This window comes from Electrophorus electricus, chromosome 1, assembly GCF_013358815.1.
Source record: "Electrophorus electricus isolate fEleEle1 chromosome 1, fEleEle1.pri, whole genome shotgun sequence".
Lineage (NCBI taxonomy): Eukaryota > Metazoa > Chordata > Actinopteri > Gymnotiformes > Gymnotidae > Electrophorus > Electrophorus electricus.
In genome coordinates, this window is record NC_049535.1 from 30,114,343 (window position 1) to 30,254,400 (window position 140,058).

General features: G+C 43.9%; 11 protein-coding genes and 1 long non-coding RNA gene across 18 annotated transcripts in view; 4 read left to right on the forward strand and 8 right to left on the reverse strand.

The window, feature by feature from the left end:
- The window catches only part of mosmoa (modulator of smoothened a), a 14,897-nt gene extending 12,360 nt beyond the window's left edge, over positions 1-2,537 (reverse strand). The window contains exon 1 of the mRNA XM_026997930.2: positions 2,185-2,537. Within this exon, the coding sequence (XP_026853731.1) occupies positions 2,185-2,290 (106 nt within the window). The 5' untranslated portion in view covers positions 2,291-2,537. The remainder of the gene's footprint in view (positions 1-2,184) is intronic.
- An 8,328-nt stretch (positions 2,538-10,865) lies between these two features.
- LOC113569909 (NHP2-like protein 1) lies at positions 10,866-13,326 on the forward strand. The gene is made up of 3 exons (XM_026998016.2): positions 10,866-11,075; positions 11,627-11,747; positions 11,884-13,326. Exons 1-3 carry the CDS (start codon positions 11,073-11,075, stop codon positions 12,144-12,146), a joined length of 387 nt encoding a protein of 128 aa, XP_026853817.1. The 5' UTR covers positions 10,866-11,072; the 3' UTR covers positions 12,147-13,326.
- si:ch211-256e16.3 (kelch-like protein 20) lies at positions 12,755-19,823 on the reverse strand. 2 transcript variants are annotated; one of them, XM_026998014.2, is made up of 11 exons: positions 19,736-19,823; positions 18,714-18,990; positions 18,229-18,555; positions 17,724-17,867; positions 16,093-16,279; positions 15,750-15,896; positions 15,352-15,480; positions 14,962-15,138; positions 14,623-14,769; positions 14,051-14,216; positions 12,755-13,763 (listed from the first exon to the last, which is right to left on the reverse strand). In XM_026998014.2, exons 2-11 carry the CDS (start codon positions 18,981-18,983, stop codon positions 13,592-13,594), a joined length of 1,866 nt encoding a protein of 621 aa, XP_026853815.2. In that variant the 5' UTR covers positions 18,984-18,990; positions 19,736-19,823; the 3' UTR covers positions 12,755-13,591. The 2 variants fall into 2 exon arrangements, with proteins under 2 accessions (XP_026853815.2, XP_026853816.2); XM_026998015.2 differs by having other exon boundaries at positions 18,229-18,608; positions 18,714-18,856; positions 19,736-19,821.
- Positions 19,824-20,584: 761 nt separating this feature from the next.
- Positions 20,585-23,374, reverse strand: anks4b (ankyrin repeat and sterile alpha motif domain containing 4B). Its single transcript, XM_026998028.2, has 2 exons — positions 23,214-23,374; positions 20,585-21,769 (listed from the first exon to the last, which is right to left on the reverse strand). The coding sequence occupies exons 1-2, from the start codon at positions 23,372-23,374 to the stop codon at positions 20,671-20,673; spliced, it is 1,260 nt and encodes a 419-aa protein (XP_026853829.2). The 3' UTR covers positions 20,585-20,670.
- A 1,381-nt stretch (positions 23,375-24,755) lies between these two features.
- On the forward strand, positions 24,756-31,853 carry LOC113569876 (peroxisomal membrane protein PMP34). Of its 3 annotated transcripts, XR_003409842.2 has the most exons (10): positions 24,756-24,991; positions 25,652-25,712; positions 25,896-25,962; positions 26,103-26,257; positions 26,572-26,688; positions 26,917-27,062; positions 27,454-27,549; positions 27,674-27,756; positions 27,874-28,086; positions 31,242-31,853. XR_003409842.2 is itself a non-coding variant. In XM_026997952.2 (9 exons), exons 1-9 carry the CDS (start codon positions 24,917-24,919, stop codon positions 28,019-28,021), a joined length of 948 nt encoding a protein of 315 aa, XP_026853753.1. In that variant the 5' UTR covers positions 24,756-24,916; the 3' UTR covers positions 28,022-30,393. The 3 variants fall into 3 exon arrangements, 2 of the variants coding, with proteins under 2 accessions (XP_026853753.1, XP_026853754.1); XM_026997952.2 differs by lacking the exon at positions 31,242-31,853 and having other exon boundaries at positions 27,874-30,393; XM_026997953.2 differs by lacking the exons at positions 24,756-24,991; positions 25,652-25,712; positions 31,242-31,853 and adding an exon at positions 25,713-25,779 and having other exon boundaries at positions 27,874-30,393.
- On the reverse strand, positions 28,942-33,767 carry dxo (decapping exoribonuclease). Its single transcript, XM_026997951.2, has 6 exons — positions 32,982-33,767; positions 32,619-32,845; positions 32,308-32,524; positions 31,863-31,998; positions 31,217-31,311; positions 28,942-31,116 (listed from the first exon to the last, which is right to left on the reverse strand). The coding sequence occupies exons 1-6, from the start codon at positions 33,413-33,415 to the stop codon at positions 30,975-30,977; spliced, it is 1,251 nt and encodes a 416-aa protein (XP_026853752.2). The 5' UTR covers positions 33,416-33,767; the 3' UTR covers positions 28,942-30,974.
- A 1,768-nt stretch (positions 33,768-35,535) lies between these two features.
- pitpnc1a (phosphatidylinositol transfer protein cytoplasmic 1a) lies at positions 35,536-73,735 on the reverse strand. 2 transcript variants are annotated; one of them, XM_035527429.1, is made up of 9 exons: positions 73,569-73,735; positions 50,005-50,153; positions 47,369-47,457; positions 46,542-46,549; positions 42,974-43,045; positions 40,504-40,596; positions 38,157-38,312; positions 37,578-37,641; positions 35,536-37,095 (listed from the first exon to the last, which is right to left on the reverse strand). In XM_035527429.1, the coding sequence occupies exons 1-9, from the start codon at positions 73,614-73,616 to the stop codon at positions 36,782-36,784; spliced, it is 993 nt and encodes a 330-aa protein (XP_035383322.1). In that variant the 5' UTR covers positions 73,617-73,735; the 3' UTR covers positions 35,536-36,781. The 2 variants fall into 2 exon arrangements, with proteins under 2 accessions (XP_035383322.1, XP_035383323.1); XM_035527430.1 differs by lacking the exon at positions 73,569-73,735 and adding an exon at positions 50,571-51,083.
- Positions 51,392-56,999, forward strand: LOC113568853. The gene is made up of 3 exons (XR_003409650.2): positions 51,392-51,601; positions 55,480-55,571; positions 56,054-56,999. It is a non-coding gene; the product is annotated as an uncharacterized LOC113568853 (long non-coding RNA).
- A 1,511-nt stretch (positions 73,736-75,246) lies between the features above and the next one.
- Positions 75,247-108,163, forward strand: helz (helicase with zinc finger). Of its 2 annotated transcripts, XM_035521950.1 has the most exons (32): positions 75,247-75,644; positions 77,019-77,136; positions 77,963-78,169; positions 78,612-78,648; positions 78,875-78,999; positions 79,202-79,258; positions 79,535-79,583; positions 79,746-79,821; positions 80,313-80,511; positions 80,861-80,968; positions 81,494-81,794; positions 82,305-82,572; positions 83,289-83,625; positions 84,446-84,576; positions 84,798-84,977; positions 85,094-85,195; positions 85,924-86,102; positions 88,209-88,327; positions 89,549-89,694; positions 90,689-90,836; positions 91,045-91,228; positions 92,145-92,373; positions 96,659-96,863; positions 100,654-100,705; positions 101,827-102,011; positions 102,775-102,985; positions 104,029-104,111; positions 104,320-104,767; positions 105,123-105,357; positions 105,645-106,125; positions 106,454-106,685; positions 107,241-108,163. In XM_035521950.1, exons 3-32 carry the CDS (start codon positions 77,981-77,983, stop codon positions 107,597-107,599), a joined length of 5,655 nt encoding a protein of 1,884 aa, XP_035377843.1. In that variant the 5' UTR covers positions 75,247-75,644; positions 77,019-77,136; positions 77,963-77,980; the 3' UTR covers positions 107,600-108,163. The 2 variants fall into 2 exon arrangements, with proteins under 2 accessions (XP_035377843.1, XP_035377811.1); XM_035521918.1 differs by lacking the exon at positions 77,019-77,136.
- cacng1b (calcium channel, voltage-dependent, gamma subunit 1b) lies at positions 107,984-115,759 on the reverse strand. The gene is made up of 4 exons (XM_026997842.2): positions 115,266-115,759; positions 111,437-111,511; positions 110,101-110,238; positions 107,984-109,735 (listed from the first exon to the last, which is right to left on the reverse strand). The coding sequence occupies exons 1-4, from the start codon at positions 115,504-115,506 to the stop codon at positions 109,503-109,505; spliced, it is 687 nt and encodes a 228-aa protein (XP_026853643.1). The 5' UTR covers positions 115,507-115,759; the 3' UTR covers positions 107,984-109,502.
- Positions 115,760-121,757: 5,998 nt separating this feature from the next.
- On the reverse strand, positions 121,758-129,138 carry cacng4b (calcium channel, voltage-dependent, gamma subunit 4b). 2 transcript variants are annotated; one of them, XM_026997835.2, is made up of 4 exons: positions 128,643-129,138; positions 124,780-124,863; positions 124,503-124,643; positions 121,758-124,131 (listed from the first exon to the last, which is right to left on the reverse strand). In XM_026997835.2, the coding sequence occupies exons 1-4, from the start codon at positions 128,863-128,865 to the stop codon at positions 123,611-123,613; spliced, it is 969 nt and encodes a 322-aa protein (XP_026853636.1). In that variant the 5' UTR covers positions 128,866-129,138; the 3' UTR covers positions 121,758-123,610. The 2 variants fall into 2 exon arrangements, with proteins under 2 accessions (XP_026853636.1, XP_026853637.1); XM_026997836.2 differs by lacking the exon at positions 124,503-124,643.
- Positions 129,139-132,403: 3,265 nt separating this feature from the next.
- On the reverse strand, positions 132,404-135,754 carry aimp2 (aminoacyl tRNA synthetase complex interacting multifunctional protein 2). The gene is made up of 4 exons (XM_026997817.2): positions 135,479-135,754; positions 134,745-134,951; positions 134,255-134,489; positions 132,404-133,384 (listed from the first exon to the last, which is right to left on the reverse strand). Exons 1-4 carry the CDS (start codon positions 135,602-135,604, stop codon positions 132,996-132,998), a joined length of 957 nt encoding a protein of 318 aa, XP_026853618.2. The 5' UTR covers positions 135,605-135,754; the 3' UTR covers positions 132,404-132,995.
- Positions 135,755-140,058: the final 4,304 nt, after the last annotated feature.

Here is a 140,058-nt window from a genome sequence, read left to right on the forward strand (position 1 = left end):
GTTCCTTAAAAAGACAACACTCGAGGGCAACTCTTTTTCAACTACATAGGCATTAAGGCTCTTTCCTGGGTAACTCTGAACCCTGTGTGATATGCAAGAAGTCACATGGCCAACTTAACATTCTGACATTTGACCAAAGCTGAGGACAAACCCATCAATGAATCTGTAATAATTTTGGTTTACCTACAGCCTCTAGTGTTCCGAAATAAGCATGAATAAAATAACTAAAAGGTCAGATTAAAATGCTTCACCCCATAGTCTCAATCAGCACAAAATCACTTTCCATAAAATGACGTTTACTGTCTCTGAAGAGAGGAATCTAATTTTGCTTCATCCTGGTTCTCACCAGGAGGGGTAGAGCCACAGACACTGCACTCTCAATAGTGAGCACAAGAAGGAAGAAAGGTGACAATGGTTAAAACAAGACATTCACTGGGGCATATCCTTCACAGACATGAAGTAGGTGGAGAAAATATGAATCCAAAAGTAGTAGCCTGTCACAATATCCATTTTCTTCTAAATGTTTTGACTTTAACATCAGGGTATTTGGCCATTCTGTCTTTGTCAGCAGAAAGCAGTTAGGGAAGAAAAGAGTGTTCAAAACTGCTGTCACTGCAACACCAACTCTCAGGTTGTCTGGTGTGAAAAACAATCACTATGTTTCCTCAGTGGATAACGTATGTATGAATACTGACAATTATTAAGTGGCAGAGGTACAGCAACAACAATCACTGTAAACCAAAATATTTTAGTTTTGCAGGGGACAAAAAAAAAAAAAAAAAGAGAGTAAATGTATAGGAGCCCAGTGATGCATTTTGCTAGCAGCTGTCTGGCAAAAGCACTAATATAGCCAAACAATCCATATACTTATATATATTGATTTATATGTATATGTATGATTTATATTTAATATATATTTTAGATATATATATTATATAAAATCTTGTTCATATATATCACTTCAGTATTTATATGCAAGAGGCACAGCAAACAGAGTGTAATCAAATGTAGCCCTAATATTCATATCAGTCATTAATACTGGGCAATACCCTTTAAGCCATAGAAATGGGACACCAGACCAAGACATATTAAAGCCTGGGTCTGCCCATGAACCTTCTGCAGCACTTAGGATGGAAGCATGGATTTGGGGCCATGTTCACCTCTAAATGCAGAAAGTAATAGCCAATCCCATATAACAATTTTTGTGGCTTCAGTAGGCTTGTTAATGTCTTGCCTGTAAACTATGCTACAGAAATCCTCTCATACAGGTTTACAGCAGATAGCAGTTATTGGAAAATTGCATTCTAAAAGAAATTGCTTTCTTTTTTAAAATTTAATGTGAACAAAACACAAACTCTGAGGCTATAACAAAATTCATAGGCTCAATGTGCATATTTAAAAATTAGCCCAGTCTTTTTAGTCATGTTTTATATACAATGCATGACTACATCAGATTATATATCACCCCTTTAATTAAACTCTTAAACAAGAAGGAAGGAGACCCCTTCTGTCTACTAGCCCCTGAAAAGAACTAGAGTGCACATGTTAATGATCAAAACAAAACCGTTGGCCAAATATGACCGAATTCACTGAATTGTGGTTGAACCCTTGCTGACCCAGTTACAGAGCTGTCATACATAGCGAACAAAGCAAATGGCATGATTGTTTTGAAAGGGGGTGTAAAAATGGCCAATTGCACATAGGTACAGACATTTAATTTCTCCCTTTCACTCGGCAACATCAGTTACTATATTAGAAAGTCTTTAAATATTTGTAGAACCACATGAATGTCGCAGTCACTCAAGGATAAAAGGGAAGAAATTTCGTAGCTAAAACACTTTTTTTTTGGCGTAACATTTCATAAAATAGCCATTTAAAGGTGTGAGATATCCCATTACCACATGCCTTTAACTGACACTGCCTTGGAATACAGTACCTTTATAATGAGTAGAGGACTGAAAAATGAAAGAGCGAAAAATAATTGTAGATCTCAATGTTATAACCCTAGCTGGGTTAGCTAGCTAGGAGAAGCTCCAAGCGTTAGAACCATGGACTAGATGGATTAGCCAACCTTTCAAGATGGATCATGAACAATCTCTGCTCAGCAGTTTTCAGAAAGACGAAAGATTCGGGTTCTCAAAAAGTACGGCACGCTCACATCCAACATAACGCCGAATGCCTTACCTGCTGACTCGCCCGTGTTGATCCAATCCGGATTTGCAATGCTAGCTATGGCAAATATATCCGCAGCCAGAAAGAGACACCCTGAAATTATGGTCAGTTTATCCATCTCAGTTTATGTCAAGGCTGGAAATTCGTGAGAGAACTGCTCAAGAGCCAAAGTGAGGAGACCCCTTTTCAGACAGGCCTATCAGTCAGTCGGGGAGCCCGACGATAGCAGTTTTAACCTCGTCCCCTCCAACAAACACGACCCCGAGTGAGAGGCACGGCCGTCAGATTCCGTTTCGCCACATCATTACGATACGGCTTCCGCGATTAAAGTCCATCCCTTGGACCACACACGCAGAGATCTGAATTACATTTCAAAAACAAACTCTCGGTCGTAGTCGTTTGTTTTATCCCCCACGGAACGACGGCGCGCGAAGCGACCGGCGCGAGGGCCCGCGACTCCCAGGCGTTTGTATTCACGCGCAGGTCCTCCCGACGGCAGCAGCATCGGGCGACTGCGGCCAGCAAAGGCGCGCGCTAGCACGCTGGGACTCCTGCCTCGGGATCTGTGCGCCGGACCGCGGGCCTACAGCAACTCGACTCCCGAACATCCATTTGGACAATCCCTTGAGGGGCGGCGGTTTCGCGTATAACCGTATAAGCGAGGTAACGTTAGCGGTGCACGAGAAGAGCCGTTTCTTTATCTTCAGGGACACCGCTGCGCGAGCGGAGAGCCATATCCCTCTTGCCCCGCTTATTCATGCGCCCCTTTTCCTATGCTGGAATCTCATCTGCATGAAATGCAAGCTCGCAGCAAAGCTGTCCCGCTGGATCATCGAAATTGCAAGCGAGAGAGGGACTGAAATTCGTCCGGTTTGGCTCATCCCCTTCATCTGGGACGGAAAAACAAAAAAACACAGTGAGACAATCTCCCGATGCCTAGTCCATTCTCAGATGACACCCCCACGCAGTGTGTTCGTCAGACACACAACACCCCCCTAACGTCGCGTTTGGAGGTTTATGTTCTCGCGATAGGGGATGGGCTAGCCAAGGGTCTGCCAGAAATGATTCAAAGACGAAGTGTAACAACTCCGTTTCATCATAAGGTCGCATTAATCATAGTTACAGCGAGCAAAATCAATCAAATATTTCATCAAGCCAAAGTGTTCCCATCTTTTATGGGATCTAAATTGGGACTCACAAACACGATGACAACGATGTGGACAAACCAATATTAGACAGTTTGACTTATATAGGGCACCGAAGGTACATTCTGAAGGGGAACTAAATAAAACCTTGTGTTACGTTGCCTCTTTGGCTCATGGAATTAGTCTTTCGCTTTAAAAGTCAGCGTGGATATGCAGCTTTATTCTTCTGCTTTCTACGCGAGGCATGTAGCATACTTTAAAGAGGTCAAAATGGACAAAGTTTTTTTTTTAATCTACAAAAGATTCAACCAAGGCAAACATTAGAAAACGATATTTAGGATATTGATATTGACATTGTTAATAATAATAATCATAATATTATTATTATTATATTTTACATGTCAATCCTTAGCATTTTCCATTGTAAACGTTTGACTTTCACAATGTGTCCATTTGCATTACAAATGTCATCAGAAGTATTCAGAAACAGCATGTTACCTTGTTCATCACCAAAGATTCAGTCGGGCATTCTTCCAATTTCGAACCATTCAGTAGTCTCAGCTAAAGTTGTGATTTCCCCGCCGTCTAGATGCACCGCAGCCGTAATCTGACGAGCCATCCCTTTAGGTCATCAGAACTCCCTGATCCGTTTAAAAACAAATGACGGGTGAAATGACTCCAAATTGGACAAACTGTAGATGAGTTTATAAAACAAAACAGATCAGTAATTTCTGAAGTTTCGTAGAGTAACGTGCTTTACATTAAAAAAAGTAATTTGTCTCCTTTCACACTACTTCCATTCTTTATATTTCCACTGAATTCAACTTTCCCCCAACCTGTTTCTTAATATTATTTAAGCGATAATGGTCACTAATCTACCCTAGATTATTCCAGTGGCGTATTTAATTTTGTACATCCTAGAGGCAAATCAGAGTCATACAGCTGTTTAACAAAATATGTTAAACACAACTGCATTCACAACTTAACTATTCTTAATCAAATAGGTCTTTAAAAGACTAAGTCACTTCTGAATCCACAATAAAATACACTGTGTAAATGATCCATAAATAGTTTGATACAGATGCATTCATGAACCATGAATGGCTCACCGTTTCCCCCTGGTGTCAAAGATAGCGCTAATAAACAAGGGCTACACAAAGCAGCAATAACACAAAACCTAGAAAAATGTATTGATGCATATATGAAAAAAAAAAAAAACCACTATATAACTAAAACTCACCATTAAAAACCATTCTTACAACGACAAGTTTTAAGATGATATTTACAACAAACATAAATGAAATCAAGAAAACCCCAATTCACGTGCATTTATATGGATGCTGATAGTCATGGTGTCAACACTCATGGGTCACAACGTCCAGTGAACTGCAGGCTTCAGCAGCCAGAGCCTGTGCACCCACCTTTTAGAGCCTCCAAACTCTCCAACATCAGAACGTACTCCACCTTCAGCTGGCCCCTAGCAAAAACCAGGCTAAATCACTGACAGGACTGCATTGTTTGACACAGGAAACTGTAACAGAGCCCCACCAAGTGCAGTCACGGTTTTCCTGTTTATTGTCAGAGAGCCAAACAAACAAGGACTCGTGCCCATCAATTTCAAGGAATGGGGTCATGAGAATAAAGGTCTGGACATCCATGGGAGGTTTAAGAGAAGAGGCTTGCTCACAGAGCAGTAGCAGTGAGATGGGTCAGCAGGAAGTGACCTCAGCTCAGCTCTGGAGAGGTCCTCTTCAGAAACCATTCCCTCAGTCACTAGCTTCACCTGAGTGATGGCAGCTTTGATGACCTGCAGAGGTTCAAAATATTTGAAGATCTTGCAGGCTTTATAAACTAATGGCACCACCCCACTAAGAACCTAATATTGTGTTAGAAATTGATTAAATTACTAAGCAATTCAAATGCATTAATCTTCATGAGATTTTCAGGAAGCGCGACATCAATGATTCTTTACTGATACTTTCAGCAGTTCTTAACACTTATTTTAGCACTTCAACACCAGCCAATCAAAGCAAATATACAAATGTTACTTTCAGTCACATTTGTCATTTAAATGTTAAAACCCTTGACCCTGAAATCATGCCCAACAACAGTGAGGAGAACCTGCTTACACAAGACTCACCTCCCTGGCAGAACTAACTTGGGTGATTCTGGCCTATTCAGAATGTACACAATCAAAACAGTATCATAAAAGTATTGAAAGCCATGACCTTCAAAAGAGGTACATTAAAACTGATCAGGAACTCCTACATCTCGAAACATACACTTCTCTACATTCAAATTTAAAACTGTTGGCTCACTGACATTGAAGGGCTGTGTGGTTGCCTTGGCAATGCCCTGGCTGAGCATGCTGGTGATGTGGAAACCAGTTCCTCAGACCCACTGGCACTGGCTTCTGCTGTGCCGCTTAAAGGCCCCTCACAGGCTACCAATGCATTTACTAGACAGTCTGCAGTTTCAACTCATCTACACACACACACACACACACACACACACACACACACACACACACACACACACACACAATAATTAGCTCCCTATACAGTTCAGTGCTGATTACAATTCACTCAGCCCAGTGGGTAAGCGATATCTTTTAAACTCAAATTTGACTCATTCTAACAAAGGGTGGTGAAGCCCCAGACAATGCACAGTGATGACTTTTTGGTTTTTGATGTTCAACAGAATAACGATTCAGACATCGGTTTTGCCCAAAGACCTGTTTGGTCAAAGAGAACGCAGCCAAGTACATTGCAATTTAAATCTTAACCAATCACATAAACCGCCTTGCATGCGAGTAGTAAAACAGTGAGGCCTCAGTACAGCCTCTCACCTCCACGGTAGAGCACCAGAGCTCCAGGTGTTCCTGCCCCCTTGTGGACATTAAGGTACTGCTCTGCCACCTGTTTCAATGTGGAATGATTCACTCCTGTATGAGGAGCAAAATGAATCAAGATGAAATTACAGCAGCATACAAGGGCGTGAGGCTGCACTGCAGATCCAGGAATGTGCCATGTCATGTTATTTGATCCTCACATCCCATATTTGCATAGAGAACAACTCTCAGAAACAGAATCTCCCTGCTGTCAAAATTTGCTCATAGGCAGCATTTAAGCTCAATGAACTATGAGAGCAGTTAACACATAAACACATAAATGTAACATGCAAAAATAATAAACATAAACATCCTACTCCAACGAAAGCCATTCTTGCACTGGTGTAATATTTCACATAAAATTCCTGCAGAGTGAAATAGAAGTAGTGTAGACCACAGTGAATGTGTACTGTAGCAAAAATTTTCTTCTTGGGCTGAACACATCAGGTACTCTATGGCACTGTTGCTGTGGCTGGCAGACACACACACACACACACACACACACACACACACACACACACACACACACACACACACACAAAGAACTCGATGCATCAGCACTCACTCTTGAGATATAGTCTACATGTGTCAGTATTGAACTCTGCTTGTATCCCAGACACCAATCACAATCTCACGAGTCATCAAGGAAGCAAGACTGAATTTCACTTACAAAGAATTACACACCAAAAAGGGAAGGATCATCCTGACAGGAAGGTAGCAAAACAGCAAAACACAGTAGGGCTAGAGATTCAAAAATACATAGTATGTTTATTGTGATATGAATGCAATATACATGACTAGAGTTTAAGGGTCCCCATAGAAGTGAATCGTCAAACAACTAGACAAAGGCCACAATAAATACAATGCGTGCTGAATTAAGCCCTGGGAGAAAACCATATTTCTGCACCTGTGGTTCAACAAAGTCCAGCTCTGCTGCCAGCAGCAATCTCTCTGCATACCTCCCATGAATGGCCTGTCCTGCTCACGTTCTGAGAATTCAGATGCGACTGGAAAAATCTATCTGCTCTTTCTCAACTAGCTGCCTTATGCTATAGTTTGACATGCAAATCCATAAAGCACTTCCCCTTTATTTTTACATCTGATCACGAGCACGACTTTTTATCAAACTCATCTTGTTGTACTTAATTTGACTTCACCTCCACCATGATCATACTGTTACAAAGCTGGTCACTACGCACCAGGTTAGAAATTATCCCTCAGAAACTCCAGGAAATGGACCCTGTGTTCCCTTGATTTTGTGACACTGCAATTCACCAAGAGACAGTAGTGAGAGCCGTGAAGCTGGAACCAGCAGTAGAGGCGAGGTTCTATGCTTATTTTCCATGGATTTAGTCGACTGAGAGTCAGGAGCCCCCAGCTGCTCCCATCCCTCGGCAGATCCTGAAGGCATACAGTCCCTTAGTGGGGTGACATACAGAACACGGGCATTTGTTTTCTTGTGGAATTTACATTTATGACTTGGTGCTAATTGGACACAACAAATGTTTTGGACAGTAGTACTCCATCATTAGATATTTCCCACTGTAAATCATTTGTAGTGTGAAGAGGCTTAAATTAAGTACACAGATTGCCTATGTACATGGGTTAGGCAAACTCAGGCAACTATCTTGAGACTCGAATGACAAAGTCCCTAATCTAGCTCGGAAAAGACACAGAGAATCACTAGAGTTAAACTGAATTACAAATCACTTTACCAGAGGTTTATATTTACAAGACATGAGATTTAACAAGATGTGCAATTCAGTTTCAAATCTGAAGATTAACTGCAGATTCGAAGACTAATAATTATTATCCTTTATGTATGGACATCAAATAAATATGGCCAAATATATTGTCTTAAATCTCAGTCATCTATATAGTGGCAAATGAACAGATCGTAAACTTAACAGATTGCTGACAAAGCATGGTGAGTGAGTCATTCCTAGGTTCCCCACAGGTTTATAGCAGATGCCAGCTTTCACAAACACACCAATTTTGGAGGTCGGGAGCGCAAGTCTCAAGGGAAGCAATAACAAGACCACTGAGAAGCTTAGAGACCTAAAACAAAACAATCCAAACCCCTAAAAACCAGGACACATAAAAGGACATTTCCTCACAATCTCCTAACCAGGGTGTCTTGGCAAGTAAACCTAAATTAGGAGGAGTTTGGAACATTTATTCTTTAAATGTAGGTTCCTAAGTCACTAATTTGGCAACACTGATCTCCTTAGGAGTAATAGCTTTACATCATCCAAATGTATATAGCATACATTACAAAATAAAAGCAAACACCACGGAATGAAGTCAAGAATAAGTGTAATCTCTTTCCACAAACCGGAACCTAAATCACATTTAAAGAATAAATGTTCCAAACTCTCTTGCTGATTTAAGAAGAAAGAACGGTTGAGGGGAATATTAAGAAATTTGTTCACCAATAAATAACATGGATAAAACTTGTAAAAATGTTCAAGTGTACTTAACCTTATTATGGACAAAAAAATCTATTGGAATATGTCCAAATCTTTTTTAGTGAGATATCATGGAAAGACGTTCTCCAGAACATTTCTGTGCTGGGGATGTACTAGAGTCCAAAGTTAAAAGATGTGTAATATGACAGTTATTGCATTTGTGATTACAAACATCTATTCCTCTTGTAACCAGTGAGGGGAATTTGCCCTGAAATCTGCTATACTTTAAGGACCTTTTCATTAAATGGAGAAGATTATGTAGCAGGATCTGCATAAACAAATAATCTATTCTCATCAGGGGAATAGTCACTGTTGAAAAGAATAAAACCCTGGTCATGCATAAGACCCATCACGTATATTAGCCCAGAGCCTTATCTTCCCAAGATTTCATTGCAAATATAAAATCTTTAAGAAATCTTCACTTACAATTACATTTCCTCCCTTTCCTCTTGCAGCAGAAGCCCATGTATGCATTGGACTTCCTCTTTTATGTACTACTGTAATTTTCCACTGTTTAATCAATACTGTCCAGTTTATGAGCAGATATTTTACCCTTGCTCTGTTGCCAGGGAGATGTTCCTTTACTTTATACTGCTGGGAAGAACAGATGTATTCTGTAATGTTGATTAGATCCCAATTTTATGCCCATATTGACTAGTACCTGAGAATAAGTTAATAATGACTAGATTGCAGTGATGTTTCTTTTACAGTCAGTACTTGCTCTTGTCACAAGAGACCCCAGTACTTCCTTTTTTTGGTCACACCCACACACTCACTCACACACACACTCACACACACAATCTATAAATTACTCATGTCACTCCATAATAAACCGGAGCACTTCTGACTGCATACGGACTACATGTCTTCTGTGCTCATAATTTCTCTCCAGGCGTATGAGGTTTACAAATTGGATGCAACCGGACTCCTCACCAAGTGACCCACCAACTTAACATGAATGTAAATACACAGAATATCTTGATTATTCCAAATAATACAGGAGTGTGGAGATAATTTATGTTTAAAAGCTAGCTTCCATGACTCCAGGGCTTGTTTGTCAAAATGTAACAGTTTACTGCACTTAAAATTGCATGGAAATAGAAACCTAAGGCAACCACACCAATTAAACACAAAGTTGGACATGTAAAACCATTGAAGACTTTAGTACTAAAAAGGTACTAAAGTCTAAAGACTTCTTGTTAATGAGAAACATGAATGGAGTTTTTTTATAATCACCTCTGCTGTGCCCTGTGGGAAACATTTTTCCAAATTTGATAGGTTTTGTCCAGTGTGTATTTATCTCCTAAATATCACTGGATCATCTGAATGAGGTTATTCATGAAACCTCTTGCTATTGCACACTACATTGATATGCTAAGAATGACAAACCTTCCTGTTATAGTTTTTTTCCCCACTTTTCAGACTACAGTTTTTTCAGGCCATCTTATATTTAGCTTGCAATTGTTGGGTAGGTCGCTAGATCTATGCTGTAGATAATGTAGCCTGTACTGCAAGATAACTTTTGTCATCTGATACTTACTGACACACACTAGACATTTCCTTTCTCATGACAGCTTGCTTGGAAATGCCCTACAAGCTGACCTGCATTCAAACTTCACTGCTCAATGGGACCAGATTGAAAGTGGGTCACCCCTTTTAATAGACTACTCTGGTCATCCTTGATAAAGGCTGACAAACAACAAAGGTCCTAGAACCTACCTCAAATAACATGTTGAGGTCATTTTAATGTGCGGGAGATTTAGCTTGTACGAAAGCAATATTCGTACTTTGACAAATGTACCAATCTTACAGTTCAGAGGACCTAGTGATATCTAAGAGAATAAAAGTATAGGACAAAATGAATTTTAAACATTTTTATTCATCACACAGTGTGAGAGGCAATTTCTTAATTGTTTTTGCAGAAAAACACAGATGGCACACCTACTGGATGATGCATGATTTCACTGGTGTATTATGAACTCTGGGACTCCGGAATCTGCTGTAACTTCCTGGTGTTGTCATGGGTATAACTAGGCTGAGTTCTACCGGGGAAAACTGGGTCTTTCTAAGCTTTCTAAAAAGGTCTAACGAATGTATAATTATCCACCTGGAGAATCCATAAATCGGATTGGGTGCAAAACCAAATAGCACCACTAGGGAGCAGTATTGACAAACTGCAGATATCACACAGAGTTCAGAGAGGAGAAGAATTCATCTACCTAGCTGCACTCTTTGGTGGCGGCACCAAGCAACGCAAGACGTCGTACAACCAGTCGTCTGGAATAAACTTCAGCTTTTTATTTCTGTATCACTCGAAACATATTCGTCCTCAGTGAAGCATACGCCGAGAGGACACAAACACATTCTCCAAATAAACTTTACTCTTAAGCTACAATTATGGTAAGCAGAGGTTCCGTCCCGTGTAATGCATGTTGCCTTAGTGCCGGTAGCTAACACTATATACGTTAATGTTATCTCGTTAACGTAAGGAAATTACCTTAAAGCTACAGCTCTTTGTGAGGTAGATCGCCAGCTTAGCTAATTCAATTGCCATTTGGCTTATATTCACGTAACAGGCTCGATATAATTTTTTAAAACTATTTGCGGGTCTTGGGACATATACCTATTAGCTAGCTAATACTCCGCTCCCTCCCACGTGGACTGGAAATTACCATTAGCGACCGAGAAACACAAGATGTTGGTTACAAATGAACACAGTTTAAACAAGCCATTCTCAATTAGTCTGGAAAAATGTACAATTCTAACATCTGGCCATTTCAGCAACCTCGGTCTATATTAGCTAAGATAACACAGCTAACTAGCGCTAGCTAACCAATCGCGTACTTCAAATTATTTATTAAAACAGCTAGCTAGTTATCTATCTTATGTCTTAGCGTTACTAGCACATGATAAAATGAATATAAATACTCAGTCATAAAGTTGACTTACAGGCGGAAGCAGACGTGAACCCGAAGGCATATCCTCTGGCCGATGCTACTTTGACTAAAACCATTCTGGACTTGGTGCAACAAGCGACCAACTATAAACAACTGAGAAAGGGAGCCAATGAAGGCAAGTGGATGTTCGATGCATACGTTTTAAAGCTGCAGACATGTTTCTGTGAAGTCAAACTTGTTTTTGTAAAAAAATGTTTTAACATTAACGTACCACACCCAGTATGGTTTCTAAAGCAATCTCTTCGTTTCAGCCACCAAAACGCTGAATCGCGGCATCTCCGAGTTCATCGTTCTGGCTGCGGACGCGGAGCCTCTGGAGATCCTTCTCCATCTGCCGCTGCTGTGCGAGGACAAAAACGTCCCATATGTGTTCGTGCGCTCCAAGCAGGCCCTGGGTCGGGCGTGTGGGGTGTCCCGGCCTGTGATCGCAACCTCGGTCACCATAAAGGAAGGCTCCCAGCTGAAGCCTCAGATTCAGTCTGTACAGATGGCTATCGAGAGATTGCTGGTCTGATTGACGCGCTGGGAGTTCGTCGGCCTATGTAAACTAAGGGGCATCCAGCTGTAATCCCAGTGGGCCAGAGTCTAGCACATCTTGAATTCCCTGCTTAAGTACAGTACAAAGCAGAGGTTGAATTAATCACTATCCCTGGTAATTAACTGCTGTTTGATCAGGAAAATCAAAAGTATGATGGACTCTCAGACTGAGAACAGTGAGTGTTGGGTATCCCTGGTGTAAACTGCTAGTATTTACAAAATATAGGCTAGTGATTCAAATTGGCCTTTTATTATTCAGTTTGCCATGTCAGAAGTGGTGTTTGCCTCCCATTCATATATTTGTTAGTTGTTTTTTTTTTACTTTTATAAAACGTGAATACTCTGATCAAACTTTTCATTTTTACAATAAAATCAGTTACACAAGTTTTGTGTCATCACTTTGAAGCCAGTGAACAGACATTTCTGGGGTTTGAGGGACAACGTCCTATATCTGGGCAGTGCAGTTCCAAAGTTCATAAAGCATTTATTTCATATGGAAGTTTTAAGATTAAGATTTTAAGATGGAGAAAGCATTGTGATGGTGGAAGTGTCTGACATCTTTACAATTTAGAAGTATCAAGCACATTTATAAATTACAAATACATTTTAATAGCACTTAGAACAATCCACATATCATTGACAAATTTTGAAGACAAGACCTTTCTAAATGTTAAGGCCACAATTTTTTTTTTTTTTTGTACTACTAATATTAACCTTGAAACCTAATATAAGCTTGATTTATCTAATTTGGAGTCCTACTTATCAGATTGGAGACTTAATTCAAGAAGTGCTATTTTGTAGTGGTTTTTACACAGCTAATCTACCTGTATAACAAAACATTCCTGTATGTACACTAAGATAAATCGATAGATTCTAATTCTGCCTTATGCTGTAAAATCTCATTTTTATCAGAGAGTGGTTACTACATAAAGTACAAATAACCCATTTCCATACAATGTCTAACACAAAAACCTAATAAATACAAACATTACCATTCAAAACATGGTACAAAAACACTTCACATTTGTGACTGTTGAGGTGTGGAGCAAAACCACATATTTCCCAATCACGAAATACACGGTGTCTAGCGACAACACGTTGAACCCTGTATAATGTTCACAGATTCAGGGATGACAAACAAAACTGCAGGATACACATACAGACTGGCAAATAACTGCTTCTATCCATCCCTCTATGGTTGTGGAATGGACCCAGAGGACAGCTCATCACACAACTTGTTTCTTAAGACCTGTCAGTGGGTCAGTATGTCCTATTTCACAGCCAAGTGGCAAACAGAACTACATTCAGCAACCACTGCAACAGTGGCCCTTGGCCTTTTCTTGGGCCCTCCTAGACCACGTTTGCTGCATGGTGCAGGTACACAGAGCGTGAGGTTTAATGAACACACAATGCCTGATGTGTTCAGTCCACTGGAAACTCGGTCTCAGAGCCAGCACCAGGGTGGCCGGCCACGTGAGTGTCTTTCCTCAACTGCAGGGAGACACAGCTCAGCCAGCTTCGACTGGTGGGCATCTCACTCACAATCTCCCAGCTGTCTGTCTCATCACAGTATCGCTCGATGGTATCATGGTACCTGAGGAAAAGAGGGTTTTGACACAGCTTTGAACCAACACACACAGAATTGTTTGCAAAAAATCGCTTTTATGGATAAAAATTAAGATTAACCTCGGAGTTATTTACACTGAAAAGTAGGTCCTTTTTCAGTCTTCATGTAGAAATAATATTTATCTAGTAAATCTGTCCCAAATCTACAACCAATAGTAGATTTTTAGCAAAAAGTGCTTTTACTGATTAACACCAGCAAAAACAACAGCGATAACTTTTGGACATTTTCTTATGTGATCTGGCAACATGTCAGACCTGTCCCAGCCTTCCTCTCCTCCGAGCACATAGATCTTGCCATCCACAACTGCCACTCCAGGCCGATAGCGCCGCTCTTTCATTGGAGCGCACATGGTCCACTTGTTGCTTTTTGGGTCGTAGCATTCCACTTTATCCGTGTTTTCTGTGGAGGCATGCCAGCCGCCTTGGCATGGGAAGAGGATAGAGAAAAGGAAACACTATTGCTAAAAGTAAGTAGAGGTGCAGAGTATAGCAGCAACCAAAATATTATTTGCAGATGAATGGGAAACGTCAATCATTATTATTGGTTCAGTATCAGAAGTACAGCCAATAATTAGAACCAATATCATGACGGCCCATTTTTGCTCGGGCAACTTATGTTTGATTTTTCAAATATGTTTTTAAATAGTCTTATGTTCATTGCACTTCATATACGGCTTATTGTTTAAACTTTTTCTAAACTGTAATAATGTAAAATTAGCAGTTTCCTTCATCAGCCCAGAGATTGCATATAGTTCATACATAAGTGCAAGTAGTACAACACTATATAATGATCAAGCCAATGAGACAAATATGTGTTGTTCTTTCACCTATGACATAGATCTTGCCCTTCAGAGTGCAGGCTGCAGACCCCGAGCGGGCGATTTGCATAGGGGCCACTTCTGTCCACACACGTGTTTTAGGGTTGTAGACTTGTGCAAGGTCAGTTCCATCTCCATCTTCAAGAACCGCACCACCTACAGATCAAGATTCACTCTATATTATGATTTTATTTTTTAACAATGTACATCATCTTTTGTCTTTTATCCTTCTGGGATGCACTTTGAGCTGCATTATATGTATAAAAGGTGCAATACAAACAAAAGCTCTTATTATGACTTTGCATCAAACACATCCACAACAGTCACTCAGCTCAACTGAAACACTACCTGTGACGTAAAGCAATCCATCCAGTGCAACCACAGCTGGACTGGTGACTGCCATTTTGACTGACTCCACAAACTGCCAGGTGTTGGTGTGTGGACTGTAGCACTCCACCGAGTCCAGGCGTGAGCAACCCTCCCAGCCTCCAACCGCAAAAACGTATCCATCCAGCATCACCAAGCCTGTTACAACCAGCCAGTCACAACCAGTTAGCACTCTAAATCTACCACAGTGCCCTTCTCCCACACAGACCTCCTGAAAGATGAACGAGAAGTTCTTATTTCTTTTCTGTTCCAAATGTTAATGGCCTAAGAGTGAAACGTGTGAGACTGGATCAGTGTGAAGAGGTGTTGTGCAACTATTTTTTGTTTTTTGCATCTCAGTGCCAGTCTCACCTAGTTCTGATCGAGCCACGTTCATGGGGGCCATCTCTAACCAGGAGTCGAAGCAGGGGTCGTAACGCCACATCTCTCTGCTGGCTGAGCCATCGGGGAACTCCCCTCCGGCCAGGTACAGCATGGATCCTGCTCAGACCAGCAAGTCAGGAAGAACATCAGCACTTACTAAGGCACTGTTCAGAGTGAAAGAGAGTTCAAAGTGAGAAACGAACAAAGGTCTTTTTTTTTTAGCTGAAATGCCTTGTACAGTAGTGACGGGTTTATCATGGTCCTACAATATGATGAAAATGAAGTCTCTGAAAGAAACAGAATGAAGCAGAGAGCATCAGAGCTCAAAGGACGACAGTCCCCAGGATGCCAGGAACTGAGCAATAAGCCCATCAGAAGGCACTCACCAGACACCACCAAGCCGTGTTTGCTCACGGCGAAGGGAAGGCAAGCTAGACTTTTCCACTGACTGGTCAGGGGGTCAAAGCTCTCCACACTCCGCAGCACAACCTTGTCGTCCTCCCCGCCAACTGTCACTATTACATCCACCACGCCTGTCGCAGACACATGCACACAAAGAGAACATGGGGTGCAGTTCTTCAAACAGTTGTGAACCTACACTAGCACGGTGTAAACTATGGGTCCAGATGCAGAGACAAGGTCCGTGTTCGCTCAGAGTGACACGTCTCAGTATATATGCGTACGCTTGCCTTAAGTGTATGTTTATGTGTCAGGATGTCTCTCCTATACCCATGGCTCTGCGTGGCCTGGCTCGGGAACTGTACAGCTCTCCTCTGCGGTCCTGGAGCAGTAGGTAGTCCTTGGCTTCTGAGATCAGTTTCTGGCACTTCCGAGACTCCCTCACCACATCCAGAGACTCGACTACGTCATGGATGTAGTAGGGGCTGATCAGGGGTAGTCGGATGTGTTCAAGCACCTGCAGATCACACATATACAGCATACATAAGCATTCTATGCACCCTGGCCACAAACGGGGAAAACAATGGCTTATACATTATGTGCTTGAGCCCTCTGTGTTTTCCAAGTGTAAAATGAGATATGACTAAATCATTTGCATTCATGTTATCATAGTCTTGGGAAGTGCTCGAGCACACACCCGCACACCCACACCCACACCCACACACACACACCACTCGTATAGCATGCTTGGAGTAGCTGACCTTGCCCAGACAGACATTGCAGAAGTGACAGCTGAGCTGCTTTAGGCTCTCCCCATTGTGCTGTCTGGATCGGGGGGCTTAACATAAACTCTTTCCACACTGAGGCAGCATAGTGACACTGAACTATGCCCATCAAACTATACTACCACCCCAGGAGTACATTCACTAAGCCTCACTTGTGCTATATAAAGAGTCCCCTTATATATAGATTGAAACAGACCCCGTTTACACCTGTTCATTTCACAAGACTAGTATGTGGATTGTATCCTGATAAGATTTTAACCATATGCATTTAAACTTGATATTCAAAAGCTTCTGCAGTTAGTTACTTTGAAATCTGAATGCTATGTGGCACATAATATGCACATCAGCTCACAAAGTTCAAAGTTTATTTGTCACATACACAGTCATACATGGTATAACTGGCAGTGAAATGCTTTTTGCAACTGCACTGTCTGTGGCTGAGGAGAGATACACAAATGGAATGTGGTTTAATGAATAAATATGTAATGATGAATGACATAACATACATACAGCAATTGCCGGTGTATTTTGTGTTCTCCGACAATTTCCCGTTTTGTAAAAGATGGATGTTGCTTTGAAAAATTTAATTTTGCATGGATATGTGCATTTCTTTAAAATTAGAGGAGGGTAACAGCTCCAGCAGTTGATGTGAATGTGAAAATGACTGGTTAGTCTAATGAATCCAGCAGTTACCCTGGTCTTGGCTGTAGAAAATGCCACTACAGCCCACAGATCAATTCAGGTGCGAGAACCGCTAATAAGCATTTATTTTAGTCCGGGAACCAACATTGTGCATCCTTGCAATAATAAATCACTATAATCGCATGCATTTTAATGTAATGTATTAGGTGCTGTTTGGGTTACTGAATATAGTTTGGAGACAGATGCATTTACACTACTATAACATCTGGCTAAAATGCGTCTCAGACTACCTCCTGAAGTGGTTTGAGCTAAACGCGTCCTGTGTGTGTTTTTATGTGGATAATCCCTATCTGGATATAATCTGGATACTCAAGACTCGTGAAATGACCAGGTAGAAACAGGGTTGTAGCCCATGTGTAGTGCTTTTTCATGAACAGATATCACAGTGATCTCATCACATTTCTCCATTACATCCTTCAACTAAAAGAAACCATGACTGGAGATGGATGAGAATAGGCAGATATTCTCTCTTACCTTTTCAAAACTTTGCCTGCGGGAGGCACTCTTCTCAAGCCAGAGCACTGCTGCCTCAAACACTGTCTCCTCCCTTGGTACATTGAGGTGGTCACTGGAGATTATCTCAGTAAGTTTATCAGCACATAGAGAAAGGAATTCCTCCTGCAAAAGCCAATCAAAACATTCAAATGAACATTCCTAGATTACCAAAATGTGTGTCAGCATTCATGTACATTACTTAAGATTGTTAAAACATTTAGGATTTGCTTAAGATGAATCTGCAAATAATTTGCAGGGAAGAACGTACTTATAGAGCACGGAAAACTTTATCTAACAAGATACAAAACTTGCTAATTACCAGGCAAACGTAAAAGGTGCGTGACATTATCAAAGCTACTAAATATGACATGCAGATGAACGAGCTGAATCGTAGTTCAGCTAATCAGAGTTGTGTCTGCTTAAAACAAAGCTGTGAGCCAGGTGGAGGCTTTCAGCACGGCCGTGGGCGCTCAGCTCCGCTCACCTGCTGGCACACGGCACTGAAGTGCTGCTGGATGTAGTCCATGCTGCGGCGCTCCAGCTCCCGGCACGAATGGGCCTCAGCGAAGCAGTGGATGCCCACGCAGTTCACCTCGTCCATCTGGCGCTCCATGAAGCGGCAGCAAGCCTCTCGCACCGCCATGACGTCCAGGAGGTTGGCGGCAGCCAGCAGGGCCTGAACGTTGGCCTTGGAGATCACCACCTCGGCCGTGTAGGCGTAGCTCACCAGCATGCCGATCATCTGCGGCTCCACCCCGTTGATGGCCACCCGCTCCTGCCGCGACTCCATCAGGTCGGTAGAGAACATAGCCTGCGGGAGTGGCAGAGGAGTGGGCATCACTGAAGGTCAACTGGAGGAGTCCTCTAAAACGCATGAGGTCTGTTAGACAATCATTTCGCAATACAATTAGGCCCATTGAGCCCACTGAAGAAGTCACTACCTAAGCCATTTTAAGGACAGATCTTTACCTGAAAGTAAGAGCTGAAGGAGGCCAGTACGATGCGGTGACATGGGAACTCCTGCCCCCCACAGCACAGGGTCACATCACAGAAGGCGTTGTTAAGACGGAGACTGTTCAGGCCTTCCAGAACTTTGTTGGGATGGCGAGGTTCTATGAACACATAGTCATCACTGTCCAGCGTTCGAAATGGAGGGCCAGGGTCCTCTGAACATGGCGAGGGGGGAAGCGTGACCATAGCAGGCGAGCTAGTCAGCATATTCACAGCCATGATTTCCATTCTGACACTATTTCAGGATGCAAGCGCAAAACATAATTAATGTCTTGAATGCACAGACGAAAAAAGGTGCAATGAAATCACGAGCGGACGTATCTGGCTTGCATGCAGAATTTAAAAAGTGCAAATGCAGGAGCAAATATGAACACAGTTGTACGTACGCCAATACTGTTAGTTTCTAATTATTGATGAAATATGTCCTACGGTCCACAGTTTTAAGATTTGTTATAAGTCTACGTTTACCTGAGGGTGAATAAACAGCACGAATGTACGAGTATTTAGGCATTCGTATTTTATTTAAACAAGTTCAAAAAGGCGAAAATGTCTTTATTTGTGACTAGAAACTACGGAGGATAGACGTATGATTACTACTCTATAACTAGCATTCTCATCCATGCGCAATGCATGACATAAAATGGGTGGGCACCTGTAAATCCTACTGTATTGAAGGATTTGCTTTATAAACACATACAGCAACCTAATTATAGTTTCGCTGTTAATGTAGACTGCTTTATAAAGTGAAGACCGAAAATAAGACAAATAAAATCAATCACAAAGATTGTACATAAACAATTCATAAGTAATGTACGTTTAATCTTCTAGCCCAGTGAGTTAACTGGTCACTCAGCTGACCCGACAGTTTTGCACATACATGTTCGATTTAATCCAATTTACTTAGTTACCAGTGTCGAATGTATAAAGCACACAAGATCATAACCGCGAAAAATAACCATAAGAGCACAACATGGACTTACCTGGGGAAAGTAATCTATTCAACAAGAAAGAATAAAATCTTCATGTCTCAAATTATTTGCGAGTCGTGACGCCATCTCTTCTTCGCTGAAAGCATAGAGAAAGAAGTATACCTACATGACTCCATATCGCCACCTAAGGCTCAGGAAGCCCCCTTTCTAATTTATAATGCTCAGAATTCGGTTTCACCCACGTAAAAAATAGTTATTTGTACAACTTTTACCAATATCAGTAAGTTAGCACGCCAAATGATCCTAACTTCTAACTCTGTTTATTCTCTAAATCTAAGGACTGAGACCAAATCTCTGCATGTTACTTGTAGCATGACGCAGACGGAGACTGTTTTTCCCGTAGGCATACACCGCTTCTAACCACAAGACACAGATGAGCCTTTTAACGCTGTGTAGTTATTTAATCATTTCCAAGGTGAAGGATTCAAATGAACCACATATCGGCCAATTTCACTGAGTCTGATCAAAGTATTATCAGAGATAGGCTTTGTTTAAGTGACAAGTATGATGAATTGTGAAAATCATAAAACCAGAATATTTTTAATTACCTGAATAATAAATTAAAGAGTAAATCAGTAAAAAATCTAAACAATGAAGAATGTTTTAAGCTTCTTTACTTTTTCTGTTAGAAACACCATACAGCTAGTGCAGATGGATGGATTACTATGTATTAAAAATCCAACAAAGAAACATTAGCTCTACCTATAAATTAATGTTATTTAAACACAAAATTAAATGATATATGCATGTAAAATATAGTTTCACATTTTAATAATTATAACATTAAATAATGATAACATTAAAACATTATAACATTAAAATTACTGTAAATTCTATAAATCTTCAAACAGCCATAAGCAGGGTAATCAATTAAGGAATCTCAGATGAATGACTCTGAAAATGTTCATGTATAACAGATATTATCTTTACAGAAAGATGTCTTTAATGACACCAGGTTGATCCAGAGCTGATTTCCTTCGAGCTGCTGCTTCCAGAATCTTTTTGCGAGGCCCTAGCTGGATGCGGATGCTTTTAAGATCATCATCTGAGCAAAGCATGAGGGCTTCCAGGTCTAACTGCTCACGGACAAACACAGGGGCAAACTCCAGCAAGTTTATGGAGGTCAGGAAGGCATCCAGAGGTGAAGTCTCCTCATCATCTTCATCCAGTCCAATTTCCTCCTGGTTCCAAGGTAACTGTGCCTCTAAATAGTCCTCCAATTCATCTTCCTCTGCCTCAAACACCTCCTTGCGGATCAGGAAGCCCAGGTCCTCTGTGTCTCCACTTGGGAATTCATCTGGCTCGACTCCCATTTCCACTGAAAAGTTCCTTCGGAAAACCATGTTCCCAAGTCCAGGCCTGTTAAATATGGACTCTTTCACCTGAACTGCACCTTCTTCATCCTCATCTTTAAAACCACTCATTTCATATTCATCCTCTTCATTTTCATCCTGCTCATTGAAGACATCCACAAAGTCAGGCTTCCCTGTGGTCCCATTCTCTTGTTTTTTGAATATGACATTGGTGTCCCCTTGTCTTGGAACAGTTCCTTTGTCCTTTCTAAACTTCCTCTGGAAGGTCCCTTTGAATGTCATTTTAATAGACCCGGACATGTCAGCAGTGATGGGCTTGTTGTCACTGTTCGGGGTCACCAAGCCACTTCCTGTATCTTCAGAGCCAGAGATGCTGCCGCGGTACATTTTGTCCATCTTGCTCTGGTGCCTCTTCTTCACCTTTTCACACATTTTCACTCTCTGCTCTGCTTCTTTGGCAGCCTGCTTCTTTAAGCGCGCCACCTTTTTGCCATTCTGGCTGGTTTGCTGGGAGGCAGCGTTGTCTAGAAAGCGTACACAGCTCATTTGGTCCCGAGAGGCAGCAACATCCATAGGAGAGTGGAAGTCATTGTCCAAAGCGAAGAGATTGGCTCCAAAGTTAACCAGGAAGCTAAGTATATCCATGTGGCCGTTGGAGGCTGCATGGTGTAAGGATGTGTTCCCCCAGATGTCACTTTTGTTAGGATTGCCACTGTAAAACAGAACAATGACATATCATTGAGTTGCTAAGAACACACGAGTCAATTGTTCTGCATGCACTTTCACTTATTTACCCACTACCCAAATACAACTGCAGGTAGTCTATGTCCAAATAGGGTTTATTTATGTAAAGGGATGTTGCCATGCAAATTGACACACCTTTTGGAGCGACAACGTACAGTACATAACCACCTGTTTTATTAGTGTTAATATAATGTGTGACTAACATACAAGTTAATCTGTAATCCATTGAGAGTGAAAGTCCACATGCATACATCAACCATGTATCTAAACTGCCTACTGCAATACCTGTAACACCTTATCTCCATGACATAGTACCATTGCTAATGTCCAGGAGGAAACAATAGCTCAGTGCTGATAAAGCAGATTTCACAAAAGTCTATTTTCACTTAATAAGTGCAGATGAATCTCATTTTAAAGTATGGTTTTTATGGTTTATTCACATTTACAGTAAATACTAGCCATCATTCACGGGATTGTGAGGAAGGAAGCGAGAAAAGCTGATTGTGAAAGACTGAGAGAGACCAGCTAAAACATGACGACCTCTGACAGTGCTCCAGAAAAAAATTATAAATCAGCCTTGCCTTTATGCTGTAAAAGACAGCAAGGCTCAATTTCATCTTGCTTATCAACTGGACTCATGCTGGGTTGTAATGTTTATAGACCAGATACAAACACACTAAATTTTTTTAGGGGACAACCTTTGCACTTAAAATATTCTGAATCGTATAATGACTATAAAGGAAGAGCATGCCATTTTTGAGAATAGCAAGAACCAGATAATTTTAATATGGTCACAAGTTTGTAAATTTAGTTTAGTTTATTTACAGGTTTATAGTTACAGAGAGGCCAAATATTACCTCACATAGACTTCCACATTGGATAAATTCAGGGGAATCAGTCTCTAAAAGCCTAAACCTCTAAAATCAGATTTTTGACAAAAATCCAAGCATTTGGCAAAAACACAGTAAAAATTGTGAGTAGGTTTTTAATGCTACAGAATTTCTTTAATTGGCTTTGCCTTTTCTCCCCCTCTATTTTTTTCACTATATTTTTCTCTGTGTGTTGGCTCTATTAATTATTCTCTCTAATTCAAGATGATTACAAAGGTTCAGTTAATATTTGTCTTTATTTTTGGACTCTCTGACTATGACAAAATTATACAAATATAATTTTTTTAACCAGATTATTACCCCAATAAGGAAATTATATTTAATAAATGTCATTAAAGATTTCATAAAATTCATAAAACAACACTCATCACTGATTATTAAGGAACTTTTAAATGTTGTTCATTGAGGTGAACAAAAACTTTAATTTGGTGTTGTGTTAAGATAAAATATATAATGACCTTGATTTTATAAATACAAAATAAAAATCTCCATGAATTCCAAACAGCAAAAAATAAAGCTTACCCTCTGCTGCATATGAGCTGGAGAGCCTCAAGACGCCCATGGTAAGCAGCCCATAGAGTGGGTGTCATGCCATCCTCATCAGGCGTGTTGAGATCTTTTCTAGTGGCTTCCTTTAAGAGGTCCAAATAGCCATCAATAGCAGCTTTATGATATCTTGACATGACTGTGATAAATATGTTAGCTTTGAACGAAATATGTATGCAGGCTACACAAACATGCAGCTTTACCAAAACATCTTTAGACCTCTTTCGCTTCAAAAAGGAGAAATGAGTGTGGATGAGTGGCCCAGATTGGGTGTCATTAATACTCAGTTTGAGTAATAAACCAAAGTCCACTGTTTGCTGTGTGATTCTCAAGAGCTCCCAATGTTGGCTTGCTCAGTGGAAACTAGAGTGTAAAATAAAAGGAAAATGCAGTAGTCTCTCAGTGCAACTTTTGGCACAATAATATGGTTCTAATAATATGATAATATGATTTCTTACTATGTCAAGAATTAAGATCATTGTCAAAAAACAGTTCTATATGTGGAACCTATTTAAGAGCACATCTACACTTTCTACACTGCAGTCTACAGATTGTACTTTTATATGTAGATTTATTTATCCACTACTGTCCTCTAGAAGACTTTTTAAAATGTGAATTAAAAAAAATGTCTCTGGACATCAAAAGAATACCAAAAACTCTGAAATCAGCCATAAGGAATTGGAGAAAATCACTGATTTTTCTTGACATCTCTGCAGTGTATTGTGGGCATTGTGGGAATACTTGAGAGTTAATTCTTTCACATAAAATACAGAATACTGATTTCTTTCTTTCTTTCTTTTTTAACTAAATTGAATATGTAGTGAAATACAAAATTCAGTGAAACTTTTTTTTGTTTGTACAATAGAAACAATATCTCCTTCTACCTTCTCCGATGGTCCTGACACACACACACACACACACACACACACACACACACACACACACACACACACACATTAGAAGAATTGTGTCTGGTAGGCTACTGTAAGAGGTTAATTTGAATTTATACATTATTAGAGGTCAAAGCAGCTATTGTTTTTAATTATTATTTATTATTTCACTTAAGGGAATTTGATTATCATAGCTGATATGAAAACTAACAATAATTAAGCCTAAATATTGGTGAACAACTAAACATTATTTAATTGAATTTTTATTCTGATATTAAATAGGTATTATATCTGATGTTAAAGTATCTGTTTTTAATATAAAGTGTGTCTGTTTCTGTGTGTGTAAGTGTAGGCTTACATGTGTAGAAATGACAAAGATTTAAACTACCCTTTGGAATGTAAAAAACAAAACTTATCGTTTTGTGTCGGTGTTGGCTTGGGGATAGTTGTATTCGAACTACATGGGCTTGGATTCGGAAATAAAATCAGTGATATCATCCTTAATCCTCAATATAATATCTCCAAATAGTCGTGATGGTACCGTTCCTCTTTCTAACAATTCATCCAAGCGGCAGATGGCGATGAAGGAAACTGGCGCCGCAGCTGATTTCAATCAGGCGGAAATGCACTGAAAATGGTCGCTTGTGTATTTAGACTGCTGCTGTCATTCGTGCCAATGGTTTGATATGAACCACTGCTATCAAACGCCTGTCCTTTAGTTCTTTCTCACTTTAAACTTTTAAAAGTCAAATTAATTGCCTTCTTTCTGTTAAGAGTCGAGAAGCAGAAATGTCTGACAACGGCGTATCAGCTGTCGGCCTTCTATCCTATGAAACTCTCGTACACGCGGTGGCAGGCGCAATGGTAAGATACCGACCAAACTAGCTACACTTTTAATATAACGATGTTTGCAGTCTAACGTGCATTGCATGTTTTGAATCATTGAAATGACAGTTATCTCCAACCATCGTATGTATTTCACAATTTAAACAGGCGATGGTGAAGTTAGTCCTGGCTGTCTAAAAAAATAATTTAGGCCTAATTATTGCCCAAAATGCTGCTATAGCACCTAGAGAATGCTTCGGAGAGACTAGTTTACGGTGCAGCTACATTCAGAATTATTGCCATTGCATAATGCAGCTGCAGTGTGCAAGATCGTAACAATATTTAGGAAGGAGCTCGTTAATGGAGTGTAGCGTCATGCTACATCGTGTCACTTCAAAATTCCTTTAACCAACAAACGTTTTCTTACTCAAATATCTATTTGTCTGCTTGCCTCTCTTTTTCCTATGATAAGTAAGCCCATACTATATATACTTTTAGGTGCTATCTACTACAGTCTTCCACCATCTAATATTCTCAGGACAGTATTGGTGTATAGCAAGTTTTATATAACCTAACCCTAACAGTTAAACTTATTTTCTGACCTTGAGTCTGTCATGATTTATTAGGTATGGGTCTTAAGATCCTACATGTTTTTTTTAGTTAAAACAAGTATCTCAAGTTGCCCTATGTTGGTCACAGGGTAGCATGACGGCGATGACTGTGTTCTTCCCTTTGGACACAGCCAGAATCAGACTGCAGGGTAGGCATCATTCACCGATTTGCAGTTCTTCAAGTGTGACACTGATCCTCGGGGTTCATGCATTCAGGTTTATTATTGTTGCTTAAGAATTGTTTGGTACTATTATTCATTTGTCAGTAAATGTTATTCAATGTTTATTATTTTGTTCCATCATTATGCATCCATTTAATTGCTGTGGTTCAGTGGATGAAAACCGAAAGTCCAAATCCACCCCTGTCATTCTGGCTGAGATAGCAAAGGAAGAAGGAATGTAAGTGGTCCATTCCTTGGTGTCAACTATAATGCATGAAACCTAACGGAACAAAATTGCCAAGACAATTCTTATATATATAAATGTTCTGTTATAGAAACATGTACATGTTACTCCTCGTTTCTTCTTTGATTTTGCAGAATGGCTCTCTATCGTGGCTGGTTTCCTGTAATCTCTAGTCTGTGCTGTTCTAACTTTGTCTACTTCTACACTTTCAACTCATTAAAGCGAATCATGGTCACAAGCAAAGGGCAATCCAGACCTGCCAAAGACCTCGTCATGGGCTTCATTGCAGGTGAGGAAGCAGGACATACAATCTTCTCTACAGAGAATTCCCGTTAGAAGGCTTTCAGATAACACTGGTCTAGGACATTTTGGTTGTTTTGACTCCAATTGCTAATCAACCTCTTATGATATGATATATTTAATGGGCAATTGTATGGTTGGCTCGTTATAGCTTATGACCGTTTTGTTTAAAAATAGTCAAGAAACAAAAATCAAAATGGATTAGACAAAGGGGAACATGACAGGCTGAAAGAAGGCAGTACAGTTAACCTTGGCGGGGAATGGGGCTTTCTTTAACTATGTGGGTGCTGATGACTGGTCTAGGAGCTGTGAACGTGCTCCTGACCACACCCATGTGGGTGGTGAATACTCGGCTGAAGTTGCAGGGAGCAAAATTCCGGAATGAAGACCTCCACCAGACCCACTACAAAGGCATTTTTGGTCAGTTTGAAGAACACTGAAGAACACCTTACATAATCTATACTTCACTGAGGTATACACTTTCAATAGACACATATGCATCTCTTCCAGAAAAAAAAACAAAAAAACAACCCAAATCATGGTCCTTTTAAAAAAAATTATACTTGTTTAAGTGTTGGGTACTGTGGTTGATGTAGCTTTTTAGCCATAGAAACCTGAACAACATGCACTGAAAAAATCCCTTCCCAGATGCGTTTTCCCAGATCATAGCAAACGAGGGAGTGGGGACACTGTGGAATGGTACGCTTCCTTCCCTGGTGCTAGTGTTTAATCCAGCCGTGCAGTTCATGTTCTACGAGGGCATGAAGAGGAGGCTGGGACGAGGTGGAAGGAGGGTGAGAACGATACTGTTTAATCCTACTGGATTAGGGCTGTACAAATCTGAAAGTGGCCAACCAAGGGGGCATCTTTGGCATGCCGGAATCACTTGTAACGTTTATACAAACATGGGCTCATTTTTGCAAAAATATGAAATAAAGATGTTTTGTATTTTGTTTTCTATTACCTTGTCACTTTTAGCCACATTTATATATTTAATTATTCTGAATATTTCTGAATAATAAAATTGGATAGATTTCACTGATTCATCACGTCATGATGCACTGTATTACTTTTTTAATGAATCATAATGAAGTCGAGGTCACGTGTTTACATTCTTTCTGTACATATGTCGTGCCAACGTCTGCTACTGGTTTTTAATGTACATCTGTATTCCTTGTCTTACAGATTTCATCACTGAAGATCTTCTTCATCGGTGCCATTGCAAAAGCTATTGCAACATCTGCCACATATCCACTGCAGACAGTTCAGGCCATACTGAGAGTAAACAAATTTCATATTACCTTACCAGCTTTGGCTGTGGGGATCACGTTTGCATCAAAAGTGTAGTCTTGACAAAATGTTGCGTTTGCTCACATGGCATCATCTGTCACTGTTTCTCTTTCAGTTCGGCCAATACAAGTCACAAGAGAACGGGGGTTTCCTGGGTAGTGTGCGCAGTGTGCTGTCCTTACTAATGGACAGGATCAAGTGAGTATTGGGTGATCCCAAAGGCATATAAAATGCACTGTTGGGGGTGGCAGGGGGGTACATCATGTCCTTTGTAAACGGACTAATTCTTTTGTCTTTTTTCCCCGTCTCTTTCAGGCGGAACGGCGTGCTTGGATTGTACAAGGGTCTGGAGGCCAAGCTCCTCCAGACAGTGCTGACGGCAGCCCTCATGTTTGTGGTCTATGAGAAGATTGCTGCAGCCACTTTCAAACTGATGGGCCTCAGTAAGAAGCTGAAGCATTAAGAGCCAAGGCATGAGGAGTCCTGAACCTAACAAGATGCTTCCTTACTACCTCTAACCTCACTCAGGCAGGTGCCTTATCCTAACCATCCACCCTGTGCTGATGTAGGTCAATCTAGGTATGGCTTTGGTAGATCTGCATCTTATTAGTCATTACTCAAATGTCTTTTTGGTTTCTTAGTTTTGGGGTTTTATCTTTTACTGTGAAATGTCAAAGTTGAGATGACAGATATCGATTATGCATCCTTAACATGTTACAGAAAAGAAACCAGTCTCTCGTCCCACTGTAGGGCTGAAAGGTTCAGAGTATGGATAGCAAGTATTTAACCATTCCAGCTGCATTTCCACATGCACAAAATTTGGCACAGAACACATACAAACTTTTCTCAGCACATTAGCTAACTGTGCTCAGAGCCACAGAACAGTTTGGGTAGGATGGCTTAAAGAACCAGTATGTAACACCGACATGTTTTAAAATGGGCAAAGCAGTCAAAATTCAAATGTTTGGAGAGCATTGTCTACCCCCACCCTCTCCTCTATGGACTCGGAGCTCATGTGGGTTGCCAGGTTGAGGACACTGAACCTAAACATACAAACATGCATTAAACTCTGACAAAGGCAAGGGACTTCCTACAATGTAAGCTGATCAGCTAATCTATAAATCTGCAACTGCAGCCAAGGTAATAAACAACCATAGCCGTCCAAATAGTCATGATGGTACCGTTCCTCTTTCTAACAATTCATCCAAGCGGCAGATGGCCGCTTCTCCACGTTGCCTTATAGCATCTAACGGGAGTGTGTGTTAGCATGGTGTTAGCCAGTGCTAGTCAGGATCACGTCACTGGCTGTGACTCAAATACTCACTGCTGTGATAACCCAGCTGCACACCACAGAGTATGAATGAGTATTCAAATGATTACTATCCCTATTAGTAGCCATGACTGATTAGTTAAGGCTAGCTAACCTTACCTGAGCTCAGTGCTAACCTCTTTAAGAGAACATTAGCCATTGTGGCAACGTGGTTGTTAAGAGACTGGATAATGGGCAGTGGGCTGGAACACAGACTTGCTGCTCCGTAACAGAAATTACAAAGAACATACTGGCTGTGGCACTGTTGACTGAGAAACCTGTTTCAATTTAGCATGTTTCCTTTATCTCTGGTGACGCATCATGGCCATTTTATGATGTAAATATGTTACATATTGCAACACATTGTTCCTTTAATGACAAAGGGTTCACAAATTGGCTCTACACAAATAAACGTAAGCCTCTGTGTTGCCTTCTTTCTCGTCACGTTTGGCACTTGAATATGTCCTGTGCAAAAAAAGAATCGGTCCAAAAAACTTCAAATTATCCATCTCAACCAGAAATGTTTTTCAGTGAAATAACGAGATGAGAACCTCTTGCCACAAATATCCCAGCCCTAATTTAACAAGAACTCTTGGAAAATAAATCGCAACTGGTCTCAGGACTCCCATGGACTTAGCAACTGTATGGCCTTAAACTGGATAGTCATTTATCATAGTTTTGACATTCATTTTTTAAAATTCAGTCAAACTTAATTTTTTAATATTTATTTTGCCATTTTTAATCAAATGCATATTCTACAATTGTTTTTAAACTTGATAATTTAAAAATGTTTAGTGTTTCATAATCCGTATACAGAAATTTAAACTGCTTTATTGTAGGAGGTGTGAGACCACTGTATCCAGTCCTTACTTGAGCCTCACTACTTGTGAAAGGGGAGATGATTATATTTCCTCGAAGATGAGCAAGTGGTAGTTAACAGCTGCACTGACTAATTTTTAGTGTCTACAATAATTAATATTTACATGACTTTTTAATTCAAGAGAATGGAACAGTAGGCTCTTAAGCCTTTTTCATCCAGATGACCAGTTGCATTTATACAAGCCTTGGCTGATTATTCTAAATGCATGATGGGTATTGCAACTGTACAGTAGTTTATGAACTTGTCAGTGTGAACTAGCTAAAATAATTAATGCAATAGATTTTTTTTGCACTTTATGTTTTCAAAGTGAAAAGTATTTTCAGTTGATGTATACATTAAATGCATTTTGCCGTAATGGCAGTAGACATAAAATTCAGCTGAAAGCAAGACCACGGTTACTGAATTATCAGTACATAACTTACCCCTTCCAACAGAATGACACATACATTGTCTCAAGTCCTAACTATGTTTCATTGAAGCTGTAACTAGTCAGACTTCATACAACATTAAAGCGATTTATATCTAAACACATAGTTGCACACATCAAATGATCTTTTTAATACTAATTTACTTGAATGTTTACTTCCTTTGGGCAATGTGAAATGAAATCATATTAATTGTAATAAAATGTAGTTTGACAACTTTTTACACTTGTCTTCTGAGTTAACACAGAAATGTCAGTTACAGACCTCATTTGAACAGTGAACATATGGTACGCCCTTTAGTACAGTGCAGTTTATGGACATAAAAGAGGAACTGAAGCATTTATTTACTAGTTTTTCTTGAGTGGCTTAATATCATTAGGTGGTGACCATGATTTAAGTGAATTTGATGACCTTACATAAAACCTCAATCATACCTTTAAACAACAACAAAACAGTCCTTAACTGATTTCTGACAGCAAAGCCAACAGGTGTCTGGGTCTTGGCATTCACAGCTCATTGAAATATTTACAACACATCACAAAAATCATTCCTAAAGGGGAATGTGGAACAAGTAATCTAAACTCTGAGGAAGCCAGGATCCGTCCTTCCCAGCGACCACGCTACGAAGAACCACTCAAGCCTGACTATACAAAAAAACAACCCAAAACGTAGTTTAGCAGAAGACTGTACCACAATATTCTCATATAAAATATGGTAGACGCCTACCATACACTTCTGTTCCTTGCGTTGTCACACCAGAAGGCATAACCAGCTTCTGCCATTACATGTGCAGTGTCCAAGTTCAGTCTAAGGGTTGTGCGCCTCCAGCAAAGTGGCTTTCCATGCTGTTGACATACCAGTCTGGGAGGAACGTATACTGAGTGTCTCTGTGTACAGAGAACATCACATCTCTGTGTGGTTCCCATTCAAATAGGTGTACCAATCTGTAAAATAAATAAATTAAAAAAAACTTTGAAAAACCAAGAATGCATGCACTTAGATTAGCAGAACAGAATTTAGTATATGATGTAATTAACTTCATACCTTGGATTATCTTCTTTTACAACAGATTTAACAAAGGACAGGAAGTCACTACAGAAGTTCATACAGACTGTTGGCTTCCAGCAGTTGTACTCATTCTGAATGTGAAAATTGATCAAAAAGAATTTAAAACACTTGTAAATCAGGTATAACTGTTACAGACTGCTCCTCCCCCCATAAGTCACGTGATGTGGCCCGCCGCGTGCAGGGGGATTCACAAATGTACTATCTTTGTTTTTGGTAACCACGCTCCCTGGGATTGCACACACGTGTATAGGGTTTAATGTTTGTCTTGTGTGTCTATTTAAACCCCTGTCTGTGTGTGCTCCCTTTGTTGTTGGTCATTGTTTCTACCTCTGTCTCTTTGTGAGTCGTAAATGTAAACAGCATGTAACGTCTGTTTCCACCGTTTTGTATTTAAGTGTATGTCGTTAAGTGTTAAATGTTTAATAATGTTCATCTGTGTAGTTGTATGTGAGTGCCACTTGTCTTGTCCATGTTTAATGTTAATAAATGTGTTGCACAAACAAGGAATTCTATGCGTCCTCCCCTGCGGCACTCGGGCCAGCAGCATAACAATAACACTATACAGACCATGTTTCATCTTAGATTGTGTGGTCTTCAAGACTTTCTTTCGATTTGCACAAACCTTGATTAGTTGGGATATATTTGAGATGTGGAACGTCTCTACAGCCACCACTATTCCATCTTGGTCTCGAAACCCAGCTATTATTTGTGGAACTCCAGGGAGGAAGGACTGTGCCCACCATTTCAGTAGCTTATACCTAGAAGAGAAACGTAAACCTTCTCAAATGCTTCAGTGATTCTATTAGTCATACTTTATACAACTAGGAAACAATGACTGATGAATATCAAAATTACAATCAATAATGGTAGAAGCCAAATTTTAAAATCTCAGACACAGCAGAGTATTCCAGCTCAAAGTACTGTTTTGATTTTTCCCCTGTGTGATGTTTTTTCTTTTTTGGAAACAGTAGAAAAAAAAACAAAAAACAAAATATTTATCATCACCATGATGGAAAAGTTATGCGAAATTGTAAGGACTGCATTTAGTCAAGAAAACGAAGACATACCTATGGAAATTGCTGCGCTGTTTAGGGGTGCAGATTTCAGCGGAGGTCTTGAGCTCGATGTAGCAGGCTGGAGCAGGAATTCTGGGGTCTTTGTCCCGACAGTCCACCTCCCCCGAAAAGAGAAGCTTATGGTCAGACAGACGGGTCTGGACCACAGTACAGAATGCCTCATTTGTGTTCACTACGCCTCCTTGATCTGGTACACCATTCATATCATCTAAAGAAGTAAGGGGGGAAATGTTTTATGAGTTATTAAAAATAAGTTACGTAACTTATAAAAAATTACCTTCTTAAAGGGATTGTTTTAATACCTGCACAGATGTACTGCTCAAACTTATAACCCCAGTACATCATCTCCTTGTGCCTCTCCGTGCGACTCTCTCTATTAACTCGTGCTGCCTCTGTCTCCACTTCGCTGATGTAAATGGTGCCGCCGAATTTGGATGCGGCCAGCAACCATCCCTCCTGGGTCTCATATGGAGTGGTCAACAGCTTGGTTAAGTGTCCTCGCCATGTGACAAAGTCTACACCTAGTGCACTGAAAATTAATGTGGTTCAGTGATTCTGGTTGGACTGTAGAAGGCAGCCGCCACACAGGGAAGCTTTGCCTGTATTGAGGTTCACTACTGAAATTTACTAGAGAGAAGCAAAGGAGTCGGAGGCAGTGTTCTTACCAGGAGGATGCAGAATTTTTTGACTGGAGTTTGGTCCTGTTTTCCAAAATCCACCTTAACATATGATCAAGTCCCTCTTTCACTCCCTCGTCCCTTTTTATGAAGCGGTCGTGATAACCATCTCTTAGACTGAAGTTGGGACTTTTACCAGGCTCAACATAGTAACGGAGCTGTCTTGAATCATTAAAAAAGTTTCGCTCAGAGTCCAAAGAAAAGAATCCTACTTCCACGGGCTGTTTGTAAACGGGAAAACTGCGCTCATACAGCTGTCTCTGCGTACTCAGGAACCGGGGAACTGAAGGAAATGTTTCACCGCCGGACCGAACGCGTTTATGAGCATAACAATCCCCACTGTAGCCACTCCTCTTGTAATCGGAGTGGGTGCTGCTTTGCAGTAGGTCCGAGTGGCGTGGTTTGTCACGGCCACGCTCCATATCTGTAGGTACAGTTATCTAGCTAGATAGTTAAAAAGACAAGATGACTTAGCTAGCTAGCTCCACTAAGTCAAGTTGGATAATTTCCTAGCTAGCTAAGAAACCTGTAATGTCAAGATTGGCCAGCCACTTAAGTAGCTATCGCTAGCTAGTTAGCAATGCAACCTAGTTACTTCGATCAGCGCTTGCTTGCTAGCTAGCTACTTAACATGAATTATGTTTCATACTCACAGTTCACAAACATAATTTAAAAAATGTCATTGCTCAACAAGTACATTCCAAGTTATTGAGATTTAAAAGTTGAATGTAAACATAAGATGGTCGCAGCTATCTATTTAGACGACGTTATGAAATCGTTAACACGTCGATAATAGTTTGGCTTTCAAAATAAAAGACCTCTAGCTAAGTTACTCTATGCATATCTGTAACTAAAAGGCTTAGATGTCCAGATCGCCTTATTACAGTTCGCAGCGAGAAGCACCTCAAGCAGCTGATGACAAACTCCTTTTCATCTGTTGTATCTTATAAGAAAATCCCCTTCTCTTTTGGATGCTAAAGTCATATATTTAATATAGAGCATAGATGGTCTCAAAATGTTTATAAAGCATTAATTAAACTAATTAAACTTTGATTATATCAGAAAGAAAAATAATTGCTCTATATTAACTGCAAAATCAATTTAAGAGAAGTATAGACAAACGAATGCAAACAAAATGGCTTTTTTTCATATTGTCCTTTCAAAGAGTTGTTGATGGTGGACGTTTATCCCTAATGGTGCCCTAAGCCCTGCAGTCCGCAAAGTCCACAATTGGGTGATGTCCACAATGTACAAATGTATAATATGCAAGTCCTCAAAATCGCTTGATTTGAAAGCATGCGTGTGGGACAGACTTTAATATTATGAAAATTACATGAGGCAGCCTGTTGTTTTTACTGTAGTGCTTGCATTACTTAATTAACAATCCATAACAACTAATAAGACAATACGTTAGTAGAGAAATACATTTAACTCACATAAAGACGTAGCTAGTTTCTCAAAACTTCATATTGACCTGGACCATCACCCCAGCAAAGATAGGTTTTTATCTACCATTTATTTACATTTATTGTTAATTAAAAGTTATTTTTAAACTTATATATTAGCCGTTAATGAGTCATTTGGCGTGCCATTTGGAGATTTAAAAAGTCGTATCACAAAAATATAAAAATATTTTATTCTTATCACAGTGATTAACAATAACAAAAACAACAACAAAATAACAACAACAATAATAATAATTCACGCTTGTATTGTTAACAATTATTATTATATTATTGCTTAGCGGTTCTCCGAGTGTCACTAGAAGAGATTTCGTTTATGATTTTAGCTACTTCTTCCCAGGCCAGTATAATGTCATAAGGCCTGGGATGTCTACTTTCCGTATCATAAACTTTGGCGTAGCGACTCTGTACTTCCCAGCCAAGTATGTCTGTTTCCTCAGTCTGTGATTTTTTTTTCTCTGGCGCTGCCGTTCCTGGAAGTCCACCGCATCGCTCAAACTCTGCTTTTAAAGGAAATCAGAGGCGTTATTCCGATTTGATTGGCACGCCTAACCACACCTGTTGATCGTGTATAACCCAACCTCTTTTTGTAATTGCGGAGCGGTGCGCTGGATTAGTGCCTATGTCGCCGGTCATGACCATAGACTGTCTATAGTCATGACAGTTCCACTCGCACACGTGTATCTGCACCTCAGTCTTGCGCCTTGTTCTGCTCTTGTGCTGAGTCCACAAAAATAGAGCCTCTAACGGGGCGCGCAATAAGTCTTTTTGATTCAAATGTTTTCTCAGGTCCCATTTTCAGGTTTATTTACTCGGAATAGAATACTTCTATGTGCGAAATTACTTATCTTAAATCTTATTTGTAAGTTAATACAAGTCTAGTTTATTTTACTCTATCGTATTATAAAAGGAAATGCTACTCTGTTGTTAAAGGAAAGCGTCTATAACTAAACCGTGTTTTTAAATGTCTGGCCCCTAGAGGGAGTCCAGAATATAATTTATCTTTCCGTCTTTACCTGGGTTGTTTTCTGAATGACAGACCTTTTGCACCGTTGGTGGCAAATCACATAACACATGTATGCACTGAACTATATTTTCACTAGCGATGACAATCTTTATTTTCACAGTCGCTGTTTACATCAATTATTATTTCATATGGCCATGTGCTTAAAGTTTATGTGCCATAAAAATTTGTGTAGATCCCTACTTATGAAATAACAGATATGCATGAACCAGCAAGAATAAAGTGGCTCATTTCACAAAGCACAGTGTCCAGAGGCAAGCATTCCTTTTCACATGTAGATTATATAGCAATCAAGATATACAAAAAGAAATATCCTGATCATTTCCATTCATATACACTAACACATCACATACAGTTGAACCATGAAAATAATGTGTAATATACAATGCACTCAATGACCTCTTTATCTTATATGGTAGAATACTACTCAGACTGACAGCCTGTTGTGCTACCGTATATACAGAAGCATGCTTGTCCATATATACAGTAACAGACTATAACACATTAGCTGGATTACGTTCAGTGGTTTTCAGTTAGGACACTAGAGTAATGAATAATGAGAGATAAGCCTTATTCTTTAGCTCAGCAGAGCAACCAGCCACAGCCAAACTATGAACATGGCTTAACTGTACTGAAATGAAACTATACATTATTATTAACTGTAGTACAATATAAAAATATGTTCAGCAACACTCAAATGTAAACCCATATTGTGGGTTATGGAACCTTTTATTGGACAGTGGCAAAAAAGCAAATCCAACCTAAACAGAAAAAAGCAATAAACAAAACCACAACAAGAACTTCTACCTAGAAGAACAGTAAAATCAAAACATTGAACACAAGCCCATCTGTAAGATTCACTAAGTTAAAAAGGGGTACCATGTACTGTTACAATAAAAGAAGGTGGTATTTTTATTTTGGATTTCCCATTCGAATAGCACACAGTCAAAAACTTTGAAATGTCAAACCTACAGTAGCTGGGAAACTATGAATTTCAAAAATGCAACTCTTTTCTTTGCATTAGCAAAACAGCTCCTGAGATATTGTTAACCATGGACTAAGATGCTTTTGAGAAAGTCGGACGGCACTCTTTAGCCAACTGTGAATCAGATCTTGACTGACTCCCTGTGTGGAATTTGAGGTCTGAGAGGTAAGAGAGACGCTTTACGCGTGGATCCAGGCAGCTGATGCCTCCCTGTCTCCCCCTCCTCATTTAAGCAGAGATGGGCTCACTGCATGTGTGACTAGCAGACTCATGCCTGAGATGCACATGTGTCACCTTGGGCGCTTCCCTCCATAGGTCATTCAGGCTGTGGGGAGCTGGAACCCCAGGAAAAGAGGCTGGGAAATCGATACCCGGAATCCCTCCTCCCAGGGTCGGGAAGGGTGAGTGTCTCCGGGGCCGACTTTTTCCGCGGCCTGTCCTTGGGAACGGAGAGGAAGTCTGGAGCCTCTGTGGAGAGTGGGGTGGAGGGGGCACTAGAGGGCCCGCCCCGGGCACATGCCGGCAGAGGGGTCTCACTGATGGAGATAGCTGGGGGAAAGGTGCCCAGTTTCTTATTGGTGGCCTCCTGAGTGGCACGTTCGTACTCCCTCACCTCCTCCATCGTCATGTCTTTAAGAGGAGACAAAAAGTTCTCTTAGTCAACTGCTGAAGCAGTCCAAGCTCCCTGGAGAGTTTTTTGTAAACACTAATAAGCAATCTAGAAGGGATGGCGGTTTATGTTCATGCGTGATGCTGATAAATGCAAAAGAATCATGGCATTGTTTGGTGATGTTCTGTCTGGAAGTTTGGAAGCCAGACTAGAGGAACAAATAAATGATGTAGTGAATGTTGCCCATGGTGCCCACATGATTCAGTGCACAAAGGAAACAAACACTGACATCTTTTCTAGCAGAACATGATGGTAGGGCTAAACAGTCACTGAGACAAACAGGAGCAGAAAAAACTACATTAAAAAGTGAACAAAAGAACTCCTTCGTGCCGTATTATGTGGTAGATAATTTGAATCCTGTCATGAGCATTATGCGAAATAATACCAAACAGAATCACAAATACTTGATACAACAGAGTCCTCAAATTTTCATTCAACATACCAATCCACTCGTCCACCCAAGCAAAGGCCTGTCTGTGACCAAGTGACAGTACGTCCCTTATCACCTTGAGAGAGAGGGAGAGAGACAGGGATAGAAACGAAGAGAAAACCACTGGTTTGGAATAGTGTCATCATTAGCTCCCACCAACACAAAGACAAGGATTAGGATAAATAGGAGTCACTGCGAGAAGTGGTTGGGTGCACAGGAGGAAATAGATTCTTGCAAGGACAAGCAGTGTTGGGGAACAGTGGGGCAGGGGTCTTCGGCAAGCAGTGATGGGGACCCGTGGGGGAGGGGCCATCGGCAAGCAGTGTTCGGGAACAGTGGGGGAGGGGCCAAGGGCAAGCAGTGTTGGGGAACAGTGGGGCAGGGGTCTTCGGCAAGCAGTGATGGGGACCCGTGGGGGAGGGGCCATCGGCAAGCAGTGTTCGGGAACAGTGGGGGAGGGGCCAAGGGCAAGCAGTGTTGGGGAACAGTGGGGGAGGGGCCATCGGCAAGCAGTGTTGGGGACCGGTGGGGGAGGGGCCATCGGGTGCAAGGACAGGTGTGACATTTGTAACCAAATGAGGAGAGAAAGACCTTGTGCACAAACTGCTCGACGCGCGTCTGCAGACCCCACACCTCGAACTTAACCTTCACCAGCTTGTAGGAGCACATGATGGGGTCCTGGGTGTCCCTCCAGCCTTCCTGCAGCAAACCCCGCGCCGTCTTCTCTGACTTAAAGCAGCGCGGGTCCTACGGAAGAGTGTTCGAACACTGCGGAATTGGCATAGGAACAGTTCCCTCCTGCGAGTCCGCCTCCTTCCATCTGGATCAATACAATTACCGCCTCATAAGTCTCGGTCGGGCTTCTGCCTGCATTGCACCCACTCTCTAGTTGCATATGGATTTCTTTGGTTGCTCTGATGATGTATCTCGCAGCATACTGTCATCCAGCTCCTTCCACAGGATGTATACACCGCATGACACTGATTTATAATTAATGGTAATGTTGATAGGAAGGCATTTGTGGGATAACTCGTGCAGTGTGGCACAATAGGAGGTCCCTCTTTATCCTTGTCTCACACACCGCCATTAATGAGCCATTTTCTTTTAAGCTAATGAGCCCCACTCGCACTTTAGGGAGGAGTTGTTTGAGACGTAATCACTGTAATCACTTGAATAACTTATTTTATATAGGCAGGAAGGATAAAAGAAAGATGTCTGGGTTCTTTTAGAGAATTTAAGAGCAGCACTGCTTTTTGGTGCATCAATATGACAATAATCTTCTAAATGAAATCGACATCATACATTTGTTTTGTATGGTATCTGATGCTGCTGCTGAAAGATATCTTCATTATTTTCTGTATAATGTTTGGAAAGATGTGGGTGTGTGTACATTACCAAACACAACTGATCAGAGCAGATTCTGGGCATATGTAAACAAAACCAAAGGTTTGAAAAGCAGATGAAAACAAGATAGTGATTAGAGTATTCAGTGATATAAAAGCTGTTTCTGTCACCGATTTACTCTTTGTAAATACCAAGTGGAAGCCAGGCAGAATGACTTCAACCTCAACCTTTTCAGTACTAATTTTTCATTAATGTACCTTTGTGCTACTGTACCAATGCAGTGATGCCCTTTAAAAAGACCTTTCAGAGAGTCTGTGAAAGAACATTTTGTAATATTTTTTTCCAGTTTTTCTAATGACATCTGTAAGAGCACAGAGTAGGATTAATGAACGATCTCCAACCTTTTAGAAAGGGATAAAGGAATAAAAGCAATAAACCAATGCTGCATCTATAATTTTTAAGGGGGAGACGAATGTAGCCCATGCAAAAGAGCACTCTGCACCATCAGTTTACTTGCACATCAGATATCGACAAAGCTTTTACAGTGTCTCCTATGAGGAGTTACACTTCCTGAAGTTTTGGCAATAATTCAGTGCATTAGAAATATAATGCAGATAATAAAAAGATCAGCAAAGACACTAAAACTGAACCAGGAGTGAGTGAGTGCCATGATCTAATAGCAGTTGGATGTGTTTGTCAGTAAGATGTGCTGAAGCATGTCTGGGCAGAATGGCGAGCCTTGAAAGATCATTTCAGAGTCTAATAACAGGCCATGGCTTAGTCTGTCCCACCCATCCATACTGCCCTTCACACACAGAGAGAGAGGCAGGGTGAGAGAGAGCAGTCTTCAGGACTGTGACACTATGATGACAGAGGTGATGGCTAATAGCTAACTGAACTGCTAGTATAAGCTGCAAGGAAGCTGACTCCAAAGGGTAACGTATAAAGCTGTTGTGATGTGATGTGATGTATATGTGTTTGTGTTTTTTTGTTTGTGTGTGTGTGTGTGTGTGTGTGTGTGTGTGTGTATGACAGTAATGAGCACCACCAGTGTCTGGGATGACAGATCAAACCCAGCTACCCATTAAAGAGAAAGTGATTGTTACTGTTTACGACAGTAGCAGCCAGGTGGTCTCAGAGATTAGCAAAAAGAAAACCTTGCAAAAACTAGAGATGATATAATAGAAAGACTAGATAATAGAACTAAAAGATTAGATACCCAAAAGACTAGATAATAGAACTAAGATTAGATACCCAAAAGATTAGATAATAGAACTAAGATTAGATACACAAAAGACTAGATAATAGAACTAAGATTAGATACCCAAAAGACTAGATAATAGAACTAAAAGATTAGATACCCAAAAGACTAGATAATAGAAACTAGAGAGCACTTAAATTGTGATCAAGCAAACTATCATATTCACTAATGCAGGATCACAGCAAAGTGCATGGCCCATGGATCTAGGATCAACAGCCCCATGCTCATATAAATGTATTTATTAGGATATGAAAGGCAGAAACGGACCCCAGATTAGTAAGATTACTTTGAAAGGTTCAGTACTGATGTCCCATCTGATGTCCCATCTCTTACCTCTGACTCTTTGTAGTAGCGCTCAGGGATTTCATCATATGCAATGTCAATAAAACACACCTCAGTGTCCTCATCTCTGGGGTCATCAAAAATCTGAAGCAATAAGAGTAGAGGGAAAAAACAATTTCTCTGTAAAGCAGCACCGCACTTTCAGAATGTGTGGGCTATTGGTTTAAAATTACCAGCATTCTCATGTTTGATATAGTCATAATCAGATGTTTGCCGTCATGTGCTGTTGTATTCATGATTCATAGCATATTTTGGAATCCTTTATTTGCCAGGGTGGGAAACAATAATAAAACATGTGACATTAAAGTATTGGTAGCGTCCATACAAGGAACAGTTCTCATTCTGGCCACTAGGAGGAGCTCTGGGTTTCTGGCTTTGGGACTGAGTGCGCAAGTACGTTGAAGTGGATATATTGCATAAGGTCGAGATGTCTCACTCCCGCTTTTGCTCATTTTGAGCCTCCGGAGTGTTCAGAGGCTAACAAAAGCTTTAAAGGTTTAGAGAGCTTCTCTGCATCAAAGAATCTGCGGCGAACGCTCACATGCAAATGCTCTCGCCTGTCAGCGACAGTCGTCTGTGAGAGTTTATGAGAAACTGGAGATCCTGTCAGTGCGGCTCAACAGCAACGCACTGCAGTCACATAGGAAAATGTATGAGTAGGGGCTCAGTAAGTATTTGATCAGGATAAAGTGGGGACAGAGAAGGAGAGGGAATACAAGGAGGAGGAGATGGATGGGGAACGGGAGATTAGGACCTTCTGATGAAAACAACGTGGCAGGGAGTCGAAGAATGAGGCTCCTTAAAAGAGCATGTGAAATATGAGCATGTGAAAAAGGAGGCTGTAAGACAAGGAAAATGTAGGTGTGGAAATTATACAGGGGGGCAGACAGCTTAAGAATAAATAACAGGCAGTCCGAGATAGAGGCACAGCCATTAATCGCGTAATTCACCTCCACCCTACTCACTTATCCAGACCCTCAGAGCTCTTGCTCTTATTATGAGGTGTTATAGGTCTTATGAAATGTTGCACGCACACTGACAGAGAAATACAGCTGGAAATGCAGTGGAGTGATACAATCATAACAACTGCGAGGGGCTCTCGAGCGGATTGCCCTCATAGTCCCAGCAGCCTCGCCCCCGAACTTAGAGCCTGGCACACAGCGGCACAGCAGGACCCTGGGGAAGGCGGAGCTAGGGTCAGGGTTAGGACATACTCTCGTGTTAGAGGCAGGAGGTGACAGCAGACAGATGCCTACAGCACTCAGATCTCCACAAGGACAACGCGCATTGGACAACAACAGGTGCAGCTGCACCGGCCTCCAGAAGGCTGGCACTGCTGACTTGGCAGAACATCTGCCGTGGGCCTGCAGACCCCGGTGCTCGGAGCAGCGGGCGATGCGCGGAAATCTGGCCGCTAGCAGACGTTGCCAGCTGAATACTGACTTCAGCAACGCTGAAAATGTTTAGCGAAGGGTAAGACCAGGTGTGAAGCCCCGTTAGAGGTGATGCTGTCAAGAGAGCTCGTTCTTAAGGATTCTGTGTGGCAGGTGTTTCAGTAACCTCACTATGTCTACAAAGAGAAGGCAATATGTTAAGATAGGTTAAGGTAGATCACGCGTTCAAAAGCCTGCCTCCGCCTCAGATGGATGGGGAAGAGGGTGGACAGCAGAGCGCTGGTGTGTGCGGGATGTGCGGAGGTTGGGGGTACGGAGGTGCCATATTAGGTGCTTCGGCATTAAGTGCAGAACACCTCCTTCAGGCCTGTTTGTTCAACCCACATGCGTTACTTGATGCAGGGAGATACAATACTTGTGGCATTACCTGAGGACTGATGCCTCCTCAAGTAACACAACAAGTGCCAGCCAGCGAGCAGTGATGCTCGAGGGGTGAATACAGAGGGCTGGTGCTTCAGCTGTGGCACTGAGGCTGAAGGAGGTCCCAGTATTGCCACTATAGAGTAGGGACGCATAATGAACTCAGCATCAGTGAGCATGTGTACCCAGGGTCTGACCATAGCATGCCAGACAGTTCTTTAGTCTACAAAATGCTCCATAGCCATGGAGCCTATCAGTTTGGAGGAGGCCAGAAGATTCACCTCAAACTCCCAGACACTAGATAATGAATAATTCTGGGGATTTGGTACTGTCCTACTCACTGTGATAGTTTCCATAGCAATACCATAGGTGCAATATCTTTCAAATATTAAAAGAAAGCAAAGTGTTCTTTCAATATTTATTGAATTATGAGCAAACACCTCAGACCTAAGGCAATTTTTTCATATTTCACTTTCTGTGACTTTTCATGAAGTCATAGTTTTCATAGTAAACAGGGGTCAGCATAAGTTTTTAAGGTATGTGGTATAAATGGATTCATCACATTCATCACTCTGTATAGTGAGACTACCACTTACAATAGATATATATATATAAACACACACACAAAACCACAGCTACTTACTCACATTGTCATTGATGCCATTGTTGTCTTCATACTTTGTCTCTATGTGGATGGAGAACTTTGGCAAAAAGGAGCACTGAAAAAATATGAATTGAAAGCAGCCAAACATTAATCAAAATCATTCAAAATGCAACAAAATTCTAAATTCAACATCTACTGCAGTACTTCCTAGTTTGGGTTCAGGACATTGTTATGGTGCCGTTTCTTTCTTGTTATAAGCAATTCCAGTCCAAACTGCAATACTGCTTGTTATAATACTGACTCTTCGATGGGGGATCAGGGTTCAGTCCCCCTGCCAGGAAAGTGCTCCGTGCTATAGAGTCTTGGGTATGACTCGTAACACCACATTTGTCTACCTCTGTAACATGATCAAAATTGTAAGTTGTCTATCAGGATAAGAGCATCAAATGTACTATTCTTTTCACACTTAGGTTATGATAGTTTGCAGTATGCAGAGAAATTCACTGTTGTTTTTTCTTTTTATAGCAATATACTGTATCTATTACTGCTACTTATAACATATAATATATTTATGCTTGCAATGCATGGGGTATAAATATGCATACATGTTCACTCAACCTATTTATATAATGATGCAAGAGATTATTTTACATATAGTAAAATGTTATATATTAAGTCCTCTGGTCCAGGCACCAGAGAAAGGTGCTCTGTGACTTTAATCTTATTTTTAAATGAGCCATCATGAAGGGGCAGGCGGTGCATCAGCTATAAAGATTTGAAAGTCTAAAGACAAATTTGGACCAGACGGTTAGATTCACTGACCATATCAATGCCATATGGCACAGCTAGAAGGCATCTCCTCCTGCTGTGGGAACTAGGAAAAACAACATTGTTTTTGGCCTTAGTGAGTCACGAGGAATGACTCTTAGCCACCTCACACCATGACCCAAGCCCACTCAGAGATAGCTTCACGACCCAAGCCCACTCACGGATAGTTTCAAAACCTAAGATCAATCAGAGATAGCTTCATGGACTCATAGAGCCCCACTGGGGTTTCAGGCCAGTGGAGTTCTACAGGTTTCTGCTTAACATAACACTTAACGGCAGCAGCACTTTATCATTGTGGTGCGTGGAGACCGAGTGTAACGATGAGCTATTTTCTGGCCTGTTGAGTTCACAACACTGCTGGTGTCCATGCTTCCACCCTCCCCATATAGCCCAGGGCGGCTGGAGTCCCTCTGAGTCCCGACACGCCACACACTGATTAGATTAACTCCAGCTCCGGCACTCGCCACGGAGATCAATAGAGCTGGGATTACGTAACGCCGGGGAAGTGGGGGAGGGGTGGCACAGCAGGGGAAAGAGATGGTTGCCAGCGGTAGCATACAAAGAGAAGAGCACAGGGGGAAGAGGACAGGAAGTGATCATGGTAGTAATTAACATGCAATGCCTCTTCCCCAACTCCATCTGCTTGTGTTGTGAGGTCTGGTGATTTGTGCGACAGAAGGGAGACAAAAATTCAGACATAGAGAAAGAGAGAGAGAGAGAGAGAGAGAGAGAGAGAGAGAGAGAGAGAGAGAGAGAGAGAACAATAAACAAAGCATAGTAAATCCTTTGCTGCCAATAGCACTGAAACTAAATATCACATTGATTGAAGTCCTTCCTTACCCCCATCTTAATCTTAATCTGATGGCAGTGTCAGAGAGCTCCCACAATGCCAAATCAGCCTGTTTCTGTTGCAACAAGATTTGCTTTCAATGAAATGCTCACTAGTATGTGACAAATACTTCACAGTCCTTCAGCATCGTGGGATTACACCACAGTGCTTTTAGTCTCTCTTAACCTTGTACACTATAACTCAGTCATGCTGTTTTATGGAGGCTCATGTCTAAGAGATTCCTAGCTCTGCCCACACACCTCCCATATCTCACACACCTGTCGCTAATGAGCTTGCTCCCTGTTCCCTGCTCCAGCTCCCATAGCCTGCGGGTTTACATCTGTCCCCGTCCCGCACCCCCTCAGTCTTAACTGCAGGCCTCTCAGAGTTGGGGAGGTTGAGGAGGTTGCTGACCAGAGAGGAAAAGCAGGGCCTCTTCACACACCAAGGGAGCCACAGCCAGGATTCTGGGTGTCCCAGGAAATCTCAACAGGAATTAGAAGTGAGGGAAAAAAGGACAAAGATGCAGGACCAAGGGTCTCTTCACCCATGGTTGTACTGCTGGGAAAGAAGGCTTTCTGCATTTGTAAGTTCAAAAACTGATCTTCTATTCCTCACCTCTGAAACAATTTCTATAGTCCCCGCAAACTTCCATGTGTATTTGCACATTTTTTGTGCTTACTTATATATATATATAAGTAAGCACAAAAAATGTGCTATATATAAATATATATGTGTGTGTGTGTGTGTGTGTGTATATATATATATATGTGTGTGTGTGTGTGTGTGTGTGTGTGTGTATATATATATATATATATATGTGTGTGTGTGTGTGTGTGTGTGTGTGTGTATATATATATATATATGTGTGTGTGTGTGTGTGTGTGTGTATATATATATATATGTGTGTGTGTGTGTGTGTATATATATATATATATATATATGTGTGTGTGTGTGTATATATATATATATATATATGTGTGTGTGTGTGTGTGTGTGTGTGTGTGTGTGTGTGTGTGTGTATATATATATATGTGTGTGTGTGTGTGTGTGTGTGTGTGTGTGTGTGTATATATATATATATGTGTGTGTGTGTGTGTGTATATATATATATATGTGTGTGTGTGTGTGTGTGTGTGTGTGTGTGTGTGTGTGTGTGTGTGTGTGTGTGTGTGTGTATATATATATATATATATATGTGTGTGTGTGTGTGTGTGTGTGTGTGTGTGTGTGTGTGTGTGTGTGTGTGTGGGTGATGAGGCAGCTGAAGAGGGAGATCTGGCACAATGCCACTACTGATGTAAATCCTTCTCTCTGTCCTTAGGGGAGGAAAGTGGGAAATCTTAGAACTGTGAAAACAGAAAAGCGGCTTTAGGATAACATGAACAGTAAATGTCATGAGATTCCCTAAGATGGGCTTGGTCTCTCTAGCCTTGAGTTGGAGAGCTGACTGTGACATTCACTAGAAAGACTCTGACCCCCACAGAGGTGTTTGGCTTGTTTTGGTTATGCTTCCGAACATGTGTTAAAAGCTCTGCTGTTTTGTCTGGGCTGGTATCTGAAGCCTCTGCTCCTGACCTCCGCTACGATCCTGGTGGTGGCTCATGTCCCAGCTATCATCATATAGCATGCATGCTGAGTATTGTCCTGTGAATATTGTTATTGTTTGTACTTAATTTTTTTGCTATACATTAAGTGATAATGTATATAGGAAATAGCTGTTGAGGTGTAGAAGGAGAGAGCTGGGAACTGCTTTGCCGTCTCACAAACCCATTAACCAAGCAGAACTTTCAGCCAGCAGCAGATATCCTGAACTTGGAGAGGATGTGAAAGAGCAGGGCCAACAAGTCATTGCTTGCGACAAGCCAGGCTCCAGTCAAGGTCTCATTCACACATGTGGTGTTCTTGTTTCAAGAACAGCTTAGGAGAAAAAAAAGTGTAGCGTAGTACTCACCGTGTACTCTGGGTTTTGCCGGCAGGTTGAATATATACGGATAGCAGAGAAATAGAGACACAGAGAGAGAGGTAGAGAAAAGGAGAAATGGAGAAACGGAGATATAGAGAGGGACAGAGGGAGAGATGAAGGGTAGGAGAGAGAGAGAGACAGAGAGGTGTGAAAATTATGCGAAAAAGTGAATGGGATTCACAGATGGTACATGCAAAATCCAAACAAAGGATTGTCACTGAATTGGATTATTAATTTTCCACAGTTTCCATGACATTATGAGTGAGAAACTAGACCTAGTGAGCCTTATAAAAAATGGTATATAATGGTGTATAATGCTGTATAATGGTGTATAATGCTGTATAATGCTGTATAATGGTGTATAATGCTGTATAATGGTTTATAATGCTGTATAATGCTGTATAATGGCATATAATGCTGTATAATGCTGTATAATGGTGTATGTTTGCTAAATTCATCTTACTCAGCATTCTCATAATTCTCATAAACAATGTAAACAAACGCCACAGAAATTTTAGAAATCTTAGAAATGTTTCTCACTAATTTTACTATATGATGTAAACACGACAAAAGCACCAAAAGGGGCACAAAATTATACTCATCATAATTATGCATAATTATCTACATTGTATGATATTGTAAGGTAGCACTAAGATACCTAAGAAAGCTGTCTAGCTGAGGAAGAAGCTTGAATATAGGGTAATGTCAAAGAAATACCCAAGCGTAGAGTTGCCTGGTGTCTGCTATGTGGTAACCGTGTGGCTTGGACTGTCTGTCCCTGCCTGTGCAGCTAGGGGTCAGGGCGCAGGCATTACCAGTGATGGTGTAGGGGTAATAGTTCCATGCTTTCTCTGTCACATAGAAAATCTTGGGAACCACTGCACGTGCCCAGCTGGGCAGCTTGCTGGAAGAGAAAGAAAGCGAGAGAGAGAGAGAGAGAGAGAGGCAGTGGTCAGAAGTTGGAAGGGGAGGGAGTTTGTAGCTATCGGCTCAATCTGCTAGAACAATAGTAGTGGCAGACTAATGGTGTCTGTAAGGGATGGCTAATGTTTGCTCCGCAGGGAAAATTGTTTCTTCATACCCTTCGATGATCAGCTTCCCCTATGAGCCCAAGACTAACTGTATGAATGGGAAGCGTAGCAACGGTTTCGGCTCGGTTTGGCAGTCCAGATGGGCCAAGCAGTGCGGCTCATAGGCCAGAGATCCCAGATCGGTGTGAGTCTGGAGCTGCAGCCCTGCCTGCTAGCACTGACTACAGAGGAGCAGGCACCCAGGCTACCAATCACAGGGCAGCAAAAAACCCACCCAGAGGCTCACATCGTTTATATACTGTCACCATGGAGTCAGAATGCCCACTGAGGCTAAACTCTGCAAGGAAACAGAGGAGTTCCTCTGTGTCCTGTTTGATGAGATCTGGACTGGGAAAGGGTGATTTACAGGGTTGTTTAGGTCCAGATTCATTCCCTGCCAGTACTCATTCCTCCCGCTGCTGTGTCATGAATACAGTGGGCGCAGAGGAGAACGTGTCGGTAGCCAATTATGAATTTCAGGTCTGAAGGAACAAGCTGGCTTCTGATATTCAGAGAGTGTATGATTTTAGACACGTAGGATGGTGAACAGTAGGAGCATCCCACATGGTGAACATCAGATAGTCTATAAAAATGCAAATTGACCTCAAAAACAGATCTACATAAAATAGCATTTGATATAATTCCAGGGAACGTGAATACCATCAGTTCTATTACACGCTATGATTATATCACATTATAGTGATTCTTATAATTTTATTGTGACTGTTTTCTTGTTTCTAAAATCCCTGTTTTATATACTGAACTAAATTATTGCGTGGAGCCGAAAATGCCGTTTGTTTCAGCGTCAGAGAATTTCTTAGCAGTTTTCTGCTTGGCACTCCACACGCATGCAGATATTCATGCACACACACACACACACACCAACAAATACACATGCATGCATGCACGCATATATGTATGCACACATACAGTATATGCATGCACACATGGACCCATCACACACACACACACACACACACACACACTCACGTGAGTACAGGCAGGTACAGCTCCTCGGCGCGAAGTCTCTAATTACACACGTGTTCTACAAACGTGACCTCACTCATCTCCTTCCCACGCACCCCTGCAGTTTCCCTCTCCGTTCATCCCCCAATCCTTCACTTTTACCTCCTCCCCAGTTCCCATCTCTCCATCTGCGTGCACTCTTCTGCTTGACCGAACCTGCATACCTTTCCTCTCCCACTCCTATTCAGTTAGCCCCATACTGCTCACAGACAAACACACCGTAACGAGTTTTGATGCTGTGCACGACACAGTTGAAGCTACATTTGAGTGGTGCGCTGCAAGTGGCAGTGCTCCACAAGGCAGTGCCGTTACTGTTGCGCACGCTTTTTGCAGAGCGATAAAAAAACAATCTTAAAAACATGTCGTCTGCTAGCACACTTTCCCCAGTGAAACACAGCAGTGTGCACAGCCTGGACCCACGGTCATGGGCTCCGATCGTCCTTTCGCGACCCTCAGAGGAGCGAGTCCATCAAATGTCCAGGGCGAGCAGGTCTGCGCTGGATAGGGAGCGCAAGCAGCACCTCTCTGCCAGATGCTGTGCTCCTGACCTCACTTAGGCCTCTTCAACTGCATGGAGAGTCTTACAGGAGAACTGAGACTGGAACGAAGACTCTGGCTGGATAAACTCGCTAGCTGTAGTGAGACAGAGCTTTTTCAAGCTGCTTCACTTTTCTACCGCTTTGTATTCCATTTGGCCCCAGTGAAGAACTCAGAGAACTAAGACCTCACAAACATTTTCAGGAAAGAAAAATCCCTATCTGAGTTCTAGGGGTTGAGGCGCTGAAGGCAAAAAGGGTTTTTAGATCTCAGGCCGATCCACAAGCAGGTTATCTTTCTCTAACTGTGTGCAAGTGCATGCTTTGTGCAGCTCATGGATTAGCCTGAGGTCAGAACACAGTTAAAGGTGAGACCGGGCATTCCAACATAGTGCGAACCCTCTATTGACCTGTTGACCTTCTCTGTAAAAGCAGTGAGCCTAGTGCCTTCTCTGAACAAATCTCTGGGGATGTGGCAAACATGAGCCTGGGAAATCTATGGCATCTATGGAAAATCAAAAGGTTAAGAGACCCCTGTGCTTTTGTGCTAAGACACTCCAAGACCAGGAGAATAAAGGCACTCACATTGCCTAGGTGATATGAATTGTGCCTTAGGCCTGTAAAGGTTCTTACTCCCTTGTACTCCTCTTTAAATAAGAAAGTGTCTTAACTAGTGAAATCAGGTGCTTCTCTGCAGAGCTGTGTCAAAACAATGTGGATGCTAAGCCCTGAGTGAAATAGTCCTGTACTATGCCGTTAGTTCATGTCTAGCCTGTATAGGTGTTGTGGTTTGTGTTGAGGTGTGGCTGCAGTACCCACTTGTTGAGATAGACGCGTTTCTCTGTGAACTGGCCAGGTCCATGGGTGGGGTCCTCGAACGGCTCGTTCTGCACCACCTCCACACCTTCGCCCCTCTCACTCTGCTCGTGACTGTGCTTGCTGATCATGTACAGCTGACCAATCCTGTACTGGAGAGCACAGACCATCATACAGTTAGAACCGCCAACCCAACCATTCACGTACCATGTCTCCCGTGAAGTCACGTGTCTGTTCTCCACTCTGCAAAGTTCTCACTACATCCTACACAGTTAGACAGTCTTGTTTGTGCTGCGTGCAGAAATGAAATCAGCTACCATTATGTCCCATTATCCCAATGCATAGATGTAACACGCCATCCTCTGCAACAGGATGCGGCAAACTAGCAAAACTAGCACGAGCAAGGAGATGAGCTTCAGTCAGTCTCAAACTTCGTATGGTAGAGGCCTCCCTGTTCTGAATGTGGCCGGACAGAGGGCCGTTAGCTGAGCCCAGCCTCGACAGCCGAACACCAGTGCCCCAACATTTTCCAGCCCTCAAAACCAAGCTAAAATTAGAGAATTACATACCCATATGGAGAAAACACCAGAGCAGGAAAGTGTGACCCCAGTGGCTTATGGCATGGGGCCCCTGGCTGGAAGCTTCCTGTGATATGGCCCGGCCACGGAGCCTGGCTCAACGGCAGCGCTTCCACACAGCCTGCCATCTCAGGAGTCCTGAGTCTGTGACGACAGCTTCACTGTGAAGATGTACATTTCCTCTTGTCTTCTGTTGCTAAGCAACATATATAATACTAAGCAACATATATCACCGAGGGTGTGCACGGTGCACGTGCACATCCGAGTGTATGTTTCCCCTCTGCAAGCAGTGAGGCCCTGAACAACTACACACGGTAAAGAAAACCCGAGCAGTCACACAGTCTATTGCTCATGTAACAGCACAACACCACCACCTCCATTACAACCGTATTCATTATCATCGTTCTCTATGTTGTTCTAAGTGTTGTTGGTTTCAGCAGCGAGGACGCATTTCAAGTGAATCAGCTGGCCGAAGGGCAGCACTCTCCTGCTGTCTGCCAAGGTCCATGCACTCTGATAACGAGGGCTGCGGTCGCGCGAGTGCGAGAGCGAGAGCGCACGTGCCACTCACCTCCTCCACCTCTCTCCATTTGCCACGGCCTGGTTTCGCCGTCGCAGCGCTGCGTTGGATTAATGAGACGATGCCCTCATTGTTCTCTGCTCTGAAAGCAAATGAAACCCGGAGAAAGGGGCAAGCGAAGGGGGGAGGGGAAAATAGCGGCTCCGAGGTTAAAGCGACGGTGAATAATTCATTGTGAGCCTTTCGGTTTGCAAGCACTGGACAGACGTGGAGAGAGCCGAGAGGCACAGAGGCACGGCGGGGCTGGATAAGTGGCCAATTAAAGGACGCGAGCGGCGGATATCATGTGGATTTGGAATGAATTTCGCATAAAAACCTGCAAGAGAGAAATACAAAATACTGCGCCATTGAAGTGGTTCTTTCCTTCTTTTTCGCTCTGGGGAGAAGGGCTCTCACTTGAACGGCCCGTGTCAGGATTAAGCTGCTCTGCTGTGCGGTGTAGGTATGTGCTTTGTGAGACTGAGGCTGCCTTGACTCTCCCAAGTGCTGGCCGGAACTGCGCAGATCGCGGGGACTGCGCAGATCGCTCATTCCAACAAACTCCTCTCTTTTTCTCTCTAGCCTCTCTCTCATGTCCCCAGTCAGCAGGAGAAGTCTTTCCACCATGACAAACTAGATACACTAGATACAGTCTCTAAGCTACTTGATGTAATCTTTGCTACAAATCTGATGAAACGAGACTCCGGCTGAGAGTGCCACTCAAGTACTTAGTACTCGAGAGGAACAGAGCAGTGGTATTATGAGCACAGGAAGCGTGCACGATATTAACGGCCCCGAGACGCAGCAAAAGATTTATACAAGCCACAGGACTGCCATATGTTAAACGGCTTACACGCTTCCTGAGTTTCGGAGTCTTCAGTCTGCCAGGCCCTCAAAGCCTGTCCGTCTACACAAATCATACACAGGACGAGAATCAGTCCTGCAATACCTGCAGGATAAGAACATCCTCAGAACCGCCAAGCCTCTGCTTTCCTTTGCAATGCCCTGGACACTTTCTCCGCCATTCCGGGCCTGGCTGTGACCTTAGCTGGAATGTTAGTCAAAAGATAATGGTGCAGTCATAACTGGGAGTGCTGCTAAATTGAAGGCAGAAATCGCACAAAGCTGGTTCGGTTTGCAATGTAATAGTGGTACGGCGTTTACAAACACATATTGATTTGCTCACCCATAGTCCCACATCGTACAAACAGCAATTAGTGCAATCAGAAAGCAGAAAGAGAGACACAGGGAGAGATAAAGGGATAGAAAGAAAGAGGGAGAGAGAGAGGGGGGGAATTTTAGCTAAGCAGTTAAATCTCTGGATATTTCCAGATTGTGTTGCATCAGACAGACATCTATGGAATAAACAGTCCAATGTGATAACAGTGCCTTGGGTTATGTTTGCAAGATGCCAGATGAACAGATGCAGGAAAATGGAGAGTAGGCAGATCATTGTTTACTCTGAGCTCAACTCTGAACAAAAGTTTAAAACCATTTAACTGACTCCTCTGGATGTGGGTTATCATCTTGCCGCTTTCTTGCAGCTTTTCTTATCACCCCGAAGTGGCAATAAAAAAATTTGAAGAGATGAATGCTTTAAAAAAATATGATTAGAGAAATCATGTTCCCCATCAATGTGTTTTTGAGAGCTACAGAGTATAGAGAACGGAAACTGGAAAGACTGAATTTCGAGTGAATTTCAAGAGAGTGGGCAGGAAAAATGACTACTGAGACACATATACCTATCATAGTACATAGGCTCCATATAATTAAAAGATGAACAGTACCTCATCACGTTCATATTCTACCTCAGCGCAGGTAATTACCATGCAGGTGCTTGGAGCATTTTTCTGTGTCCATGGAGACAAGGAAAATAATTCTGTCTGACAAGAACATTTTATATCGCATGCTGTGCTGCTGATTTGTGATATATCTGTTCCCAAGCTCAAACCGGCTTAGATGTAGTCTGTGGCTTACAGAAACACTAATAGCATGTGTCAAAGTATGTGTGAGCCTGCGGTAACCCTTGCCTCTGGCTGTAATGATTGCTTTCTTCCCAGAAAGTCAGCAATAGCTGCTAGCCCCTGTGGCTTTTGCCAGTCTGGGAGAAGATGCAGCATACATTTCGGTTTGCTCCCCCGAGACTCTGACAGGGGGCTAATGGCACAGGGCTTTTTTTGGCCCGAGGAGAAAGCGGACTTTCATTCTACGTTAATAGTTTAGAGTTCATGAGGACAGAAGGTCAGAAAGTGCACAGGGAATGCTGTAGGACAGCCGGGCACCACTGGGCTTCCCATTAGGGGAATACAGCAACTTCTGTTTCCTTGAGTTCATGAGGTGGGCGCAAACACACAGTTGATTTATGACCTTTATTTACTTATTTTTAAACCTTTTTTTTTTAAATGGGGAAACCACTGACACCAAAGTCTTCTTCTGTTTTGAGATGAAAAATAGTGTACTCTACAAAGAGTTCTTAAGAGCTGCTATTTATAAGACTCATTAAAAGTCATTCATAGGTTATAGTGTGTCGAAAAGACTTTTATGAGATGATCTATCAAAAACGGATCAAAATTAATATTGTCAAGCTTCCGAATTCATTACTTTTAAGGGACCACAACTCATTGAACTAATTAACCATCTTAAATAAAACTGACATGTTTAGGAACTAGTAGCCCATGCTGTTGATGACTGCCTGAAGTGTGACCCCATATCTCTAGCAATTGGTTAGCCAGTTCTACTGGCAAGCATACGGGCCCATTGTACAATGCTGCACAGAGGAGGTGGTGTGCTTTGAATTATGAGAATGTCCTTTATTCTTTACATCCTCTTCATTCCTGTACATTCACCTTTGTCTGTTCACTCCAAAAGACTTTGGTCCTAAAGCGCTAAACAGTTTCATGCAATATCGACACACCTACATAGTGGTTGGATACTGGACACATTTGGATAATATTCGTGAGGTGTATCAGTTTTTCTGTGACCACTGGCCTGAAAGAAAGGCCTCTGATCTTTCCTCCACAAGTGCCAATAACTGTTTAATCCCACTCATGTAAACCTTATCTCTGACTATATATGACCAAAATCAGACAGATAAGAGTATCTTCCTCATATCATCTAAAGATGTTTGTACCTGTTACTGTCCCACCTTAGCTTACTCATTCTAGGCCCAAATTTCTGTAAAGCTGGTGAGAAAGAACTAAAAACTGAATTAAAATTAACTGAGTTCTTCAGGACTGAACTGAAGTGAACTGAATTCTTCAGCACTGAAAGTATGCTACTATTTTCACTACTCTGGTCCTCTGAGGTCTCTCAGGATGATTGTTTTTACTAAGCTCAGAAACTTTGCTTAACTATGTAGTGCAGTTCATTTTCACACAGCTAATATCTTATTATTGATTTATTATAACCTTTCAGCCTCATGAAGGCTTGCTTTAGTGGCACTGACATTTATTTGGTCATTATGACAGAACAAATAATCAGTCAAGTGTCCAATTTAATATGGTCACCTAAAATGGGGGCATGGAGGGTTGGGTGGGGGAGGGATTCTATATGGTTCACACATCACTAGTGTGTGTGTGTGTGTGTGTGTGTGTGTGTGTGTGTGTGTGTGTGTGTGTTGGGGGTGGGCTTGGGAGTGCTGTGGAGGAAACGGTATAGAGGGAAGCGATGGGCTTTGGCAAGGTGCCCTTTTCTCCCTGAAAACGTTGCCCATGTCATCGGGCTGATTGTAGTGTTACAGAGCTCCGTTACAGAGCTCTGCTGTGCCCAGCCCATCCATCACTGCCACAGAGCTGGGCAGACATAGTGCAGGCTCAGCACTAAAGAACTGCAGAAGCCAGCTCAGTGGAGTGTGGGACAGAGTGAGAGTGCAAGAGAGAGGTGTGTGTGTGTGTGTGTGGTGTGTGTGTGTGGTGTGTGTGTGTGTGTGTGTGTGTGTGGTGTGTGTGTGTGTGTGTGTGTGTGTGTGTGGTGTGTGTGTGGTGTGTGTGTGTGTGGTGTGTGTGTGTGTGTGTGTGTGTGGTGTCTGTGTGTGTGTGTGTGTGTGTGTGTGTGTGTGTGGTGTGTGTGTGTGTGTGTGTGGTGTGTGTGTGTGGTGTTTGTGGGGTGAGGGAGTCATGTTTTCACATGACAGTGATGCAGACTGAATGTCAGTTACTGTGTAAGAGAAGAGGGAGCAACTAAAACAAGAAAAATATTGCACTGGCTTGTGTCTTCTATAACCGCACTCATTCGGGACATACACGACTGCATCTACTGAGAGACTGGTGAAGGCACCCCAGATAGAAAAACAATTTCTCATTTTGTGACTTACTAAAAAACTTTGTTTACCTATATTTTCAGCCCATTTGACAGAATGACACAGAGAAGAAGCCCTTGCCTGGAACAACACGACCCCACACTCCTGAGTGATGCTCACTCATCTTCAACATGAGGTGCTTTAAACGTGATGAATTTTAAACAGCGCAGCAGCCTGTGTCAGCCTTAGATTATAGCTTTGGCCTAGCCATCCAGCCTCTGAGGGTTTGTTGCATGGCAACCATGCGCTGCAGCTGCACCATTCGGACCTATCCAGGTAGTCTGTGGAGAACCCTTACAGGCGTAATACATAAGAATGAGACATGCTCACTTAATTCCGCGGCTCTGTTGTGCCTGGAGCCCCAGTTAATATAGGGAGTGAATGGGTCATGTGACGCCCCGGCAGGATTAAGTATCTTGAGCCTCACGCGCACGCCCGGCGTGCTGTGGCATGGGTGTCTTCGGACAGCTTTCACTTTACACACAAGAGTGCTCGGTGACACCCAATCCTGTGTGGAAAATTACTGCCTGCTCTGACCATCTCTCTGTGTACCTCTGTGTGAATATGAAGATGGCATGTGCTGTGTGTCCAATTCCAAGGGTCTTGTTTCTCTTGTAGGGAGCCCGGGAGAAAATGACATGCTGTTTACACGTCCACAGACCTTGACGGAGAGTGTGTGAGCAGGAGAGCGCTGGCAATAGGGACGTGGGGAAAGATCACTTGAAAGATACCATGTGAAGCAAACCCAGTTCTACTTGCTGCTTACACCATCTGGCTCTTTTCTGTTCTTCACCTCTATTATTAATGTGCAGGTCTTAAACTCTGTACCCCCTACATTAATGACACACACAAACAGTTGTTTGTCCTGCTAATAAAGCACATGCAGCGGTGAATAAAAAGTGAATAAAAAGGAGGCTTCTCAGCGTGTCTGGTGGATGTCTCGGTAGAGATTTTAATTAGGGGCCACGGAGGCCGAGAGCAAACACAATTTTTACGTAAAGTGCTGGGGCTGACCTCTCTCCCTGTCATTCTCATTAGTGTGTGGAGCAGCGGTCGAAGAAAGCTAGCACCGCTGATTTTAAATCTGGTCTCCAGGCAGGCTCTAGGAGACAGAGGCCAGCTCCGCCCCGTGCCACTCAGCCTTGCTCTCGTTCTAATGAAGCCATTAAGCCAGACGGAGAGCGAGCGCATGCACGCACGGAGCACGGCCGCCCCGGGCTACGGGACACACCCGGAGTTTAGGACGTCACATCCGCTTTGCTGACTTTGGCAACAAACGGGAGGTGCTGAGGCTGGGTTTTCTGCATAGGTCATCCATAGTGCAGATGACTTCACCCGTGCACGCAGGCGAAACACGCTCGTGAGAATGAAAATACGTGCTGGATAGGATGTCTGTAAACAACAAATTGGAGGTTATTGAAGGAGCCCCTGGCATATTTTACACAGCAGTGAAGTTAAACTGAGAAAGTGAACATGCCTTAAGAGATTGAAAAAAAGGCTGGTGGTATTTCTGTGCATATGCGCAGGCAGACGCACAAGTGTCCAGCCATGTACACACTCATGCACACACACACACACACACACACACACGCACGCACACACACACACACACACACATATGCATACCAAGACACAAGAGAGGGGCCAACGTACTTATATGACTAGAGTGAAATTCTTCAGCATGTCTCTTGATGCTGCTATTTCACACTTACAGTAGAGGACAGTGAAGAGAGCTCATCACAGATCTCCTCCCAGAGCTGAACACTCCAAACCAGTCTAAACACTTCTAAACACTTCTAAACACTTCTAAACACTTCTAAACACTTCCATATTGTGGTGTTGGCCAATGCCTTCCTGCATTCTGGAAATTAATATGAGATGTTTTAAATGTTGTTTTAAACTGTTTAATTGTATGTATATTTTTATTGAGTTTAGGCGTCTTTTACTGAGATGAGTGTTATTGATGAGTGGGCTGTCATTGTCTACGTATTGTGTTTGACGTTTGGTTATCCTTCCCTTATCTTCTCTATGCACTAGTTCCCTTTTCTGATTATTTCTGGTGTGTATAGTGTCAATTAAATGGTTTTTTTTATAGCAGAAATGTCTTATGCTTCTTCTTCTGAGCTGACACTATAATATGTTCCTTAGCAGATGAGGACAAGTTCAGAGTTTCAGATCCTGGTTTGAACAGAAATCAGGAAAAAGAGCATATTACTTAGAACTCACTTTCAGATCCAAATCTTCATCCAGTCACTAGAATATTCTGGTTCTGTTTCATGACTTCATTTCAGTCCTGATGTGAGAAATGATCCTCAGTGATATATGAGGGCAAAGGTCACAGGGATGGATGTCTTCATACCTTTCAGTAGGGCTTTATGTGAATATTTTCAAAATGGAATTAAAGACTTCACCCACATTAAGAAGAACAAACCACCATTAAAGTCACGGAGTGTTTAGAATGAATGTTAGCTATTAAACATTTCAGGCTGGGCTGTCAGTGACCTTGCCATTGGTTTTTAGGTGGGAATAGGTTGGCAGAAACATATTGTAATCGATACAATGAGCTCATAGTTAGCTCACAGTGAACCCATCTGAAAGGCACTGTACTAACATTCACGTTCTGTAGCCTGACATTCTACAGCACACTGAGGAGCCCCATGAACATGCAGCTGTCAGCATTGGACAGACTTTCTCTGTCATGCGGCGGAGGCCAGCAGGCCGTAACCGAAGTGTTCACGATAGTAGAGGAAGACACTGTTTCTGGACAGATATCAGAATTGGGATTAGCGTCCTCTGTTATTGCCCGCAGAGATCCGTACCTACTCAAAGTAACCAGGTATACCTGATTACACCGGGTAATTTGTTTGGGTCAGAACATTTTTTCTCACTGCATTCTGACAAGCCAAACACCGAAGTGCATATTCTAGAAGCCTTATTCTCTAAGCTTGTGATTGTGGTTTTTTTTTTTTTTTTTTTTTTTTACGTTTAATTGCTAAAGTTTGAAGATGACTGTGATTTCTTTACTACACATCACTGGACCCATATTGGTCCATAAGTCTGTAAAATATTACCACTACCACTTTTAGACCAAGGTTATGTCATCATTTTACTGTTGCTCTGCTGGGACTACATTGAGCGCTAGCTCACACAGCCTCTGAAGTTTCCTCCTAAGACCCAAAGTCCATCTCAAAGGCATCTTAAAGGCATCTATTACTAATACTTTAATATTTTTTTCAGTGTACATACCCCCTGCTTTTTTGTTGAGGAATATAGTCTTTGACATTTGTAATGAATATTTTCTTTGGTTATGCTGAGTCTGAGTTCTGTCTCAGCACAGCGTCTCCTACTGGACTACTCAAGATAATAAACTTGCTTTCAGATCTAATTAAGATTAAGATTAAATTTATTGTCATTGTTCAGTACAAGTACACGGCAATGAAATGCAGTCTTTGCACATCCCAGCTTCTTTGGAATTCGGGATTCGGACAGACAACATTCTGATTCATAGCCCAGAGCCCTACTCACTAGGCTGTCCCTGATGGCTTTACCCCAAAGACGCACCTTTACACTAGCAAGATTACTCAACCAGGACTATGTCATGATGTCCACCTTAGACAACCTTTGCAGACATTCTGTTTGGGCTTCTTTTCACATTCTCACAAGGTTCTGGCATGTGTTCGGTTCAGTAGCATGGTCAGGTTTCAGACCCTGTTCCAGGCCTGGAAACTTGGCACCAAAATGTGCTCGACCCTGGAGCCATATGGCCCACAGAGAGTGTGTGAATGTCCTCATTTGGGCGAAGAAATGCTACCTAAAGCCTTTGTTATAAAGAAGTTAATGAATAAGATAAGAAATAAGTATTTCTCATAACAGATGTGCTGTCCATCGCTCTTTCAGATAATACTGCTTTTTGGATGAAAGTGACTGCTTTATAGCATTAGCCTTGAAAACTAAGAACTCAGTTAAGTCTCAGTGCCTAATATCATAGCATTTTGAAAGAGCCTACAAAGGTTTACACCCAAATGTAACATTCCCACTCAGCCAGCCCAAATTTAAAATGGATTTTTCAGTCACTTTTCAGCCTGTTCCTGATTTGTCTTTGACTGTCTATTACACTGAAAGCCTAACATGGGCCTAATTAAATGACAGAGTATTGAGAGTCTGAATTCAACCCCACACCCCCTTCCTTTCCATCTGATTCATTTAAGGGGCATGCAGGTGCCTAATAAATTGTATTTCATGCTGTTGTTCAATCACACAGTTCAGTGAACTGAACAAAGCATGTGAGACTGTGCATAATGTACTACATTATATAGTCTAACACTATCTCCCGGCTTGTGGGGGAGAGCCCTCTCAACGCACACATGAAGGACCAATGAACTTGAGCGCTGAAGCATGACTGTACATAACCTGGTCCTCTCTCTCCCTGATTCACAGCTAGGGAACGTGGGGGTACAGGGTCTTGATCCCAGACGTGTAGCATACTGCTTCGACAGAGATGGAACATCTGTTTAAATGGCTTTTTGAAATGGAGATAGTGGAAACTGTGTCAAAGGTTACGGCTGTACAATGCAAGCGGAGAGGGACATATCCATTACATTTGGAAGGCAGTTGTTTGACAGAAGAATGTTCTGTGGCTTGCTTCTCATATGCCTGTGCTTTGTGCGATCTTTATGCCAAGCTCCTGAAGATACCAAGAGAGAGTAAAATCATCTGTTGCGTTTAAACTGAAAGCAAGTGTCAGACCAACCAAGGGAATCATAGAACGGTAGGCAGTGGTGGCGGATAAAAAGTGTAAAGGTATGGAAGCATGACAATAAAAGGTCATAGAAGATGAGAGACCTTTGATGAAAGCCCCTGGGGGCGAGAGAGAGACAGACAGAGAAAGATTGCAAGAGAGAGAGAGAGAAAAAGGGAGAGAGAGGGAGAGAGAGCATCATGCAAGAACATCACACAGGCCTAGTGAACAGCATTCCAGACCACATCTGAGCTGCTGGGTCAGTGGGTTTTCCTGGTGCCAATGCGGGATACCTGGCCTCCATCTCCCCATGATCAACCCACTTCAACCTGGGGTCCTTCGTCCCCCTCCGCACCCCTCACCATGGAGCAGCTTATGGAAAGGACACAGGCCCACGTACTGTGCTGGAATGAATGCAACCCAGGGCAATGCAACCGTAGCATCACTGTGCCTGAAATGTGAGCTTCACCGCAGGGAATTATAGTGCGTTCACTAACATTAACAGCGCTACTACGACTGGACATACTAATGCCGCAAGTTTCTTCTCTGACCTTGTCACACAAGGCACTCACCACACACTCTTACATTTGTTTTCACTCCTTTGGACTCACTCTGCTGAAGCTTTTTAAGAACACCACACACCCTCTCCTGTTTTTTCGCCTGCCACTGTGAGCTACCACTCACAGACATTATCATCACTCTCTTATTGCAGAAACTTTCTCTTCCTTCTTTAATGTTTTATTCACAACAACTCAACAACACTTGCCATATTGCTCTCCTTCATCAGAATAAAGAAAGAAAGCGAGACAGAGGAAGAGACAGAAACCTCACAATATATGGCAAGTTCAATAAACCCCCTTATCCTGATAGTCTATTTTCCCTTCACTTAATTTCTTCCTGTGCTGTTATCAGTACATTTTTCTCCCAGGAAACCCCAGCATCAGAGTTAATAAGGCATAACCATTTCATTTTCAAGGCCAGTGGAGGACTGCTATGAGGGGCATTTGTCAGAAAGTGCCAGTAAGATAACTTGCCTAACTGTCTGCATATTTTCAATTATTCCAGAGTTTCTGGGCATAATTTCTGTGGATTTATTAGAATATTTTCACCATGACTAAATATGTCTTCTATTTTGCACAAGAACTGTGACCCATTCCCACTGGTTAAACAACACTTCGGGTGTTAGTGGGTGTTATTTAATTCCATGGGGAGCAAGATATTCTTATCCACATTTCATTCATGTAGGGGCAAGAGCTTGTCAGCAGTCAAGTTCAGTTTCCTCCCACTGAGTTAAAATAGTTTGACCTGATGTGTTGCCTATGAATGAACCTTGGTATATATGCAGACTGAAGTGAACAGCTGCTGGCAGAGAACAAGAGATGGAGAAAGAGAGAGAGAGAGAGAGAGAGAGAGAGAGAGAGAGAGAGAGACAGAAAGAGCAAGAAAGAGACAGAGCCAGAAAGATCGTGACTGAAATCCACTGTTCTATCTTTATCACGAAGGCAGAGAGAACTGAAGCAGACTAGCACATGGCCTGATTCCCTGGGACGTTATTAACTCCTGGGCCGGTACGGCTTGCATCATACTCAAAGTACTTCCCAAACGCTGTCAGTTCCCTAGAAAACAAATAGAAGTAGAGATGAGCTAGTCAAATATAGGATATCCTACCCATCGTGTTGTGAGACGGAGATTTAGATGGCTCTTATACTATTTCCTGAATAACCACAACAGCCTTCCCGTAAGCAAAAAACAAAACAAAACCCTGAAGCAAGGAGCAAAGAAACAGGTGAGGCTAATAGCAGGAACCTACTATTAGCCAATTAATGCTACGACAGTGAGTTCCTAATTTAATCCCCTAGCTGGGGAGACCACAGAGGTAGCAGGCTTTCATTCTTTAAGCTGTTATCTACGTGACTGATATTAGTTTAATTTTTAGTAATCCAAAGTAGCTAGTGAAGAATATTCAGTCAAATCAACAACAAATTTTAGGTGTGCAGCAGTAGAGGTTACAGCAGTAGAGAAACGGTGCTATCATCCCCACATGGCCTCAGGACCAGCTTGGTCTGCCTGCCTGCCATCACCGTTACAAGTGCAAGCTCACTGATTAAAAATCAGTGTGGGAAGGCGTTTAAGCAGTACCGTAAGGCTTGTGACATGGACCTGTGGCAAATGCTATTTTCATATCTACAATATAGCGATAACAGCATACAGTACTTGACTTTGAGCCATCTCCTGCTTTATATGCTTAATAAATATTTAATAAAAGTGCTTAATAAAATAGACAGAAAACATGGTGACTGTTCACTAACAGATTTTTATCGAGTATGCATAGTGTAGTGTCTGTAGGCCAATACATAAAATATGCATGGTAAAATAGTTAAATTTATCTTATGAACTTCAGTATTTCAAAGTCCAGCTTGTTTTAGATGGCTGTATGTTTCAGCCACATTTCACCAGTTAAAGCTCTCTCTCTCTCTCTCTCTCTCTCTCTCTCTCTCTCTCTCTCTCTCTCTCTCTTGCTCTCCTTAACGCACACACACACACACACACACACACACACACACACACACCAGCTGTGGTAGCATATGTGTAGAATAATTGGAAGCCAATGGCAATAACCCAATCAATGCGAATGACAACAATCACTTTGTAACAGCATGCAGCACGGGCTCTGAATGCAAAACCCTGCAGACGCAGCTTCCAGAGGAACCTTGCTGACTGAACACAGCTGCATTCACCAAGGCACTACTGCGAAAAACCACACAAGCATTTTTTTTAGGCAAAACATGCAAGAAAGCAAGACACCATGAAGGCCCCTAAAAGGATGAATAGTGAGAGTTGGAGCTTTTAACCAGGCGCAAACAAGCTTCTAATAAAATCCAGACTGGCTGCTCAACACAAGCCAGGGACACAGATCATTATGTTCACTAATTGGGCTACTGAGAGTCGAATCATTAGGCAGGCCTGATTGGCTGGCGGGATGCAGCAGAGATGGACTACAAAGGTGTGCAGATCTGAGATGAATCAAATAATACAGGAGGTGCTGTGTGGGGAGACGTTCAGGTAGCAGTTGACCAAGGAAAACAACACAGATTTCCCATATAGCCCTGTAAGATGGGCATTTTCACCCCACACCCTTATGGGTTTGTTTACGTTGTCCTTCGGTTGCTTGTATCTTGAGCTGATTTAACTACTTATTTCAAAAACTCAGGTGTAGTTTCTGCTTCAACATAATATGTCAGGTTAACCAAACATCATTTCTGATGGAACAGCGGCAGGACACCAGTGATGTGGGTGGCTGAGGGACAGGTGACGGCCAGCCGGCCATTCGTATGCTATGCTGTGGAATGTTCTGCAGCTACAGTACCGGTGTGCTGCCACCAGCCCTGACGCCACGCCAGTGGCTGACCAATCAATTTCGATCACATCCGAGTCACAGTTCACCAGGCTGCGCTTGGAGCTGCTGCCCAGCGAGAGGCACTCTGAAGCACTTCCGTGCTTCCTGCAGCACTTCCGAGCTCACAAGTGATAGCACCTCACTGCCCCTCACTGCCCCTGAGGGGTAAGGGCCACAGGAGAACTGGGGTGTGCTTGGAAGGGCTTCTGTGGAACTAAATGGAGGGACCAGAGGCACAGCTTACCACCAGGCAAGGCAGGCAACTGCTTGGGACACCAGGCCAGTGGGGGGCCTCTGAGGGCAGATGAACTTACTTTGCAAAGTTTGCAATGAAAGTATGAGATATAGACTGTCTATGGTATGAGACCTGAATTCCCCAAGGGGGTCCAGCCTTTACTCCACTTTACTCCCGTTGCAAGTAACGTGTATGGTTATTGTTTATTGACAACAAGTTGTCAGCAACGAAAGCAAGTCAACAAAAATGAAGATGCTGGCAGTGAAAAGAGAAAGAAGAAAAAAGAGGGAGAGTAGGAAAAAAGCATGACAGCAGTGAGTGTAGCAGATAACAAGTATTAAATATAATTCTAAATAACTGTGCGGCTAGTCTAGCCTTAACTGTGCGGGAGGTGAATGACATAACCTCCAGTAGAATTGCATTATTTCTTTTGTTTACTTTGATGTTTTAACTTTTAGTTAACATAGATAGCCGAGCATTCTAGTGTGTCCAGTCAACACCAGTCAACTTGGTCTTGGGCATTGTTAATGAAGTCAACGTGGTCTCTGCCATTTTTAGAGCAATGTTTTAAGTAATGTGATTTGGAAGGGGAACTTGAACATTAGTTTTTCTGTAACTAAATGATGAAAGCTGTGTCTGGCCAAGCTATGAATGCTTGACAGTTATATTTTTTATATCACAATGGCAATGAATGCTGGTTGATGGAGCCCCTCTGAATTTTTGCCCAGGGCCCTAACAGCCCTAACAGGACCTCCATTAGCTTTACCGGAGCCATACTCCATACCACAGGCTGAGAAATGCATGCATGCATACCCACACAATCAAGCACACACGTGCTCATAGTGGGTGGGAGGATTTTCATTTTACAGCCGTGCCCTGTTATACAGGACACCCACCGCAGCTTGAAGGTTTGAAGGCCTTCGCAGCAGAGCCTGGTGGGCCCGGACTGGCCTTGTTCAGTGATCCTGCTGCCTGCTGGAAGAGAGGCCTTGCGCAGGTGGTGCTGTCAGCATGGTGTTTTCATTGCTGGACTGCATCTCGCCCACTCGGACATCTGTTGCTTTGGTCTGTGATGAGGTACAGTCTATCTTGGCTGACAAAACAGTGATAATGAAGTCTGGCTTAACCTTGGTCCTGTCGGTTCGGCTGAGAGAGCTCTGCCTTCCGTCCGCACAGGCAGAGTCGAAGGAAGGGAAAGTTTTTGAACTGGAGCCAACCTCTTTCTCTACCTGGCCTACCCCTTCTTATAAAGGTGCAGTAGGTGTTCGACTGATGAACAAGAGAGTCATCTTCTAAGTGAACAAGCGTGTCATCTTCTGCTAGATGGACACACTTACGACGTGCTATGTAACGTGGTGCAGCATTGCTGGGTGTGTGTGGGACCGAGGAATGGTGAGCGACAAAATCCTGCCACTGCCTATCAAGTATGGCCTGTTGCCAAGGAAGAGGCCTCTTGGTGCAAAAAGGTGTGCTCTTAATCGGCCCGGTTTCAATAAAGCAGAGGGCAGATGCTCTGGGCTCTTCCCACTGGACAAGCTCCCACTGGACCATCAGGCGAGCACCCCTTTAAGAAACATGACTACTATTAATAGCACAATAAAGCAGGAGTGGAGGGGGAGGCTAGCGAGAAAGGAAGAGGAAGAGGAAGGAAGAGCAATCACAGGGCCGAGTGCCGGCCGAACGTCGTGGCTGATTTGATGAGAATAACTTTTGGTTGACTTTCTGATTGAGCCACTTCATTAGCTGGCTTTGTGGGAGACAGCATGGGGCGACAGGGAACCCTAATGGACTCCGCATTGTAAGGCTTCCAGAATGGGGTACTGTGGGAGGTCAGGGCCATCAGGTCCTGCTGGATGTGCAGTGGGGACCTCGGTGAAAATGTAGCAATCACTGGGCGTCATCAGCCTAGTGACCTCTGCCACTTCACAAAGCTTAAATAGCTCAGTGAGGCCATACCACTACAGCAACAGTTCAGCACTTTTAAAATATTATTCTGAAACGCATGCCATAGTTGACACACTGCCAATCAAACAATGGGAGGAAATGAGTCTAAGTTTGCAACTAAAAATGTCCTACTATGGAAAACAAATCATCACGTAGAATGATGTCAAATGATTAGTGCGAGCCTTAAAACCACACGCCATATCACCTTCATTCTTTTTAGGTGTTACTAAAGTCTCCCTGATGTTAAGCTGCGAGAGGCTGGCCAGCTGTTCCTGCTGCTCTTCGCACTGTTACCGATATATTTGGCTTCACTCGCCCATAAATGTGGCCCACCTGAATCCACGGCCCATGTTTTCCTGTCCGCTTGCCAGGAAGTTTGTTGCAAATGTGGCTTAGCCTGAATGCTTCACACAGGGCAACCCTGAGGGGCGAGCCGTCACGGCAGGCTTGGGGTGGGAGCGCAGCTGTCGGAAACTTTGGGGGACGGACAATCCCCACAGTGCCACTGTGATGCGATCCGGCAGCCAGACCCTGCTACTCCCCACTGCCAAAGCTCCACCCAGAGCCTCCCTGTATGAGGGCCGGTGTGAAGCTCTTCGTTATGTGCTCATGAGACCAGGCGTGCATCTCCCTGGTGGTTATCTTCAGCCTGTGGGGCTGCTCACATGTCGTATTCATTAGGAAGCGCCAAGGATTTGGTATAGAGCCAGCAGAAGTCGCAAGCAAACAGGAGGCCTAGTTGGTTTAACAGAAGCATTCATATGAAAGAGACATCCTAGACAGTTGAAACACACACACACACACAAAATGAAAGAAATATATATTCACACTCACCTCCCACCACCTACCATCCACTTTATTAGAAAGTTTGCTTATTTTTTAGAAACACCTAATAGGTGTGAAAGTAGAGACAGACCATCTGCTGTCATACACTTTGTGTATGTCATCCTCCACCTCATCATCAATGGCCAATTCCTGACTAAAGGACCACTGTTGGATAGACGTTTTTTTGTTAGGGAGACAACTCTCGACACAGCAATGACACCAACATGGGTAAAAATTCCAGCAACACTGCTATGCCTAACAGACTGACACCAGCACAACACTCACTACCATGCCAATTCAAAGTAAGAGTCAAGGCAGCGCTGACAATGGGCAAGTGCCCAAATAATCCAGACAGACGGGTCAGAGACCTCCCAGTTATGAAGGGTAGGGGCAGAGGAGGGCTGGCAAAATATAGGGGCAAAGTAGGTGTTACTAATAAAGTTTGTAATGAATGTATAAGTTGGTTTCTGAAACAATATATTTCTATGACATTTTCCCCTTAAGAATCTGACAGATTGGAGAAGGCTTAGATATAACTACGGTTGAAGTAGCTCCTGGTAACTTACCAATGCATTACCAATCCTATCTAGTATTGGTTACATTCTGCCCCATTTGAATGAGCAGACATTTTTTATTGAATAAAGAGGAGTGTTACTATGGCTGCTATTAGTGATATCATTAAGAGGACAAAATATTTTTGGCAGGTTTCCTGAGTGCACTTTGGTGGATCTGTTCACATTGTAATGAAGCTGCAGATATTTCACGTGAAGGGGGAGCGGCTACATTTTTGTAGCAACAGACCGTAAGCCTGGAGTAGCAGAGAAGAGCACTGATAGAGAGCGCAAGCCTGTAAACACCTGGCAACCACGGCTGGGCTGAGAGGAGCCGAGGTTTATTTTGTGGACATGCATTGTGGACCTTTGAACCATGAGTAGAATTTGATTTTGAGTATATGGCCTCAAACGTTAATATAAGCATGATGTTACAAACAAGTCTTTTAAGAGAGGTGTGTGTATACATGATGCCAACAATTAGTATTTGGTTGAAAAAGTAAAATATGATATAGTATGGCGTTGAATGTACAAAGACACTTAGAAAATGTAAAAACTCTGGACAAATTGGGTCGCTGTTAAAATATAGCTGTAAGAGGAAAGACTCACTTGCCTTGTTACCAAGTTTTTTTAAAAAAAGAACAGCTTTTCTAGGAAAGTTTGACAAAAATGCCAAGGGATTGAATGATCAACATAGAATTACTATTTTACTTGTGCGGTATTTAAAACACTCCTGTTTCTATGAAATATGCTGTGAGGTCATCTACAAAAAGTATGAGCAGTCCTCACCACCATTTGGCGTGCCAAATTGAATGCAAGAAATGCAGAACATAAAACTGAAGGGTCAGCTAACTGCAATGAACTCCCCTACTTTGAATTACTCCAGTTTTATGAAACAATGTTTTATATCAGTAACCATGACTACAAAGCTTATTCTCCTCAAACCAGAGGGATTGTAATTCAAAGCATAAAAGAGCAATGGTTTGAGCTTCGTTCCTCCTGCCTGCAGCAAAGCAACTCTGAAACAACTGTTTTAAAGTCAGAACAATCCACTTGGTTGATGGGCCCACATAAAAGCCCTTTACTTTTGAGACCTTCATTAGTGACCCCTATTCTTTTCCAATAAGACCTGGATAAAGAAAAAGTTCAGAATATGTCACACTTCAGGAAATCTTCAGGTTTCATGCCAGAACCATTTGGCTTCATTGCATTCACTCATTTCCTTCTGCTCTTGCACATTCAGGAGCTGAGTACAACAATCATGGAGCAGTTCAGTAATGGAGCTCCGGGCATCACGACTGAGAGCCACACCTGAGAAATGGCTGTGACTCCTCATTTTGATACTAGGTTGCTAATTTGGTACATATAGTTGTACATTATGTTTTGTTAGTCTATATTTTTAGGTGTTTTTGGATGTTTTTATTTATTTCCTGTGAGACAAGAGAAACCACCAAATGCATTTTTTAAACTGCTCTCGAGACTAAAATGGAAGCCTACTGGAGTTAGAGTGAAAATGTTTCCAGCTGTACTGCTCATATTGGTATGTTAACATTAATTAAAAAATTATTTTCAGTGTAGTGATCTAAGAACTACCATTCTCAAGAATCACAATTTATAACTGGATAGACAGGTTTAACATGAACTTTATATAAAGAAGCCTGCATTTCAGAGCTGTCAACTGAATGGCAAAACAGGATTGATTTTAAATTATATCACACAGTCCTAATCAAATGGTTCATCAGAACATTACATTGGCAGATCTGCAAAGCCTCAGTTAAAGGCTTTGATAAATCTCTAAAGTAAACAAAGTGTGGTGCCAGTACAGAAGAAAAAAAAAGATTTGTCAGCTGCTCAGCAAGCATTTAACCACACCAGAAAAGGGTTGGTGATAACTGGGGAAATGGGAGGAGATAGCCATAAAGAAAGCGCACCTCAACACATAGCGATGGCAGCCCAAATCTACGTAAAATAACCAAGAAGGACACAACTACACCAAATAAACCATAAACAGAACCCATGAGTAAAATAACACATTGTTCTACCATTAAACACCCAAGCATAAAACTAACAGCCACTGGGAACCCTAGCCGTGGTCTCCAAGGCAGATGCCACAAGAGCCTGATTCCAGCCAACTGACTCTGGCAACGGTATGAGCCGTCTGGAATTCTAGTCATTGCAGTATCTCCTCAATCCACAGAACCTTCACAGTGAAATAAGCATTCCCACTTCTCTCTTACTACTGGGGCTTCTTTGAGTTATGCGCTAGCTTTTGGTAAAGATGACGCAGAACATTCTGCTGACAGAGGGCTAGGTACTGGCGCAAGAAAGATGTTACAACTTGCGCTTGATATTCATTTTGAAAGGAAAGAAATTCCATTTACTTGATGTCTGCTGAGGTTAGGCTATGAGAAACAGCACAAGTGCAGATTACACAGGAATGGAAGACATCTTAATAAAGGCACAATGGAACTCAATAAACCTTACAAAGAGCTTAAGTAAAGCGTTAGCTGTAAAATGGGATAAATCGCACACTAATATTGCTAGAATTGAGAGTCTGAACATTCACTAACTGCGGTAGTACAGTGTTTAAATTATGTGTAAAATGTCTAAGAAGACCAGTCTCTAATGCACAATGCTGTGCAACATTACTGGGATTACAGTGACATAAATGTAAACATAACAATATATTCTGTCATACTTATGCTGTCATGAAATACCACAATAATCACTGTCCCTTCAAAGTTAAAACCAAGCTCAGTAAACAAAACAGCGCTGCAAACCCAAGGCTCAAAGACAGCAGGAGAAATCCATTCCACCCATTAGTCTGTTGACATCTAGTGCCTTTTACTACTCTGGGGAAAAAGGCTTAACCTTGAGGGAGAAATCCACACAAGAGCGCCCCAGTAAGCCAAGCACAGGACACTTCTCCAGACAGCAGGTTACACAACACAAAACCACAGCTAGAGCTGCAGTTACTAGGAGTCCCTGGCTACAAATTGCAGTGTAAGTTCATGCATTACATACAATGTTATTAGCTTTATCTCTGTGTCGAGCTCATTGCACCTGGGATGCCACACACTGCGCTGCCTCTGAGGGCTCGTCTAAAAAGTATGCTAACAACTCAAAGGTTGTTTGGCCATCAAAGCACAATTACTACTGGGTAGAACTGGATAGATCAGGCACTCAAAAATCTGTAAACCACCTGTCCTTGGTACAGTGCATCAGAACCATTCCTGCTATTTTGCCTAACATGCATGTCTCCATAAACTGCATTACTGCTCTGGACATGTTAACAGTGGCTGTTTGCTATTTCCATTACTGAAATGCTGTTGCCAGGCAGGTCAGCCCTCCATGAAGTTGTCAAATGGTCTATTCCTTCTGTTGTGCATTAGACCTGAAACAGACTACACAATCAAACACATGCATGTACACAAAGAAATGCATACATACGTGCCCCCTCCCCGACAAACACACAGTGCAAACACGGTTTCATAATGGTGCCATTATTCCTTCCCCCTTGAAGCTTTCCAGGGTCAGGATGCATTAAAACATCTGAATGACATAATATTGTATTTAATTTATTATATTTGCATTATGCTACATAAAGCAGCCCAGGACTAATTAACCACACCTATGTTTAATTTTAGAGGTACTTGCACATCAGTGGCTTAATTTATAAAGTGTTTAATCACACTTGGCCCAGTTGGCTATATGAGCAGTGCTAAACATTTAAAGGATGGCAGCATAAAATCAGTGTTTATTCAAACTATTTTGTTCTAGTAAGCAATTAAAACACACTGGGCAAAAAATAACTGGCTGGACTGATTTCCGTTCCCTTCTAACTGATGTCCTGCAGCTTTAGAGTTTTTTTTTTTTTCACTTGCTTGATGATGCATTTTAGCAGGCTGCTCACCCACCACAAAATCCCGTACATCTGTGGTGTCGGTCAGCAGATGGCTCGCAAAGGAACAAAGCTATTGTGACCATAAATCAGCAGCCACTTCTGTCTGTTAATAAGAGGAGGCGAAGAAGATCCGTTGCTAACACGGACGTCTTTTTACAATTCCACTGCAATCGCTTCATCTCCTTTCAGTGCAGAAGGCATTCACACATTGAAGAGCAATGGAGTCTTAAGACAACACGTGAACATCCCTTGGAGGGAATAATTCACTAATTCAAAGAGCCATTCAGGATCAGGAAGATCTAAAACATCATCAAATTCCAGTCTTGTGGACTGCTGAAGCACATCAGATGGAATAGAATATGCAGTCTTTTCAGTAACTGACTGCCTCAGATAATGTCTTTTCTATATAAGTTATTGCATGGTTGCATATCAGAACAGTCTTTTCAAGACTTGATACTATTTAACCACAAAAACATCATCTTCAAGTTCTGTGAATGGCCTGGGTTTCTCATGAACCTACGATTCTCACTTCAGCTAGAAAAAGGTTCCTGCAACATTTGGAAAGCCTTTGGAATATTTAGAAAATGTAGACTGTAATGAAATGGCTATGAACTTCTATAATTGTGATGGTTTGTGTATGTTCTGGGAACATTTTTAGGAAACTAGAAAGCATTCTAAGTATATCAAGGAAAGGTTCCAAGGAAGCATTCAGAGACAATTGGTCAAAGTTCTCAGTATCCCAACAAAGAAGGACCTTAATTACAACCTTGATTTGAAATAGCTCTTTAGCTAACAATCTGGACATGAGACAGCAACAGCTTACATGGTGCAGTTATGTTTTCATGAAAGTTGTTTTCATGAAAATGATGAATAATGTAATAAACTGTCTAACCTAAAAGATTAGAATCTGATTACTTTCAGATTGGTGTCACAGCCAGATTTATTATACCCTGTTTGTAAAATAATTCCTTTTTCCAAAGCAATACTAGCTAATTTTATAATTAGATGATGTTAGTCTACCTACAGCAAGATGTTTGGGATAAGCGTCATCATATTGGCTATAATGTGACAGATTTCCTTGCCATTATACATGAATTTGTTTATATTCATAAGCATATGAAGTTGTCTTTCCCCTGTGATGCACATAGCATGGAGGTATTCCTACTACTCGGATTCAGGGGTAGCGTGATTTATGCATTTCTGTGGATGCACAAAGGGGTCTATTTATGTGTCCCAACTGCACCTGCGCATGTACTTTTCAACCTGCCAAGCTGTTCTCTAATGATGAAGCCATTCCTAAAATAACGCCAGAGGCTGCACATGAATTGTATATTAGAACGCTCAGTGCAAAGATATGCAAGGTATAGGTGGCCTATGTTATATCATGTCAGAAAAAAAATCAATTTAATTTATAATTAAACTATATAAATATATACACTTTAACGCTAAATAGCTGATATTCATGTGTTATTTCTCCTCCAATTTACATACTTATAAGTTTAAATACTCTGCTATTTTAATTGTGACTAGTTACTCAAGGCAGAAAATGCAAAATCTCGTTACACATTTCACATTGTAGCTATGCAGTAAATGTAATATTTAAGATCACTGGAACTTTTAAAATAATATTGCATAGTATTAAGTACAAAACATGCAATATACACATTGTACAGTGCCAGTGCAGAGTATCACAAACCCAGGAAGTTGGGAACTTAATAGTGGATGCATGGTTTGATCTCCTATCAGTGCTCCAAGATAGTTGACCCAATACGTCAGATTCAGCGGTCCCTTTTCTGGACAGGAACACATCAGTCTTCCTACCTACCCTGCCCTTTAAAAGATCGAGGATCTGGTTACTTAGCTGCCCTAGCTTGTATAAATAAAAGTAAAAAAACAAACAAACAATTGAGCGCATAACTTTAGAAGCAAAGTCATGATATGCAATTAACTGCAATCATAGTAGTTAATCGCTTAGTCAGTAGCTTTGCCGAAGCTGTCGTTTCTTTTTCAGCCCATACGTCAAAAGGGAGTGGATTGGGCGAGATCCCTTACCCATAGTGAGTGCACGATTAAAGCACGACCTCGTGGTTTCAATCAAACCTCCGCTGATAAGAAATTCCAATAGCACCACCAAGTGGCTTTCAGTATGTCTATAGATGTTCATTCCAAACAACAATAAAGTATGAAATAAAGGCTTTTCCCCGACCTGTATGATTTTATATCACTGTAGTTTTATGTTTTATAGATGGGCTATAGATATTCATAGATATAGAACAACCAGATTTAAAGACTATAATTACCCGTCTTACATTCTCTTATGCAAGGTAGGCAAATTAAAACGACAAAAAACTATGCGCGCACACGCCAACTGCTTTCATAATCTTTCCTTCCACACCAGTTATTGTAACTATCTACTTCGATAAGTTCGCCTGTGTTACCAATATATGGCCTACCATATGTAGGAATCTCCTAAAATAAAAGTCGGACAGAAGAGTGAGTTTTAAAGGTAGTTAGGAATGATATGTCAACATGTACATACCTCCTCCACCGTGAGTGGCATACATATTCTGTATTCCTTCATCAGCATCGTCCTCCTGAATGTATATCTGCACTTGGTGAAGCAATGAGTTCAATGGGAATAATCTAACTATATTAGTTAGAATATTTGGCTTTAATATTGTAGGCTTTAAGAGAATAATATATATTTATTTATATATATATATATATATATATCTGTAGTCCGACGTTGCCGTTGAAGGTGAGAGCTCTTCATTAGATCGTACCGAGGGATATATACATTCCCCTTTTCCAGAATAACCTAAAGAAGATAATAAAAATGGATTTTGCAGCGGTTTGTCTTATGTAGGAAGAAAGAAACAAACGACAGAGTTAGTAATCCTTTAAACTCAGTCTTATCCTCAACCACACTTAGCGCACCTTTTACGATAGCCTACCTGTCCGACTCCGGATACCTCGATGTTTTATGGAGTAAAGTGAATAAATTTTTCATTCAGTAACATCGATTTTTCACCCCAAAAAAAACAAAAACTCGAACATATATATTATTCAACCAGTAAAATTCAAAAAGCTGCCACTCATTCGCGGCGCTATCGCGGGATGCTCAGTTGCCGATACGATTACTAGAGGGCACTGAACCAGCGTGGTGCACCGCTACTACGCGGAAGAATTGAAACTGCAGGTTCTACAACAAACTCCAGGCGGCGCCACGTACGCTTTACTACAGTATACCAGCGTCCCGGCCATGTAGCTCGTTACCCTCTGCAGTGAGCTTTCCCTGTTATAACACTTTAATGAAAAGCTTGTTAATGAAATGGGTTTGGTGTACAGGGTTGTTTTGATGTCCGGGATTGGGAAATTATGGTTTATTACTGCTAGTAGCATTAGTGAAGCAACGCGGAAAGCTGCGGTAAGTTTAATAAGTTCCTTACACGAGTTGATACTTTTTGAACAGTTTTTCTTTTACTCCATTCCATGGTCCTATACACAGATATGCAAACATATGCACTACCAAACTTACCTGGGGGTGGGGGTGGGATGCAAGCATTGTAGAACCAGCGACAGCGACATTGCTCATGTACTCACCCTGGGTCGGCAGCAATAAGTCCCTCAATGTAAAACAGGAAAGGCTAGTATGCAATAAAGATCCTATCAGCTGAACCAGACAATGTATGTCTGCTTTTTGCTATTTTTAAATAGTACTGAACAGTTTCACTTTTGAGTGGATGGTGGCAAGCTTAAGGCCCTACTGGTTCACAGCTGTGTTTGTTTTCTGCCACAGTGATTTCTGTCACAGAACTAAGTGACTAAAGACTAAATGTATTAAAGTTAAGAAACTTAAACGAGAATCATAGCCATTAAATGGCTCACAGGTATTAAGGAAACCTACTAGCTAATCAATCTTCTGGCATTTTTTTGGGGGGGGGAAAGCCTATTGCCAGACATGATGAAGTTTTTAACACAGATCCTCACTGTTGTCATGACTCTAAGAGTAAACAAGTTGGGTAAAGCAAGGCCATGATCAGCATTACTGAAGCCCATCTGAGCTCACCGAGTTAGCAGGGCTTGGTTTCATACTGGAATCATCAAAGGCCCCACAGACAAAGGTAACTGCAAAGTAATTGTTGTAGACAACATTTGAGAGAGAGATATATATATATTTGCAAGTATTTGCATGCGTGATCAGTTACAATGCATTGTGTATTTGTGTAAAAAACCTATCTACTGAAAAGTTGCTTTAGGAAGGAAACAGGCAAACTGTATTATACCATCATCATAACAACTAACCTGCTGATGATATCAGTGAGTATCATGGTGTGCAATGGTGAATACCAGCCCTATGCACTTTAAAACGCACGCTAATTACGCTATAGGTCTTCATCTTCCACAATGGATATACACTTCGGCCGTCTTCACATCCTGGTTTTGATGGAACTAGTATTGTCCCTTTAGGCATTAACGTACCAAGTCAATTCTCGTGATCTGCTGTACTTGTACACTGTAGCAGTTCCAAGAAAGCGGGCGCAGAAATATTTGCCCATAATGCCGTGCGATAGGCTGACAAGTGGATCCAAGATGGCGTAGAAAGTAAGGCTAGGTAAGTGCAGACTTCCTTCAAGACCTTTTATCCGTGTGCCTCTCCGACTCGGACGTACTGAGTTATATTGTTATGCTGGCGAAGGTATAGATAGTGCGTGGCCCAACGAGCTATAAAACCCAAACGAGCACCGCTCCCCTTTGCGGTATCAGTCGATACACAATAAGGCCCGAGCCGCAGTCCCAGAAGCTGGCTAACGTTAAAGAGTTCGTTAGCCAGCTCGCTAACCCAACTAGCCGCTTCGTCTGCAAGTGGCTCGTCTCGCCGAGCCCCAAGTTAGCAGCGCTGATTTCACGGGCGACTCGACGCTTGTGTTATAAGGCGCCAGCACGTCTCGTATTGTGGATGTTGCTGGGCGAACCTGCTCGCCGCTGCGTAGACGGGACTACGGGGGCGTTGGGACACCGAGGCCGTGAGGAGCGTCCTGCTAGCTGGCCGACATCACAGTTAGCTCCGCTAGACCGGAGTCGCAGCCCGCGGCCGCTCAGCCAGCGGCGCCGTATTGTGCTCACCGGCCCTTGGACGGAGTCGGAAAAACAACGGCGATGCCCCCCCAAAATCGCCTGTAATGTTACCGGACCCGCGTATTATTCGGTTTTCTTTTTCTGCGGCGTCGGTTCGCATTTTCTGTGTCACAGCACAATAAGGCTAGTTGTTTTTCTTCGCTTGATGGACATGCAACACACACTCAGACGGGACATCTATTATTAACTGACCCGGAGTCCAAATATAGGCTGTTTATATTTTTCTTAGTGTCTGTGTCGCCTTTTTTGGTGTGATCGCGGTTAATTAGATGCACGGGTTAAACTGCACGCTATGGCTTGATGTTGAGACATGCCTTGCGTTTGTTTTCTCTCTCCTATATAGAGCTGGATATGGAGCTCACCGTGACCACAGCAGTCGTACACATTTTATACTCTGTGTATTAGAAACTCTAGCGTTTTCCTCCGAATGTGTGTTTTAATGTTTCTTAAATGACGTGCACTTTGCTTTGTAAAATGACACTTTCATCAATACCACAACCTTGGGTCGTTTAGTCTTCCGGCGTCTCAAACTTAAAATCGCTCCCGGTGTACCCCTGACATCCTGGTCAATATACAGTTCACTATTAAAAACCCATGTTTTCTTCACGGTGCTCTCTCTAACCCTTCTTTTGTTCATTACTGATACATTTTAAAATGAATGATAAAATGGTTTGTGCCTTCCCTGTATGTTCTGCTGTTTCCCCTTAAATGCTCCATCAAGCTTGTTTTTGTTTACTTTTGTTATGTTATATTTTTATTGAGCAATGATGCTGTAAATTGATTTTAAGTTTGAGTATAACTTGTAATAATAATCATCACAATCCTATTTGTCTATGGTCTCATGCCACAGACGTTATTGAACACTTGGTTGGTTTACCCAGGAAGAACAAGCCATTTTGCCAGATGTGTAGATGAACCACTAAAAGGATGGCTCTTTGTAGAAATTGGCCTTGATCTCATCTTTCACAGTTAAGAGCAATGCTGTATTGTCGAAGTTGATGAGAGCATGGTTTGTAGCACATTCGTGACTTGCCTGCTTCAAACTATAAAACATGGAAGGCTAATTGCACAGGCCCCAGCTGTACAACCTGATCCAGCTGGAACGTACAGCTGCGCCCATGTTACTATGGAAAAGGGTGAAATGACTTAACAGCACTGCAGTTGGTCCCTAACAGCTGTAAGCTAAGAGATTAGCCATGGCATGAATACCAAAAGAATGAGAAAAAAAAATTGATATGACTAATTCCTGGCTTTTATATACATTGAGCAATTTCCACAAATATGCAGATGTTTGGTGTTTGGTTATTATAAACATTTATATGTAGAATTTATATATATATATATATAATATAAAAAACACACACTCACACACACACTTATTTCATTAAATAAACGTTTGACAGTGCAGTTGCAGTGCCATTCTCTTGAGCTACTTGGGTAGTGGAGGGGCCACACTAGTGTCCTTTTGGTCCAGGTGATTCCCAACATGTGCTTTTATTTTGCATCAAGATCTAGCCTTACAAAGAATGTTCCTTGATGACATCCCAGTATAAGATGTTTTACCCCTGGAATGTCAAAATGAAATCATGTCGTTCTCCGATTCTGCATGCTTTGTTGATTTCACTGGTCCATCAAACCTGATTTAGCTCACTAATGGCTTAATAAATAACACACAAGTCCACATGAGTGTGTGAGCATGGGGGAGCTCCCAAACACTAACTGGTGCAGCTCTATGGCACTCCTGGGTTTGGGGAAACCTCTTCATGTCATCCCCCTTTACCCCCCCCTCCCCAGACACTCTGTCCCAGAGTCATGGAGGACAGGAGGCCACAGAAGTCATGTGAAGAAGCCATTGGATCGTTAGTAAGGCAGGAGTATGAGGCAGCGGTGGCCCACAGTACGGAGGCCCTGCTGGCCCTGGGGTCATGCCCCCCCTCCCCAGCCATGGTTCTTCTCCGCAAGCGCGCCCTGCTCTACCGGATTGCAGGCCTGCTTCAGCTGGTAAGCTTTCGGTGGGCCAGCCCTGCAATTTCCCGTTTGTACCATGCTTTCTCCCATCTCATAGAAATTCCTGTGTGTCTTCAGAAAGTTTGTTCTTCTTGGGCACACTTGCATTGCCTCGTTTTGGTTCAGTGACAAGTTTTGTTTTCATGTCAGTAAATGGCTTTGAGTAATGAGTAGCAGTTGACATTTGGAAAACTTGTTTTTATTAACAAACAGCTGGTAATGGTTTAGATGCAGACTGTTTCCTTATGCTGAGGCTAAGGCCATGTGAGCTAGAGCAGAGACAGGCTGATCAAGCTGTGGAGAGCTACAGCATAGCTTGGGGTTTTCTCTGCTGAGCTTAAGAGCACAATAAGTTTAATCATCAGTGAGCAATTTGTGTGGTCTACTGTAATGGTATGGCCATTCCTGAGCTAGTAACTTGCTTTCCCTTCTGCAGAAGGACTATAATCAAGCTGATGAGGACTGCAAGCATGGTGAGGGACGATGAAATCTTCTTTTGAATAAATGTTCCTATGCAAAGCTTTGAGTATGAAAACTTGTTTTCAAACGTTTTGAAAGCAGTTCCATACAAGATGAAAAGAAACTCTAAAATAATCAAATGCATTTGCGTCATATGGTATAAAGTGTGTGGAGTCTGCCTGTGGGTCAGATGGGCTCATTTTTATATATATATATTTGTGTGTGTGTGTGTGTGTGTAGTGCTTGCTGAGGAGCTGGGGAAGGGAGAGGGAAGTTTCAGGCTGGGCCTGCAGAATATGGTATTAGATGGAAGCCTGCAGGAGGTCTTCAGTATTCTTTCTAAAGCTCTGTATGGAGAACCGCTGGTAAATCAATCTGCCTTCCTTTCCTTATCAGAGCTCTTCTGAAGTGCTACAAATGTTGATCAGTGGCTCAGTGACTAGTGCTGTGTAAATAAAATAAACATACAACTGCTCCAAAAGGTCAATTAGAACTAAACATGAAGACTCTGATAGCTGTAATCTTTTATGTGAAATATATAAAATGGATATCTCTTCATTGTTGAAGAATGGGCTCATGGCTATGGATATGACACGGCTGAAAAACCTCCTCTCAGAAATGGAGGTAAGTTTTCTTTTCATAGCGGTCAAAACTACATCCTGTACAAGAGATTGCACTTCAGAGCTGTCTAATGGGGCATGTCTAAACAAGTCTCCTGCTGCGCGCCTTGTCAGCCCCCCTCTGTACTTTCATTTGAGTTGTCTGAAGAGCAATTTTTCTTTAGTTTGTTATTATAATCGGTACACCTTACCACAGTTTTCTAAGGCTTTTTTTTTTGTATTGGGAATTTCAGAACTTGTTTAAGATACAAAGTTGAGTCATTAACTATTTGAATCGCAGGCTGTAAGAAACAAGATGGTGACGGATCTTACGGAAGAGAGTGAGGAGGGTGAGTCCCCCCCCCCCCCAATTCAGTTTCACAACAAAATCAAAAGGCCAGTTTTGGCTGAGCTCTCATGACTCGCCTGGCTATTTGGCTATACGCACTGACGGGCTCTTGCTTTCTTCCTCTTCCTCTTTCTCTGGATTTCTGTGCGACTGACTCTGACAGATGTTCTTGAGGGTTGGCAGTTCCGGCCTCCTCCTCGAGGGGTCACTAGCAGCGAGGAGTACACATTGTGCAAAAGGTATGCCTGTTCTGCCAACCACTGTTTCTACCTGTGCTTCTTGCACATAAAAAGGGAGAGCTGACTTTTTTTTAAAACAAAAATCTATATGGAGCTTCCTCTATAGACATTCCCATGCTAAATACCTGAGTTATGTGGAAGAGTTTTCAGACGTCAGGACATTTCTGTAGAATATCCCTAAGAATGAAATAATATTTCTGGAGTATGGTCTGATCTCTGGCAGGGTTTTAAGGCAACTGTATATAGATCAATGGCTTTAATTTTTGTTTATCTATATAGGTTTTTAGAGCAGCTTTGTAGTGTAACTTTATTCCTCTACATGGAGATCTAGAGAAGACACTGAATATTACCATGTTTGTCTGTACAAGTTGCTAGAACAGGCTTTTAGTGTAACCCTGTGCATCTTCCTTTTTTGGAGTTTTCAAGCAGGTTTGTGGTGCCACCATATTTCTAGAGCTGAGCGTTACTGTAAGGCCCACTGTGCTGTACAGGTTTCTAGAGCAGGGCCTGTGTCGGTATGGAGCGCAGTGCACATCGGCCCACTCGCAGGAGGAGCTGACGGAGTGGCAGCGCCGCTATGCCTCTAGACTCATTCGCCTTAAACAGCAGCAGGAAGGCAAGCACTACACAGAGAACTATATGGAGGCGCTCATCGAGAAGTGGATCAACTCCCTCACCCCTGAGAAAGTGGTAGGCCTCTCAGCAAAGCTCACTCGCTGCTCACGGTTCATCTTAAATAATCCCACATTCACTGTATTCAGCCATGATTCAGGGTTGGTCCAAGGATTCCCTTCTTGTGACTGATTGGGTGTTGATTACACAAAGAGTGTGTACAGTGTTTGGAACTCTTCCACTATCATGGCTGTGGCTTGGAGATTTGTATAAATGACTTACTTTTTAAAGCAGTTCCTGTATCAAATGCTGCCTGACCCCATGTGATCAATGTGGTCATGAATGGCTGGGATTTAACATGCTCTGTTAGGGCTGTGCAGAGGGCATTGCTGTCATGCCATTCACCCCCCATGTCTTTGTATTGTAGCTCAATGATTGTGTGGATGGAGTTACAGTGGAACATAGCTCAGATCTGTCAGTCACTGTTAACACCAAGAAGTCATCCCATTCCTGGACATTCTCACTTTACTGCAAGGTAAGCGTTCTGCAGCACGAACTAGGATGGACTGACTGGCTCATGCGATTTGGTAGTTGCGACCGACCGAGTGAGTGAGTGAATGTTTGCGTGGGTGGGGGTGTGGGTGTTTCCCTCTCCAAGCTGATTTGTCTGGAAGATTCATAAATCCTAGGTAGGGAGAAGTTCGAGTTTGATATGGAATGAAGTGCTGCTCAATTCTTCTTGTTTGCTTGTCAACGCCATCTGAAGGAAAAATAAAGCATTTAAAATATTTTATTTTACAGTTTTTACTTTTAACAATGTTTACATTTAAAGTGTTTAGCAGCTGCTGTTCTCCAGAGTGACTCACAAAGCCTTGTATCTCCTCAAAAATCATTTATCCTTAATGCTGGTACATAAATACTTGAATCCTCAGACCCGTTACTAGTGTCAGTGACTTTTTTATTATTAGTTAACATCCATTTAGGGCTTGTCCGTGTTGTGAAGCTCAGAGAACCATAGCGCTGACCACCCCCCACGTGCCCAACCTTTGCTCGTCCCCAGCCCGCCCGCACCCTGCACCGCATCGCCCTGCTCTACGATGCCAACCGCCCGCACTTCTCCATCGTGGCTGTGTCGGCGGGCGACACCTCCACCCAGGTGGCTCAGCGCGTGGGCGACGGGGCCTGCCAGGAGTGGAGCGACGCTGGCCTGCTGCAGAACGGCATGGACCACTGCCTCTACACCGTGGAGGTGGCCTTCAGCACGGAGATCTTCGGCACCTTCCGCCAGACCGTGGTCTTCGATTTCGGATCTGAGCCCGTGCTGATGCAGAGGGTGATGGTGGACGCAGCGTCCATTGAAGGTGAGATTGCGTTAAGAGGTGCGGGTCGTTTTTTTTTTTGTTTGTTTGTTTTTTTTTTCCTCTTAGATTTTTCTTCGGTTTTAGTTTTAATTGCATCGTCTCCCTGAGCTTGAAATGCTAGTGAACACATGTGACAAACGTGACCGTAACCTATTATAGGATATATTTAACCTGTATATTTGTGCACACATTCATCAGTTTCATTACGTTTGAATGTGTACTTTGTTGAAGCTACCATGTGGCTTGATGGGGAAAGAAAACAACAAAAAACATGGTTTCTCTTTGCAGGTGGCAGCATGCTCTACTGTTGCCCTTTTGTAATTTTCTATTCCAGTTTTCTGAAGTTTTGAAAAATACATACTTGTTAGGGTCTGCATTCCCCCAAAGCCTCCAGTTCCTTTTGAACCGTGTTTGTGTCCCTACGGAGACGCCGGTTATCGGTATGCCAGGAGAGCAGCTGTGCTTAAAGAGCAGTGTGTCATTCATGCTGGTGCTCCTCTCTCCCCGCAGACCTGGAGCACCTGATGCAGGCGCGCCAGCAGCTCCTAATGACGGCCAAGCGCTGGGACTCGTCCTGCAAGACCATCGTGGAGTTCGCACCCAATGAGAACATGGAGCTAGAGCGCAGCCTCCTGAGCCGCTACCAGATCCCATTGTCAGCTGACCAGCTCTTCACGCAATCCGTGCTGGACAAGACGCTCACGCGCGACAACTACCAGGCCCGCCTACACGACCTGCTCTACATCGAGGAGATTGCCCAGTACAAGGAAGTCAGCAAGTGAGTGCCTTTGAGCTGAGGAGAGCTTCTTGGCAAGCGACCTCTGTGTTCCTCCTAAACCAACTCTATTTGCTCAGTGCTTCCATGCAAATAGTAGCAGAGAAACATCGTGCATGGTTTATATCGTTCTGATGATAATTCAAAAAGTGCATTCTGTTGCTTTGGCTTTGCCAGGCTTTGCTAGCTTACTGCAGCTCCTAACCACTAGAGGTCACCATTGATCCTTATCAAGCGCTACTGCGTTTGTGAATTTCTAGTTGCCTAGGGTACGTGTAAGGAAAGCAGTCATCGTTATGTAATTGCAAGGAGAAAGGCAGCTCTGCCACGTTAGTGCGCTTTGATATTGGACAGAAAGTTGTATGCAGACTTTAGCTGTTAAACAGCAGTAATGTAGGAGTGTGGCGTAGGAGAATTTGCTCTTTTGCTCCAGGAATATGCTACTTAGATGTCAGGCCACATGAGCTGAAATGTGCACTCCACTTTCTCTGGGCTGGTCTTTTTTGCCAAGCCATTACCACAGCACAAATAAGTTCTGGTGTTTAGAACATGACTCTGCCCGGAGCGTAACCACTGTGACACCCGGAAACAGCAGCACCACAGCGAATAAAGATGGTGGCAGTGGTGTCTGCACTTAAAAGCTGTCATTTCTGGGGTTTAGGAAGAGCTGGTCGTCCACACGTGGCCTCGCCATGCTGAAAGCCCTTCTGTCTTCCCAGGTTCAACATCAAGGTGAATCTCCAGCTGGTGTCCAGCTTCATGCTGACGGGCATCTCCGGAGGGGCCAAGTACGCCCAGAACGGGCAGCTGTTCGCACGCTTCAAGCTGACGGAGACACTGTCTGAGGACACATTGGCCGGCAGGCTGGTGATGACCAAGGTGAACTCGGTGCTGCTGCTCCCGGCAGGCATGGGTGTTGGCCTGGCCCACCCGGCCAGCAGCAAGGAGCGTGTCTACGAGGCGCTCATCGAGGAGAAGACCAAGGACTACATCTTCCTGCGCATCTGCAAGGACTGCTGTGACGAGCTCAGCCTGGTGCCCGACCGGGAGCTACAGGTGGGGGCGCCAGACGAACGCCAACACGCAGAGGTCAGATTGGCCAGCGACCTAATCAGCTGCCTCTGGGGCTGGTCCAAAGAGTTCGGCACAAGCATCAGCTGGGGGCTGGTCCATCCTCTCAGACTCCGGCTGCCTTACACCATTTAAACCCCCCCCCCCCCCCCCCCCCCCCCCCCCCCCCCGACATCAAACACGTTAGCTCAGGTGTAAGGCAGGGTTTCAGCCTGTGTTTCTCTGGGTTTTGAGTTTTTTTGTTTCGTGATACTCTGTGGTTAAAAGAGGATTGACGCATGACACTCTCATGAGTAGAATTGTGAGAGCAGACTCCCAGGGCCTTCTGTCACAGGCCTGCTCCATTTGCCCGGCAGGCCGGCCTCCGAAGTGCAGGCTTTGGCCTGCATTACCCCACATTTTCCTAAAAGGAAGCGGAGAGCTCCCGTTCATTACTGCCGCACACCCACCGCTCCGCTTAAGCAGCACTGAGGCCGGCGGAATGAACCCCTTTGTCATGTGAAATCCACGTGGAATCCTTCCTTCCTGCCTGCTGTAATTTCAAAAGGCTCATTATTGGAACGGGAATGCCCTGGGGTTTGGCACCGCAGCGTGTGTTCGCGGGTTTACTTGTGCTAGTAATCGCGTTGAGTGGGCAGTGAAAAGTCAAGTAAATTGGCCTGATTTTTGGAGACGATTGCTCTGGTGAATTGCTCCAGGTCTGAAACAGATGTTCAAGAAGTGAAAGAGCCCACGAGCTGAGTTGGGCCAGTGGGTGCAGGCCTCAATGTTGGTGCATTAACGCAGTTCATGTGCGTCTTGCCAGGTGGAGTTGCAGTTCCAGCTCAACAGGCTGCCCCTGTGCGAGATGCACTACGCCCTGGACCGCCTCCGGGACAACTCCATCCTCTTTCCCGATGTCAGCCTCACCCCTACCATCCCCTGGAGCCCCAACAGGTGAGGCCCAGAAGTATCAAAGTTGGGTGGATACGTTTGTTCTCATATCCATACAGGCATCAGTGTGCACAGACAGGCACGTAGGCCCGTCGGCGTCTGGTGTGTAAATTTGACCTCCTCGGCCCCTTTCCCTCGCCAGTGTTCACATCTCCTGGCGAGTGGTGGCTGTGTGGTTGTACGTGCTCTCGGAGAGCCTGACGCCCTCCTCTTCCTCACTGCAGGCAGTGGGACGAGCAGCTGGACCCTCGTCTGAACACCAAGCAGAAGGAGGCCATTTTAGCCATCACCACGCCCCTTTCCATCAACCTCCCACCGGTGCTCATCATTGGACCCTACGGCACGGGCAAGACTTTCACCCTGGCCCAGGCCGTAAAGCACATCCTCAAGCAGCCTGACACGCGGTGGGTCCCTGCCTCTCCCTGGAAGGCAGGACAGGAAGTGCTGAGAATTATCTTGGCCACCTTGGTCACTTTCAGTCATAAACAGACCAACACGAATGTTTGTGTTTGCCTCCCAGGGTCCTCATCTGCACCCATTCGAACAGCGCCGCAGACCTGTACATAAAGGACTACCTTCATCCATACGTGGAGGCAGGCAATCCACACGCAAAACCTCTCAGGTAGCCTTCCCAGCCCAACAAAAGGCCGCTTCTCACGTTTGATCGCATGAATAATCTTCGTAAGACTTGGGTGAATACCTTCTATCTCTGAAACTAGCCTTCATGCCTGAAGCAGCTGTGATGGATACAGTTTCAGGCCCATCTGTGGTGCCTTGCTGGCCTTTCTCAAACATGACCCTGCTCGCTATTGTGCTGAGTAGCTTCAGTTTTCAATGGCACGATATTCGAAGGAGGGGAGGGAGAGGACTCGCATGTTTCCAGGGTTAGTTAGACATCTTCATAGGGTGTTTAGTATATCATAAGGTGTTAGCCACTATCTAGCATTTATTAGCTGCCTGTGGTGTATGGAGTAGCATAAAAATCATTATGGTCTGGTTTATGAGAATGCTCTGTAAGAGCTGCTACAGGATTGAAACAAGGTCCTCCCTCTCTGTCTTCCAAGACACCTGAATGATGTGTAGACACTAGTCAGGCATGCTGACACAGGAATCGTACAAAACATTTCATAGAGCCTTTCTGTTGTCTAATAAGAGCAAATGAACAAATATCTTTAAGTAGTGTAGTATATTTAGTTTTCAGTGGTTTAACCTAAGTGTCTACCTTTTTATAGAATCTGCATTTGGTCTTCGAATATTATCCGTTATATCCATTATCCTCTCTAGTTGAATAGTGTCCATATACTGTTGATGTTGTAGTTGCTGAATGCTGTCTGTGGTGCATGTGTGTAGGGTTTACTTCAGGAACCGCTGGGTGAAGACTGTGCACCCGGTGGTGCAGCAGTATTGCTTGATATCTGGAGCTTACCTCACCTTCCAAATGCCCACTCGACAGGACATAGAGCGCCACCGTGTGGTGGTAGTGACACTCAGCACCTCCCAGTACCTCTGTCAGCTTGACCTGGACCCTGGTGAGTGCATGGCCACGCACACACTTGTACACCCACCCGCCCACCATCCATCTGTGCAAGTTTTCGTGTTTCATTCCTCTGCCAGTCTCAGAGTGCCTATATTGAATATATTTAGCTTTATTTTTTCTTTTTTTTTTTCCCTGATTTGAGTGCTAGAGTATGGGAAGATATTTATGGCCCAAGGGAAAATTTCTGATGTCAGTGGCAGGGGAATATTTTATCCCATATTTGCAGTCATGCTTTAACTGCACATAACCAGAAGCATATAAGCACTCTTGCTGTTGTTCTCTCTTGTTCACTATCTTTAACTTTTTCACATCCTCTCCTGCCCCTCCCTCTCAGCTTGCTGGAGCTGTAAATAAAAATGAAATCATTGCAGTTAGCTTTCATATAAATCCTAATCCCAAGATGAAGATGCTGTTTTGGAAACATATCCCAAAAGGCCTGAGTAGACTCTCCCCCCCCGCCTCTTCCGTAACAAAACAGTCTTTCAAAAACGGAAAGAAAGTTCTCCTTGAATGAAGCGGCCTGGCCTATAACGGTTTATTAAGAGAGGCTAATTCCTGCCTTGTATGTGTCTGCTTGCAGGATCATCTGTTGCTAAGAGACCCAGCTTGCCTGTCTAACACAGTCAGCATGATTAGCTTCCACTGTTGGCGGCTGGTCTGCCCCTCCCATCGCTCTCGCGTTCTCGTACCCCCCCCCCCACTCATTTTCGTGCTCGTTTGCGCGCTCTCTCTCTCTCTCTCTCTCTCTCTCTCTCTCTCTCTCTCGCGCGCGCTTTGCTCTCTCATTTTTTTAAACAAATCAGGAAGTGCTGCAGGGTCATGGCTGAAACCACAGTCCTCACAGTTGCAGGATTAGCTCGAGCTGGTGAAGGTGCACCGGCGTGACACCCACTCGGTGTAGCATTCTCTGTCCTCTGACCTTCGGGCCTACAGGGCAGGGGCTTCGGCAGGGCCAGATGGGGCCAATGGTGGGCCTGCAAGAAGGAACAAATGTATTTATTTATATAGATGTATAATATTCATTCTTAAGTGTCAGTGTAACATGGTGCATGGTTCGTAAGTGCAGCAGCAGACCGGTGGTGGCCCAGGCTGGTATGTCCCTGGCAGTTCATGTGCTAATAACAATAGCTGGGGTTAGTACATTGTAGATGATTACATGATGACCAGATGGAGAGGAGCATCCACTACTTCATAAGTTAGTTAGCTCGCTCCTCTGGCCGGATGGCGCATACTTTTTCTTTCAGAATACATATCATGCAAGTTGTCAAACTCTGCATGAACTTTGTTCAATTTCATGCACACGCATTAGCTAGTTGGAACAATAACCAGCTGACTGTTGGCTTACTGTTACCTTGCTTGACTGTCACCCGTCTCTCTGTCATTAAAGTTCTGCGATGTATCGTTCTGTCTCAAACAATTCTGGTCGTATTTGTGGTATGCGTCATAATCCAGAAAGCCAGTGTTGTCTAAATATCATTCTTTAGGAATCCTGTCCAGGGGTAGTAGCTCTGGTAGCTGGGGTCTATTTGCATGTGTCTGTGCATGTCCCTGAAAGACCTTTTCAAACATTAAGCTGCCTCTGACTGAAGATGAGGTGAGAGACAGTAGCACTGCTCCACTGCTCCACTGCATGGCTGGGTTTCCACCAAATTAAAATCTTCTTTCTGCCATCTTTTTTTTTTTTCACTTTAACAAAACCCAGTAATAATGTGCATGTCTGTGTGATTTTGTGTTGGGGTAGGTGGTATGATCAATTCATGTACTTGCATAAGTCTGAGTCACTTTACCATCTACCTTCATGTCACTGTGCATGACACCCACACAACCGCACAAACCCCCTTTTTTTCATAGTGACCTGTGCATTTTATCAAGAACCGCTCTTCAGCTCTTTTTATCCTCCAGGGCTGTCTGTTGGCTGCTTGGACAAAACCGTGTGTATATATACTTGTGTATGTGCGCGTGCGCATGTGCATGGGCTGTGGTCATGGATTATTAATGTCCTCTCCTGTGAAGCTCCCTGTAATGAATATTTTATTGTGTGTGTGTGTGTGTGTGTGTGTGTGTGTGTGTGTGCGCGTGCGTGTGTGTCAATGTAAAGGGCTCTTCACACATATCCTGTTGGACGAGGCGGCCCAGGCCATGGAGTGTGAGACCATCATGCCGTTGGCCCTGGCTACTAAAAGCACACGCATCGTCCTAGCTGGAGACCACATGCAGGTAGAGAGATGGATATACCAGGGCTCCACTTCACGCAGCTGAAGTCCTGCCCCTCCACCTGCGTCAGCCTTTCTCCTTAAAGGAACACGGGCGTGCCGGATTTTTGCGGCACCTGTCTGCCGGACTGTTTCTGTCCACCTGACTTTGGAACGTAGAATCCAGCATTTGGTGAAATTCAATGGGGGAAAAGTGAAAGTGCTTGTAGGTTAGAGTGTTAAAGTTGCTAAATCTTTGTGTACAAACGTGTACTCTTCCTGAATGGCGGATGGCTGAGAGGAAGCATTGGACTCCGCAGACAAACGCTGGTGTGCTAACAGGCTGCTAATAAACAGTCTTTTAGAGAGGTCCCTCGTTATCTCACTCACGACTGCTGCCTCGATCATCCAGTGCTCTGCAGCTCGTGCCCAGACCAGCCTAGAAACCTGGGCTGCCCTCCCATATGCCCCCATCACTGCTGCCTAACCTCTGCCCTTTAGCCTGTGAACACACACTGCCCACAGAACGTTTCAGTACAGTACACCAGTGTGTGGTGGTGGGAGACTGCAGTCCACCCTACCGGCTGTATCTAGGGCCCGGCGAAACTCATGGCCTTGAAAATCGCGTCACAGACCATGAAATCAGACTTTTCCTATGAGATGCAGGAAAACTGGGGGGAGGGGGGAATGATCTGGTACGGGACTTAAGTGGGCAGTACAGAGTTAAATGTCAGAGCTCATCGCTTTTCCTGTTGCTATGGAGACGAGTCAAACGAGAACATTGTGCGTAGGATTACCTAAATGTAGCCAGCTACATAGTAATGATGCGTCTTGACCTGCATACTGCTAAACCAGCTAATGTTAGTGCTAGCTAATGGGCGCTGCTTATCACTGAATTCTATGACCAGTAGAGAACCGTATGAAAACACTGATGGGTGTTTTCATTTCAGTGAGACAGAGAATGAAGCCTCCTGAATTCTCCTGAATGTCATTGTTTTCAACTCAGCCATTTAGGCTGTTAGCTTGGCATGGCAGGCTAGCCTATGTGGCTAGCTAGTGAAGTGTCTATTTAATAAATGAATCCCATCGTTTCTGAGAAACTCTGTGAAATTAACCCTTATTTTACAGTGAGTTTGCGCCCCTATAATTAGCGCATCTCATGTATTTAGATTTTGTTGGGGGAAATGTTTGTAACGCTTAGGAAGGCTAACGTGCTCTGGTCTGTGGCGTGCCCTGTCCTCTCCAGCTGAGTCCGTTCGTGTACAGCGAGTTTGCGCGCGAGAGGAACCTGCATGTGTCCCTGCTGGACCGGCTGTACGAGCACTACCCCTCCGAGTACCCCTGCAGGATTCTGCTCTGCGAAAACTACCGCTCCCATGAGGCAATCATCAAGTAGGTGTGAACTTTTTTACATCGCTTTTCCTGACGAGGCTGACGTGCAAAGGGAGAAAAAAAAACAAACAAACAAGCAAGCACGCACGTATGCGAATGCTTACGGACGCTCACTCCCTCGCCCTCGTTTTCTCTCTTCTCACTCGCACCCCAATGCCCGTACACACAGTAGCAGTTTTAACACGTCTGGCTGCAGCTCCCTTAGCTCACCCTCCCAGCTGCTTGTGGTGGGAGCGGGACGGGACGCGGCGGTGGGATTTGTCTGTTGGGTGAAGTTCAGCTCATCACACCTTTTGACTTCATTAAGGTCGGGCCGAAAGCGCCTGTTCGTGCTGACTTTTGGAAGTCACAGGGAAGCAGACCGCCCTTGATTGGTATGCTTGGGTGCTAAATTGTTGATTAAAATTGGATACTTTGAGTGTCGTCTTTAACAAATTTACATAGCATCTGTTTGTGATAACTCGTTTAGCATAAAATATACATGCACGATCTGCTAGGAAATATTCTTAGGTTTTAATAGAGAAGGTTTGAAGTTGATGGCTGAACATAATTTTTTTTATAAACCATTTGGATAAAAGAAACCCAACCGTAAACATCCTCTTGCATAATTTTTCATCCTCTTGTATAATTTGGGACAGATCCCCCCCGCCATGTGATATGATCAAAAATTTCAAATAAATTGATTTTCATATACTTGAAGAAGATTACAGGTGAGTAAGAGATGTAGAGAGATTCAAAATTGTAGTAAAGTACACAGCGTAAAAAACGTTTATATGTCTGTGTATATATAATATTTATTGGGCTGTGCTTTCCCTGTGGGAGGCTGTCTCATATATGCCTCTCTTCAGGCTTACGTATGTAGAGTGCGACCAGTGGCTGAGCTGGGGGGTTATCTGAAGTGCGGGGTGTTGTGCGTGCGCTCTGAGCAGCGGCGGGGGGTCTGCACGCGTTCTGCCGGTGCTGATGGTGCTCTCTGCTCCCCCTTCGGCTGCAGCTACACATCAGAGCTTTTCTACGAGGGCAAGCTGATGGCAAGCGGCAAGCAGCCTCAGCACAAGGACTTCTACCCTCTGACCTTCTTCACGGCTCGCGGCGAGGACGTACAGGAGAAGAACAGCACAGCTTACTACAACAACGCCGAGGTAGCGTACCCCTCGCCTGCTGGTTAAGAGCACGTACGCCAGCAGTGTAGTGGCCTGATCAGAAATCACTTATGCCACCACAGTACAACATTCTCCACCCTTCCTTCCCTGTCGTCGTGGTCTGTTGGAACTTAAGCTGGAAGTGTTCAGTAAAGACAAGGGGAGGGCATGGCAGGTTTCAGCGGAGCTGAGCCTTCTTTGGGTGCAGGTGTTCGAGATTGTGGAGCGCGTGGAAGAGATGAGGAGGAAGTGGCCTGTAGCCTGGGGCAAGCTGGACGAGGGCAGCATCGGCGTGGTGTCGCCCTACGCCGACCAGGTCTTCCGCATCCGCGCCGAGCTCCGCAAGAAACGCATGCCTGAGGTCAGCGTGGAGAGGGTGCTCAACGTCCAGGGTGAGCGCGGCCGCGTGGGAGGACCTTAGTCCATCAAATCAGAACTTGCACATATGGGTCTCGTGCAGGGACTTTTTTTTGTTGTTGTTGTTGTCTTCATATCCCCCGAATTTTGTTGTGAAGTAAGTTTGTATGAACGTATTCCCGACAGATTCATCAAGCACTTGAAAATCCAACAATTTGTTCTACGTTCCCATTGTAAACGTTTGCACAGTAGTGTTCATTCATGAGAGTTTTGTATTAGCGTATTTGAAAATTGTTGTAAGGCTAAGTGCCCTGCCCCGATTTTGTCCAGAAGCATCATTCATAAAAACGTCATCCTCTGATTTTAAAAAAAAGAAGAAGAAAAAAAAAAAAAGCTTTCCCTCTTTTCATAGATTAGCATAAGAAACCCATCAGGATTATCACATCTGCTGTTGCGATTAAATTGCTGTGTGAGAGTATATCAGGGTGCCAATTAATTTTTATTTTCATCCATATTATGGTGAGTACAACCTATTTGACCTCAACCATCATTCTAGTAGGATAGATTTAGTTTGTGTGCTGTTATATGGCTGATTTAAGATGCAGTATGTGGCCATGGATGGTGTTTCTAGAACAGCGAGAGAGGAGCGACTGAAGGCCTGTTACACTGCGACTTTGACCACGCTTGCAGGAGCAGCAGTGGTTGAAGAGCTAGATTGGTTTGTGCATAATTGATGTAATGGACGACTACCTGGGCTTGTGCACTGAAATTGCCTTTGAAGGGGTCCAGGTCCTCAGGTGCTCGTTTCCCACAGTGATTAGTGTGAAATAATTCTGTTCTGTCCCATGATAACAAAGTCTCAAATCATAGTTGATTCACTGAAATGTGGCACGGTCCTCTGAAGAGAGTGGTTGTTGCGGTGCAGTGACCCCCGACTCCCCCCACCCGCAGGTAAGCAGTTCCGTGTGCTGTTCCTGAGCACTGTCCGCACGCGCCACACCTGCAAGCACAAGCAGACGGCCATCAAACGGAAGGAGCAGCTGGTGGAGGATTCCACAGAGGACCTGGACTATGGCTTCCTGTCCAACTACAAGCTCCTCAACACAGCCATCACACGCGCTCAGTCCCTGGTGGCCGTCGTGGGAGACCCCATCGCGCTGTGCTCCGTTGGACGCTGCAGGTAACCCAACACGCATGGGACAGAATCCACAAGCCAATCAGTCAGACAGTCAGTTGGAGTCAGTGCTTAAAAGCCCCTTTAGGCGGTTGAGTGACAGATGAGTGAAGATAGTACAGGTTGGTGCTTAGATGTGTGTGTGAATGCTATGCATAAGAAATGCAAATTGGTGTTATTTTAAGCAGTGTAGTGATTACGGTTATTAATTGCAATGGAAAGTGATTAGTGCATTGTAATAAATAATCATGGTGCTACTGCCACAGAAATGGCTGCAATTTGTCAGGCTGCTTGAACACCTGTGACGATAATTGTCCCGGAACGTCCGCCATTGATCAGTGACTCCCAGTGCACATACTGAAAAGTCCCATGATTGATTGGACTGCTAGTAGTGTAGAGGCGAAGACACCCAATTGTGATGCAGCAGTGTACATTATACTTTACCGTGTAGCTAAACAGTGGGCATTGTAGTTTGCCAAGTGCAGGCCTTTCCCAGTAAGCCACTTCCATAAACCAAAGCTGGTGTTTTAATTACTGTTTAATTACCATTTATTAATTGTGATTTGTTAATAGTGATTTCTCTGTGTGGCTGATTGGGTGGCCTGTGGTGCCAGGAGCAGGTGGGAGGGTCCTTGGGCGGAGTGGCAGTGGCTTTCTGGTGTGGCCGAGCATTTCTGGCTGAGAAGGACGGGCATCAGGTCTGGCACGCTCCAGCCTCACACTGTGCCCTTTAGCGGCTTGAGCTAACGAGGGAGAGCAACGCATGGCGCCTGCCACCTGCCACCGCCGACGTGGGAGAGAGGCGGCGTGAAGCCGTGGCACCTGCCAGCGCCTGGCTGAGATTGGGGGGGCCCCCCGATAGCAGGGTGATGTGTGTGGCTGCGCATGGCCAGGGCGTGTCTTTACTCAGGCCGGCGGGGGGGGGGGGGCACGCGAGCAGGAAATGGTGGCAAACCTGCCATGGGAGCAGCTGTATGCGCCAGCGTGAGTTAGTGAGTTGGGGGGGCGCACATGTTGTGAAGTACAGGCTTTGATTCATAACTTAAATCCTGCCTAGCGACTGTGAGGGTGTCTGTTCAGTAAGAGAATAAGATGTTTCTGTCAGGGTGTATGGCAGAGGAGTGTAAAATCTGTGTGTGTGTGTTGACATGCACTTCTTAAGAGGACTGTCCATCAGCCCCTGCTCACTGATGCCTATCCTCCGTAGCTACAGCTCCCCTGTCGCTATGGAGACTGTTGCATCAGCCAATCGCTGGCGTCTGGTCACAGGAAGTGTCAAGCCGAAGGGCCCAGCAATTAAATGAATCTGTGTTCGTGTGTTGTGGTGGCAGGAGACGCAGTGCTCAGAGACAAACTAATGCCCCAACACCGTGTTCAACAGCTTCGGTGATTGGGTAATCTAAAGGTTAGCTACTAACTCATGCATTCTCTAGCACAGACTTCTATACATAGCCCACATTCACCACCAACAGATTAGTTTCTCACTACGGTGAGAAAGAAACGCATTACCAATTTTTGTCGTATAAGCAAACCCTCCCCTTGCCTCAAAAAATGAATTAATTTCTAAATGAAATAATAATAAAATTTAACTCCTTTTGTGTATTGTGCGTGTATATAGTACATTCAGCTGAATGTTATCTGTAAATATCACAAGTACTCAAAGCTAGAAATGATTAATTATAGACACGCAAAAGGAATCCCCATCGTATGCGAAGCTGATGCGATCGACAACTAAAAAGCGCCAAGTCCTTGTCAAGGAAGGTAACGAAACAATGTTTATTGAATTTATATTTCATATCGCACACCATTTGCACTCATGTTACATTCACAAGCTTGCTTAATCAATTAATTAAAGGAATAAGTCGAGAGGCCGTGCTTTATATCACGGAAGGGGGTGCTGATGCGAAACGAGTCAAATCTGCTCTTTACCCATGAGCTAATCACAATAATACTCAGCCTCTCGTTCTTTTTGCATTTATGAAAGTATTTATTTTAAATGGTATTCACAATAAACCATCCGTTGCCACTGTAGTCTATGGATGAGCTCAATGTAAACTTTGGTTTCAAAGCCAAATAATGCCTAAAGTATACTCCATCCTTTGACAAAACAACTGATTAGAATTTCTGTTTCTCACTGTTAATTCACGTTGTCAATCAATCAGATCTCGGAGCCGGAACGATCTATTTTCTAAATAAATTATAGCTGCGGTGATTGACAGTAATGAGCTCAACACCACGGTAGGCATCACACAACCGCAGTAATATGTTTGTCACAGCCTTACTGGCAAGTGTTTGCTATTTAGATCAGCTGAGGGCAGCATCAGTTAAGATTCCTAAAAGTCTGTTAAATGCCTTTATTCTGTTGGAATTCTATTACTGGTTTATACACTGATGTCCATAGTCCTGTCTAACCATTGCATCTGCTTTATATCTTTCAACATTCTCATCAAGACCGTTATTAGTTAAATCAGTTATGCCTCTTCAAACTTGAGCGTGTTCTGTGAAACAGTTTGCATTTTTGAAGGGGGGCGAAGGGGGATTGAAGTGAATTGCTGCGTCATTAACACAGGATGGCACAAAAAAGAACTCGACATGACAGCTTCTCTCATTTGCCTAAATAATTTCTTACCATATACTGCGACGGAGCTTTCAAGTAATTATGTAACTCAAAGTATGCTGAAACCTCACACCTATCCATGACAGCAAATCTAACCACTAAGGATTTGAGGTTGTTGTGAATATTCATAGAGGCTTGACTCATAATGAATTAATGTATGTGTCTTTTATGGTTTGCTTGTCTGTAATGACAGCTGTAGACCAAGAGAAATAATTTCTTGGGCTATGAAACCCAAATCATAATTTCAACTAACAGAAGAGAAAATATCGAGCTAAACCCATGTGACTATGGGAAGGGTGTGTTTCGTCATCAGCAGCTCTGTGTGCATGCAAGAGCAAGCCCATATTATTGAAGTGGTGTGGGTCGTGGGGCAGCAGGGGTCAGGAGTGGTGTGGTGTGGGGTGTGGGTTCATGGGATTGAATGTCCTTGCCCCAGATGTCTCCTGTTTGGAGTTAATGGCACTTGTCTTCACAATGGACACTAATGACTTCAGCAGAGATGCACCGTTGTATAGACTGTGATTCAAGCCTCCCTTACTCCACCCATTAATGCAATTAGTGTTTTCATTACTTCAAAGTACCTGCAAAAATCACCAGCCAGCCTGCGCAGCATGGTCATCTGGAGGTAAACCCAGAGGCCTGTGATGTCAGGGACACTTATTGAGACCGAATTACCCAAAAGGAGGCCTTGACTGTTCCTTTCTGGCTTCCAGATCCTTTTTGAGCTTTAGTAAAAAAAAAAAATGTTAAAATTGCTTTCTGCTTTTTGAGCTCAAAGGACGAGTTTACCCCTCTGATTAGGTTTGGGTACTGACTGTCAAGTTTCCACTTGGTAGGGGTTTTACCTCTGCTGAGAGGCTGGCTGTGTGCACGTCTCAGCAGGGTCTCAACAGGGCTCAGCGAGCTCCCACCCTGCTGCCGCTGCTACTCGTCCTCACATCGCTTCCTAAATGAACGCCCTGCGATGCGGCTTTGAAAAATGCAAGGCATCTCGTTTGTTGACGTGAGATTGATTTGATCATTTTATTTATTTATTTGTTTTGTGTGTGGGTTGGTGGGGTTGATGTGGTTCTCCGCCTCTTTTTTAAATTTTTATTTTTATTATTTTTTTAAATGTTTGCATGGAGATGGAGGGCTGCTCCCTCCGGGCCATATTTGGCTTGGGTGGCCATGTGGTGGGGTACACAAGCCTCTCTCATGTCATGGCAGGGGTAGCTGAGCCAGTCAGTGCCCTGGCTGCTGTTCTCAGTGCTCTCAGCTCTTACTGCTAGTGACAGTCACCCAGCATAACAACTGTGCCCGAGGGCTCCAGGCACATACTAGCTTGCTTTCACATGTAGGTCGGTAGCTTGGATCCGCTGTCCTGTCAGCAGCATGACTCTTTCACTCTGGTTCCACTTTGGTTGCGGGCCTGCTTTAACCTTACCTATTTGTCACATTCTAATCCAGTTCTTTTTTTTTTGGAGACTACAGTATGGTTTGCCGATTTAAGAGTTGCACTAGAGTGGAAGAGCTGGATCAGGGCTGTGTGTGTGTGTGTGTGTGTGTGTGTGTGTGTGTGTGTGTGTGTGTGTGTGTGTGTGTGTGTGTGTGTGCGTGTGCGTACACACCGGGCACCTTTGAGCGTGGAACGTCTTGCTCACCATGCGTATGACTCTCTGGACTCTTGCACAGGAAGTTCTGGGAAACGTTCATCTCCATCTGCCACGAGAACGGCAGTCTGCACGGCATCACATTTGAGCAGATCAAGGCCCAGCTGGAGGCTCTGGAGCTGAAGAAGACCTACGTGCTAAACCCACTCGCCCCCGAGTTCATCCCCCGAGCCCTGAGACCCCAGCACCCCCAGGGTCCCGGCAAGCACCAGCATTCCCCACCTAAGGTATGAAACCGGCCGTCGGCCCACTGAGCTCAGCTGAGCGGACTCCGCTGCTACTACCCGCTGCAGAGCGTGTACCATAGTGAATACCATTCATGTACCAGTGCCAGAAGTAAGTTTCCCATCTTATTCTCTGTTCACAGCTGTGCAATGTTGTGTTGTTCGCCTGTAACAGATGAGTGTCTGTAGTCCACTTGATGATTTCCATCTGTTGCTTGTAGCAAGTTGCCTTTTTTTTTTTTTCCCCTTTTTTTTTTAAACAAAAAAGACTGATAGCCAGTGATCTTGCCTCATAGCACATCCGAATTTCTGTGATTTATGGCAAGCACAGCTGGAGATGGAGGTTTCACGCAGTCTAGCATCAGCAGCGCTTTTAAATGTGCCAGGGGCGGGGGGGGGGGGGTTGGTGTCCATGATCAGCGTTACCGCATACTCTCGCATACCCGCTCCTCAGGCTAATGCTGTTCGTACAGCCGCACAGAGCAGCATGTTTAATAAACACGTCACGAGGAATCAGTTTTCCATTGTCACTCTTTGAAATGTGAATAAGACCATACAAATGAGACGTGACTGGCCGTATGAGATGTGACAGACAAGGCCGAGTAGAACGCGGAATGGTCTGTTTCCATGGCATCCTGCGCTGCATTTTCCAGCGCTAATCAAGATGCGTCCGATACCCCAGCGAGACTCGGCTACCGATGACGCGCGTTAGTGCGTAGCTGGACAACATCAGCTCCACAGTCCATTCAGTGGTGACAATTCTTATTTCAGTCTTCAGTCAAATAATAATTATAATAAGGGGGGAAAAAATGCCAGACTGGCTTAGACATTATTCTGGTGAAGTTGATGTACAGGTCAGTGACTCAACAGCTGTCAGCAGCGGAGAGGGTGAGAGACTGGGTCTGTGGCAAGGTAACCCAGAGGAGATTTCAGCTTTCACATGGCGCAGTGAGAATTAACGTTGGATCAGGTCGGGTTAGAAGGCAGGCCAGGGCTGCGTGATTCCGAATGTTTACCTTGATTACGTCAGGGGTGGCGACAGTACGTTTAAGCAGCCTGGACCCGCATCGTAGAACGGTGAGCTCCGTTTGTGGGTGGAGACAGAAATAAAAACATAAAATGGTAAATTATGCATGATTTAAGGCAAAATTTATATCAGCTTGTTTCTGTAAAATATGTGGCCGTATCAATGTTATTTGGTTAAATTTGAACCTCCATTGGGTTTTAAAAGAAATGTGTGAAGCAGCCATACCAGTTTGCTCCTCCCTTGTGTGTTGATTTCAGAAGGCTGCTTGTTAAGCCTGTGATCTACCACTTGTGTTGAGTAGACTAGAACACTGCTGCAGGTGAATGGCTCAGCCAAGAGTGTGTCCGTTCACTATGAAACAGACCAAAGTCCCCAGCTGTGTGATTAAGACATGCAGCAGTGGGTTTGCTAGGCTGTTAGGACACCCCCCCCTAGCATCCTGGGAAATCTTCTGTCCTGCTTCTTTAATAATCAAAGAATTACAGTTAGAAAAAAAAAAAGACAAACAAACAAAAAAAAACAGTTTGTTTTTTTTTTGTTTTGAACAGCTCCCCCATCGTGACGAGCGATATTCCACCAAAAGGGAGCGATCAGTTGAGGCATTTCCACTTAAAAAACAGCTAATGCTTCCCCCTAAAATAGCTCTCGCAGACATGGCCCTCATCATTTCCAGCTGGGGGAGTGGAGTCGTGATGGGCAGAGAGGTGGCTGCGTGCGGGCAATGGGCTTGGCGCTGGCCCACACCCTCAGTCCAGCTAGCGCTCTGCCTCCGTGGCGTTGATGAACGCACCGTGGGCTCCGCCGGTCGGCGGGGGGTGCGGGGAGCGTGGGCGGGCCTTCCGACGAATAATACGTCAATCAATCCTGCTCCCTTAGGAGGAGAGAGGTAAACATGCCAGAGAAGATGACTGAGCAGAGTCCTCTCCCTCTCGAGCTGCCTCCATCTGCTCCACTATCCTCTCATTTTTTTCCTCTTTGTCTTTTTGTCTGTTGTGTTTTTCTCTCTCTCTCTCTCTCTCTCTCTCTCTCTCTCTCTCTCTCTCTCTCTCTCTCTCTCTCTCTCTCTCTCTCTCTCTCCCTCTCCCGCATGTCTTTCTTGAGCTTACTCATTCTCCCTCATTTGCTCTTAGTGTGTAAACCCTAAAGCGCTCTCTCTCTCTCTCTCTCTCTCTCTCTCTCTCTCTCTCTCTCTCTCTCTCTCTCTCACCCTTTTTTCCCCTTCTGTTGCTTGTTTCTCTTGTTCAGTTTCTGTTTTCCCTGCTTTGGTCCGTTTCTTTTAGTCCTTCCTCAAATGGTGAATCCATTATCTCTGTAGATGATAGGCGCCTCGGTCATTACCTCACAGTAAGCAAGACCCCTGTGGTAGTTTTGTGGGAGGACTTGCAGTAGCGGTACTAAACAAAGGCCACAGCTTGTTAATGTGATAAGAATTTATCTGGTTCAAAGTTTACTGCATTTACAGCTTCATAAATAAGTGCCAAAGAAAACACAGAAAACCGTTTTCAGGCTGTAAAAAGACTTGTATGCAGCTGGTTTCTTGAAGGGGCACTGTAAATGCAGTACATATGATGGCACTGTTTTGTCTGCGAGTCTGTGCAACTCTTTCTCTTTGCTTGTGTGTGGGTTTTTCTTTTTTTTTTTTTTACTGACTTCAATTGCTCCTGAGAGCTCTCTCATAGCACAAAATATGATGTGCTTTGAAAAAAGTCCCACCAAACAAGACCAGAAAAGGCCACCTTTCTATCTGAGGTGATTTGATTCTGTGATTAATGGGCTCGGTTGCTATGGTGACAGTTCATTTTGAAAGCCAAAGCAACTTTTCTAAATAAAAGGCATGAATGGGTAAAGGGGGGAGACGGTATGTATAATGGACACCTGTATTAATAACGCTCTGAAACACGCTTCATTCTACCGACACAGACAGTTTTCACAGTGGCCTTTCAACAGCCCAGCGCTGCCCATGGCTGTTACATGAATCATGTCTCTTACTCTGCCTGAGGTAATTCTCAACACCATCATTAGTTTTGTATTTTACACGTGTGCGTGTGCGTGTGAGAGGAGGGAGAGGGAGCGAGCATGTATACAGTGTATGTACGTGCTCTAATTTTAGAGCTGCAGTGGTATGCTCCAGGCATGATTGGCCCATTGAAATGGCGAAGGATGATATCCGCAAACGGCAGTCATGCAGTTGACTTTTCCAGCGACGCCGACCCCTGCGCAATGGCCGTAGCTGCTGGGCCGCGGGCGGGGCCGCCGACGCCCTTGCAACATCTTCCCGTAGCATGCGGTTGACATCAGTGGGCTCTGGTTCGGGAAGCCCCCGAGAGCCCCCTTCAATTGGAGACCCCTCTGTGTGTGTGCCTTTCAGAGTGGGGTTGCTGGGCGTGTACGCTGCTGAAAGAGGCTTCCAGTCTCTGGCTGGTCCTTCACCCATGCTTCTCCTTTACCTTCTAGTCATCTTCTCTAACCTCAAGCCCCCCTTCCCCACCTCCCATTTAGCGAGTCCTTTCCTCCACCACGACAAGGATTACCCAGCTGCGTGGGAGGAAGACAATGATTTGGACAAACCGGTGTGCCCTGTAGCGACTCGCTTCCTGCCGCTACGCTCACTGCTGGTTATTTTCAGCAAGCTGGATGTGGAAGCCCCAACCCTCCCCCGTGCTGTCAGCCCCGGTACCCAGCCTACGTTGACAGATACAGGGCCCGGAGGCAGACACCCCCTCCCTGTCTCCAGCATTCACTCATGCCTCCTTCTTCTCTCCACAGGCGAAAGGACAGCTTGCCAATCACTCGGAGCACTTCCCTCCGGAAGGCTTCGGTAAGTGGGTCTGACTCTCACCTTTCATCCTGTGTCGACTGACCTGTACTGACCAAGCCACCACTCAGGCTGGACCATCACTGCGGCCCATCAAGCTCTACTGTTCAGATAATGGCACTCTCTGAATCATTGCCATGTCGTAAGAAAGCCGGTAGCCAGTGTAGGACAAATATAGATGTTCGATGTTTTGCTCGTAGGATCACCTGGCATGTATTGGAAACTATTAGCCTGGTGACTTTTGTGCAAGGTCGAGAAAAGGGATTAGTGGCCAGGTAGGGGGTCTGTCCCCTCTGTCTTCCAATAATGGCTTGGGGGGGTGGGGGCTGTGCTCGATATCATTTACAGGGGGGGGTTTGCAAACACTGCCCCTGCAAACCAGGGTCATTAGGCTTGCAGATCGCTGCTCAAGCAGTCTTTGAGTTGGAGAAAGGGGGTGGGAGGAGCTTGTTTTGTCATTCAGTCATTCAGGCTGGGCAGAGTGTGGTGAGGCCAGTCAAAGGGAAAAGGGAGAACGCTTCCATCCAGTCCCAACGCTGGCCCTGCAACATGTCCCACTCACTCCAGTTTGCTCCCAGTTACCCTGGATTGCTGTGAGGGGTTCTAGTAAATGGGGTGTGTGCGAGGTGGTCATGGGACATCACGAGATCCTGTCAGCTAGAGTTTTCACAGTGAATTTTACATTGGAAATTCAGTTCAAATGTCAAATTGATTTCATCTTCCCTAAATGCTGGCTGACTGTCAGACATGCTGCGGCTCATTTGGAAATGTTGGCTTGCTCACCCTTCTTCCCCACTGTCATTAAGTCTTTTTCTGGTTTTTTATTAGCCATATTTATCTCTCAAGCAGCCGTACCTGGATAAAACCAGTTGAATATGTGAAGGCCTTTAGGCTCCAAGAATTTTGCATCCAAAAAATGGGCTTCAGTTGTAGTAAAAGCCACATCCCAAAACAGCATTGTAACAGGATGCATTCCCAACCCTTCTGCTGTTGCTTGTTCCCCTGCTAAGCATCAGCCATAGCCATTAGCAACCAGCTCTGCATACGTTGACCTCTGCACTTTGTGAGTCAGTGTGCTTTGCCCTCTCCGCACTCAGTTCACCATTCTCTCCCCGTGTCTCCAGTTCAGCCGAGCGCCACCGTGCTGATGGGGAACCCCATCCAGGCCTTCACCCCGCCCGGAGGAGGTGCGCCGACCACCGGCAAGTCACCCAGCCCCGTGCAGCGCATCGACCCCCACACGGGAGCCAGCATCCTGTACGTGCCTGCCGTCTACGGGGGCAACGTGGTCATGCCCATGCCTCTGCCGGTGAGAGCACGACAGCTGGACTTGGGGATGGGGTGGAGGTGGGCATGTGTTAATCAAGATGGATAGAAGAAGGGGGTTCCTTTTCTTTAGAGCATAGGTTTCTGAGCACCATTTTGCTGGGCCTCCTGGTTGAACAGAATGGGCAGTTGGAGCTGTATGGGCTCCTTCATGGATGTCTGGTCAGTGTTAATGAACCAGAAACTAACTGCATGTGTAAGTGAGGGTAAACAGCAACTGGAGCCCTCCCACCACTCTCTGTTCAGTTACTTACTTTTCCCAGAGCCGCTGTGTGTGATGGACAGCTAACGACCTTGTTGGCAAATACGTCATGGAGGCTTGCTTACTCAAACATGCTTGCAAGCTACTTGATTGACATTTGTGGTGACCCCCCCCCCCCCCCCCCCCCCCCCCCAAAAAAAATAAACAAAACCTCAGCCCAACGGATAGCAGTGGATAGGATATTGGTGATATCACCTGAGTGGTTGATCTTTATAACAGATTGGTCTCAAAAAGAAATCTATCTGTTATTTAAATCCTGTAGGAAGTATTCCCTAAAAAGGAGCATTCTTCACCCTTTTAAGCCCATAGGTTCTATGGTGTTTTTAATTTTTTTTTATTTTAATGTATTCTAATTAGCCATCACTGCTCTTATGTGGCCATAGTCTCACAATAGGTAATACGTGCATAAATCATTGAATAAAAAGCAAATGTAATGTGATGAATTATTTCTTCCTTTCCCTCTTCCTATGGCGTGCTTCTCCAGCTGCCTTGGCCGGGCTACCAGGGGCGCTTTGCCATGGACCCTCGCATAATGAGTCACCAGGCAGCAATGGCCGCCTATAACCTGAACCTGCGGCCCGCAGCTGCCAGCCGGGCGTCTCCCGTGCTCTACGGTCTGGGCCAACCCTCCGCCATGGGCCTCGGACAGCCCCCCGCCCCTGACAAGGAGCTGCTGCAGGAGCCTGGCGCCAACGGTACCATGCTCTCCTCTAGGGCTGTACAAAATATGTCAATTATTATTGCGATATTGGCCTTTGCAGTACCAATCCTGTATCAACTTGCAAATGAGATTACAGCGTTTTTTTTTTTACTGCGTGTTCTCTAATTTTTCAGCTGGTCTAGATGAGTGTTCTGTGGGTGTTTTGATGAAACACATCATCAGACAAACAAATGATAATTTTGCTCAGAATAATGCAAGCTAACATTTCAACCACGTAACAGCAAGCATTCCTCAGTTTTCTTTCCTAACACGCTGCGAGGCACATTGCGGTTTCAGTATCCAGCAGCGTAGTTGCCATGTCTGTGGCCAATCATGCAGCCCTGCTCTGCACTGGACTTGTTCTCCAGCAGCGGTGTACAGTGCGGGGCTGTTGTAGCGTCTCGTGGGGGCCACGCGGAAAGGGAACAGAGTGAAAGCTGGGTGAACAGACCGCCGCATAGACAGCCCGGTCTGCACGAATGTACCCAGCTACTTGCCGGAAATGAACCAGTGCGCCACAGGCTCGGAATGCACGTCGGAGGGGGCGTGATAATGTGGCTTACATAAGGTGCTTGCGTTGAGTGAGCTTTCAGAGCAGGAGGCTGTAGCCTACTTCAACCACCCAAAAGCCACGGAGAGTGGGCTAGCTGATGCGGCTCTGATGAGCTGCCCAACAATGGCGTGCTGGAAAGCTTTGCTCTCCTCTAACCTCCTAAAGGGAGCGTTTTCCATTTCAAACACCTGAGCGGTCCACAGCATTGTTCGATTTTAGCACAAATAGTCCTAAACGCGGGTTGCACAGTCTGACCAATTGCACATAAATGGTATTTACAGTTATTCCACAAACAAAAAAGGTCCGATGCTTGGAAAAGGAAAGCCGTGCTCCTGGGAATGCTGCGGTCCGGTGTTGATGTAAAAGCGTACCGTGGCGTTCAGCTCGTTTGGCAGAGCTTCCGCTGCCTTAAAGGCACATGGCGCGGTGGTAAGGGGCTGGATTGGGGCTCTAATGTACTGTTGTGCTATACTTCCTCCTTACAGGGAAGGTTGACATTAATGGGAAAGTGGAGCATAGCAGGCTGCTAACACCTGAAAGGAAAGCCTCAGAGCTGAAGGAGAAACAGGTAGCGCTCTACTCCGCCACCCGCTGTTAGATGGCTAAGAGTTTTGTTGGGTACATGGCTCTTCTTCTGCACCTTCTGCTTCTTAGACTTTTCTCATCAAAGTATATAAAGACATCTTCCATGTGGGGTAAAAATCATCTGGGCTGTCAGACAGGAACGTAATGCTGCCACTGCTTCTGAGTCTTGTCATGGGTACCCTCCTCCACAGGGAGACCCCGAGCCTGTTCAGAACAAGAGCCCAGAGACGCACGCCGGCTTGGGCTTCCCTACCGGCCGGCTCCTGCGCAAGGAGCCGCCCGCCCAGCGCTCGCTCGGCTTCCACCTGGCCCCACCCCACCCAGGCTTTGCGCCGCCCCCCACCGCCGGCCCCTTCGCGCAGCAGTACGGCCTCCCTCGGCCCGCTCTCCGCGTGCAGCCCCAGCAGCCGGCCGCCGCTTTCCCCGCCTCCTTCTTCGGCGGCCACCCACTGGGCCAGCGTGGCCTGCAGTCGCCGGGCCTGGAGGGCCTGGAGGGGAGCGAGGGCCTGGCAGGCGGCGTGCCCGAGGAGCTGAAGGGTGCGGTGAGGGGCTTGCAGCACCAGCCCCAGCAGCACCAGCCCATGCGCCTCAACAGCTTCGGGGAAGAGAGTCTGGACTCTCTGCTGGGGGAGACGCTGGGTACGTTTGCGCTCGTCTCCCCACTTCCAGGCATCGATTGCATTGTTTTAAATGTCTTTTATTATATACAAAGTGCACTTTGTTTCTGTTTAAATTCCATTTTTATCAGAAGCCATTCAGGAAGTGCTGATGCATGGCCGTTTTGCATTTAAGTCGCATTTGAGTGTTGATGAAGGAGGATTGTGCTACTTTGTGCAGTCTACGTACTGTATAATGTGTGTAATGTGGGTTTTTCTTAACGCTGCCAGACAGTTTTTCCTGGTAGCAGCGTGACTGAAGACCGCCTGTGCTTTCACCCATGTGCTTCTTCACCCCCGCCGCTCAGCCTGATCGTCTCTGTGATATGTGTTTGTAGATGGCCAGAGCTGCTCGGGGCTGGACCCTCTGACCACCCAGCAGCAGCAGGCAGCGCGCCTGGGTCAGTGGGCCGAGCCGGGGCCCTTTCTCCAGGGTGCTGTGCCACCGTTCCCCCTGGCTCAGCAGCTGGCTCACCTGGGCCAGCCAGGCCTGCGACTGCCCCAGCAGCTGCTCCGAGCCAACTGGGGCCTAGGCCCGGCCGCCGAGGACGAGCCCCGCCCAGCCATGCCCAGGTGAGTCGGAGCTCCGCTGTGAACCTTAAGGCTGTTCACTATGGTTTGAGTGAACAGTAGTTTGGTTTGTGACAGAGACGTAGAACCATCTATGATATATTAGGCTACCATAGGCTCTTCTAATGAAGGTCTATTACTTAATTTTTTAATCTTAAGGCATGTTATTAAGTAAGTACGTTGAAACTAACGTGTTGTTACTGATGGAGAGTCTGTCAATTCCTGCCATGTCCTCTCATTTTCTTTTTCGAATCCGGCTTGGAACGCCGCTCCCTCCCTCTCGTCTGTAGGTTCCCTGGTCTGCTGCGTGAGATGCTTCCCCAGGAGCCGTGCGAGCAGCGCGACGGTGCCGACATGCCCCCCCCTCAGTCCCGCCTCCTGCAGTACCGGCAGGCGCAGCAGCAGCCCCGTAGCCCCGGCGAGCCACCCTCGCCCTCTGCTGCGCACAACCACGCGCCCGTCCCAGGCGCCTTCCCCTACCCGGAGAGCGGCCGGGAGCTCCCCTACCACCAGCACCAGGCCACCTTTGGCCAGGCTGCCTTCTCGCTGCCCCCCGAGAATGCAGCAGGCAGCCTGCCCATCAAGTACCTCCTCCCCGAGGCCCACTGGCCACACGGTGGCCTGCAGCAGAGCCCTGTGCTGGGCCCACCGCTGCCCTTTGGCCTGCACGCCCTGGGCCCGCGGCAGGAGCAGGGCCCCCTTGCACACTTGCAGCACCAGCAGCAGAAGCAGCTCCAGGCCCCTCAGAGCGCCCTGCACAGTGTAGAAGAGGTGAGGTGGCCCAGTCCCTGCGGTTCACTTAACCAGATTGATTCCTGTTGGACATATGGTACATAGGGTGCAACTTATTTAGTCTACTAAGAAATTCTGTTTCATCTCCCTTCACTGGAAATGCTGTAAAGTAGTTTTTGTGGTTGTTTTGTTTTGGTTTTTTTTTAATGTGGTTTTTATTTTAATTGCCTTTGAACCCATAGACAACAATAAGACAAGTAAAACATGCAGCAAAAAAAAAAACAAAACCCACTCTGCCAGTGAAGTTTGTGAAAGTCGATCTTGCTCCTCCCCCTCCCCTCCTCTCCCTCCTCTTCCTCTCTTTCAGTATGAACCGCGAGGGCCCGGTCGGCCCCTGTACCAGAGACGCATCTCTTCCAGCTCTCCCCAGCCGTACGTGGAGAGCGTGGTCCAGTGTAAGGACCCTCAGGACCAGCCCTCGGCCTCCTACAGATACCCCCCAGCAGACCTGTGGCCTGGACCCAACCCAGACCACGCTCCTCTCCACAACATTCCATGCAATGGAGCGAGCCACCTCGTCCCTCACAGGGACATTTTAGGTGAGTTTCACACAAGCTCCTGTCCTTTTGCTAGGTTATTCTTTTTTAATCATCATTTGCAGGAGTGCAATATAGCGTGTTGCTTTGAGGCGGACACCTGGCGCCTCGGAAATGAGCGTGCGGAGAGAGAGGCTGGGAGCATACTGAAAGGGTCGTGGATTTTCTCCCATATTTGTGTATGTACAGAGGCATTCACAGTCAAGACAGTGTAGGTTAGATATTGCAGCCTTTTCAGGTGTGTTTATCAAATGTTCACCTTTGTGCAGTATGTGGCAGTAGACTGCAGTGCTAGCTATGAAGGTCATGCAGATGTTTTAAAGAAATTGCATGTTTTTTCAAGTGCTCAGTAGAAATAAAATGACTTGGGAACTCAATTTTATTTCTATCTCACTAGATGTACATGGAAATTGCTTTTACTTGGACTCAAACCAGATGTAATTACCAAGTCAGCAGACGTTGATACAGAATTTGATTTAATTATTATTTTTTTACTCTGAACCCATGACCGAACAGCTTACCATTGCCTGTAAGGATGTGCACTGGTCCTCTTTTCAGTTTCTAAGGCGATGAACGCTGTGGAGGAGCACAGCCAGGCCGAGTGTGTGCATCAGCCTACCCACCCCGCCAGCCTCACGTCTCTCCAGCAACACGGACAGTTCCCACCCCTCCTGCCAACTAAGCAGACCCCGCCGGACCCTGGAGGAGGGGGCAGCACCAGCCCAGGTGGTGGCCCCCAGGTCCCCAGCCACTCCAAGGCTCCCACCATGTCCTACGCCAGCGCGCTCCGAGCCCCCCCCAAGCCCCGTCCCACGCCCGAGCAGGCCAAAAAGAACAGCGACCCTATCTCTCTGTTACAAGACCTTAGCATAGGGAGTTCAAATGGTAGCAATGGCTATTACTCATATTTTAAATAAGTAAATATATATGAAATATATACACCTGTTTAAGTGAAAACGATTAAAAAAATAGAATAACAATCGGAAAAAAATCAACAACAAAAAATGTCTTTTGATTTTGTCGTATAGTTAGACTTTTGCGTTTTATTATTTTTTACTTACTTTAGTTAGTTGGTTCTTTTACAGTTTGAAATCTGTGGTTTTACAAACAAAAATCAGCATATATATATCAAGAAATACCAAAATGTTGAAGAAAAACACACAAAAATTTATGAAACAAAACACAAAAAGATTTTTAAAAACACGGTGAATTGCTTGACCACTTAGCTGCCTGTCTTTCTTTCCCTCTAATTATGTCTGCTCTCTTTGCATTTACTGTCAGAAGTAAACTTGTTGAAGTGATTTTTTTTTTTAAACATTTTTCCCAGCTGGCTTTTTTTATGAGTTCCTTAATCATTATTGGTGTGTTTTCTCGTGCCAGCAGCTGAGTGGTGAACCAACTCCGACAAAAATATAAAAAGTTGTATAGCTGTAGACAAGCTTTTTCTCAAACTGTACATATGAATAAAGGAATTAAAGAGATGAGTGTGCCCTGTGCTTCGTTTCCAATAGCGACTCGCCTTCACCCTCTCGTTTGAGAATAAAGCCATCATGTCTATTGGATGTGACGGAGGAGAGATTATCAGTATGTTGTCTGTGCGTATAGTCTGATGATCTGCTGAATGTACAGGTGCTCCTTTGGGGTTTGCTGTTGGTGAAAGCTGATTTGCCGTGTTTAAAATGTCGACTTTAGCTTTAGCCTGTCCTGGCGGAGCTTGGAAAAGTTGGACCTGCGGAAGATTTCCTTTTGGACAAAACTCAAAAGCATGACAAAAAAAAGCATTCTGCAGTACGTACGTGTCGTTTTTCCTTAAGAGTTCCGCCACAATAGCGCTATATGAAGTAAATGCCACAGATTGTAAATGAGGATGGGCGTTTATGTAAAATGCATTAACAACTCGTGCTATTTTCACTAAAAATAACTGCAACAGAGAAAACAGATCGTCGCGAAATCACGCACAATTCTGCTCCGTTTCTAGCTGGGTTCTAGGAGACCTCGACCCTGGCCGCTCACTAGTGAGTGTAATTAGGACGGTCTTGTTTCCGTTGCCGTAAGAGTTGGCCCTTTCATTCTCACCTGCGAGGACCGCAGGGTCTCCATCCATTACGTGTGTGCGCCCTGGCTCGTCGGAGAGAGGCCAAACATTAATTTTCCGGCGAGTGGGTCCACGTAAAGCTAAACAATGTTTTGGAAAAGCAGCTCTGTTTACAGGGAAGGCCTGCTTATACACAGCTCCTGTCGCCTCAACACTTGGCGTCAAGAGGCAGGGCGTTTTATTACAGAGATTTGAACTTTACAGTCGCATGTTATGTAATAATATGTAATATTGTGAAGCGTTTATACAGAACAAACTTAATTTTCCTAAATTAAAAAGCTTTACTAAAATGTCAAAGTATCTAAAGGAATAATGAGAGAAGGAGGGAATTGAAAAAAAACCGCATATTTATATTCAGTTATGCTTCACTTCTCTAAAGAATATTCCATCCACAATATAATAATCTGCAATAATTCTCTTTAACCGTCTTAACCGAAAAGGTGTCGTATATCGAAATTCTAGGGTTAGGTTGAACGTTTCTTTTAGGTTTATAAGTCTATAAGTATGTTGAACAGTAGACTTAACCTCTTTAAGCATAAATGCGTTTGCATTTAGAGAACAGAATAACGGCATATAAAATCAATGCGTTATAAACCCCTATGTCTAAGTAAAGTGTTACTGACGTGGCGATGCATCTTGCTCCTTGCGTGTTACCACGGATGCCACGCTTGGCTGTGTCATGCGTTTTTACTGCAGGCCGCGGACTCTGTGGCCAAGGCGCACTGCTAGTCAGCCGGCTCGGGTTCGGCATCCATGCAGGTCTCCCACGGGTTCCGTGGCATGTGAGGCATGGAGATGACGAGCAGGCTGATTCCACTGAGGAAGAGAAGGATGAAGGCAGCGCAGGCGCAAGCGAAGGACCATGAGTAGTAGTACTCGATCCAGATGGTTTCGTCGCTGTCGATCATGCGCTTGACCGACTGCCTCATGACCTCCACTGAAATAACCGTGCAGAGGCCTGAAGACAAGGGCGTGCATACGTCACAGGAGCAGAGAAGTGGTTTGCGAGAGTTTCTCGGCATTCCAGAATATGGATCAGAACTTATTGAATTACAACACTCTGTCCTCTTCTGTATAACTGATAAACGGATCCTGTTTTGTCTGCTGACCTACAAGTGCTCTCTGACCTATGTGCTGTCTTTTACTATATACCTGTACAATGCAGAAACCTTTCCAACCATCTCAAACCTTTTTGTATATTCTTTGTAGGTAACTTTCGACTTGCCACAACATGCCAATGGTTCTGGCCTTCAGGAGGAACTTGGCTGTGGAGTCATTTTAACTTTTATGAGGAAAGTGTAAGAAATCTAGCACAGGTCTCACCTGCGAAGGCGAAGAACATTCCGGCAGGTCTCAGCAGGTAGTCTCTTCCTTTCCCAAAGGCCCCCAAGAGACACAGGCTCCCCAAGGTCATGAAGGCCAGGCTAAAGATGGCTATGGCAGCTGCTGAGATGTTGTACTCTGAAATGTGAAATTTCACTGCAGTCAGTCTTAGCATATAATGGCCCTCTGATTTGGTTATATTGTCTGAAAAGGAGTTTTGCATGAAAGGCAAATTTTCCTGACACCCAGTGTCTGGTGGGTCTCATAAAAAAAAAAAAAAACACACCAAACCCCCCCCCCCCCCTTCACTGGTCCTTAGGGCTTTCATTCACAATCTCACCAGCTGTAAATCATTTCCACACATTTTGCTGTACTGACCAAACTTCATTATGCGGGAATGGCTTCAATTACCACACTAATTCACATTACAGCACTAATCAGTCTGACCTCTAGAGTGACGCTACATTTAATGTGTCATTAATTAGTAATAGCCTATAGACGTATTGATCATTAGAACGGCTATTGACATTTCTCCAACCGATAAGAGAATGCAGCGTGTGTGACAATAAGTCGCATCTCGCGTGCGGCACGTTGTCAGCCCGAGATAAGGAGAGTCTTTTCACTCCTAAGCTCTGCGACGGCTCTGGACCACGAAGCGTGAAATTGCTAGAGCTGCTCGGCGTGAGCAGCTCCGATGTCTCCATGCGGAAAACAGTGTTTAGCTACTGGATTGCCCTGCCTCCTGGCGGACCTGTCCGAAAAACATCACGAGTGACGCGTAGGTCAAAAGGTTATGCTGAGAGGGCAAGGGTCATTTTTGGAAATATTGTCCAATTAGGAAAAAAAATGTATGTAAAGATGAAAAGAAACTGGGGGAAGTGTGGGTGGTTGCAAGTAGGGTGTGTTTTTCACAAATCTTTATCTGATTTTGTTTACACCTTAAGGCAATTTATTTCATCAGTTGAAGGAGAATTTTAATGGTGGATTTTACTTGTTGGATCTTGAAATTTGCTTTGTTATATGTATTTTCTGCCCACACATGCAAGAAAGTGTGAGAATCTAGGTTTAAACTAAACCAGCATGTGCTGGAGTCCTTTGTTGAGTTTTAGTAGTTATGTGCTTCCGCCCTCCTTCATGTTTCCATCTTTCCCACTGATTTGACAGCTCCGGGTGGACACTTCCATTTCATGCTGTTTTAAGATCAGCTTTTCCTTCCCAAATCCTAACAATATTAGAAGGAGAAAATAGTGAGAGTGGCCTCAGATCAGTGTGAGACGGCAAAACTGACTACACTGATGCACAGCGTCCGTATGGTTCTTGGTGTGAGGCAACTCACCCTTCTGAGTCTTGACTTCGAAGACTTCGGCCTCCTCCCCTGACGTGAAGTGTTTGAAGTAGGAGCAGTTCTTGACTGCAATGAGAGTTGAAAACAGTGATTGTGGCTGAGGGATTGCAGGTGCTGCCGAGACCGGTTGTTACCATGCACTTGTACTACCAATGAGCCTGGCTGGCATTTCCTCCCGAGACCGGCACTGGGAGATCAGATGCAAGCAAAGCATTCTGAGCCTGTGAATATAGTGGGCAGAGGGCATATCAGTGCATTTATTTTCTGCAGGCATTCTCATGTTGTTGACAGCACGCCAAGATAAGGTTTATCCGTGTGTGTGTTAGACTGAAGAGAAAAATATTTCCCTCAGAAAAATGAGAAGCTTGGTTTAGCACTTTCCCATTCACCTTTCAAGAAAATCAAAAACACCACCGCGAGTGGATTCGTAAACATCTTGCTCCCAAACATCTGCTGCTGAATGTGGAGGTGAGGCCAAGGCCCAAACCTCACACGACCCCCTCTTAGGGGCACGGGCCAAAGCGCGATGCCCTGGTACCACACGTCACTGGCGATACAATTCCATGACCCATTGGCCACTCCACAGACGATGCCTCCATTTTGTGACTCCCATGGCACAACAGAGGAGCCCAGTTATGGTGGAGCATAAATAGTCTGACACCTTGCTGTTGGATTAAACTCATAAAACATCCTTTTGCTTTGCTCTGTCCAGAGAAAGAGAAAGCGAGCGAGCGCGAGCTGGGAAATCAAACTGGGGAACAGAGGAGCTGTTTGTTACCCAGGACCCAGAATCTCCGTCAGGGGCAAGGACAGGGAGAAAGGGAAAAACCCCACACACAGTGCGGAGGTTACCTAGCAACAGGCTGTTTCTAGCCTAGCTGTGTTATTAGCTAAGGCTGAATAAGGAAAGTGAGGCTAGGGGGCCACTGCACTGCTTTTAGGTATCATTTATTAACCATTTGACCACTCCTATTGTTGAGGATTTTCTGGATTTTCATCACTCAGTAGACCTGGCAGCTCTGGGACAGAACAGTGGTTTCCATTAGTGGAAAACAAAGAGTGGTCTAACATGGAAGTGCCACCAGAGACAAAGTATGAATATACCATTAATAAAGTTTCAAGACCTTGGGCTCTTATTCCTTGTGTAATTATTAGGGGTGTAATGAAACTCATATTTTTCAGGCTGATGTGCTTTTTGATTTGAAGTCAAAATTAGATTTTATATATATATATATAAAGTTAGAACTATATGATAAGTTTTATATATATGTATCCTTTCAATACTCTGTTTCAATTTTCTTTCTTCATTTTTTCAATTCTATATTGCAATCATCAAACCGTTGTAACCATTATGGCAGAAAATGTGCTGTGGGCATGTTGTGGTCAGCTGACAGGGTGCAGTCTCCCGGTTGTTGACATCTCTCTGTGAGCTCTATATCCACTGCCCAGGCTTCGTCAGTCTAGTCTCCCACTGATCTCACATCAGTCTCAGATTAAAAAGTCACCGCTGACGATTTTCTGCTGCAGTGGGTCTGCCACCACATGCCCCGCTCCACAGGCACCCAGATCGGTTTAACAGTGTGACTGAAACCGAAGATGGAGCGCATGGTTCTGGCCCTGCACCTTCCCCTGGATCAGTGAAGCGAAAATGTACAGGCTACAATGCTGGTTTTGGGACCGATCATTGACCTTGGGGGGGCGGGGGGTCTGTTAATAGAAACAATTACTCCAGGGAGGAAGTCAATTACTGGGTTGCAATGGCTGTCACATTAGGTTTTTACTTTTGATTAAAACTCCCTCCCTGTAACAATTAGTGTAAACACACATACCACTTGGCACTGAGCTTGCTGTGAGCATTGGCCTTTCCTGTTTTCCTGGGCACCTGATCAGGACAGAGCTACTGAAGACAAAGCCGTGACTCAAGTTCTCTTTTGTCCACACACGGAATGACCGTGACATTCTGGGTCAATGTGAACGGAGCACACTTTTAAAGCAGCTAACCTGCTAAGAGCTCTCTTATCTGGGTCGCACCAGCCAAGCTTCTATGGGGGCCTTCATAGAGGTGCTGCCAAGCCTCCAGAGAGAGCAGCGTTACCACTGTTACCTCCACTCCTGCTCTGGGTAATCTATCATTCCAGTGGACGTTTTTCTTCATGTGCCTCTTTAAGCGTTACCTTCTGGCATTCTCTGGAGGGTTAGAAGAGCCTCTCTCTGCATCTTTGATCTCCCTCGCTTGCTCTCGTTCTCTCTCACTCACCCTCTCTCACACACACATAAACATCCCTCTGCTGGTGCTAGCTCTGGGAATGCAGCCATGAAACTCCATGAGTAAGTGTGAAGTAGGGGGTAAGTGACTGACTAAGTGCTAACGTGTTTACTCATGGCTTCAATCTTATGGCAGGAGAGTCTATCAAAATCAAGTGCCCCCCCCCACCCCCACCAGGCCATGCGGATGCTAAGCTGGTGTGAAATTGATCACATCTGGCCTGCTGGGAGACCCTCCTCCCCCAAACCCATCTCCTCCCCCAAATCTGCCCCTCCCCCCCAAACCTACTGTGCTCAAATGCATCTGTGAGGCCCTATCATCGTTATTGACCGTTGACTACAGGACCACTCCAAATCATTCACTGTTACCAGTTGGGTTCTGTGCCAACTGCTTGATTGAACTAATCAGCTTGTTATATTAGCAAATGATCTAAATTAGGAGGTGGATGTGCTTGGCTGGACCATAGTTTTCAGTTTTGTATCTCTGGAGAGTCTCTGTATGTAAACCACGAACAGCACCCATGACCCTCACTGCTCCACTAGGAGAAAGCTACCATGGAAACAGCTTCATCTCTGTGCCCTGGCCTGGGGAAGATCCTCCCAGCACACCCAGGGGCACTCTGCTGCACCCTGCAGCCAGCTGGGCTCACAGGAAGTGCGTGAGCTCCCCATTTATCACCTCCTGAGGTGTGACGGAGGGTGTACGTTCCGGCTCCAGCAGCGCCCTGCTTTACACACTGGGCTGAGTGACTGACATAGTCATTGGCTGTCTCACCTCTCCCTTATCCATCTCCCCAATCATCTGGCCTGCCGTTCATTTGGCACAAAAGCCAATACCTGTAACACTCTCAGCGTTCAGCCATGCATCTGTTGCGACTTCTTTATGAAATCAACAGGTGCTTTGCTATAGAGTGTGAGCTGTAGATCCTTCAACATCGTGTCAGATAACAGTGGATCTTCTCCAAATGTTTATTTAGCACCAATTCATGCAACAGAACGAGGACAAAACTGACTCTTTTTTAAACATCCCAATCATACCTTGCTGCTGCATCCAGATTCATTTTTTCTTTCTTCTACTACTTATCCAGCCTCATGAGCTGAGACATAACAATGAGGTCGCTTCTTCCCCAGAGTACCATAAAGGATAATGAGATGATCTAACTGCCACAGGCAGAAACATCTGCTTCTCATTTACACACACTCAAACATCCAACAAAGCGCCAGTGTAACAAAGCCGTTTCATATACGCTGAAATGATGCCATGCACAGCAAATCAATGCGAGTTCAGTTAACTTGCGGTCTGGATGGTGCCCGCACAGATAAATGAGAGAGAGGCGCAGAGCAGCCACTGTATGGAGTAGTTGGTTTCACTTCGTGGGCTGGAAAAAAAAAACATATCTCTTACTTTCTTCGTCCATGCTGTTTACTGTTTTCCTGGCCGTTTTGCCATTATCAGATCCACTGATATGCCCTTAGCTAAATTAACACTGGTGGAGTGAGTCCACGTCTAGAGTGATGAGAAAATCTCTGCAAATGATCGTCATCTCTGTCTTACCCCCAGGAAGGCTGATGGGGCCACAGCCCTTGCCTTGAGGGTCTTCCTCCATGATGAAGATGCTCTTCTTACAGAGCCTCCAGAGCCCAAAGTGTGCCGCCTCGCAGGTGGTGTTGAGCCTCTCCACCCTGGGGCTCAGCACCGCCCAGTGGTCCGTCACCACAGCCGCCAGCATGGACGAGACACCCACCAGGATGATCAGAAAGGTGATCTTCACCTTGGTTTTCTTGTCCTCCAGCATGGTGGCGAGACACGTTCACTCAGCAGGAAAAACAACTCTTTTGTTTTGTTTTGTTTTTTTTCTCTTTTTGTGGTTGTTTTTTTTTTTAAGTTACAAACTGTGCCTCAGGATGAGGAAAATGCAAAACTCAACGCGGCAATCCACAGCCTCCTCACTGCAGCTCGCTGCCCACAGATCTCTGCTTCAGCTTGGAAAAAAGGGGCCAGATAACAGTGCCCTAGTTTCCTCTCCCTCTCCCTCCCTGGAAGGCGCTCGGTGTGATGGGCTGGGGGTGAGGTGCACTGCCTTTGTGAGGTGCTCTCAACAAGTTGATTAACCAATATAGCACGACCTGCTGCTTGTGTTGGCAAAGCAGGTCCATGCCGGTATTGTTTGACACTTTTCTTGGGCAGCTAGGTCCACTTGTAGCTGTTTGGCAGTAGCTAATGTCTCATGGAGATAGCAGAGGTTAACAAAACAGCATAATACTAGCAATTCTTTACTTAAAGTGTCAAATAATATACTCATGTATACCTGTTTTAAGTGTGAAGCAACTGTGCATTTACAGTTGTGTCTTTTCTTAGGCAGTTACACTTTAATCACTTCCTGTATAGTGAGCTCTCATTTAATCTGGGGGACTCATGGGAAATCTGACTTTATTAGTAGAGTAGGCGTTTGTACAAGATGATCTACTTTTCCCCAAATAGGGGAGGGGAGGGGTGGGGTGAGGTGGGGTGGGGTGGGGTCCGATTTCACCTGTCTGCCCAAATACTGCAGCACCAGGAGGAAACTATTGTGACTTTCCCCTCTTCTGTGTTGTCCAGTATTTACTTATTAGTCACGGCTGAGGCACCCAAAAGCACTGTAGTCTTAAACGATGTATGCAAGAAAAACGCCAATGATAATGATCTAAAATGAAAGTCAATAGGGTCGAAGGAGCTCACTCACATGCACAAACATACTCTGACTGCTAGTCTTAGTCCTGGTCTGGCTTCTCTCAAATGGTTAGGGATGCTCTGTTGTACCCGATTCACACTGAAGTTAGACAAATGAAAGAAAATACAATGGTAAATACGTTGTCTATGAAATTGATGGAGTTTAAGAATCAACAAGCAACAGTAACATAAAGCAGATGGATTCAGACAGTTAGCATCCTTAATCAGTTGTCTCTGTAATAAATCTGTATTAACTGTCCTATGTGATTACACTTAGAGTGGAATGTAGTGTACAAATAGCATAATTTGCCTCTCTTACTTGTATCAACACTAATGTTTCCTTATGCAAATCCCTTCAACTTGGTTGATGCTTTTTATAAAGTGCCATGGCCCAGTTTGTAGGCCTCTGGCCCATTTTCTTTAGTGACAAGCCTTTTAGAGCCTTCAGTTTCTACAGAGAAAATAGAGAGGCCCCATCAAAAGACTCGATGTGCCAAATATGGAACAGTTTCCACTGAAAAAGATTTTCTACCCTGGGGTGCAATCTATTACAGTTTAGGAAACATAGCTGAGGATCGTTCAGTGCATTGCACTATTGAACATAAAGCGATTCAGGTCGAAAACACACTCGAACAATTTTTCAGCCAGGGACTGAGCTCTTGGCCATGGTGAACATTTAGCTGATTCACAAAGCTTTATTGTCCAAATACGTTGCCACACTAAAGCTGCAGAGGGGATAACTGAGAAGCTCCTGTTGTGGACACAACACAGGAGTGCAGCAGTGCTTATTTAAATGACCTTTGTGCAAATGGCTTCTGTTCAGACATTTGTCTCCTCGTTCAACCTTTATGTGACCTCCCTCTGTAGTTCAATAAGAGTAGCCCCTGGTGTAAAACCAGACCCAAGCAATATGCTCTCCTTTTTCGATCAATCCTCTCTCCCATTCCGTAGAGCCTACAGTCTAAACGGACAGCGGTAAATCTGATCCAAGACCAGTGTTCCCCCTCTGAGACACTAGAGCGAGTACGGGCTCCGCGGCTCAGCAGTAACAGCTTGACCAACAGCTGGGAAACATTGCGCCCGGTCAGCATCGGCGCAGCGGCCCCTCGGCTTCTGGAGACTGGCGAGTTCCCACCTTGGGATCCACTCTCCCAAGCGCTTCAGACCACACGTGTGTGCCTTGCACAACACACTACACATTCCCAAACACATTAGTCTCTTCTGAGCACAGAGTTGATAGTAGGTAGCTTTTGTTTTTTCATACAAAATCTATTAAATGAGGATGACTGGAATGCCATTATGCAGAAGAGAAGCTGGTATTTGACAGGAATACACTGTTACCTATTAATAGGCAGCATTATTCATGCTAAATTAGATTACTTAGGCCCTTGGGCCATTGGCACAAAGGTCATGCAGGTTAATGTGAAGCCATCATAAACCAAATTGGTTTTCACAATTCTCCATCAGCTTTAATATATGCTGTGTAGTGGATTGGCAAAAGTGTAGAATAACAATGTTTAACATGGCTGTGCAAATGTATTAAGCAATACATATTATTGCTTACTAAGGGATATTAAAGGGGGAAAAAGAAAATTGGTATAAGAAAGGTCATTACAGAACTAAGATTTAGATTTGAATTATAGAATAATCTCTCCATCAGTATCACTCATTATGATATCCTTTTTGGAAAGTTAATATCACAGTGTTAATTGTGAAAGAAACAATCTCTTCACAATTATGAAAACAAAAACACAGGATATGAGAGTCATTCATTTTATTATCATATTTGTTATTGTATTATAGTTAAATTCTCGTGTTGCAACCGTTGTCATTAGCCATAATATTAATGCATCCACAAAACAATGATAAGTAATGAAAATCTATACTCAAACAGAGTTGTGATACAGGGAACATCGAGGGAGAGAGATGAGAACCAGACACGTCGAGGAACAAGAGTCGTTTAATCCAAAAACGAAAGTGAAACAAAGGACAAACAAAACTAATACACACACAGTGATGGGCACAGCAGTAACAGCTTATAGTGAAAATGAATGAAAAGGAGCGTCAGTCACAAGTGTTTAAATACATGCAGCAAAAAGACAGGTAACAAAGGGCAGGTCTAACAGATAATGAGCCAGCAAGAGGTGTGTGGCAACACAAAGACCAAACAGTAGCACATGGTGAGCTGTCACACAAAAACATAGCTACATGGCAGGCCATACCACTTGGTCTAGGGGGTAGGGGAGCATGTCTCCCAGAGAAGGGAGAGTACAGCAGGACAGGAACAGGATGGCCCTGGTGCTCCACAGCAGGGCAGGTCGACGTGTGGACTTTAGGCCGGACAGGAGGCGGGAGCTGAGTACAAAGACCATGACTGGGCCGGGAAGGGACACAAAAGGAGAGACAGAAGGATAAATTCCCATCCGGGATGGGAAAAGGGGCAAGGTTCCAGTGGCTGGCTAGGAGGTGGAGTGGGCTGGGTGCATGGCAGATCCGGAGAAAGCATTCTCTCAGGTGCTGACGAGGCAGGAGTCAGAGGTGTGCCTTTTGAAATGCTGGGCAACGCTTCAGGCTGTGGCACAGGCCATGCTTGGTGGAGCGCCTCTTCAACATGTCCCTGGCTCCAATACACATGCCAGGGGGTGCATGTGCAATGGAGCTGGGAAGGAGTGACCCAATGGCAGAGAAGAGCCCACTAAGGAGGCATCTCAGGGGCCTTAGGTGTGCCCGCTGCCTGATTGGCTCCCATACCTGAAACACAAGAAAAGGTTAGACTGATCCATGTTAAGGCTCCCTGCAGGGCCTGCCTGACCACCCACGTGGTTGTCCAAGGAGACCTGGGCAGTCCCCAGCAGGCCCAGCCCAGGAGCCTGAGGACCGCCTAAGAAATTCCAGGGTGATCTCCCTCCTCCAGGCTCAGGGTGAAGCTATCCATAAGAAGGGAGGCTGAGGAGGATTCCGGTGCAGGACTAAGCTCCGGCTTTTTCTTCTTCTGGCTGGGTGCATCCGGCTCCTCTGTCAGGGGCCCTGAGGCAAGGACATTAGCAGGAGAAGGCAGACACCTCACACCCCATCAGGAGTGCAGGGAAAACCTCAGAGAGGCAGGCTATTCGACTTCCTCCCCAGTCAGTAATATCTCTCCCGACCAGCTGGTCTAGTATATCGACCAGCCGGTGAGCAGTGCGCCTTTTTCCTCTCACATGTTTGCTCAGTGTCCTTGGGGAGACCCATCCGATACTTCACTCCCGCGGGCAGTCCAGACAACAAGACTCGCTGCACCTCTTTGGGGGTTTGTCATTCTGTGACGTAGGGAGCGCTAAGGGAAAGGGATGAGACTCAGACGCAAGAAGACGAACCAAAAAGATGTTTAATTCAAAACAAAAGTCAGGACAACAACCAACAAGGACCATGTGGACACAAATGTTTAAATACATGCACTAACAAGCCAGGTAACAAAGGGCAAGTGTAACAGATAATGAACTAACAAGGGGGTCATGGCAACACAAAGACCAAACACATGGTAGCACATGGTGAGCTGTCACACAGATTACAACAAAAATATAGCCATGCCACGTGGTCTAGAGTGTAGGGAGCATGCCATTATTGGTTTCTAACATGGATTAACAGATTTGTAAATGCTGTATGCTTGCTTCATCATTTAATAATATTAATAACTGTTAAGCCTAAAGCCCATTTTTCCTGGATAGTACACAGTGAGAAAACATTAATAGCGCTGAAGCCACTGTTAAAACACAGAGTTGTATGAGTTGTATGTTTCTTTATCGCTTACCTGGGAAACCCCACTGAGATCAAATGGGGTGGGAATGTGAAAGTAAAAAAACTGCAGGCTATTAATACAAACATGGCACTGAAAAATGAAACAATAAGGCCAACTGCAGCAACCCTTCTAGCAGACCTCTCAATCAGAAACGAAAGGATTAAGGATTTAAGATCGTAGTATGGAATAATTATTAAGTTCTAGCTCAGGGGTGTTCAAGTTCTGTCCTGGAGGGCTGGTGTCCTGCAAAGTTTAGTGATTGCTCTGCTCAGACACACCTACTAAACCATGCAATTGATCGATGAGTCGAATCAAGTGCGTTATTTATGCAATCACCAAACCACACTGGTCACTGGCAATCTTGGAACAGGGTTTGACACAGTGCTACATTAACTAATATTAGTTAAACACACCTCATCAATTAATTGCCAGGTTTACTAGGTGTGTCTAAGCAGAGCAATCACTAAACTTTGCAGGACTCCAGCCCTCCAGGTCCAGACTTGGACACCCCCCATTCCAGTGCCTTCTGTAATGTATTAATTACTATGGACAAATTTTTGCTCACTAAAAGGCTAAAGGGCCTCTGGGCATCCTTGCAGTGGGTCATGCCTGGGCCAGCTGTAGTGGGAGCCTATCACCTGGCTGAGCTCCTCGCAGTCTTGAAGAGCAGTGGCTCAGCTCCGAGGCCGTCCTGGATTACAGAGCTCTGTGGAGTGAAAGTCCAGCAACCCTGATGAGAATTTTATTCATTCTGCTTGTATTTGTGATTTTTGGTCACCACCCGTATCCCGTGGCTATAGGTGAGGATCTCATGACCATAGGTGAGAAGAGAGATGTTCACAGGGAGCTTTGCTTTCAGGCTAACTCCAACCTTAACGCCACAGAGCAGTTCAGATGCTGCAGCATAGCGCCTACTGAGCCAGTCTGTTTGTCTTGTGCTCCCTTTTTCTATCACTCCTGAACAAAATTCTGAGATACTTCAACTCCTCCACAGAGGGAAGTTTTCTCCTCTCACCTGATGGGAGCATTCCATTCTTTTCCAGGAGAACACCATGACCTTGGACTTCAATAGATACCTCAATCCCCAATTTTTAAATAATATTCTTCATGTGTACTTTAAATGTCTTTGATTAACACAAGTTTTAATGCACTTTTATATAATATCAGCAATAGCATATTTCAGTTGCTCTCTGTAGTGAGGCCTATAAAAATTGTTTATCTATCTTCATAGAATTTAGCTGACACTTTTATTACAATTATGTCTGAATACCACTTGAGCAACTGAGGGCTTGCTCAGGGGCAACTTAACAGTAGTGGGGCTTGAACTGGCAAACGTCTGACTACAAGTTGAGTGTGTGTAAGCACTGAGCTACCACTGACTCATAAATGGATTGCAAAGATAAACAGATAAACCGATAAACCTACCTACCTACCTACCTACCTAACTAACTAACTAACTAACTACCTACCTGCAAAAGCAAACTCTTGTGTTACCACATTTGTACCTTGCAAGAGAAGGTTGCTGCTGAATATAACAGTGCAGAGGCCAAAGAACATCATAAAGTCATGAGCCAGACAGTACACATCCTGACTTAATTTATTCAAGTGAGCAATAATATGGTGACATTGTTGGTGAGAGAGCAATACTGAGAACAACAACAGCAAATAAAGAGAAGCTAAGGTGAGCAAAATGTCTTTCTTGAGAGATGTAGAGCGTTACAAGCATGGGCTTAGTGGTTATGTCACCACACCTGTAAATTATACCTAAAGCACACACCATGGATCATAGAAAAAACTGATAACTAAGATTACCTACCATGCTACACTGAGGCATGGCTCTAAGCCCATGTGAAAACAGTTTTACTGAGTGAATGCAGCTATATATGCTTTGAGGGAACCCAACACATTTCAGTTATATACACGTAAGCGAGACACTTTGCTCAAGAAGTAATGACTTCAGCAATGTGCCTTTGTCCCAAAATTCACATCACTCTCTCTCCCATACAGATAACAGTGTACTTGTAAACAAGAGTGAAAAAGTCTGTCCTTGGGGTACCACAGAGACCCTGCTTTACTTTAAACAAACAGTGCCAGTGTGTGGCTGGCTGGCGTGCTGCTTGAGGACTAAGACATGGACAGCCACACTGATTTGAGACTGACAGTCCTCGTTACTTCTTCTTTGTCCTAGATTGGTATCAGCAAGCAGACAGCACCTTTGGAATGCTTTTCTGTGCTGATGGGCTCTTTCATTTCTGGATGTGTGACATTTTTCCGCACCCCACTCGCTTCATTTGGAGGTGCGCACGATGTCGCCATCCCAGCGGGACGCCAGGTTTGCACGCGGACCCTCCAGCGGCACAGGGGAGCAGCACAGGCATCATGCACGTTCATGGTGTGGTTGGGTATGGAGGCGGAGCTTCGCTTAGGGGTGGAGGTGGGAAAAGCTTCTTGATGTAACCCACATTTCGGCGGATTGTTGACTGATTAGGAAGAGGCGCACGTCCTTGGTGCTAAGTGAGAACCATGGCAATGGAATAACATCAGTCTTCAATTCGTTCATGATAGGAGACACCAATAGTGATTTTTTCTGTCCTATTAACAACTGATCACACATGATCGGAACTGAAAGATCAAAACTAAAGCTTTATGCTTGTGCTAACTGCTGGATTCTCTCCATAACCGAAATACCACTTAATTCTATAACTGTTTTGTGGTTCAGGCATCTGTAGGTTATTTCTTGCTTCACAATAGCAGAAAAACCATGCACAGTATTCTCTGCAGTCAGTACCTACAGCTTAAGTCAGCCAGAGCTGTTCATACTGATAAGCTGACAGGCACACATAATAGGATAAGACAGCAATGGCTAAAAACATATGACATACTCAAGGCATAGAGGGTTTAAATATGTACAAAATACACAATAGGGGAAGGTTTGAGCTCAGAGACTAGATCCTTTAGCACCATTTTATAAATGGATAGTCATGTTTAAAATGGTGTGTACTGATAGGGGATCCAAACTGTTTCTACGAATGATAAGGACAACAAAAGTTCTTTCAAAGTGGATTTGTTCATAGGAATTTTATAATTCTAGGTTGTATTGTCCGAACATCTCCGTAAGTTCTACATAGATCTACAAAGACCTGCCAAGCTAGTCTCTCAGATCCTTTCCCAGTAATACTGTAAGAATACACACTGAACCAAAACACTGGCTGAGCACTGACATTTAAGGGTTAAACACTGTCTTCCAAGACCATTGGAGTTCCTTCATCAAAGTCAGGAGCTGTTAGGTAGTTTGGCTGTCATAATAAGCACAGATAAGCAGTGCCTCCGTGAGGCCCTGCAGCCACAGTGGCGCTCCCATGTCATACGACCGAGGCACTGTGTTTCTCCAGCTTTCTGCCACTGAGCTCTCTCATACTGGTGTTGTCCTCCTGTTGATGCTGTCATTCACATCCTTGGGGAAGCAGTTGTGCACCTGCAGGAAGCCAGGGTCGTGCTCTGGGCTGTAGGAGCTGTCCGTCCCCGACTTGAGTGGGTCCCTGGTCAGCGTGTACATGTTGATCTCACCCGGGGCCCCGGAGCCCCCTACCTTCATGCCGAGCGGGGAGGCGGAGCGCGATGCCTCCGTGGAGCGCGAGCTGGAGCGTGAGCGACGCCGCCGATAGCGGAAGCTGGGCATGCGCGAATACGGTGATGAGGACGAGGCCGACTTGACGAATTCCCGCTGCGCCTTGAAGCGTACCTCCTTGTTCCGCTCGATGTAGAGGTTTACAGCCAGCACGGCCACAGCCTCCGCCAGGATGAAGGAGAGCGCGCCGAAGTAGAAGGACCAGCCATAGTTGTACTGGTTCTTCTTGTCCTCGTCACGCTTGTCGCTGGGGTCACCAGCATTGCTCGAGATGTAGACGATTATGCCGATGATGTTGCTCAGACCTGTTGTATTCAACAGAATTATAGTAACTTATAAGAAAAAATATGGCAGACCTTTACAAATTCCTATCCAAAGTAAGGCATACTGGCTTGAAAGAACATATTCATTTCAGTTCTTATTCTTTCACCACTCAATAATATTACACAAAAGCTATTTGTACGACGTCATATCCTGTAACCAAAATGCCAGAGATTTGCAAAAACCCCGGGTTTGAATTAACAACTAGAGTGTTGAATTACAACCTCCAGTGTTGATTTACCTCTCACAGTTTCCATTAGTCTTCAGACGGATTTCTATAGAGCCTGCAGGTGTTAATTCAGCACCGGGGCTTTAGCTGTGCAGGGTATTCCTGAACACTGCATGAGCCTTTTACCTGCTGCCACGAACATGATGCCTGCGCTGAGTAGAATGGTGTTCCTCTTGTTGTAGAGGCGTGCCACGCCCACACACAGCCCCCCCAGCAGAAGCAGAATTGTACTGAGGATGGGGAACATACTGGAGGCTCGAACGATCCCTAAACACACACGGGAGCAGGTGACAGCGGAGCTGCCAAATAGCTTGAAATGCCAGAGCTCAGAACAGCATGCATGTAAAGCGTGATGGAATGACACGGTGTTGAAACCTAAAGTTCTTGAGAGAAAGTCACTCACGTAAGAGGTACTCTGAGCTGTCGGTGTCATAGTCATTGTCATCTGGAAAGTGATTGATACGGTAACAGCTCCCTTTGTTGAGGCCTAGAAATTAAGCAAGTCAAAATCAGAGCCATGACGAAGTGATCTGACAGTCGTCAAACATCAGTCACAGTGTAATGACTCCATCTCAAGTTAATTGTGTAGTTAAAATACAAACATCCACTTTATCAGCTACACGAGGTGGCCTCTCTCTTGTCTGTCTCCTCTCCTCTCTCTCACTAGTGCTAGAGGTGGACTGGGAGATAGACGGCACCCTGTGACACAGCTTCGGAGGCCCAGCGTGCCATTAATTGGGTCTGGTGGTTAAAAAGGGGCATCAAATTAATTAGTATAAAATAGGTCTCAGAAAGTGGGCCACGTTTTCTCGTCTAGTCATTGTAAAAAAAAAAAAAAAAGCCTATTTCTAGATGGTTCTAAGAGTTGTCCTCTAATAGCAAGACTTGTACAATAAGTGAAAGGCTTTTATAGACATACCTTTGTATAAGATTAAAGAACGATTGTAAATATAGAGAATGATAAAATGCAGAAATAAATGAGACTCTGTCCTATAGATAGTAAATAAATGTTTTCAGTAGCATTCTTAATGAAATGGAACTTAATTTCCTCTTCCTGTTTAATGACGCAATACAGAATTAACCATGTGACTATGAACCTGCCAATAATATACCAGAGTATTTAGATTAATTAGCATATTTCTGAAGCTATAAGCACTAAATTAATGTCAGCCTAGAAAGGAAGAAAACAGAGTGCTCCTTTAAGACCCCTCTTTTCATGAATTTTTACATTGTCAAGTTTCCTATCAACTTTCTGACTCAATATAAACCCTGCATCTTTATTCTGCTAAATCCAGCTAAATGGTTTTGAATAATTTCTCCAAGCAGTCATAAAAAGGGCTGCTCACACAACCATGGGCAGTCTAAGAAACATCAGACATATGGTTTACCTCATTTCTGTTTCTGTATTAGAGAGAATAGCATGTGAAGTGGGATCAGATTGAGAGAAGTTCAGACAGCTGATTTATGAGTGGTGGTTATTAACCCAGTGTCTGAGGTCTGCCCAGGCTCATCTAGCAGATATAAAGCCCATCACCTAACTGACACAGACACTCATCAGAGCGAGAGGGGGGCTGTGTGCTGGAGTGTGTGGTGTATGTGTGTGTGTGTGTGTGTGTGTGTGTGTGTGTGTGTGTGTGTGTGTGTGTGTGTGTGTGTGTGCGTGTATGTGCCACACGCATGTGTGTATGTGACAAAAACGATGGCCTGGTCCCTCAGGCCTGCCTGGAGGTAACAATGCTCTCTGCTGAACACATCTTCTCCATGGCAACCTCAGAGCTGCTCCAAAAATCTGATTTCCATAACATCTCCAAGGATGCCTTTGACATCTTCATTGTGGTTTAATACAGCAGGCAGAAACACCCTGTTCTCCATCCACCACCCCCACCCCTTCTGAACCCACCTCCCCCTGACACATGTAGTGCCAAAACTGATCCTAGGCCAGCATACAGCTGTCACAGCACTGCCTCAGCTTGCCAGGAGGCAACACTTTTCTGTTATTGTGAATTAAAGCAGTACAGGCAATCGTTGGCTTCTTAGAATGAAATGAACATGTCACCATTTTGCATCATACTGCTCACAGGTAACACTTTGAAGTTTATATATATATTTATTTCTAATTATAAAAATTTATTTACATGGAATGTTTGGCAGCAGGTGATCATTGATTTATTTTTTTACATTTTCCTTTAAATTATTGTGATTTATTATCTCATAAGAAACAAATAGAAAACATTTTGGTTTAGTATACCATGGCTTTACTAAGATACTGTGAACACCTGCTCAATCATATCATAGTCATAGTCTGTGTCATGATTAAGTGATTGATTTTATTTAATCATTTATGTATTTGATTATTTAAAAAGCAAACAGCATTCACCACAACTTAAATATTATGGGTATGCCACAAAATAAAATAAAAAACATGCAGAAATAATACAATAAAAGGACAAAGTCCATGAATAGTGTATAAAAATATAACCATGCATGAAAGGAACACTAGAATCCTCTTTGCGTTTAGGATTATAGGTCCAGAATGAGGTGAGAATGACCAGTACGTGCCTCTTGATAGAGTCTTGCAAAGGGAGTCAAGGGGTTAAAGGGATTGAGACTGGCAGGTGCGCCCAGTTCGTTATCGCTCCTTTACTCAGTGCATAATGTTCGCAAAATACAAGCCAAGTGGCCAATTAGAGACTGCGTGGCCTTTCAGTGCTGCATTTTAATTACAGATGTGTGGCGCACACTGGGGATGGCGAAGTGACAGCACACCCCCCTCGAAACCTCCGCAGTCCTGCGAAAGGAATGATATCCCCAGGAGAAAACATATCTAAACGCTCAAGATTCAGATCCATACTTAACTAAAGCAACTCCGATCTGTCCAGCGGTAGCGGTCTTTATTGAACTTTATTGGTTGGACTTTATTGGTTGATCAGTGACCTTTAAGGGTTAAATAAACACTTCTGGTGACGTCGCACAAATTAGACAGAATGCTGGAGCATCGCCAAGCTATTGCGGGTTCTCTTGAAACGTAGGGCTGGCTAGTAAATTACGTAGCCTATCTTTGAACAAATATCATGCATTTGAAATAATGTTTTAACTGGATTGAATGCAAAAACGTCTCCCTAAAATTCTTGAAGAAAATACAAAATTACCCAGCTTAATAAAATGCCCTCTTAGGGTCACTCCTGGCCTGTTTAAAATCTTGGCTCAACATTTCAGCACCATGAGGAGTGGACAGCGCCTTAAACCGTGTTCAAAAACCTCTCAGCGCTTGGGCCTGAAAAAGACAATGACGTGATTAATCGCTTGCGCACAGGACAGACATAATCCCCGTTAAGGAAGGAGCAGGTTCATTGGAAAAATAATGACATGGACGCTACCATCACAAGCAGTTGTTTTTCCGTTAGTTTGTTGACAGAATGCGATTTCGAGAGCTATAGCATGTTTTCGTGATCGAACAGGGCTTTTGTATACACGTTTGAATGAGATAATGCGTCGGAACCTGGTCCACCTGACCGAGGGTCAGCAACCTCATGTTGCAACGAAAAAAGTAGAATGTGCCTCATTTTTGGTGGACAATGGCAAGAAGCAACAGATTCATCTATTTTTAAACCTTGGCCATGTTACCATAGCAATTTCAGACATGTTGTTGCCAAGCAACAGCATCAAATACAATAAAGACATGAATGAAGGCAGATACTTAAGAGGAGACTCTTGATTGCATACGATTTGGAGTCCATTCAGCAGCCTCATATTCGCGAGAGAGAGAGAGAGAGAGAGAGAGAGAGAGAGAGAGAGAGAGAGTATTAAGCTCTCACGTGAAGGCTGAAGTTGTGTGCCGGCTAACTTCTTGAGTCGTTACGAGTTTCATAAGACTTCCTTAGTATATTTTATAGTAATTTTTTTTTGCAATTGTAAAATGCTAAAATGAATTTGTCTTGATCGTCCTGCGAGGGTTTGCATACGTTAACATATCCTACTAAAAGAAACCAAATTATCAACAAATTATTAACTGCTTTGTAGCCTATGCTTGCCTTACTAGCAACTGGCAACCAGAGAACGCCTTTTTGTTTGCGTAAAGATTCACTTCGAGGTGCAAACCGGGAACAAAAGATTCGAATGCAGACAGTTAACACGGATCATGTAATGTACAACAAAGTCAAAATGAGCAAGAATCTGACAACGATTGTTTTCAGTACAAGTTTCCTTTTTGTTGTTTTACTTAGGATTAAAAAAAGAAGAAGAACAAAACACCTAACCACTTAGTACCTTCTATACAGCAGATTCTCCAGAGCCCGGAGTGCGTAAGATCGCCTCGAGTTTTCTTGGGTTGTGACTGAATCTCATCTGTTGTGATGTTGGTCGCATTGCAAATGTAAGCCCGGGAATATAGCCAGTAGTCTGTTCCGACAGCGATGGTCATGAGGCTAAACGCCACAAAAGCCCCCACGGTGGCCAGCAGCATTTGAACCGCACGGTCACACCAAGCCATCGCGCCTCATAATAATCCGAACGGTTTTTTTTTTTTTTAATTTTTTTTTTTTGCACGGAAGACGCGCGTCACGGCGCGGCCGGTACGGTCACGTTGTAGCGGCCGCTCGCGCTCCTTTGTTTCCGCGGTTGAGCCTCAGGTAGCGCGCGCTCGGAGCACCGTTAATGTTCCCATTCAGAGCGAAAGCGAACTTGAGGGAGGTGAGGCGCGCGGCGCATCCACATGTCACTGCCCGACTGGCTCAGCGGAAACCGATTTTTGATCATTGTGAGTTATTTTTTAATTTTTTTTTTTTTTTTTTTTTTTTTTTTTTTTGCATTGCATAGTCATTTTTCCTCTTTCAAATTCTCGATTTCAAACTCAGATGGGCTCATTGGTATCGCTTTTTGACGGCACAGTCTAAAACCCCACCTTCAGTCAAACTAACCAATGGGAAACAAACATCTTAAGAAGACGCTCTTTAGGTCTATTGATGGGAAGTGGGGATATTAATGTCTGTGCTGAATCGAGGTTGTCTCCCACAAATTCATTCTGCAAAAGCTACCAGCCTTAGAGCATGAAATAGTTTAATCTTTGATGATAGTCTATTTGGGGTATAAATACAGAATATGCCAATCTGTTTTGAATTGTGTTGAATGGCAGTGTTCTTACATATATTAATTACTTTTAATATGAAACACAGGCGGGCTATATTGCTCACAGATGTACACTGGGGTTTCTCTTGTTGACACAAGTATGGAATCTTTCATTATATATTTCAATATTTTATTATTATTATTATTATTATTATGGACATTATTACCAACAAAAAAAAGTCATAGATCTAAATTCCCAAGTGTCCATGAAACCATTATAGTTACAGGAAATTAGCAATGAGTTAAGGGACTGATCTAGGAAATAACCCACACAAATTATTAGCTGTTTACAGTTATCATTTGTTTCTTTGAATTCTCTGCCTCTGATCTCCGGAGAACAATTAAGCAGCTTCTGATTGGTAAGCATTAAAATTCAGTTGTTTATCGAATACATGCCTGTATCAAGCCATTGAATCACACGATTAATCTGGTCGTGTCAGACACACGGAGCAGCCGTTCACTCACTCTCTCCTGGGAGTAGAACATAATTCAGAGGTGGATTAGTTTATTAACCAGTCTCGAGCACCAGTACAGTGCCAACCTGTTTGTTTGTTTGCTTCCATCTTCACACAAACATAGCAGCGCCACGCAACTGAAACGTCACTGCTCAAGTGAGACTCATTTTTACCACAGCACACCATTAAAGGTACATTTAAGCAAGGGTATTCATTAACCAGGCGACATTGATGATGGATAGTGCAATAGTGGACCAAAGGCAGGGGGCTTGACCCCCCCCAACTGAGCTTCTGCCTGCTGGTCATTGTGGAAACTGTTATCAGCTCGGCCGATCAATAGAGGACGTGTGATTGGGAGTACAGGGAGCACTCGGCTTCAGCAACACCTCCACACACTGGGAGCGTAGAGGAGCACAACCCCTGGCTGATGGACAGGAACAAAGGGTTGGCAGGCATTTTACATTTAGCTCTCTGCTCCATTTTAGAAAACATATGAATGTTGATGAGACTGTTTAACAATATAAAATACTACCTCATTTTACTGAGATGCTTTTGCACAGATGGACCATGAAAATCTTACACAGGGTCTGATTAGATGCTACACTTCTTTAGAAATTGAGTGTCTTAGGATTTTTAGATGAGATCTTACATGTAGGTTTGAATGAAAATTCTACTGTAGTTATATATTCAAAAACTACTCAAATTCAAACTCATAAGTGTTCAGGTTAGGATTGGTCTTCCCTTCCTTAATGGACATCGTGCTAAATTTGCATAGCAAAACCGTTGCTCTGTACAGTACTAGAGCACATGGTTTAGTATTTTAATAGTTGTGCAGTTCTAGTAATCTAGTAATCCTGTACAGTACAGGTAACAATACAGGTAACAATATGGTATTTGGTGGTTGTGTGGTACTTTAATGACTAGCTTCAATAGTCATTAAAATACCATAACCACTGCAACTGTGAGCACTGAGCTGGCATCATCCGAGGTGCATTCATACTTTTACGAGAGGGAGTTAACCATTAAAAAAAAAAATCCCATCTGCCTTCTGGGATATATTAATTTATAGCGTGTGCAATTTGAAGCACAATAACACGTTGCAGACGCTCCAGCTGCAGTGGCAAAGGAGGAGAAGGTGTGAAAAAACACTTTCATTTGACATCCCAAATTACCACCAGTTATATTGCACAAGATTGCATAAGGCTGGAAAAGGGAAAATGCTATTGGTGGACATGCTAGATGAAGACCCCAAAGGTCAGACCTATATGCCCCTTATACTGTCATATTTTAAAGACAAATACGCTATATGAAACACGTCATATATTTTTAAACAGGAGAAAACATGTATCTCATATATTATCACACAAATTGCTCATTATCTTATGGGTGGGCGTATACTCTCCAGATTCTTTTCAGCATGTCATCGTTCAGACTGCATGGCAGTCCAAAGGTCTTCTGAAAAAAACATTGTGAGACAGTACTGTACAATAGTTAACTTTCCATTCACTGATCGGTGCCCTGCTGTCAACTTGCATCCATCTTTCCCCTTATGAGGCTTCTCTTCCCTTCCGATGGAGGTCCGGAATTAACGGTACCAGCACAGGCCCCCTCGACATGCTAAAAGAAAGCCTGTAACCCACCTCTCCTGTTCTAGCGAATTGCACTCACATACTACTGTTGATCGGCATCTTATCTAAAGAACGCATGGCAACTGACGTTGCATATTGCACACGTTCTTTTTTTTTTTTGTTTAATAGCAGGAGGTATGTGCTATTATGTTTTATTGCATCTTTGCTTTCTTACAAGTAAGACAAGACCACAAGGGTAAATCATCAGTGCTCCAGGAGGAAATCATACTACATCGGAGCTTTGGGAATTTGGGAAAGTAGTTTAAAATGGCTGGCCCTAAAAAATTTGTCTCACTACAACCCCTACACCCCTCCTGAATGAAAGCATTAGACAATGCATATTTTATATGAGCTCATTTAAATACTGTAGATCTCATCTTTTCTATTAAGGCTGTGGATGCAGACACATGCTTCCTCTTTAGAGCACACATCTGCTTGTGTGTGCTTTTCAACAAATTATCACATATCACATGCTTGATCCTGGTCTGCACACATCACTCACAATCAGGTCTAAAACACAAGCAAGGAAAACTGTTGATTATTACTGACTAGAACATTATAGGAGACTATAGCATCTGAGTCACTGGTGTGATCGATATGATCTCAATACATAGTGACTATGCTGCCATCTACTGGTAAAAAAATATATTTTGCAGGCCTGCTTCAATACTGGTGCAAAATTGAGGAGTATGAAAACTATTTGCTACATTTCATCAGCAGTCATTTCCATCAATCTCTATATTTAATCCCCACAAACACTGTTCTTTTATTACAATTTCCCAAAATCAGTGGACAAAGTAAATAACATATGCTTACCAAATTTGACTGAATGTGAAAATTTTAATAGGCTTTAAGGCGCTAAAATCATCTTTCACACTACATACAGTATCAGAAGGTCCACTGCTTCCATTTAGAACTTCACTTAGCAAACCAGGTATTATTCAGTTTGAACATGTTAGACACAGTACAGTATGTTAGGCACAAGGTGGAGGGCAGATTTGTGTTTAAAGCATCCATTCAGTATCAGGTCCTGAACATGCCTGTTCTCTGCTCTGAGTGCATTATAAATACAACAATGGCCTGGGGTCAGTTTCAAAACCACTCCTGTTCAAGGGTGAATCAGCAGTGTGATATTTTACTATTAGCCTGCTCGGAGCACATACATGCCTCATATTGACCTCAGGTCTGCTATGACCGTGTATACTTAAGTCCCACCTGCACTGAGCCAAAAAAAAAAAGGTTTTCCCTCTGCAGGGATCTCACCCATCACTGACCCCCTCAACAGCTTCTCTGCAACTCCATACAATAACTTCAACTTAATGTGTTTCTCTGTAGTTAATTTAACTTACTATTATGGATGTACAGCTTCTCTTTATCTATATGAGCCTGGACCCTCCTTTCATAGCCCCCCCTCACTGCAGAAGCGTGTAGACGCAGTCGAAGTGGCCCAGGTTTCGGCAGGCCTGGAGCCAGCGCTTCACGTTGGCAGGTGCGGCGTCGGCCTGGCCGGCCCACAGCAGGCTGCATGCGCACACGATGTCGGCCAGCGAGAGCTCGCTGCCCAGCAGCCAGGGCGAGCAGCCGAGGGCGGCGTTCAGCGCGCGCACCGCCGCCGCCCGCTCCTTGGCGCTGCCCTCGGCCAGCTGGATGATGCCCACGTCCACCCAGCAGTCGGCCCGCGTGGCTGCCACGGGGTCACGGGGCTCGGCGCCCAGCAGGCGGAAGAGGAAGCGGGCCACGTTAGCCTCGCCCTCGATGGGACACATGCTCGGGGTGCTGAACTTCATCTGAAGCGTTGGCACTGTTGCGGGAAGAGCAAAGAGAGAGACAAGTCATATCATCAGCTAGTGAAAAATAGCTGTAACATAAAAGATCCCTGTAGCCAATACACTAGCACATATTCTGCATGAACTTTCCCTTCAGTAATTGCCTTCAGTATATTCAGACAATGTCCACATTTAACAGGCACAGTCAAGGTTATAAGATTATGCTACTTTACTATGAATTACTATGCTAAGGATCTTGCATAAAACATTTTCAAATTGCCAACAAATGAAATAAAGCTCCTCATAATTAAAATAGTTGAACATATAATTAGAGTGTTTGAATGTACATCAACATCTCACCAGTAAATCTACTTTCAACTCCATCAAGACTGTCTTGTCAGAAGCACACGATTAATACAGCAGGATAAACTAGAGAAGGCCAACAGCAAAAAGAAAATGCATGCTGACTCTGTGGCTGTACATGAATTACAGGAATCTGTGCAAAACACAGACCTGCAGACTCATCGCTCTTTTTATATTCTGTAAAGAAGCTTTCAAAAATAGTGTCACATGAAACACAGATTTTGATTCTGATTATGCAACAGACTTTGGTTTTTGAGGCGACATCTTGCTGCTGCTCTGCTAAGTATAGTTATTTAAATGGACTTCAAGGAAGCAGGAAGAGACCTTCAAATGTCTGAAACATCAAACTCAGCCTTTAAATCAGAATGACACTCGCAGTAATTTTCTCAGTGTTACTCAAACACTACCATGACAACAGCAGATCGATTCCACAGTGCGATGTCCAGGTGCCAAGATTTAAAGTGAAATCACAAAGCCCCTGCAGTAAAGAGAAAACAAAACAAATGTCTCATCCCGACCTCAACAACATGGAAGTCTCTTACCGTCTTTCCATATGAGCGTGAAGCCCAGCTGGAAGCGGTCCCGTGTGTAGCTGTCGGCGGGCGGCTGGCCCAGGCACGAGAGCAACTGTGGGGGCACACTGGTCACGCTTGAGTGCACATACACGGAGGACAGCACGCGGTAGCGTCGACACAGCAACCCGTGCAGTACCAGCAGCGAGAACGGCGGATTGGCTGGGTTGGCGTTCACCACGATGTCCCTCAGGGCGCCCACATCCTACCAACACAGACAGCAGCATGGCTTCGGCAGTCAGCCACAGCGGACATGTCTGGCCACGTTCACTACAGAAAGGCCTGCCTGCGTAAGCACCACCCCACAAGATCAGCATGTCCGACTGATCGCTTTAAGGGCACCCCACCAACTACTTAACACTGAGACACACAGCAAACTCTCCAGGGTGGTTTCCACATAAGGTCAGTAACAGGTCAGACATTAAAGGAGACGGGAGAGAAGACCTAACCCCAGGCTCACCTTGCCGAGCAGGGCATCCAGATCAGCCGTGCCTGTGAACGGGGAGCCCGTGGGGCTCTGTGGCAGGGTGGTAGCATCCAGGTCTGCATCTGGAGTGGTGACTGTCTTGGCCAGGCCATCCACTGCTGCTTTCAGGTCGTAAAGCTTGCGCAAGATCTCATCCTGACGAGCTTCCAGAGCTTTAAGAGCGGGATCTACGTCTCCGTTCTGCGAGTTGATGAGAGACAGAAGTGTAGGATGAAATCCACCCAAAGCAGCTAGACAAACTCTTCACACGCAATGCGTTTTTTTTCTTTCTTTATTGCAATGCTCAACCTGTTTGACCTGTTTGAAGAGTGAGCTGCAGGAAACAGGAACACCTATATGTACTATAAATATCCATGCCAATACTGAATTTGTGTCTCTGACAATCCAATCCGTTACGTTTATTAGGTGTCGCAACACTACACGTCTAGCGCGTACAACTCGCTTGTCTGTACGATCCAATATTGTCTAAAAATATCCGCGCAGACAGCTGCGCAGAGATGAACATCGCGAACACATGAATCATTGCCGCTAGCCAACATTAGTTGCATCAGCCGGCTTTTGCGCTCACCCCTAACGTAGCACTGCGACTGCTCTCCTGTTAGAGATCTGCGCTCGTCGGACAGATGAAGCGACAGATTACTTGCTACCGTAACGTAAAGCATGGTGAGCTGCTTTCTGAGAGCAGTGACGGTTGTGTACGGGATTACCTGCAACGCATGTTCGGCGCAGCCGCTTCCCTGCTGCGCGTGGATATTCGGTAGCTTGTACATGCACGCTGGCAAATCAATCTTTATGTCACTCCCACATATTGGCTTTAACTGGTACATGGGCATGGTGTCTGATACACTCTTGAGGAAACAAATGAAAAGAATCGGAATAACAAATAATAATGACGAGTTTTTGTCGATTTCACGTCAGTCCGTCTAGTGGCAAGATAGCTAAATAAGCGCTAAAGGAAAGAGGCCGTGTGGGTATTACGCAACTTCCTGTGAGGGTAAAAGTCCTCACAGATGAGCTGCTCCGAATTTTCAACGTGAAATGTTTTCACTGCTAGGACTTAAACTGCGGATACTCAATGTTCTTTTTTAGGGGACGTGGGCTGCTTTTCATAAGTCAGTCAGTTACTTAGATTGATGTAAGAAGTTTCTGAGTTAATTTATATAAAGTATTGCGCGTGAATGTTTCATTTTAGATTGCATACTATGCTTAATCACCTACTACATGTTACACAAAGGACAGTTTTGTGTATGTATGTATGTATGTATGTGTGTGTGTGTGTGTGTGTGTGTGTGTGTGTGTGTGTGTGTGTGTGTTATGCTTGTTTGTGCATGACAGTAATTTTATTCTTAATTTATTATCATTTTCTTATAATAAAATGATAAAATAACAAATAACAAATAATTACAAATAATTGGAATTCATGTATTATTTATTCTTAATTTGTTATTAATTAGTTAACAATTTGACCATAATTCCGTAATTTTCCAATTAGCCTGTCTGCCCCTAAAATGCTTTGTATTATGTGGCTTATATAGCTCACTGTTGGCCTACATAAGCCTTTAGGTTTAGAGTTGTCCTCTCATTCACATATTTTATTTCTAAACTAATAATTTAAAAAAAAATCATTAATTGTTGAAAATATCTATGAATATACACAGGCTGTAATAAAAATGGATTGATTTAAACCATGTAAACCACAGTGGTATTATCTGCAGACTTTAGGACCTTGGCAGCTGTTTGGAGGTGCAGGCCTTGGTATTAACACTAGAGAGAAGGGACAGGAATACAGTGCCTTGACCTGCACGAGTTCAGAAGGCAAGTGGCACCGTGTTTTCCCAGCTTTACTAGCTTTTCTAGGACAAAGCTGAGCTAAGTTTGATGAAGAGAGGCCTTGCAGAGAAGATACTTGAGTATGAAGTATAAGGTCGTATTTACTGCATCGTCAACAGACCTGTCCAGTGAGGGGTTTGTGATAGACCTCGGGTAGGCTAGGATTTTATAGCATGCACACTCACCATCCACTCAAGCTTATAGAGTCTGTTACTTTGCTCAGGTAGTGTTAGCCATCCTCTAGCCCTTCAGTGGTCTGTTTCAGATCACAGGATGGCTTTTAACTGGATGGCTTTTTATGGAAGACCATTCCCAACTCAGGGACACAGTAGTAAAAAAAAAACAAAAAACAGCAGCACTGCCATGTGTGATGACCTCAGAAACTGAAAAATTATAAATAGAGTAGAGGCTTGCTGTCAAGTTGTGCCTACCATCCAATGAGTTACAGTCTGTACCTAATAAAGTTGTCAGTCAAGGTAAGCGTTTATAATAAATTGGGTGAGAACGGCCTTTATTTACCTAGTTAGACAATAAACACACAATCCACTAGAGGGCAGCAAGTTACAATATTTGAGTCCAAGCTTTTGCCATGGATGGAGAATAGAGAGCTTTGTCAGTGTTGCCGAGCAAGGTGTTAAAGTAATTTATTATAGCGTTTGCACATTTAGCCTATTTTTTCATAAGACCGAAGACATTTTTATCAGTAGGTCATACTCTTCACATTGTTTTTATCAGTGATCGTATATCTGACCGATAATTAAACTTTTTGAACTTTTGTAGTGTAAAGATTTTAGTGACATTTAAAATGTATAAATGCCTATACAATGTTCATGTTTAGCTCTGTTTATTCTGTTTGCATAGTCTGTTATTCATCTGGATTTACATGTCTCATTTTCATTTAAGATGGTCTAAATTTAATAATAGCTTGTTCTTATCTGGATCATATGTGCCCATTATACATAACATACCAATATTTTTGCATACAAAAAAAAAAGTGTGCAAGTTATACTCTTTCATTGGAACATTTTATTTATTTATTTATTTTTTGCAATTTCATTAAAGAAGAGAATGAACCTTTGAACCTAGATGCTGATTGGGGTGTGTGTGGGTGTAGGTGTATGACATTAGCATTCTGGAAGGGACGGTGACTGTTTTGTCAGCATGCTTGTGATCTGTTCTGCCAAAGCTTTGCGTGTGCTTTTTTCTAGCTGAGCCCAGAGATCTGACCCTGTGTGTGCGTGTCTGTATATCTATGTGTCTGTGTTGTGGCTGCTCTGATGTAATGAGGCAAAGCTCAAATGAACAGCAGGGGATGCTAATAGACCAAATGGCCTTTTAAAGTTGGTGAGTGATTATAACTGAGAACACCTTACAGATTTTGGAAGCACTGTATTTTACACAGGTCACAACAGAGCTGCTTATTTTAGACAAAGTCATTAAGACAAACCAATTTGCAAAGACATTTCATCCTCATTACTCAGCCAACAGCTTGCCTGCTGCAGTAGAAGCAAATGTACAAGATTGCACTGCATGGCTCATGTTCAGTAATACTGAACCCCACTTCAACCTGCCTGTTAAGGATGGAGATGCAGGGATGCCTCCCTCTGCGTTTTCTCTTCCGAGCAGAAGAGAAGTTCGACTGAAAAGGCGTAAATGCGTTTTTGTGTTCTGACGGCTTGTTGTGCTCTGGGTCTTCGTTGCTCAGCGCTCTCCTGAAGATATGATGGCCATGGCCTGCAGAAGCTTGTCACAGGTCTGGCAGCCGCAGCTGGAGTGAAACGCGCCAGTGAGCAGTGGGTCACATGTACAGACATGGCACTGGACAGGGCTGCCATAACTGCATGGTCACACACGGTGCCCGTGGTTTGACAACGTGTAGTGTACCGAGGACATATCTGCAGCATGGTTCCTACAGATGGACAACTGGGGTCCTTCACGTGAGACAGGATGAGTAGTCCACTCTTGTGTTGCTCAACTGACTCCTCAGGGCCCATTAGACAATCTACTTTTTTTTTTTGCTCTATCCAAGTTCCTATTACACCTGTACTAAGTATTCAGTGGTCTTAAAGGTTTGGTTCAGGGGTGTTGGGAGCTGTGATGGAACAAGATGCGAACCGTCTGGTGGGTCCCAAGAGCTGGGCTGAAAATGCCTGGCCTAGTGAACCATACAAGTTAGCTCTATTAATAAACTGGTACACTCATAAGCTAGTGCACAACAAAAAAAAGGTCACCATTCTGCATAGTGAAGAAAGGGAGTGACTCTATAAACCAGAGGTTAAATGTACAAGATTGAATCTATAAAAATATAATATAATGATATAATTTTAGCCTATACATCAGTAAGGTAAGTTACTTGTGGACAATTGTGGTCTGCCATGAAAAAGACAAAAGCCTTTCTAGAAATTATCAAAGACCCCCAAAAATCTATTTATAAAAGTATTTGCCAGTGCAAACCTGTTTTGTTAGTTCTTATGGCTTCATTTTGATGTTAAATCTCCAGTCTAGTGCGGCTATTGTCATGTGTTTGGCTGTTTAAACATTCATACTGTAAATGATACCAGTAGGATGCCCCCATGTTAAACACATGATGACAGCAATTCTCTAAACATTAAACACCCCCCTCTAAGTGGATTGCCCCTCTGAGATTTGTTGTAGCCTAATGCCAGAGTATCAGCCTGTAACTGCATTGAAATTGAACAATGCCAGCTGGCTACCTGCACACTGTATAATTCACAGGTTCCTGCCATGCAGATCTGACTGTACCATTGTTCCCCTGAGACAGGTAAAACTTTTATGACTTTTGTCTTCTTGTAGTAGATCAGGTATCTCTAAACTGGCTCGCATCAGAATGCCATGGCCTTCGTGGAACGGCGCTCCTTATGCACCTTCAATGTCGTGCTCAAACTGTGAATCTGAAAAGTGGCCTGTGTCCATACGGATTGGCACCGAATGGGGTGCCCATTAAACTTTTAGTCTGACTTAATAAGAAAGGTGAGCCGAACACTCCCTACTTGGTATGAGCTTGTAGTGCAGATGAAGCAAAGGGCATCAATTATTGAACGATGTTGAGGCCGACAGGTAAAAGCCACGGCACTGATCACTTCCACCTGCGGCAGAAACGACATCCCCCACCACGGGACCCCGCTAGCAGCCAGGAGACGTGGCCAACAGCACTGGGGTGGGCCATACTTTTGTGGCTATAACTAGAGGCAATTGAATGCTGGGTGTCAATTACAGGCTGAAATGAGATTACAAACCTAGGACTGCATTTAAGATTCCCATGCTTTGTCTTAAGCCACTTCTGCCACCTTGCATGAATGTTAAAGAGTAAGTTCTTGGCTCGTGACTGCTGATGTTATCGCTCTGATACTGTTTACAGTCAACAGTGCCATGAAGTTGGTCCACTGGCACAGGGTTGGTTTTAAATGTGCAGCATACTGCATGAGTACAGTAGGGT

Excerpts from the sequence above, each read along its gene's own strand:
- anks4b (XM_026998028.2), bottom strand. The coding sequence starts at position 23,374 with ATGTCAAGATATCATAAAGCTGCTATTGATGGCTATTTGGACCTCTTA. Across the intron at positions 21,770-23,213 it reads CAGCTCATATGCAGCAGAGG|TGGCAATCCTAACAAAAGTG; the intron begins GTAAGCTTTATT and ends TCTGTTTTACAG.
- dxo (XM_026997951.2), bottom strand. The coding sequence starts at position 33,415 with ATGGAGCGTGGCCGTGACAAACCACGCCACTCGGACCTACTGCAAAGC. Across the intron at positions 32,846-32,981 it reads AAAAATTCTGCATCCTCCTG|TGCACTAGGTGTAGACTTTG; the intron begins GTAAGAACACTG and ends ATTAATTTTCAG. Across the intron at positions 31,117-31,216 it reads GTAAAAGAAGATAATCCAAG|ATTGGTACACCTATTTGAAT; the intron begins GTATGAAGTTAA and ends TTTATTTTACAG.
- si:ch211-256e16.3 (XM_026998014.2), bottom strand. The coding sequence starts at position 18,983 with ATGGAAATCATGGCTGTGAATATGCTGACTAGCTCGCCTGCTATGGTC. Across the intron at positions 16,280-17,723 it reads GCAGGCAAAGTTTTGAAAAG|GTGCTTGAACACATCCGACT; the intron begins GTAAGAGAGAAT and ends TGTGATCTGCAG. Across the intron at positions 14,217-14,622 it reads GGGCAAGATCTATGTCATAG|GCGGCTGGCATGCCTCCACA; the intron begins GTGAAAGAACAA and ends TCCCATGCCAAG.
- LOC113569876 (XM_026997952.2), top strand. The coding sequence starts at position 24,917 with ATGTCTGACAACGGCGTATCAGCTGTCGGCCTTCTATCCTATGAAACT. Across the intron at positions 26,258-26,571 it reads CGTCATGGGCTTCATTGCAG|GAGCTGTGAACGTGCTCCTG; the intron begins GTGAGGAAGCAG and ends TGACTGGTCTAG. Across the intron at positions 27,063-27,453 it reads TGGGACGAGGTGGAAGGAGG|ATTTCATCACTGAAGATCTT; the intron begins GTGAGAACGATA and ends CTTGTCTTACAG.
- helz (XM_035521950.1), top strand. The coding sequence starts at position 77,981 with ATGGAGGACAGGAGGCCACAGAAGTCATGTGAAGAAGCCATTGGATCG. Across the intron at positions 78,170-78,611 it reads TTGCAGGCCTGCTTCAGCTG|AAGGACTATAATCAAGCTGA; the intron begins GTAAGCTTTCGG and ends TCCCTTCTGCAG. Across the intron at positions 92,374-96,658 it reads TGCTCCGTTGGACGCTGCAG|GAAGTTCTGGGAAACGTTCA; the intron begins GTAACCCAACAC and ends ACTCTTGCACAG.
- pitpnc1a (XM_035527429.1), bottom strand. The coding sequence starts at position 73,616 with ATGCTGATGAAGGAATACAGAATATGTATGCCACTCACGGTGGAGGAG. Across the intron at positions 47,458-50,004 it reads AAACGCGTCTATCTCAACAA|CAAGCTGCCCAGCTGGGCAC; the intron begins GTGGGTACTGCA and ends TTTCTCTTCCAG. Across the intron at positions 40,597-42,973 it reads ACAATGGCATCAATGACAAT|ATTTTTGATGACCCCAGAGA; the intron begins GTGAGTAAGTAG and ends TTATTGCTTCAG.
- cacng1b (XM_026997842.2), bottom strand. The coding sequence starts at position 115,506 with ATGCTGGAGGACAAGAAAACCAAGGTGAAGATCACCTTTCTGATCATC. Across the intron at positions 110,239-111,436 it reads CGAAGTCAAGACTCAGAAGG|AGTACAACATCTCAGCAGCT; the intron begins GTGAGTTGCCTC and ends TTCACATTTCAG. Across the intron at positions 109,736-110,100 it reads AATGTTCTTCGCCTTCGCAG|GCCTCTGCACGGTTATTTCA; the intron begins GTGAGACCTGTG and ends CCTTGTCTTCAG.
- LOC113569909 (XM_026998016.2), top strand. Across the intron at positions 11,748-11,883 it reads GAGAAAGGGAGCCAATGAAG|CCACCAAAACGCTGAATCGC; the intron begins GCAAGTGGATGT and ends TCTTCGTTTCAG.
- cacng4b (XM_026997835.2), bottom strand. The coding sequence starts at position 128,865 with ATGGCTTGGTGTGACCGTGCGGTTCAAATGCTGCTGGCCACCGTGGGG. Across the intron at positions 124,864-128,642 it reads GAGAATCTGCTGTATAGAAG|GCCTCAACAAAGGGAGCTGT; the intron begins GTACTAAGTGGT and ends CTTAATTTCTAG. Across the intron at positions 124,644-124,779 it reads CAGCTCAGAGTACCTCTTAC|GGATCGTTCGAGCCTCCAGT; the intron begins GTGAGTGACTTT and ends GTGTGTGTTTAG.
- aimp2 (XM_026997817.2), bottom strand. The coding sequence starts at position 135,604 with ATGCCCATGTACCAGTTAAAGCCAATATGTGGGAGTGACATAAAGATT. Across the intron at positions 134,952-135,478 it reads GCGCCGAACATGCGTTGCAG|AACGGAGACGTAGATCCCGC; the intron begins GTAATCCCGTAC and ends ATCAACTCGCAG. Across the intron at positions 133,385-134,254 it reads CACGCTCATATGGAAAGACG|TGCCAACGCTTCAGATGAAG; the intron begins GTAAGAGACTTC and ends TTCCCGCAACAG.